A 144,179-nucleotide genomic window follows, 5' to 3' on the forward strand; every position below is an offset into this window, starting at 1 on the left:
ACTGATAAAGAACCATGTTCTGGAAGAAATAGAACTTTTATTTACAGCATGAATTGACAATAAACTGGACTGGTCCAAGAACACTGAGGCCGTCTACAAGAAGGGTCAGAGCCGTCTCCATTTCCTGAGAAGACTGAGGTCCTTTAACATCTGCCGGACGATGCTGAAGATGTTCTACGAGTCTGTGGTGGCCAGTGCTATCATGTTTGCTGTTGTGTGTTGGGACAGCAGGCTGAGGGTAGCAGACACCAACAGAATCAACAAACTCATTTGTAAGGCCACTGATGTTGTGGGGATGGAACTGGACTCTCTGACGGTGGTGTCTGAAAAGAGGATGCTGTCTAAGTTGCATGCCATCTTGGTCAATGTCTCCCATCCACTACATAATGTACTGGGTGGGCACAGGAGTACATTCAGCCAGAGACTCATTCCTCCGAGATGCAGCACAGAGCGTCATAGAAAGTCATTCCTGCCTGTGGCCATCAAACTTTACAACTCCTCCCTTGGAGGGTCAGACACCCTGAGCCGATAGGCTGGTCCTGGACTTATTTCATAATTTACTGGCATAATTTACATATTACTACTTAACTATTTATTACTATTTCCCTATTACTATTCTATTACTATTTATTATTTCCATGACTATTAATATTTTCTAATAGTAGTATTACTATTTATTATTTATGGTGCAACTGTAACAAAAAACAATTTTCCCCGGGATCAATAAAGTATGACTATAACTAACAACCAAACCATGTTTTTACAATACCATGTTCTCGATCATCCTATCATTTCTGCGCATGCTCAGAACTCTCTCCAATCACGTTCTTACACGTCATATCACCACATCTTCCCTTCCTTAAAAAGAAAAACAATTAGCAACATTGACCAAAGCAAATGCATAATTTAACATGTCTCTATCAGTCTCTCTGGGGGTTTACGAACACGAGGAGACCTTCTAAGTGGTTCACACAGTTCTTGTGTTTCATTGTTATTTCCTTGTTTCATCTGGTCTGCATTGGTTAACTGAAACTCTGAAGTTGGCTCTTTCTTAAGGTCTTTGCGATTTCTTCTTAACACTGCTCCTTCTTCTGTTTGGACCATGTATGATCTGGGTTCTACTTCTTCAAGTATTTTAGCTTTCTGTGTCCATGTGTTCATTTTATCTTGATTCCTTATTTTGTCTCCTTGCTGCAGTTCAAGTAATGGACGAGAACATCTGTCAAAGTATGTTTTCTGCTTTGCTTTGTGTTCATCTTTCCATCTTTTCACTTGTTCACCTTCCTCTTTTCTCAGAAGGCTCTAATCTATTGGCAGATTGGATCTCAAACGGCGTCCCATCAAGAGCTGAGCAGGTGAAAACCACATTCAAGTGGAGTACTGCGATAGGCTAACAAAGCTTTATAAAAATCACTTCCACTATCTTTTGCTTTGTGCATCAGTTTCTTGATAATTCCTACTGACTTCTCAACTAATCCATTGGACTGAGGGAAAAATGAACTAGATGTTGTATGAACAAAGCCCCATTCATGAGCAAAATGTCTCATACATTCACTATTGAATTGTGGACCATTGTCTGTGAAAACTTCATCAGGTACACCATGTCTTGAAAAAAACTGATTTCATGCATGTAATTACATTCTGTGCAGTTGTTCTACTCAGACCACACACTTCAGGATACAATGAATAGTAATCTGTTACTAATACACAATCTTCGTTGTCAGTTACAAAAAAGATCAATGCCTACCTTCTGATAAGGTCTCTGAGGACTAGGATGTGGATGCAGTGGCTCCTTAGGGTTGCTAGGTTGATACTTAAGGCATATTTGACAAGAAGACACCAATTCTGCAGTTTCTTGATTCATCCTGGGCCAAAACATCGCTTCTCACACCGTTCTCTTACATTTTTCAATACCTAGGTGGCCTTCATGAATTTTCCCAAACATTTCTTTTCGGAGACTTTTAGGAATCACAATTCTGCTACCTTTGTACAATATCCCATCCACAACAGAAAGTTCTGATCTGTGGTTCCAATATCTTGTACTTCTGAGGTACAGTCATGCTGATTATCTGGCCATCCATCCATCACCAATTGTATTACCTGAGAATTTTGTCCTTCTCTGTCTCAAGATGCAGCAGTTTCAACTTTTCAGCAGCAACAGGTACGGTCTCTATGATCACATCAACAAATGCCTGAACATCAACAGCATCCCTGTGACTGTCTTTTGTTGTTGGATCCACAACTCTGGAAAGTGTGTCAGCTGCGTACATGAATTTTCCAGGTGTGTATGACACATTCAATGCATATCTGCAATTTGATCATCATTCGCTGAATTCTCAAAGGACAGTTGCTTAAACGTTTTTTGAAACAATGCAATCAGAGGCTTATGATCAGTTTCAACATCAATAGATTGCCCTGACACAAAGTGATGAAATCTCCTGCAAGCAAACATAATGCTGAGCAATTCTTTTTCAATTTGGGCATACCCTGTTTCTGGATCGGACAATGAACAAGGTGCATGTGCCACTGGTAGCCATTTCTGATCATGTTTCTGGAGTAATACTGCCCCTAAGTCTGCTTGAGATGCATCACATGAGATTTTGATGGGTCTCTCAGCATCATAGAATTTCAACACAGGTTCTTTAGTGAGCACTTTCTTGAGATTTTGCCATGCCTTCTACTGTTCATGATTCCAGCTCCATTCGTTTTTATTTTCTGCCTCAATGGAGCAAGTTGTTCTGAAAGATTGGGTATGGATTTTCCCATGTAGCTGATCATTCCCATAAACCTTTGAACATCCTTTTTACATTGCGGTCTCGATAGCAGAAACCTTCAATGGAGCAGGACGTACACCCTCATTGCTGGTGATATCACCCACAAAGCTAAGTTCAGTCACTTCTAGCTGACATTTGTCTTTATCAAACTTCAGGTTTGCCTTGCGTGTTGCCTTAATGACTTGTCTGAGTCTGGTGTGATGCTCTTGTTTAGATGATCCCCAAACAATAATATCATCCATGAATGTATCCACGCCCTCAATGTGCTCATATAGCATGTGAGTGATTTTATGGTACACTTCAGGAGCTGATGCAATTCCAAACGGAAGCCGAGGAAAACAGTATCTGGCAAAAAAGAGTGTTAAAGTTACACAACTTTGAACTCGGTTCATCTACTTTAAGTTGCCAGAATCCAGAGGATGGATCTAATTTACTAAAATACTTTGCATTAGCAAACTGTGACATAATTTCTTCACGAGTAGGCAATTTGAAATGCTCTCTTTTAATGGCTCGATTCAAGTCTCTTGGATCTAAGCAAATCCTTAGTTTTCCATTTTTCTTATCAACAATGACAAGCGAATTGACCCATTCAGTCGGTTCATCAATTTTTTTTAGGACTCCTAGCTGTTCCATTCTGTCAAGCTCTGTTTTCAGTTGATGACGTAATGCAAAAGGCACTTTTCTATATGGATGTACTACGGGTTGCACTGTGTTGTCAATTTTAACCGTGTGCTCTCCTGGAAGACAACCAAGCCCTTTGAACAAGTCCTTATACTCTTTTATCAAGTCACTGTATTCTGACTCTGTGTCACTGTCCAGGCCTAATACTCTTTTCACCAAATTCAGTCTCTCACAGGCAGATAAACCCAGTACTGACTGTACGTTCTTTGGCACCACCACAAATGAAAGTGTGTGCACAATATTTTTGTGTGATACTTTTGCCACACGTGTTCCTTTAACTGGAATGTCTGCACCTGAATACCCAGTCACTCTTATATTTGTCTTAGGTAACTTTGGTCTTGGCTTTAATGCATTAAACTCAGATTCTGCAAGAACATTTACTTGTGCTCCAGTATCAAGTTTAAACAGAATATTGTTTTGGTTCACTTGCAATGGAATAGTCCAGTCATTCTTACTTTGTTTTCACAAAGCACATCTATATAAAACTCTTCAAGTTCATTTTCAAGCACTGCATTCACTTGTTTCATTTTCTTCCTACTTCTGCAACAGCGTGAAAAATGATTACTCTTACTGCAATCGTTGCACATTTTCCCATACGCTGGAACTGTTTTGGCCGATGCTGCTGCCCACAGTGATCACATAGCTTTTTACTCTCAGATGATGTCTTGCTCTGTCAGCTTTGATGTCATTTTATTATTCTAATATGTTCGTGCACAGCGTTTACGTTGTAGCTTTCAATGAAAAGGTCTTTAGCCTGTGACGTCACAGTTTCCGAAGCTTTGCAGAGCATCAAAGCTTTTTCCAAGTTTGTCTTATTCTCTTAAACAGTTATCTCAGACCATTACCCTGAATGCCACAAACAATTCTGTCTTTAATGAGAGAGTCTGTCAGTTCTCCAAACTCGCATGTTTTACTCCAGTGTCTCAACTCAGTAACATATTGATCAATTGTTTCAGTAGAGCTCTGCGTACATGTAAAAAATTTGTGCCTTTCATACGTCACATTATGCTTCGATATAGAAAATGCTTCAAATTTGTCCATTATCGATTCCAACTTTAAATTATCTCCATTTTCAAAAATAAAATGATTATATACCTCAATTGCGTCGTCACCTATACATGGAGTAGAAGCGCAGCTTTTGTTTTTTCCAGTTTTCTATCCACTTCGATCGCCGATAAATTCAAAACGCTGCTTAAATCTTCTCCAGTTCTCAGCTACGTTCCCTTACGATTGAAGTGTCGGTGGAGGCTGCAAACCTTCCATTTGTAAAACTGTTGGCGAACACCAAAACAGTTTGAACTCCTCTTTATCTTCGATTCTCCTGTGTTAGGAAACATATTATTCTTCCAGACCGCCTTCTGCCACCATGTTGTGTTCTTCATATTTATATGTACCGTGGCTTACTAATAAAGAACCATGTTCTGGAAGAAATAGAACTTTAATTACAGCAACAGCCAAACCACGTTTTTACAGTACCATGTTAGCGATCATTCTATCATTTCTGGGCATGCTCAGAACTCTCTCCAATCACGTTCTTACACGTCATATCACCACATCCACCAGTTTAAAAAACCTACCTCTGCCATCCCCACCTCCAAACTTGCCTCTACTTAAATAAATGGACATCTTCTGGTATTGGCCGGAGCTGCCCACTCTATTGATGTCTCTCATAATGTCCAAGTTGCCTGTTACCCTCTATTGCTCCAACTAGAAAAGCCCTGGCATGCTCAATCTTTCCTCCTTAGTACAAGAACAGGCTCTTCTGCTGCCCAAAGCACGCCCCCTACTTTGATCCCATTTCTTTGCATCAGGTCCCCAACTTCCAAAATCTTTAGTTCTGTCAGAACATTATACCTCAGGACTGTATGGAAGAAACAGGCTAATATCAACATGGAAAATGAAAATCTTCTGATCATGTTTGATGAGAATTTGAGTCATATAGTCACAGGTGTAGAGTACAGAAACACGTTCAGTCTCCATAGTTCGAAGCAATTGGTTTAGACATGATTCCTTGGTAATGGTAGTTCTTGGTAATGGAGGATAAATGCGTGGCGGAGGGATTGGAGCAGGGGGCAGGGATTCAAGTTTTTGGATCATTGGGACCTCTTTTGGCGCAGGCGTGACCTGTACAAAAAGGACGGGTTACACTTGAATCCTAGGGGGACCAATATCCTGGCAGGGAGATTAGCGGGGGCTACTGAGGTGACTTTAAACTAGAATGGTTGGGGGGTGGGAATCAAATTAAAGAGGCTAGGCGTGAGGAGGTTAGTTCACAACAGAGGGATGGGAACCAGTGCAGAGAGACAGAGGGGTGTAAAGTGAGCGTAGAAGCAAAAAGTACAAAGGAGAAAAGTAAAAGTGGCAGGCCGACAAATCCAGGGCAAGCATTAAAAAGGGCCACTTTTCAACATAATTGTACAAGGGCTAAGAGAGTTGTAAAAGAGCGCCTGAAGGCTTTATGTGTCAATGCAAGGAGCATTCGTAATAAGGTGGATGAATTGAAAGTGCAGATTGTTATTAATGATTATGATATAGTTGGGATCACAGAGACATGGCTCCAGGGTGACCAGGGATGGGAGCTCAACATTCAGGGATATTCAATATTCAGGAGGGATAGACATGAAGGAAGGGGAGGTGGTGTGGCGTTGCTGGTTAGAGAAGAGATTAACGCAATAGAAAGGAAGGACATAAGCCGGGAAGATGTGGAATCGATATGGGTAGAGCTGCGTAACACTAAGGGGCAGAAGACGCTGGTGGGAGTTGTGTACAGGCCACCTAACAGTAGTAGCGAGGTCGGAGATGGTATTAAAGAGGAAATTAGAAATGTGTGCAATAAAGGAACAGCAGTTATAATGGGTGACTTCAATCTACATGTAGACTGGGTGAACCAAATTGGTAAAGGTGCTGAGGAAGAGGATTTCTTGGAATGTATGCGGGATGGTTTTTTGAACCAACATGTCGAGGAACCAACTAGAGAGCATGCTATTCTGGACTGGGTTTTGAGCAATGAGGAAGGGTTAATTAGCGATCTTGTCGTGAGAGGCCCCTTGGGTAAGAGTGACCATAATATGGTGGAATTCTTCATTAATATGGAGAGTGACATAGTTAATTCAGAAACAAAGGTTCTGAACTTAAAGAGGGGTAACTTTGAAGGTATGAGACGTGAATTAGCTAAGAAAGACTGGCAAATGACACTTAAAGGATTGACGGTGGATATGCAATGGCAAACATTTAAAGGTTGCATGGATGAGCTACAACAATTGTTCATCCCAGTTTGGCAAAAGAATAAATCAAGGAAGGTAGTGCACCCGTGGCTGACAAGAGAAATTAGGGATAGTATCAATTCCAAAGAAGTAGCATACAAATTAGCCAGAGAAAGTGGCTCACCTGAGGACTGGGAAAAATTCAGAGTTCAGCAGAGGAGGACAAAGGGCTTAATTAGGAAGGGGAAAAAAGATTATGAGAGAAAACTGGCAGAGAACATAAAGACGGACTGTAAAAGCTTTTATAGATATGTAAAAAGGAAAAGACTGGTAAAGACAAATGTAGGTCCCCTGCAGACAGAAACAGGTGAATTGATTATGGGGAGCAAGGACATGGCAGACCAATTGAATAATTACTTTGGTTCTGTCTTCACTAAGGAGGACATAAATAATCTTCCAGAAATAGTAAGGGACAGAGGGTCCAGTGAGATGGAGGAACTGAGTGAAATACATGTTAGTAGGGAAGTGGTGTTGGGTAAATTGAAGGGATTGAAGGCAGATAAATCCCCAGGGCCAGATGGTCTGCATCCCAGAGTGCTTAAGGAAGTAGCCCAAGAAATAGTGGATGCATTAGTGATAATTTTTCAAAACTCGTTAGATTCTGGACTAGTTCCTGAGGATTGGAGGGTGGCTAATGTAACCCCACTTTTTAAAAAAGGAGGGAGAGAGAAACCGGGGAATTATAGACCGGTTAGCCTAACGTCGGTGGTGGGGAAACTGCTGGAGTCAATTATCAAGGATGTGATAACAGCACATTTGGAAATCGGTGAAATGATCGGACAAAGTCAGCATGGATTTGTGAAAGGAAAATCATGTCTGACGAATCTCATAGAATTTTTTGAGGATGTAACTAGTAGAGTGGATAGGGGAGAACCAGTGGATGTGGTATATTTGGATTTTCAAAAGGCTTTTGACAAGGTCCCACACAGGAGATTAGTGTGCAAACTTAAAGCACACGGTATTGGGGGTAAGGTATTGGTGTGGGTGGAGAATTGGTGAGCAGACAGGAAGCAAAGAGTGGGAATAAACGGGACCTTTTCAGAATGGCAGGCGGTGACTAGTGGGGTACCGCAAGGCTCAGTGCTGGGACCCCAGTTGTTTACAATATATATTAATGACTTGGATGAGGGAATTAAATGCAGCATCTCCAAGTTTGTGGATGACACGAAGCTGGGTGGCAGTGTTAGCAGTGAGGAGGATGCTAAGAGGATGCAGGGTGACTTGGATAGGTTGGGTGAGTGGGCAAACTCATGGCAGATGCAATTTAATGTGGATAAATGTGAAGTTATCCACTTTGGTGGCAAAAATAGGAAAACAGATTATTATCTGAATGGTGGCCGATTAGGAAAAGGGGAGGTGCAACGAGACCTGGGTGTCATTATACACCAGTCATTGAAAGTGGGCATGCAGGTACAGCAGGCCGTGAAAAAGGCGAATGGTATGCTGGCATTTATAGTGAGAGGATTCGAGTACAGGAGCAGGGAGGTACTACTGCAGTTATACAGGGCCTTGGTGAGACCACACCTGGAGTATTGTGTGCAGTTTTGGTCCCCTAATCTGAGGAAAGACATCTTTGCCATAGAGGGAGTACAAAGAAGGTTCACCAGATTGATTCCTGGGATGGCAGGACTTTCATATGAAGAAAGACTGGATGAACTGGGCTTGTACTCGTTGGAATTTAGAAGATTGAGGGGGGATCTGATTGAAACGTATAAGATCCTAAAGGGATTGGACAGGCTAGATGCAGGAAGATTGTTCCCGATGTTGGGGAAGTCCAGAACGAGGGGTCACAGTTTGAGGATAGAGGGGAAGCCTTTTAGGATTGAGATTAGGAAAAACTTCTTCACAGAGAGAGTGGTGAATCTGTGGAATTCTCTGCCACAGCAAACTGTTGAGGCCAGTTCATTGGTTATGTTTAAGAGGGAGTTAGATATGGCCCTTGTGGCTACGGGGGTCAGGGGGTATGGAGGGAAGGCTGGGGCGGGGTTCTGAGTTGGATGATCAGCCATGACCATAATAAATGGCGGTGCAGGCTCGAAGGGCCGAATGGCCTACTCCTGCACCTATTTTCTATGTTTCTATGTTTCTGTGGCCAAGATTATACCCAATTTATCTGTTTTCCCCAGAAATGTGTATGATCCTTGTAGTATTACCTATAGCTGTGTAGAATGACACAACTAGCTTAAAATTAGATCTCTGAAATGGACTTCTGGAGCACTTCTACGTTCAAATGGGAGCTCTAGGTGGTTGGGTCTTGTCCTGATATCTGTTGATGCAAAGACACAGTAAAATGCCAAAATTCTGGAGTCATTTCTCAACTGACACCAAGGACTCTGTACTCCCCTCTGCAACTGGATCTCAAATTCCAGACCAACAGACTGCAATTAATAAAGATGGACAACTGTACCTCAAGTAAGATTATCGTCCATTGCCATCAAAAGACCAACATCACCAAAATGAAGGCGCTGCTCATTGCCGGCAGGAATCAGGGTGGAAGTCACACACCTGTCTGCAGCAATGGAGCTGAGGTGGAGGTGGCTGAAGGCCTCAAGTTCCTCAGCAACAATTTGTCCTGCTCCAGCCACGTGGATGTAATGGCAAAAACCACACCAATGCCTCCACTTACCCAGAAGCCGAAGGAAATTCAACATGTTCACAATAACTATCAGTTTTGACAGATGCATCATGGAAAGCAGGTAAAACTGAGCAGCACAGTAGTGCTACAGCTAGCACGATACTATTACAGCTCAGGACATTAGAGTTTGGTGTCCTCCGTATGAAGTCTCTGTATATCTGCCCCATGAAATGCATAGACTTTCTCTGCATCCACTGGTTTCCTCCCACAGTCCAAAGATGTACTGGGAAGGTTAATAGGTCACTGTAAATTGTCCAATATTAGGTTGTGGCTAAATCTGGATTGTCAGGGTTGCTGGGCAGTGCAGCCCGAAGGGCCTATTGCATGCTGTATCTCTAAATAAACAAAATCATATGCCAAAGGATGAATTCTGGATTTTCCAATCTGCCTCATTGTGGCCTTTGCACTTTGTCTGTAACAGTGGAATTCTTCTTTTTACAACCACAATGTACTTGTGTATGGAGTGATGTGTCTGGATGGCACACAAACAAAAGCTTTTCCCTGTATCTCACTACATGGCACAGTAATAAACCAACACTAATACCAATCTGTTGACTGTGTGTTCCATGTCCTGGTCATCCCTAATCCAGTGAACAAATCTATGAGCAAGTCACTTCATATGAGTAACGATGAATGGGATATTTCCAAAGTTTAATTTTAATTTTATTTTATTTAGAGATACAGCATGGTTGCTCCAGCCCAATGAGTCCATGCTGTCCAATTACACCTACTGACCTGTACATCTTTGGAATGTGGGAAGAAACTTTAGCAACTGGAAGAAACCCATGAGGTCATGGGTGGAAAGTACAATGGCAGCAGTAGAATTAAGCATAAATTGCCAGTGCTGTATTATTGTTATATTACCATGCTACCCCATGCATTGGGAGATGTTCTGGGAATCATCAGCTAGTGACAATACTTAACACAACCCCAGTGACTCAATAAGTCAACACACCTTTGCAGTCCTGAGATGTCCAACTCTGGCTCAAAAATGGCCAAAGTGGGTTTGTGGTCGGATGCAATTGTAAATGCACCCCAAGATGAATTTGTGAAAATAATACCAGAAGTAACGTCTAATGCCTCCTGCTAGCTTAGGCACAATTTACCTCACCATGTCAGTACACAAAAGCAACATGTAGTATTGATTTTCTTTAACCTGCATTCACCATGTGTGATGACTGCTCCAATATCATGCTTGGTATTACAGAAGAGCCTCAGCTTCTTTGTCTTCAGAGGACCAAAGAGGATGGCACTGCATTTGAAATATGTTCTCTGTTGATCCTCACCCCAGTAGCAGGACACATGCTTTTGAGTAACTGGTGGAAAGTCATTGACACAGAACAAGAGATGATTAAAAACCTGTCACAGTACTTAAACATGACCAGGAAAGAGGCAAACTCTTTTGTTCAGTCTTTCTGGGAATGTGTATTGCCACTACTTTGTACAGTCCGTCCATAGCAACCTCCTAGCATAAATATGCAAACGTACACTATATATGCTATCGTCAGGCAAGAGGTACAGGAACCTTGGGTCCCACACCACCAGGTTTAGGAAGAGTAATTACTCTTCATCCAATAAGACTCCTGAACTGGCATGGGTAACTTCTCTCATCTCAACTCTGAACCGATTCCACAACCTTCAAACTCACTTTCAAGGACTCAACAACTCATGTTCTCAGTGCTAGATATTTAATTTGCACAAGTTATCAACTTTTGCACTTTGGTTGTTTGTTAGTCTTTATTAGTTTTCATAAATTCTATTGTATTTATTTGTCTTTTAAATGCCTGCAGGAAATTGAATATCAAAGTATATATAACTAGGTGCCTAAGGCTTTTGCATAGTACTGTAGTGATTTTATGTATTGCACTGTACTACTGATGTAAAACAACTTCTCATGATATATGTGAGTGATGATAAACCTGATTCTGATATGGGTGTCAAATGTGGACTGAGTGTGGGAAGGGGCAGGGAGAGGGCAATCATGTTTGGGAAAAGGGGAAGGGAGAGGGGAGGGAGTGGGAAGTACCAAACAGACATTCTGTAATGATCAATAAACCAATTGTTTGGAATCAAATTACCTTGCCTGGTGTCTCAGGGCTGGGTATGTATTGATTTTTCATTGACTTCTTTAGCGCTAACGGATGTGCAGCACTAGTTAAAAAAAAACTATTGATGGGCTGACTCAGGCTGCACTGCACTCAAAGCAAAAAGAGTGCACAAGGATCACTTTCTAGTCTGATATTGGGTGGCCATCTTGGTATGGTTTGGGTACTGAAGCTCCCAGCTATCTGTGCCTGCCATGCGCAACCCATATTTTAAGTGGTAATCTGGGATGAAACCAACACAATGTCAATCTGGAACTTTATTCCTTTTAAAATGCTGTACAATATACATCATTAAATAAATTCTGCTGTCATCAAGAGCAAAAAGGCAGTTAATCTGAGGCAGATAAGAATGACGTAAATCATTGAACAGGGTAACATACACACTTTCAGATGTAATTTGGCAGGTAACTGATTATTAAAATAAGTTCAAAACTTACTGGAGGTAGGACAATTGTTTGCAAAGTATGGACATTAATATGGGCAAAGACACGCTAGTTAAGCGACATAACCACAGTCTGAGCACACAAGTTGGCACCTGAAATGAATCACTTGGTTGGAATTTAAGATCAACTGAAAATATTTTAAATCATCCATGTAAACGCGCCCCTTTTTTTTTGGTCATCACCAATTCTGGTGTTTTCAAGGATGTCCATCAGTAGTTTGGTATCATTGGCCACAATTCAGTCTTTTGTTCTTCCTCCCCTCGAATTACTATAAATAGGGGAGCTCAGTTGCTTGGTGTTCACCGGTCCCAGTAATGAAACACGTCTTTGATTTTCCCCAATTTTAGCCATGCAAAGTGGCTTTTGCATCACAGCTTCATGATTTAACCTGAAATACCTTTGAAAGTAGGGTTGGCTCAGCCGGTAGGACTCTCTGCCGACTCAAACATACATTCTCGTACGTTATTTTAGTGCAGTTCTGAGGGTGGATTGGACGAGTATATTTGAGTAAGTGGATAGGAGTGCACAAAAATAAACAATATTTTCCAAATTGTGGTTTGTCACTGACTCATCACATATTGGACGACAATGCAGAAGGGGCACAATTGTGATCAATTAATCCGTACAAGACATCAGAAGACAGATAAAATAGTTTAGCACCTCAGTTGAATGTAGTTCACAAAATTAAACGTGCAGATTGCATCAACTATTGGTTCCGAATTCATAGAGAAGTTAAGAATAGGTCTCAGAACCAGGCAGTCATCTAAAAGGAGTTGCACATATCAGAATGAACACGTAGCTGATATCCCAAAGGTTTGTGTATCTATCCCATTCATACAAACCATGGTCTACTTGTAATTCGACCCGGCTGATATTGGAATATTTCAAGCTACAGCCCAACCTTTGGTTCCGCCGCATCCATTCTCTACCTTCGAAAGGTTTGTGCTGATCATGCTTCCTCAGTCAATGATTCTCCCTCTTCCAGCCACTGCAGCTCCTGCTGCGTCCTCCTGTGAATCCGCCGGAGCCTCAGCACATACAGGATGATGGCCAGCAGTACCACGAAGAAACAGGCAAAGAACAAGTAGTGGTTATAGACAAACGAGACCCGCAGCCAGCTGGAATGATTTGTTCTGATGGCATCCTGCCGGAGATCTCTGTTATTGTTGGTGGAATAAAGGTTATGGAGAATAAGGAGAGTGAAGAGAAAAACATAAATGTATGACTTACAGTATACCCTTGCACTCAGTGCAGAATTCTGCAGATTTCTTGCCTTTAGTCAGAAGTTGCACAACACAGGAAATAACCCTTCATGCATGCTGACCGCTGCACCCATCTACACTGATCACATTTACCTGCATTAGGGCTGTATTGTTCTGTGCATTGCCTACATAAAGTGCCTGGTTAAATATTACTTCCACATCATGATCAATTCCCCTCCCACCTTCTTCTGCAGCATATTTCAGATAGCAACTACCGTGTAAAAAAGAACTTTTGCTTGCTATCCCCTTCAAGACTCCTTGCTCTCACCTCAACCCCCTGATCTATTGTTTTTGGTAGCTTCCATCATTGGGGAAAAGATTTACCCTACCCATGTCTCTCATAATTTGGTATCATCAGGTCATCTCTTAGCCTCCTTCACTCCAGCAAATAAAGCTGAGGTTATCAAGTCTCTCCTCCTAACTAAAACTTTCCAGCCAATTCCTGGCGATTCTCCATTGCAACCAGATCCTTCATATAGAGAGGTGACCAGAACTACACACAGTACTCCAAGTTGTCTAACCAATATTTTGTAAAGTTGAAAAATAACGTCTCAGCTCTGATATTCTATGCCCTAACCTATCACCCCTACCATCGAGAACATCTTCAAGAGGCGGAGCTTCAAGGTAGCAATATCCATCACTAAAGACTGTTACAATCTGGAACATGCCCTCTTCTTGATATTATCATCATAGAGTAGACACGGCAGCCTTAAGACCTACTTTCAATGATTTAGGACAGCTTCTTACCCTCCACAATCAGGGTGGTCCATGAACACTACTTCAATATTCCTTCTTTGGTGGAATATTTTGTAATTTATAGCAATTTTTATGTATTGTGCTGTAATGCTGCTGCAAGCAACTAATTTTACTTCATACTAGTCAGTGATCATACATAATCCTGATTCTGATTAAGGTAAACATGCCGTCTTAACCTTCTCTGCATAGCCACGCTCCTGTACATGGACAGAAGGAGCACAGAAGGATGCCAAGAGATCCCATCAGCTAACTATCCAAAAAATGATTAGCATAACAATGTTATTTGGCTGGTTTTACTGATGATCAGTGACTTGAGATCATCACAACTAGAGCATTCAGAATCAGTTAAATAAGTTTAGAATGGAAGTTATATTATCTGGGAAACTACTAAAAAGCAACAGGGTCACTGATACTTTGAAATAGAAATCTGCCCTCCTTTTATCTGAGACTGGCCCAGGTCCTCTCTGAACTGCTCTCTGAAACAGCTACTTTAAGGTATACAACTTCAACTTCAAATCTCAGTTTTTTTAGATTTTGTTGATAATTTTTACTAAAATTCATTACACAGTATTCATTAAATATATTTCATTATATTCTTTGAAAAGGTAAAGTCTGGAGCCCAATTCCTTCATTTTTATTTCAGGGACACTACAACTTATGTTCTCAGTACTATCTATATTTATTTTGTATTTGCAGTTTGTCTTCTTCTGCGCATTGGCTGTTTGTCAATCTTTGTGTGTAGTTTTTCCACTGATTATTATATTTCTTTATTGTACTGTGAGTGCCTGCAGGAAAATGAATCTCTGGGTAACAAATGGAGAACAGTAAATTTACTTAAAACTTTATTTCAAAGGACATAATGGAATGTAACAAATTTTAGTAACAAAAATCAACAAAGTCTGCATTTTCAGTGCCAGAGAGGTTGGAAGAATATTTATATCATGGAAAACAAGCCCTTACTATTTTCAGCATACTTTGAGCCTCATGGCATACAGCTTCATGGCCCCTATGAAATTCATGTGCAGATCCCTTGGTGAGATACCTTATTTACTGTAATAGATTATGCTGAAGAACCTGAACAACAACTTCATGAATTCTGTGACAAACTGCACCTATGCCGTCACTGTTGCCATAGTAACAATCTGGAATAAAATCTGTTCTACTGTGGAATACACAGTGTCCCAATTTAGCATCCTGACTGTCAATTACATTCCCTATTCTGGCTCTCCTCTTACTCCTCTTCTCCTCAACCGCCAATAATCTCCTCCTTCACTTTCTACCATGGTCCACTCTTCTCTCCTATCAGATTCCTCCTTCTCCAGCACTTTGCCTCTTCCACCTATTACTTTCCAGCTTCTTACTCATCTCCCTCCCCCCTACAACCCACCTTCCCCCTCACCTGGTTTCACCTATCACTTGTCAGCTTGTACCTCTTCCCTCCCTCAACCTTCTTATTCTGGCTTCTTTCCCCTTCCTTTCCAGTACTGATGTAGGGTTTTGGCCCAAAGCATCTACTATTCATCCTCGCCATAGATGCTGCCCGAGCTGCTGAGCTCCAGCATTTTGTGCTTGTACCTGTCAATTGCATATTTCTCAAAGTCCCGCTCAGTTTCACCAAATATTATTTTGTTCATGCAATGAGGATACATACCGAAGAGGTAGGAAACGGGTTTTGTAAAGAATTGCTCCCAGTGTCCACTGTATTTCCTTGTCATAGATCAACTGGGCAGTTTTCAAGTTGGAATAGTCCGTTGGGAAGTTAAAACCACTGTGCAATACCTCGTGCATCCATGCAGACTTAAAACACTGATATCTGCAAGATCAGAAGAGAATTATCATAATCCAATCTCTAACTTGCACCCAATGTCAGGAAAATCTCTCATTGCTCTTCATAGCAGCAACTTAAAAAAGATTGAGATGCTAGGACAATTTTTAATAAGAGGCAGATTTTAAGAAGCATCTCAAAATAAAGATATAATAAACAAGTAACAATTCACAGAGAGCATTTCACAAACTGCTTGGGAATCTTATGATTAAAATGAAATTTGCTGGGAACATTCAGCTAGTCAGGCAGGATCTGTGGAAGGAGAATTACAGTTGACTTTCACGCTGAAGTTCCTTTCAACAGGGCTTCAGACATGAAGCTTGCCTCCCTCTTCACAGATAAAGGCTAACCTGGTGAGTGCTTTCAGTATTTTCTAATTTTTTTCCCCCAAATTTCTAGCAACTTAGTGATTTTTGTTTTGGAAAAGAACTTGCAGATGCTGGAAATCTGAAACAAAATCAGACACTCAGCAGTGATATTAATTAGTTCCAAAGAAAGTTTGGTGGAGCTTAACAGGCTTTTAGGTAGAGACATGAACATGAAGGGATTGGAGGGTTATGGATGATATGCAGGGGAACATTTTGTATAAATTGGCATCAAGATCAGTATAACATTGTGGGCTGAATGCCCTGTTCAGTGCTGAACTGCCCTGTATACTTGAGGGTCTATTGAAATATGAGTTCTCTCCACAGATGCTGCCTGATACTGTTGATTACCTCCACCATTTTCTGCTGTTCCTGTGTTTTTTGGTGTTCCTACATCTCCATTCACTCTCCTGTACTACGAAACAGAACATTTTACATGAAACAAAGGATCTATACTTTAAACATACGAGGGGTGATTGATAAGTTTGTGGCCTAAGGTAGAAGGAGTCAATTTTAGAAAACCTAGCATATCTATTTTTCAACCTAGTCTCGGTCTACCTTAGGCCATAAACTTATCAATCACCCCGATGAGTTATTAACTTCAAACTTTCTGCATAATCACTCAGAGATGACCTGCGTGTGCACGTAACGAGAGCTGTATAACTCATCTCCTTCTACCTTAGGCCACGAACTTATCAATCACCCCTGCTGTGGACACTTTCTGGAGGTCCAAGATCCGTATGCTCCACGACCGCTGGTCTAAGTGTGTAAATGTAGGAGGAGACTATGTTGAAAAATAAATGTGCTAGGTTTTCTAAAATTGACTCCTTCTACCTTAGGCCACGAACTTATCAATCACCCCTCATATTTCCTTGCTGAGAACTCCTCTAGAACAGCCCAAGGTTATAGAATTTTCACAATGAATGTAAGATTGTTTTTTTAAAACTTATGATCAGAAACCGATTACAGTTTTTAATAATAATAAAAATAATACCCAATGATCATGTTACCCACCATACACTACCTGATCAAGGCAAGTGCTTCAAAACACTCCAGTTCCATGCTCTACCTCCTAACAATGAGCCAATTTTGTATCTGTTTGCTAGCCCACTGTAGATCCCATAACGTTATAACCTTCTAGACCGGTCTTCTTTGTGGGACCTCATTAAAGACTTTGCTAAAGCAGTTGTAGCCAACATCTACTGCTCCTCCCTTGTCAATCCTCTTGGTCACCTCTGGACAAACTTTATTGGAAGGATTTAGTGAGAACATAGAGTAATAAACATTTGCTGAAAGTACTCAGTGGGTTGAACATCATCTGTTGGGGAAGGGACTGTCAATGTTTCATTAGGACAGACAGTGGAGAGGGAAGAGAGCTGGAATAAAGAGGGGGCACTGCAAGACAGAGAACTGTAGGCGATTGGTGGACTGAGGAGGAATGATGGATGATGGGCTGATTGAATCAGGGAGGGGAGGGGGAAACAGACTGTTCCTCCAGATTCCAGCATCTGCAGTATGTCTTTATGAATCATGATCTTGATGAAAACCAGGGCAGGTTGGAAGTGCCAGATGCTCTAATTTTGTTTACATTTCTTATGTTCTTAACCCAATTCTTGAAAATGATCCATAAAAACTATGTTAGTAAAGCTACATCACATAGAGTCATAGAGCAATGCAGCATGGATACAGGCACTTCAGCCCAATGACTCCATGCCAACTATAATGGCAACAAAGCTAATGTTGGATTTTCTGCTATGCCCAAATCTCTCAAAAATCCTCCCCTCCTCCCCACCAACCTCCGTGAACCCACTTGAGTTTTTTCCTCTGAGTTTTTTACTCACCAAGCTCAAGATGGATGTGTTGCTCCTTGGGTTATTCTTAAATCTTACCCTCCCCCTCCATAATGAACCAGTGGACCCTTACCATTAACCAATGGGTCTGTGGAGCGGACACCAAGTTGGAAACACTTGCCTTAGAATACAGAACATAGAAAAGTACAGCAAAGGAACAGGCCATTCAGCCCATAATGTTGTGCCGAGGCAGCTAAGCAAATCAAAAACACCCAAACACTAATTCCTCTGACGTACACCATGTCCCTATCCTCTCCACCTTCCTTACATCCGTGTACTTATCCAAATGTCACTTAAAAGCCTCCAATGTATTTACTTCTACCACCATACCAGGCATCCACTACTTTCTAAGTAAAAAAAACTTACCCCTTACATCCCCCTTGAACCTACTGCCTCTCATCTTCAATGCATGCCTTCTGGTATTAGACATTTCAATCCTGGGAAACAGATACTCTCTATCCACCCTATCTATGCTCTCATAATCTTATAAACCTTGATTAGATCTCCGCTCAGCCTCCGACACTCCAAAGAAAATAACCCAAGTTTATCCAGTCTCTCATGATAGCACAACCACTCTAAACTAAGCAGCATCCTGGTAAGCTTCTTCTGCACCCTCTCCAAAGCTTCAACATCGTCCCTATAGTGCAGTAACCAAAACTGTATGCAATACTCCAGCTGTGGCCTCACCAGAGTTTTATAAAGTTGCAACACAACATCTTGACTTTTGAACTCAATGCCTCAACTAATAAGAGCAAGCATTCCATAAGCTTTCTTTACCACTTTATCAACCTGTGGAGTCACTTACAAGGAGCTATGAATTTGGATCGCAAGCTCTCTCTGCTCAGCAACTTTGCCCTTAACAGTGTAGTGTCTCCTTGCATTTGCCCTACCGAGGTGCAATACGTCATATTTATCTGAGTTAAACTCCATCTGCCAATTCTCTGCCATCTGCAACTGATCTATAACATGCAGTATTCTTTGTCAGTCTTCTACACTATCCACAACTCCACCAACATTGGCATCATCTGCAAATGTATTAACCAACCCATCTACAGTTTCATCCAGGTCATTTATACACATCACAAACAGCAGAGGTCCTATCACAGATCCCCGCAAAACTCCACTAATTACAGACCTCCAACTCAAATAAGTCCCTTCAACCACTAACCTCTGTCTTTTATGCACAAGCCAGCTCTGAATCCAAACAGCCAATTCCTGCGGATCCCATGCATCTTAATCTTCTGGATTAGCCTCCCATGACAGACTTTGTCAAACGCCTTACTAAAATCCATATATACAACATCCACTGTTCTAGTTGGATCTAGTCAACATCCACTCATCAGTTTCTCTCGTGACTTTGTCAAAAACTTTGGCACTCTGCCTAATTAGGCCATGGGTTTCCAAATGCTCATATATCCTATACCTAAGCCTATGCTTCCTTGTTTTGGACTCCCCTAACCTGGGGAAAAGTGTCATCATTGACCTTATCTATGCCCGCATTAATTTTAAATACTTCTATATTATCGCTCTCCTCATTCTCCATTATTCCAAGGAATAAAGACCAGCCTGGCTATCTAATTGTTGTAACTCATGCTTTCTAGTTCTGGCAACATACTTGGAAATCTTCACTGCACTCTTTCAGCTATATACCTTTTCTATAACAGGCAGATCCTCTATCCAAGTGACTATTCATGGATTTTTCATGTGAAGATCACTGTGGTGTGGGTTGAAATACTGCATTAATTTTGTGCACATATGAGATTTATGCATCTTACATGTACAAACTTTAAATTACTTAATGAACCATTTCAATGAATACCACACTGGTCAGTTAATGAAGAATCTTTGAAAGTTTACTTGTATTAAGTTCAAAGATTTTAAGATTGGCTTTATTTGCTACATGTACAGTGAAACATATAGTGAAATGTGCCTTTGCAGCAAATCAAATCCGTGAGGATTGTGCTGGGGAGACCGCAAGTATCACCATGCTTCAGGCTCCAACATAGATTGCCTATGACTCACTAACCCTAACCCGTACACCTTTAGAATGTGGGAGGAAACTGGAGTTCAGAGTTTAAAGGAGAATGTACAAACTCCTTACAGACAGCAGCAGGAATTGAATCCCAATCTTACAGCTGACACTGTAAAGCATTGCGATAACCACTCCACCACTGTGCCCTTCAGAACTCTTGTTTTCATGGTTCTGTTTATTAAGGTTAATTCTTGGGAAACTTACTTCAATCTGTAAAGGTCAGCATGAGATGAAAACAGGTTGCGATCAAAACGTTCTTTTAATGTTGCCCATTTGGTAGCACAATAATCCTGAAAAAGAAAGTTGGAGTGGAAAGTAATCAGCTTGAAAGGACTGCCAATACTTCAAGTTTTCACTTATTATGCCTTATATTTCTCTAAGATAAAGAAGGAAATGACTTAGTTCATCAAGTCTATGCTGGCTCTCAGGGCCCAATTTGTTCTCACTCAGCTGCTCATCAGTCCACTCTGATACCCACCTACAATAGAGGAAATTTATAACTGGTTATTTAACCTAATGATCAGCACATCTTTGGGATGTCAGAGCAGCTGGAGAAAACCCACATAGCTGGAAAGAGAATGCGCAAAGTCCACACAAAGCAGAGGTTGAGATGAAACCTCTACTTGCTGGGTCACTTGGCGGACTTGCACCAGTGACACGTCAGCCAACGGTAGTCAAGGAAGGTGGCTGGAGCATAGAATTTGCTGCCACAAGGAGTGATTGAGATAAAGTGTATGGATGCTCTGTTGGGGAATATTGAAAGGGAGCAAGAAAAGAATAAAATTATGCTGACGGAGAAGTGGGAGGAGAATAGAATGGGGAATAAATACCTTCAAGGATCTGTTGAGCTAACAGCCAGCTTGTGTTACAGAGGGATCCGGGAAACAGATCCATAATTTCTTGAAGGAGGCATCACAGGAAGATAGGATCATAAAGAGAGTTTTTGGCACATTAGCCATCATAAATGAGAGTACTGAGTACAATAATAGGGATGTTATGTTCAAGTTGCAGAAGACGTTGATGAAGCTTAACTTGGATTACTGTTTGCAATTCCGACTGCATACCTCAGGAAAGATATCAATAAGATTGAAAGAGTGCACAGAAAATTTACAAGAATGTTGCTGGGTCTTATGGATCTGAGTTATAGGGAAAGGTTGAATAGTTAGGACTTGATTCCCTTTATTAAGGGTAACAGAGGGTAGCAAGAGTGGAAAAAGAGCTGCCAGCTTAAGTGCTGGATGCAGGTTCAATTTCAACATTTAGGAGAAGTTTGGATAAGTATACAGATGGCAGATGTATGGAAGGCTACGGTCCAAATGCAAGTCAATGGGACGAGGTAATAGCTTGGCACAGATTAAATGGGCTGAAGGGCCTACTTCCATGCTGTAGTTCTCTATGCAGTGCGATGTGGTGTATCCTAGTACTGGGCTTCCATACCTTGGCTGCTTTTTTGTACACAATACCATCATATTGACCTCCCATGCGCAAGACGTCTTCAGTACAGTAATAGAACTCAGAGAATCCATAGAATTCACTGTTATAGAAATCAATTGGTGGCTGATAAACCCCATTGAAGGACATGCTGGTCTCATTCCCTTTGTTCAGGAATGGTCTGATTTGCTTGCAACACTCGTCAAAATTCCCAACTCCTTTCAAGTGCAATGTCTGTTCATCCTTCTGAATGGTGTCAGTTGTTTCAAGGGACAAGCAGGGATCGAGGTAGGGTTTCTCCTCACTGACACCCATGTGCTGCCCAGGTAATCTGTTAAAAAAGACAACAGTTTTATAATCCTGAATGCTCTTCACTTTCCTTCCTTCTCCTTTCAATGTGTTACAGTCTATGCTCAAAAGTACTGCCTAAATTACAATTAGGTATTTAAAACCCAACTATTGGGATAAATTTTATTTGAATGCAACTAGTCCTGATCGCATACAGATAACTAACCATTAATAAAACCAAGCCTCCTGACCTTTAACTACAGTGTGACTTTGATATTATTTGTAAGCATCCATTCTAAAAAGCTTGAATTCCTTGCATAGACACCAGCCAGTAACTTGTTGCTGTTTTTCTATGCATCATTTACTACAGGTGCTAGTATGCCTTTACTTGGCACATGTTGTTCGAGAAGGACATGCTTGTACTGCTGCTACATGCAGATCATGTGGGTCTGAAGTCAATGACTCCAGTTAGGACCACAGTTGGCATGGCTGGCACGGCAGCACAGTGGCCTAACAGTTAGCACAAACGCTTTACAGGCAGTGATTCCTGCCTGTCTGTCAGGAGCTTGTATGTTCTCCCTGTGAATGCGTGGGTTTCCTCCCACATTCCCAAGGATGTACGAGTTAGGGTTTTAGTGAGCAGGCACCGGAAGTACGGCGTCACTTGCAAGCCGCCCCCAGGGCATTGCAAAAACAAATTTCACTCTATCTTTCAATATACATGTGACAAATAAAGCTAATCTTATAAAGGCAAAACAGGATTGTTCACATTAAATATGCAGACATTTCTGTGACATCAGAGACAAGGATCACATGCAGCAGAGAGTCAGACCACAACAGAGTACGTCCACTCTGCACATCAACGACAGTGATGCTTTTCTTCCAGGTAGCTGAATGTCTTTTATGCTCAGTTTGACACGTGGAAGGCTCCTTCACTCTCAAGGGGCAGGCACTCTGTCTGGCAGCACCTTATGTGAGGAAGACATTAGCTAGGGACAAGACACGTAAAGCTGCGGGGCCTAATAATCTAGCTGGTCGGGTGCTGAGGGTCTGTGCAGCCCAGTTACCTGAGGCCCAATCATACACCTTCAACATCTCTCTGGTACAATATACTGTCCTGCCAGGTTTCAAGATGGCCACCATCATCCCAGTGCCCAAGAGGGCGACAATAACTTGCTTAAATGACTATCGTCCAACGGCAGTGACTTCATCTATACAAATTGCTTTGAGCAGCTGTTTACGGATCACATTAAATCCCATCTTCCTACTACATTGGACCTTTTCCAGTTCACTTAGCAGTCTAACTGGTCCATTGATAATGCCATAGCCCCTGCACTCCAGTTCGTCTTGTCTCACCTGGAAAATGATGACTTCAGCCCGGCTTTCAATACAATCATACTCTGGAAGCTGGTGGGTAATCTGTCCTCTTCGGTCTTAATGCCTCTCTCTATAACTGGATCCTTGACAGAAAGGCCACAGCCAGTCCCCGTTGGCAGAAACATCTTTGGTTCCGGAGCTCAACCAGAGCTGCGCATTCAGACCGCTGCTGACGCATGGCTGCGTTGCTAGATCCAGCTCAAACCGAATCAAGTTCACTGATGACATAACAGGGGCTGGCCTCGTCAACAATGAAGACAAAACAACGTACAGGGAGGAGGAAGAACAGTTGCTAGAATAGCGTGAACATCTTGAGTCTCAAAGTAGACAGCAGCAAAGAGATGATTGTGGACTTTAAGATGCAGGTTGACCACTCATCACTCACATACATGGCTCCTCCATGGAGAGAGTCAGGAGTACCAAGTGTCTGGGAATGCACATAACAGATGATCTCATCTCATCCTTCAACACCATCTCTTTGGTCAAAAAAGCACAGTAGTGTCTCCAGTTCCTGAGGAGATTGAGGTGAGCGTGGCTCTCTCCCTGCTCCCCCTATTTTAAACAACTGTTACAGGAGCACCATCAAGCCTGTCTTGACTAGGAATTGCATGGCAATTGAATGCAAGTCCCTACAAAGGATTTTTTATCAGGAGCACTGTGTACACAAGGCCCTTAGCATTGTCAATGATCCCTCCCATTCATCCAACAATCTCCTTGATCATAAACAAGAGAAAGACTGCAGATGCTGAAAATCCAAAGCAACTTACACAAAATGTTGGAGGAGCTCAGCAGGTCAGGAAGCATCTATGGAAATGAATAAACAGTCGATGTTTTGAGCTGAGACTCTTTGTCAGGACTGGAATCTCTTTGATCCCCTACCATCAAGCAGGAGGGACTGTAGCATTAGGATAATAACTGCTCGGATGGGAAACAGGCTGTAAGAGTTGTAAAATTATTCAGTTCCATCATGGGCACTAGCCTCTATAGCATCCAGGACATCTTCAAGGAGTGGTGCCTCAAAAAGTTTGTGCCCATTGTTAAGGACCCCCACCCCCAACACATGCCCTCTATTATGTGTCCATTATTAAGGACCTTCAGCGTCCAAGGCATGCACTTTTCTCATTGTTACCATCAGGAAGGAGGTACAGAAGCCTGAAGGCACACACCCAGTGATTCAGGAAGAGCTTCTTTCCCCCTGCCATCCAATTTCTGAATGGACATTGACACCATGAACATTACCTCACTACCATTTTATTTCTGATTTGCAGTACTTATTTAACTATTTGATATACATATACATACTTACTGTAATTCAGTTTTTTCCTATATTATCATGTATTACATGTACTGCTGCTGCAAAGATAACAAATTTCACGACATATGCTGGTGATATTAAACCCGATTCTGAACTCCCTGTCACCATCCAGGTTTCATCACATATGAAGTGCCTTATTACTGTTTACTTTTTAAACCTGTATTTATATACATCCTATTATTTTTGTTATACCATACTGCCTACTAAGCAAACAAATCTCAAGGTTGTTTAATTGATACATTTTCTTTGTAATTCAAATTTTTATTTATTCTTATTTAACAACGCAGCACAGCATATCGTAGAGCAGATACTGGATAAGCGAGTGTATACCTCACGCTGACTTTTTTGCAGAATTTTCCGAGCTGTAGTAAATGCTCTCCATTTCTCAGCCAATTCTCTGGACGTATCTGGAAAGAAGAAAACTTTGCATCCCAACCACTCAACTCCTCTCTTTGCTTTGGCTGCTTGCAGCAGTTTCTCTCTGGCCGAAGAGTGCAAGAATCATATTAGGACCTGCCTTGCCGGGGGGGGGGTAACGCTCGCCCGGCCTAAGAGCCGGGGCCCGATGTGCCCTCTCAATCTCAAACTCTGCCTTCAGTTCGATGCCAAATCCTTCGGACATGATTCCTTGCACACACTTAAATTAGACCGCCCGTTTCCGCACCCTCCTTTAGACTGATCAGCTTGACGTTGTTGCATCTGCTCCTGTTCTCAAGCTCCTCGACACGGTTCCACAGCAGGTCCAAGCGTTTATTATTCTGCTCGCTGGCACCCACCAGTTGCACAGTGGTGTCTTCCACACTACAGAGACGGCCCTCGGCTTCCGTCAGCCTCTCTTGAATGGCATCGACTCCGTTGTCGTTTCCTTAATCATAGATACATCAGCAGCCATCAGCCATCACGAGTAGACTGGAACTCATATGACTAACCTCAGCCAATGAATTCTCCATGTTGGAGCCTTGGTCCGTCTGTGTCGTTAGTGTGGCTTGAACTTCGGATTGTAGCTCTGTCTTGTAGCCACGCAGCCCGTTGTAGTGCTCTTAGAAGGTCTTAACATCGTAGAGTTATCTCACAAAGCTGGTATTAGCACTTTTAGTGAAGAAAACAAACGGTTTCTAACTGCAGGACAGCTGTATCCAGACAAGGTGGGATAAATATGCTCTAATTATTAGAATTTCATGGCAGGTTGTCGGAGCTTCGCTAACGTGCGGCCATCTTGCCTGGCGCCCACGTGACTCTCAATTGATATATTCTTTGAAAATAAATGCATTTTCAATCTTTGAAATTACAAACAGTAAATTGAAATTAAACTGGCACACAGACCAAGAAACATGACATGAAAAATGGTGACCATGAGATGTTTGCATACTCATTAGACAATGCTATTCTGTTAATTGCACTGCAGCAATGTAGGCAACAACGGGTTTAAGTAATTTGCATCATTGTAAATGAATTCAGGGAAATTTGCTATTAGCAAAGGTAGCTGAATATTCAGAGATGTCCCCCACTGTAGATATGAAATTCAAAGGAAGCATTGTCAGCCCAAAATATTAAAGTAAACAACGTCCCTGTAACTAATGAAATTGTATTGAATCACCTTTAATCTTAAAAGGTATAAAAATGTGATGTATTTTCTGGTTTGTGAGCTTCTGTCGGGAGTGTTTCCAGAATGATGCCTGGAATAACGACGTTTTTCACCAGCTTCAGTGACTCTCAGTTAACTTTGATCACAATCACAACTACCATCAGAAAGGTGGCACAGGAGTCTGAAGACACACACTTAATGTTTCAGAACAGCTTCTTCCCTCCGCCATCACATTTCTGAATGGATAATGAACCCATGAACACTACTCACTATTTTTCTCTATTTTTGAATTACTTGTTTTAATATTTATTTCTTATTGTAATTTATAGTATATTTTATGTAATGCACTGTTGCTACAAAACAACAAATTTCACAATGTTAGTGATGATAATAAACCTGATTCTGATTTTTCTTGTATGTCAACCAAACAGTACTGTGCAGATGATGCCTGGTTGGTTGCAGAGGGGACTAAACCTGTTTTCAACTAAGGGTGGCTCATGCCAATGATTCCTAGATAAGGATCAAGAACAAAACAGGCCCCATGTAATTCTGTTTCCTTCCATTGAGTACAGACGACATCCAGTCATCCCAAAACCCGAGTTCAACCATTGCAATGTTTGCTGTACATTACAGAGTAATATTGCCCTGTGTCAATATACCTGTTGGCAGCTGTGGCATTGTTAAAGATTAGATCCTCATACCGCTGGCGAGCGTAATTTCCTCCAAATCCTAGGAAGGTAGTTACGTAAACCCTGTACACATGCTCGGTATGAAGAACATCACAACCAAGGTTGAATTCAGCCAGTAAACTCTTAACAGCTTCTTCCTGTAACGACAAATCTGAAACTTAGAATGAAAAATGAGAAGGTATGCAAGTGCATTGCAGTGGAAGCCACACAGAAACTGAACACCACTTCTTTCCTATTAAATGAAACTGAAAACAATATTTTCTCTTTTATATTTCAGATGAACTTGGTTTTCAGAGGAGTCTATTAAGAGTTTAGGTCAGGATGACTTTCCAGCCTTAGCAACCAGCATCACAAACATTTATTGGCCAGCTAAAAATATCACGACATTATGATTTAAGAGCTACTCTTTTAGAAATGGGGGATGTTTACAGGCCTTTTCTGCCTAATGAGCCCGTGTTGTCCAATTACACCTATGTGATCAATTAACCAACTGACCTCGTACGTCTTTGGAATGTGGGAGGAAATTGAGGGACCCGTACGAAACCCATGCAGTCACAGGGAGAACATACAAACTCCTCGTAGGCAGGAATACCATGCAGTCACAGGGAGAATTTACAAACTCCTGACAGACAGGAAACCCATGCAGTCATGGGGAGAAATTACAAACTCCTCGTAGACAGGAATATCATGCAGTCACAGGGAGAATTTACAAACTCCTGACAGACAGGAAACCCATGCAGTCATGGGGAGAACGTCCTGAGAGACAGTGGGAGGAAATGAACAATCAAGGTCACAGTAATTACAGTCAACCCTCCTTATCCGCGAGTTCCGCATGCACAAACTCAACCAACCGCGAATCGAGAAAACCCGGAAGTGCTCTTTCAGCACTTGTTGTTCGAACATGTACATACTTTTTTTCCTTGTCATTATTCCCTAAACAATGCAGTATTACAACTATTTTACATAGCATTTACATTGTATTAGGTATTATAAGTAATCTAGAGATGATTTAATGTATACGGGAGGATGTGTGTAGGTTATCGTGGATTGGGATGGAAAAAAACCATTACTTCTCTTACTAAGCAAGTCAGAACAGGTACATCTGGTATTATTTACCGTCAGTTGGTCAGACATTTGTCTTAGTACATAGTATATATTTCACCTTTTTATGCATATAAAACACTTAAGAAATGTATGTTTCAGCGCCAGGCTCGGGAACAGAAATTCCCGAGTTCGATCCGGTGACAGACCGCTCCTGAGCACGCTCTCCATCCGTGCGGGTTGATGTGGAGGATCAAAAACCCAAAACCCAATAATTAAACCACTGCGTTGCTTAATAATAATTGTAGCTTTCATTGGGGCAGGGCCTTTCTCACTTTATCCTTTAAAATTGTTCCAATCGTTGACAGACTGTTGCCTAATGCTTTTCCAATGACCGATGGCGTTTCACCTCTTTCCGATCGCTTTATTATTTCCACTTTATTTTAAATCGTGATCGCGATTATTTTCGTGAACAGAAACACTGTGGATTCGGAGGTCCGCCGCCGGGTCCTAATATCCAACGCACTGAGATGGGTTAAATAAAGTCTGGGGTTCGCTGGGTCCTAAGGTCCACCGCATTTAGACAGGTTGAATAAGGGATTTGAGCATCTGCGTTTTTTGGTATCCGCGAGGGGTCCCGGAACCAATCCTTCGCGGATAAGGAGGGCCGACTGTAGCACATTTCTATCATAAATTCCTGAGTCTATATTTATGCTGAAATTGTCTGGAGAAAATTGTTTCATAAAATCCTCCTGGCTTAGGATGCTCAGATCGTAATTATAGGCAAATTGTATGGGCGCTCTATTCCTAGGAAATGGGTTGCATTATAATTTCAGTAACATGAAGCTGAAACAAAATCTAAACTTTAAAAAAAGTGAGATTTATTTACTTATTTTCCCATACACAAATTCTATGAGAGGAAGTTTTATTCTACATCTTAAGTTTTTGGGTTACAGGTGTCCCCTGTTTTTCGAATGTTCACTTTACGAAACCTCACTGTTACGAAAGACCTACGTTAGATACCTGTTTATGCTAACAGGTGTTCTCACTGCTACGAAAAAAAGCAACATGCGAAAAAAGCAGCGCGCGAAAAAAGGCAGCGTGCGCCCCGAGCAGCCGCTCCCCCCCCCCCGGATTCGGAACGGCATTCTAGCTGGCATTGCTTAAACACGTGCCTGTGAGCATCCATTTGCAAGATGAGTTCTAAGGCATCGGAAAAGCCTAAAAGAGCTCGTAAGGGTGTTACACTTAGTGTAAAACTAGACATAATTAAGCATTTCGATTGTGGTGAACGAAGCAAGGACAAAGTAAGTTTGGCTTGTGGAAGCTGACGAAGATGATGTTGAAGAAGTTTTGGCATCCCATGAGCAAGAACTGATAGAAGAGCTGATGCAACTGAAAGAGGAAAGGATAATAATCGAAACCGAATGCAGTAGCAAACGGACCGAAAGTGAAGTCGTCCAGGAACTGAACGTGAAGCAACTGCCTGAGATTTTCACTGCAGTGATAAAGTAAGACTTTAATTTTGAAAGGGTATGTAGGTTTAGGGCATATTTGCAAGATGGTTTGAGTGCTTACAAAGAACTGTATGATAGAAAAATGCACGAGGCTAGCAGTCAAGCATACTGTCGTTTTTCAAGCCTTCCACATCAGCCACAGCAGACGACGAACCTCGACCTTCAATATCGAGGCAGGCAGACATAGAAGAAGATGATCTGCCTGCCCTGATGGAAACAGACGACACCCCAGTGTCCCACCACCCCAGCCCCCGAGCCGCGGACAGATACATTGCCAGCCGGCACCTAATTAATTAGCTTGTTTATTTTGGCTTTTTTCTTAAAGGTGTGTTGGATGCCTCCCGGCCACCGCTGCATTCTCCGTGGATCGGTATCGGTCGGCGGCCCGGAGGGTGGGGACTACTGCACCACCCCAATCTCCAATGACTCAGCCTAACACACCATCATCAGTGTGCTCTGTGCTGTCTTCCCAATTCCGGTAAGTGATACTACACTGTACATACATTATTTCTACTTTATATAGACTGTGTATTTTTATGCATTATTTGGTATGATTTGGCAGCTTCATAGCTTAAAGGTTACTGGAGAGAGTGTTTTTGCCGAGGACGCTTGCGTGAGATTTTCGCTATGGAGAACAGTGCAGGCAATGATTCTTTTCTTTTCAAATCTTTTTATTGTATATATAGGAAAAATAACATGAGTACATCAAAGTGATAACACTTAAAATGCCTCAAAAAAAAATTATCTTCAAGATTGAAAACAAAATTTTGTGATAACAAAAAAAACCTACTGAGCAGAGAAGTGAGAAAAAAAAAAAGAACCCATTAGGTGTACAACCCCAGAGCCATGCGTCATACAAAAAGCTTCTAAAAATAAACATCAGACCGCCAGCAAGAAAAGAAAATATACTAAAAAAATTTACAATTAGATCGTGGAAAAATTATATCAATTAACTCAAATGATAATAACGAGCAAATGAGCCCCATCTTTTCTCAAAATCAAATAAAGGTTCAAAGGTTCGACTTTTAATTTTCTCCAAACTAAGACGTAGCATCACTTGAGAGAACCATTGTGACAAAGTGGGAGCTGATGTATCCTTCCACTTCAACAAAATGGCCCTCCTAGCTATCAATGTAACAAATGCAATAACATGTTGGTCAGACACAGAAATACCATGAATGTTTTGAGGAACTATTCCAAAAAGCACAGTTAATTTATTAGGTTGTAAATTAATTTTAAGTGCTTTAGAAATTGTTGAGAAAACCGACTTCCAGAACTGTTCCAATATAGAACGAGACCAAAACATATGTGTCAGTGTAGCTATCTCAGTTTTACATCTATCATAATGACTATCAACATTAGGAAAGATTTTAGAAAGTCTCTCCTTTGTCAAATGATAATGATGTACAATTTTAAACTGAATCAATGAATGGCTAGCACAAATTGAAGAAGGGTTAACCAACTTCAATATCTGCATCCAATCCTCCGTCATAAAAGTCAAATTAAGTTCCTTTTCCCAATCCTGTTTAATCTTAGATAAAGGACGCTTATCCCATTGTAATAATAAATTATAAATTCTTCCAATAGAACCCTTAATCAAAGGATTCATACTCATAATAGTATCTAACAGGTCAGCCTCCAATATGTAAGGGAAATTACTTAAATATTTTTGTAAAAAATATCTAACTTGAAGGTATTGCAGAAAGTGTGAGTATGAAAGAGAATATTTATCAATTACTCAAAGGACATTAATCTATCTTCTTTAAATAAATCCAAAAAAGAATTAATACCTTTATTTTTCCAAAGTAAAAAAATTGGATCACTTAAAGAAGGCTTAAAAAAGTAATTTCGGTAAATTAAACTACAAAGATTAAATTTTTTAAGATTAAAAAAATTGCGGAAATGGAGCCAAATTTGTAAAGAATACTTAATCACAGGATATAGGTTTAAATTAACAACTTTACCTAATTGCATAGGTAAAGGGGCTCCCAATAACAAGGTTAAATAAAACTGTTTTACAACTTTCAGTTCCAGGTCTACCCAAATTGGCCGATCATTCTTATCAACCCAGTATAACCAAAAAGACATGTATCACAGATTAACAGCCCAATAATACATTCTAAAATTAGGCAAAGCAAGACCTCCATCCTTTTTCAATTTTTGTAAATGACATTTACTAATTCTTGGTCTTTTATTATTCCAAATAAAAGATAAAATAATAGAATCAATGCGATCAAAAAACTTCCTAGTCAAAAAAACAGGAATACTGTATTCTGAAATAAATATAAAAATTTTGATAAAAACCATCATTTTAACTATATGACTATGACCAACAAGTGAAAACGTAAGTGGACTCCATCTACTAAATAAATAATTCTGTCTCTATATACGATAATACTTCTTTTAAAGTTACGGATACTTTTAGATATTTAGGTATTATAATTATTAAAAAATATAAGGATCTTTATAAAGCCAATTTTGTTCCTTTAGTAAACTTTCACCCCCATTCTCAATCATATTTGTCATTTTCTGAATTACTCACATTCTGTTATTTATTCCAATTTGGCCACACACTGGGGCAATATAAAAAGATTACAATATATTCATGATTGGTATAACTCCTACCGAAATCCTTTTATGCCATTTAAAATGTATTTTTTTTCTTACGCACGGTACAAATTAAAAATAAATTCTGCTGGGCCACTCAAATGCGAGAAACTGAGCTTCAGTGCGGTTTCAGACTGAACACAGAGACAGAAAATGCTATTAACAGTAGAAGTGCTGGCTAAAGTCTGGGGTCGACTACTTCAGTGAGCCTGGAGATTGAGAGAAAAGTACTCACTGGCAAACACCAACAGCAGACCACACTAGAGGCAGATCTGGCTGAGCCATTCCACACAGAAGGACGGCAGTCTCCGAACTGAGCTGTTTCAAAGGGCACACTTTTGCTCGAGTCGATTAACTCACTTTTCCTGGTTGACATTTCTCATTTTTCTCAGAAATGAGGAAGCTGTGGGAGTGCAGACTTGCCCTGATGGAATGTAACAGCACTGCCCGATGATTCAATTCCACAGAAAGGTTGTGACTCTCATTTCTCCTAAACGTGAATTCCAAGGAAAATGCAATGTTTATAACTGCAAATGTACCTTTAAGAGATGAGTAATAGAAATAGGATTTTGGTACAATATTCAGAGAGAGAGAGATTCAGACTAAAAGGAACGTCGACTCAGACCATGAGAGGCCTGTGTCGGGCATTTTCATGCCTTACAAGGTGCAGATTGGAAGTCTGTGTGGGGCGCCACTCCTCACACAGACACTAGAGCAATGTGTGATTAAGTGCCTTGCTCAAGGACACAAACACGCTGCCACAGCTGATGCTCGAACTAGCGACCTTGAGATAACTAGACGAACACCTTAACCATTTGGCCACATGCCCAACACATTCAGATTAAAACAACATGGAAACAGGCCTATTGTCACAGTCTGCCCTATTGACACCAACCACACACCAGCCTCCATGCATCCAGCACATAATTCTCCGCAACTTTCGCCATCTCCAATGGAATCTCATCACCAAACACATCTTTCCCTCCCCCCACTTTCTCCCTTCCGCAGGGATCACTCCCTAGTGACTCCCTTGTCCATTCGTCCTTCCTCACTGATATCCCTCCTGGCACTTATCCTTGCAAGCTGAACAAGTGCTTTACCTGCCCCTACACCTCCTCCCTCACTATCATTCAGGGCCCCAAATAGTCCTTCCGGGTAAGGTGACACTTCACCTGTGAGTCCTTTGGGGTTATATATTGTGACCAGTGCTCCTGGTGTAGCCTCCTGTATGTCAGTGAAACCCAATGTAGATTGGGAGACCGCTTCTCCGAGCACCCACACTCAGTCCACCAGAACAAGTGGGACCTCCCAATGGCCACCCATTTTAATTCCACTTCCCATTCCCATTCCGACTTGTCCATCCATGGCCACCTCTTCTGTCGTAATAAGGCCACACTCAGACTGGAGGAACAACACTTTATATTCCATCTGGGTCGCCTCCAACCTGATGGCATGAACATCGATTTCTTGAACTTCTGGAAATTACCTCCACCCTCTTCTCCATTCCCATTTCCCTCTCTCAGCTTATCTCCTTACCTGCCCATCACCTCCCTCTGGTGCTCTTACCCCTTCCCTTTCTTCCATGGTCTTCTGCCCTCTCCTATCAGACTTCCCCTTCTCCAGCCCAGTATCTCTTTCAGCAATCAACTTCCCAACTATTTACTTCATCCCTCCCCCTCCTGGTTTCACCCATCACCTTGTGTTTCTCTCTCCCTTCCCCCGCCTTTCAAATCTACTCATCCAGTCCTGAAGAAGGATCTCGGCCCGAAATGTTGACTGTTTATCCATTTCCATGGATGCTGCCTGACCTACTGAGTTCCTCCAGCATTTTGTGTCGTGATATCTATTCATTTGTTTCTTTCTTTGCTTTTATATTTCTTATTGTTACTTTTAATATTATGAATACCTACTTTAAAAACCATCCAAGATGCTTGAGGACCTGGAAAAGTCCAGGTGATAACACTAGAAATCAAATTGACTTTATTACTATAAACCAAAGATTTAGAAACTCAGTGACACAATGCAAAACATATCCAGGTGCAGACTGTAATAGTGACCATAACCCAGTAGTACATCATGTAAAAGTAAAACTTAAAAAACTAAAGAAATAAATACCTGAACAATCCCTTGACTACTCGCAATTAATTAAAGAAGAAAACTTAAGACAAAAATTTACAATGAAGTAAGGAATAGATTTCAAAGTTTAGAAATAGAATCTGTTGAAGATGATAGCAATCATGTAGAAATGAAATGTAACTCTCTAAAGGATGCCTTGGTAGAATCAGCAAAGTCAGTGATTCCTAAAAAAGAAAAAAGCACAAAGAATAAATGGATGACAGATGAAATCAAAAATCTAATGGAAGAAAGGAGACGGAAGAAAGGAAGTCCTATAGAATATAAGTCCTCAGATAAAAAAGTTAAAAGCTTATGTCAAAAAGCCAAAGAAGAATGGTTAAACCAGGAATGTGAGCAACTGGAAAGAATCCCTATTACTGATCCAAAAAGGCTACATCAACAAATCAAGAATATCACTGGTAAAAAGCTCCTCTGTTCTTCAGGTGGATGTTTGAAAGCAAAGGACGGTACCATTATCATGAAAAAAGATGAGATTATGAACAGATGGACTGAGTATGTTCAGGAATTGTTTGAAGACGATCGAGGCGAAAAACCAGAAATTAAGAAAAACATTGAAGGTCCAAGTATTTTAAAATCTGAAGTTCGTAATGCAATAAATAAGATGAAGAAAGGAAAGGCAGCAGGTCCTGATGAATTAGTAATAGAACAAATTATTGCCCTTGAAGATTATGGAATTGAAAAACTTACTGATTTAATCAATGACACTTATGAGACTGGAATAATACCAAAAGGGATGAAAAGATCAGTATTTATCACTCTTCCTAAGAAAGCTGGAACAATATAATGTGAATTACATAGGACCATAAGTTTAATGAGTCATATCACCAAGATACTTCTAAGAATTTTGATGACAAGAGCTAGAAGTAAGATACAAGCTGAAACAGGCAAATAACAATGTGATTTTGTGAAAGACAAAGGTACAAGAAACGCAATATTGATGTTAAGGATACTATCAGAACGAGCTATTCAAATGCAAAAAAGATTCGTTTGTTTGTTTTATTGACTACACAAAAGCATTTGATAAAGTGAAGCACAATAAGTTATTTGAAATATTACAGGAAACTCTAGATCTAGATTCGAAAGACCTCCACTTAATCAGAAATCTGTACTGGGAACAAACTGCCGCTGTAAGAATAGATGGAGAAGTGAGTCAGTTTACGAAAATCAAGAGAGGCATTAGACAAGGGTGTGTTTTCTCCCCTGATTTATTTAATGTGTACAGTGAAACAATATTACAAAAAATAAGCAACATCTTGGTAATCAAAGTTGAGAAACCTCCAAATTCATTAAATAATTTTAGCAAGGCAGGAATGGATTCGTCAGGGTTAGATATATAAACCAATAAATCAGCATAAAGAGAGACCTTATGCATGGTCTCATTCACAAATATCCCATGGATATTTTTAGCCTCACGAAGAGCAATAGCAAGGGGTTCTAATATTAAATTAAACAACAAAGGACTTAATGGACAGCCATGCCTTGTCCCCCGTGAAAGCTGAAAAAAAGGACACCTACAATTGTTAGTAACAACAGTAGCAATAGGGGCTTTATATATCATTTTAATCCAATTATTAAAATTAACACCAAAGCCAAATTTCTCTAAAACATTGATTAAATATTTCCTTTCGACTCCGTGGAACGCTTTTTCCGCATCCAAAGATACAACACATTGTGAAATTTTAGAAGAGGATGAATATATAATATTAAGTAGTCTCTGAACATTTGAAAAGGAATAACGACCTTTTATAAAGCCTGTTTGATCTTTACAAATAATTTTACCCAAAATATTCTCCAACCGATTGGCCATTATCTTTGACAAAATCTTCACGTCAACATTCAGTAATGAAATAGGTCTATATGAAGCACAGTCAGCAGGATCTTTATCTTTTTTAACAATTAAAGAAATAGAGGCCTCATAAAAAGTAGAGGGTAAGTCACCTTTCACAAAAGAATCCTTAAACATTTCCAACATATACGGAGAGAGCAACTTTCCAAATTTTTTATAAAATTCTACAGGATAGCCATCAAGTCCTGGGGACTTACCAGATTGCATTGAAAAAATAGCTTTATGAATTTCGGCTTCAGTAATTTGAGCATCGAGAGTCTTTTGATTCTCAGCCGAGATTTTAGGGAAAACAATCTTTCGTAAAAAAGCATTCGTTTTAGAGGAATCTAATGGACATTGAGATTTATACAGCTCAGCATAAAAATCTTGAAAAATCTTATTAATTTCTTCATATTTCTGAGCTAAGGTACCATCTTTCCTACGAATTTTCATGATTTGCCTTTTGGCTGCAGCCATTTTTAGTTGAGAAGTAAGCAGTTTATTATTTTTATCTCCAGACATATAAAATTGGCTCTTTAACTTAAGCAAATAACCTTCAATGGGATGAGTTAATAACAGGTTATATTGTGATTGAAGTTCCACCCTTTGTTTAAATAAATCAGTATTGGGGGAAATTGCATAAATATTATTTAAATCTTTAATTTGTTTTGAAATTCTATCTAATTCTGCTTTAGTTAGTTTTTTTGAGTTTAACTGAATAAGAAATAATCTGACCACGTAAAAATGCTTTAAATGTATCCCATATAACTAATTTAGACATACCCCCCATATCATTAAAAAGAAAAAATTATTTTATCTGGGTTTCAATGAAACTGACAAAGTCGGAGTTTTGCAATAATGTCTGAGACATGCGCCAAGGCGGGCGGGCAAGAATGACATCATCAAATTCAAAAGACAAACTCAGAGGCACAAGATCAGATATAGCAATAGCGTCATATTCACAAGTTTTAACACTAGGCAAGAAGTGGGGATCGATTATAATATAAACGAATCCTCGAATATTTTTTATAAACATATGAGAAGAAAGAATATTCTCTATTATCGGGATGAAGATACCTTCACAAATCAATCAAAAAGGAATTATATGACGCGGATCGATTTGGAAGTCGCTGATTGGTTGAGCTCTTATCAATCATAGGATTTAAACAGCAATTAAACTTCCCACCCATTATGAGCATATATTCATTTAAGTCAGGCAGTAAAGCAAATACCTTTTTAAAAGAAGGATCATCTAAGTTAGGGCCAGACAAATTAACCAAAACAACTTTTCTGTTACAGATTGTTCCTTTAACAATTAAAAATCCACCATTAGAATCTGATTCAATATCCTCTTGCATAAATATATTAGGTTTAATGAAAATAGACACGCCTTTTGTTTTACTCTGAGAAGTAGAGTGGAAGTGCAAACCATTCCACCATCTAAAAAATCTATTTTGATCTCCCGCCCTGATAGGTGTCTCTTGAGCAAAAATTACATCAGGATGGAATCGGTTAATAATTATAAAAGTCTTCTTTCGTTTAATAGGATGATTCCAACCACGTACATTCCAACTTATTATATTAATCCATTTGAACAGCATACTATAATTTCATTCTACTTTATACATGCACAGAGCACATACCAATACAGGATGATCAAAGATGGCGGTGATGAAGAATACAAACAAATAAAAAACACGCATGCTCCAGAACTACCCAATGGGAAAAAAACCACCCACCCACACCCAGAAACCCAAAACAGGCAAACGATCTACGATAGAATTCAAAGCTGCTGACTGCTCTGTGTTTTCTTTCCCTCCCCCCAGTTAGTAAAAAAAGTAGAGTGACCTTGTGAAAGACAATAAAGTCTCAGCAAAGTATTTACATTCCATCGACTAATAAACAAGAAAGAACCAAAATAATGTTATCTCTTAGAGAGAAAAACCAGCGCCATCTTTAAGTTTAATATTAATTCCCTAAAAAAAGCTTTAAATTCAATTATAAAATGTTATAATAGAACAGAAAAAAATATATAAAAAGCCCTATTAGTAGGAAAAAACTACCAATTAGCTACCAAGTATTAAATTAAAGGAACAAATTGCCTTATCTTCTTCCCTCAGTCATAGAATGTCCAAAGATCATTTGAACAGAGATACTTAAACCATAAATCTTTCCAAAGGAAAACCAATAATATGCAATAAAGAACAACACTCCAGCTTGTTTAATTAGTCTCTCGACGAAATATACAAGTGACCTTCATAAATCTTCTTTCCAAAATGCGAATAATATACAAATAGCCAAACAGCCTTTCAGATGGATAATTCAACAGCGGCGTCGGTGACAGCGGCAGGTAAAGCCTGAACAAAATCCAAAGCAGCTTTTGGATCAAAAAAAGTACGAGGAGGAGAATTAGCATGGAAAATTTTAATTCTTGTCGGATACCTCAAAGACGGTGTGACAAGAATACACATAAAATTAAGATGTTTGCTGGCCTGGGTTAGCATCAGTGGCATCAGCAGTTGGTCTGCCACCTGTCCTCAGGGGAAGGAGAGATAAGGAACAAGGAAGCAGCATCTGGAGATGTGTAATGAAGGGACGGGAGAGAGAGCTGTCTGGAGCAGCTCCCCCTTTGAACCCTGAACCGTTTGAAGTGATGGACAGGCGATACCCCAGCAGGGGGATAAAAAGTGACAGGTTCGCTAAGGCAGGACACACACGACACCCGAGGTAACGAGACCCTGGAAGCGGTGCGCCTCTCACGAGTCGGTGGGAAGTACCGGACCTTAAACGCACAGGGTGGAAAGGTACGATCAGCGGGAACCCGGTGTGTGTCCACCCTCGCTTGGGTGCCGGGTTCACTGCAGAGGATCGACCTCAGGTGACATCACAAAGGACCCGCCCAACAGCTGCTTGTGAGCAATATCGCCGGTCTGTGAGTGGAAGCCATTCTGAATGATCAGTCGTTCTCGTTCTCTCTCTCTCCCTCTCTCCCCCCCCCCCCATGTTGTCCATCGCCATGGCAACGATTACTGCGAACTGAACTAAATCGAACTGGACTTTTGTGTCACTTTGAAATTAGTCATTTACCCCTAGACAACGATAGAGCTTGATTGATCCTGTTATCTTAATTCTGTGCACACGTGTGTTTATCATTGCTGAACTGTTGCATTTATTATCCTTTTGATTACTGTGTTGCTTGTTTCTTTAATAAAACTTTCTTAGTTCTAGTAATCCAGACTCCAACTGAGTGATCCATTTCTGCTGGTTTGGCAACCCAGTTACGGGGTACGTAACAACGGGAAAAGATTTTTATCATATGCTTGTTTCATTATCAGGGCAAATTTTGATCTTTGTTCCATTATCTCTCTTGGATAATCTTCGTAGAAGCAGAGCTCGGATTCCATAAATCTAAAAACTCTGTTTTCTTGCCTGTCGCATTATTTGATCTTTAATTTTAAAGTGATGAAAGCAAACCAGAACAGATCTTGGTTTATTAGAATCCTTCGATTTGGAGATAAACGCCCTGTGTGCCCTTTCTATAGCAGGCGGCTTTGATAGAATGGTAGGAAATAAAGTGTGGAAAAGCTTACCAAAGTAAGCTGTTAGATCTCCATCTTCAGCTCCTTCCTGCAGCCCAACAATTCTTATATTCCTTCGTCGAGACCTAGTTTCCAGGTCTATAATCTTATTTTGATATCTTTCCAAACGAGTTGTAGCTTCAGACAACTTTTGCTTAGGTATCTTCAATTCCTCTTTGTGTGAAATAACTTGAGTTTCCAGGTCTTTATGTTTTCCCAGAAATGACTTCATTTCATTACTATTCTTTTCTAGTTGGTCTTTAATTGATCCATTCTGATCCTTAATTGAATTCAGTGTCCCAACGATATCTTCAGCCCACGATGGCATTTCATCAGATCTTTCCTTTTGCACCTTTCCTTTCCCATTACCTTTATCACTCGGTTCAGGTAAATTCTTCCCACTTCTTGTAAACATAGACATATTGATCCCCCTCAAGAATCAACAAGTAAAAAGTTTAAATTCAAAGTTTACACTAGGGGGAAAGAAAGAAAACTAAGAGCAGCAGAAAAATACTGCCACTCCATTGGCAGACAGGGGCGGTCCCGCAGGCAATGGTTGTAGAGAAGTATTTCTACTTTATATAGGCTGTGCATTTATCATACCATTCCTGCTTTTACTATATGTTACTGTTATTTTAGGTTTTATGTGTTATTTGGCATGATTTGGTAGGTTATTTTTGGGTCTGCAAACGCTCACAAATTTTTCCCATATAAATAAATGGTAATTGCTTCTTCGCTTTACGACATTCCGGCTTACAAACCATTTCATAGGAACGCTTTACCTTTGGATGGAGGGGGAAACCTGTATTCTATAAGGACAAATTCTGTGAATTTGTGATTTCCACAAGGACAAAGGCATGTAGGCGGCCTTTGGGCAAGTGATCATTCTTCCCTATACCCAGGGCAGCAGCGGAGTCCGGCAGCAGCAATAACAACTGAGCAGCCCTTATCAGGACAGCACTGCTCATCCTTTGACAGGGAGGGGCCGAGAAAAGTTGGCCTAAACATTGCCTGCAGACAGATAACTGGTCAGCTTGCTGCAGCTGGCAGTTCATCCGCCAACATGGTTACACTCAAAGGAGAAGAAAGAAACTTCTGTTAGGATCATGGAATGTCCACACACTCGTGGACAGAGAGAACTCAGCAAGACCCCAAAGAAGAACAGCCCTTGTTGCCGAGGAACTTTCACGATACAACATTGACATCGCAGCCCTAATTGAAACCAGGCTGCAGAGGAAGGATCCCTGACTGAAACCACCAGTGGCTACACTTTCTTTTGGAAAGGAAAAGTGCAAGATGAAGAGAGGATTCATGGAGTTGGATTTGCAGTCAAATCCAGCTTCCTGAAATAACTCTCCGACCTGCCTGTGGGAATCAACAAAAGGCTTATGTGGCTACTTCTGCCCCTCAGCCACAAACGTCACTCAACAGTCATCAGCGCTTATGCCCCCACCATGACCAGCAAATACAAGACCATTGAACAGTTCTATGCTGACCTTAGCTCTGTTCTGTGCTCAGTCCCTGCCAACGACAAACTAATCCTGCACAGTGACTTCAATAGGCTGCGATCACAGTCGCTGGGAAGGGGTTCTAGGCAAATATAGTATTGGCAATATGAACAGCAATGGCCTCTTGCTCCTGAGCAAATGTGCAGAATATGACCTCCTCATCACAAACACAGTGCTCAGGCTGGCGAACAAGTACAAGACAACATGGATGCACCCAAGATCCAAACATTGGCACATGTTCAACTACGTTATAGTACGTCGCCAAGACATCCGGGATGTCCTCATCACCAGAGCCATGCAAGGAGCGGAGTGCTGGACTGACCACAGGCTTGTCCGCACCACACTGAAGCTATGTATTGCTCCCCACCATCCCAAGCGCCCTAAGTTCATCAGAACAGCTTTTAACACCGCCAGACTCCAACAGCCGCTGTATCTTCGCCAGCTCCAGACCACCCTTGATGTGAAGCTGTCTGCCAGTGGACCAAGCCAGAAATGGAATCAGTTTAGAGAGACAGTGATGGAGACAGCAAAATCAGTCCTCGGCCCCAAGGACCGGAACCACCAAGATTGGTTTGACAAAAATGACAGTGCCATCAAAGATCTCCTAGCCAGGAAGAACAAAGCATTCATGGATGGCAAAACGGCCCAGGCTCCATTCCCAAAAAAGAGTGGTTCAAGTCCCTTCAGGCCCATGCCCAATGGGAAATTCACAAGATGCACGACCTGTGGTGGGATAGGGAAGCTGAACATACATAGAATAGTGCAGCACAGTACAGGCCCTTCGGCCCACAATGTTGTGCTGACCCTCAAACCCTGCCTCCCATATAAGCCCCCTACCTTAGATTCCTCCATATACCTGTCTAGTAGTCTCTTAAACTTCACTAGTGTATCTGCCTCCACCACTGACTCAGGCAGTGCATTCCACGCACTCTCTGAGTAAAAAACCTTCCCCTAATATCCCCCTTGAACTTCCCACCCCGTACCTTAAAGCCATGTCCTCTTGTATTGAGCAGTGGTGCCCTAGGGAAGAGGCGCCGGCTATGCACTCTATCTATTCCTCTTATTATCTTGTACACCTCTATCATGTCTCCTCTCATCCTCCTTCTCTCCAAAGAGTAAAGCCCTAGCTCCCTTAAACTCTGATCATAATGCATACTTTCTAAACCAGGCAGCATCCTGGTAAATTTCCTCTGTACCCTTTCCAATGCTTCCACATCCTTCCTATAGTGAGGTGACCAGAACTGGACTGAAGAGGTGCAACACTTTGCCAACATCAACAACTTGAAGCTGCTCTTCAACTCCATCAAGATGATCTTCGGCCCCTCAAGATCTGGCTCATCTCCACTGTTGTCCGCTGATGGAACCACACTGCTAAAGGACAAAGAGAGCATCCAACACAGATGGAAAGAGCATTTCAGCCAGCTCCTGAACCGCACTTCATCGGTCAACCAGTCTGCTCTGGACCAAATCCCCCAACAGCCTATTCACGAGGAACTAGATGATCCTCCCTCGATAGATGAAGTCAAGAAGGCTATCACGCAGCTGAGCAGTGGCAAGACGCCCGGCAAGGACGGAATACTTGCTGAACTGTGCAAGACACTCAGCAAGGAATCACTTGAGGCTTTCCACAGCACCCTGACTAGCATTTGGGAAGAAGAAGAAGACATGCCCCCTGACCTCAGAGACACGACGATAATTGCCCTCTACAAAAATAAAGGTTCAAGGACCGACTGCGGGAGCTACACAGGCATCTCACTACTTTCCATTGCCGGAACAATCCTCGCCCGCATCATCCTCAACAGACTGATTGCAACAGTGTCAGAAGAGAACCTTCGAGTCGCAATGCGGCTTTCGTCCTGAATGCAGCACTGTCGACATGATCTTCGTAGTGAGACAGATACAGGAGAAGTGCCTGGAACAGAACATGACATTATACTCTGTCTTCATTGATCTGACGAAGGCGTTTGACACGGTCAACAGAAACTCGCTGTGGATCATCCTGAGAAAGCTTGGCTGCCCACAGAAATTCACTACACTCATCCCCCTGCTCCACGATGGCATGACAGGCGACGTGTTCTCAGATGGTTCCCCATCTGAGACTTCCAACATCTCAAATGGTGTGAAGCAAGGGTGCATTCTAACACCAGTGCTCTTCAATTTCTTCTTCACCCAAATGCTGAAGAATGCTGTTAAGGACTTAGACCTGGGTACTTACATAAGAAATCGCCTAGACGGATCGATGTTTGACTGAGACGCCTTGCTGCAAAGGCCAAAATGTTGAGGAGGCTCATCACTGAAGCCCTGTTTGCTGATGACTGTGCCCTCATGGCCCACCAGGAGAACCACCTGCAGATGATTGTCGACAAGTTCTCCACAGCCTCAAAGCTGTTTAGCCTGACAATCAGCCTCGGTAAGACAGAAGTTCTCCTACAACCTGCTCCAAACAGTTACCCTCCTCAGCCATGCATCACCATCGACCGCACTGTCCTGAAGAATGCGGAAAGCTTCAAGTATCTAGGAAGTACCACCTCCAGTGACAGATCCCTTGACAAAGAGATCATAGCAAGGATTGAGAAAGCCAGCTAGGCACTCGGGAAACTCCTTGTCAAAGTTCTGGAGCAGAAGGACATTCAGCTTTCAACCAAGCTCAAGGTGTACAAGGCTGTGGTCCTCACCTCTCTCTTGTACGTCTGCGAAACCTGGACCCTATACCGCAGGCACATCAAACAGCTGGAGCAGTTTCACATGCGCTCTCTGTGGTCGATCATGAGGATTCGATGGCAGGACCAAATCATCAACCAGGAAGTCCTTGACAGAGCCAACAGCACAAGCATGAGGGCAAGGTTCCTCCAGGCCCAACTACGCTGGGCTGGCCATGGGTGAAACAAGAATCCCCAGGCAGCTGCTCTACGGTGTGCTTGAGCATGGCAGTTGCAATCAGGGCCGCCCCAAAAAAAGATTCAAAGACAATCTGAAATCGTACATCAAATGGGCAGACCTCCAGCCTCGACAACTTGAGGAGTCTGCAGCCAACAGGGCTACGTGGTGCGCCCTGACCAGAAAACCTGCATCTGAGTGAGGATGACCGAAATCAGCGCCTTGCAGCAGCACAAGACCGACGCCACAAAGCTGTGTATGCACCTGTTCTAACAATCGCCATTCCATGTCCAACCTGCAACCGCATGTGTGCTTCGGCCTTCGGCCTCCAAAGCCACATGCATATCCACAGATGACTGCACAATATTTAGTCTTCCTCGGACCCCGAGAGACAACCACCATAAGGACAAATTTTCATAAACCGAACAGAGGTAAAACAGGGGTTGCTTGTAGTATAGATTGTACCCTGAATAAATAATGTTAAAAACAATTAAATTTTGATGCTGACCTGCTTCAGTGAGTCAAAGACTACAGGATTTGTCACCTCATAAGCAATTTGAAGAGAAGCACCGCCCATGTCCAATATGCCAACAGTACGTTTGCGGATCACAGCACCTTGATTGGGATTGCTGGACACGGTCACAGCAACCAATGCATCATCACCTGAAACCAATCAGAGAGAACCGTTAAAGGAAACAGTTGAAATTAGATCGGTAGCCGAATTGGAATTGGTTTATTATTGTCTCGTATACCGTGATACAGTGAAAAGCTTGTCTTCCATTCTGTGGCATACAGCCTGCCCTGGGGTTGGAGGACATTGTGTGCATGAGTGGATAGTTGGGAGGGATGAAAGGGGCTTGCTTTGCTGTTCTGTTGTTGTTGCTTATGTTGTTCTGTTGAACATCGTAGGCATGCTGTGCTGGTGTCAGAATGTGTGACAACACTTGCAGGCTACCCCCAGCAGATCCTTAGGTTGTGTTGGTTGTTATCGTGAACAATGTATTTCACTGTATGCTTTGATGTACATGTGATAAATAAATGAACCTGAATCTGTTCATACAGATCAGATCATTACACAATGTATTGAGGTAGAACAAGGTTACACAAGACAGTAATACATACACAAAAAAGTACAGTGCAGGTAGACAATCAGATACAAAATCATAACGTCATAGATTGCAAGGTCAGGAGTCCAAATGATCATGCCAGTGAACTATTTAATAGTCTTATAACGGTGGGGTAGAAGCTGTCCTTGAGGTTCAGGCTTTTGCATCTTCTCCCCAATGGGACAGGAGATAGAGAGTGGGGTCTTTGATTATGCTGGCTGCTTTATTGAGGCACTGAGAAGCACAGACAAAGTCCATGGAGAGGATGCTGGCTGAATTAAACCCAACAGATAGATGAAATAAGAGAAAGATTACATTTCTGTACTGGCTATCACAAGCCCTGGAAGACCTAAAGCACTTTACAGTTAATGAAGTAATTTCTGAAGAGCATTTATTCTCACAAGTATTTTAAAAAGAGCTAGTAAATACACAGTAATCTCCTATGAACAGCACTGTGATGATGAATAGATCATCTATTTTAGTGAGTATTGTCCAGGGCAATGGATAAGGAAGATGACATCCTTCACAAAACAGAGGTGCACTAGTCTACTGACAGTGGGAAAATCGCCAGAGAAAGATGCAAGGGTGTCACCAACAGCATAGTCCATGAATGCAGAGCCTTTAACTATCAACGTTAACTGTTTTCATCTGAATATCTCTAGTAATTTCTGTTTTAGTTTTATGTATTAAGGCAGGCCATTTTCTTTCTCTCCATATTCATTTTGGGAATATGGGGAATGCTGGCAAAGTCAACAGCTAAGACAGAAATTGTGAAACCTTTCTTCTCATAAGGGGCGCTGGAAACTTAGAACTCTCTCAAACAAAATAGTGGAAGCAATTAATTTCAAATCTAAGCTCCACCAATTTTGACAGCTAAGAACATTGATAGATATGGCAGGGGAGAGAAAGAGAATTAAGATGAAGATTTACCATTATCTCAATGATAATGAATTTTGTTTGCCAGTCATGATGAAGGGTCTCAGCTCAAAACATTGACTGCTCATTTCCCTGCCTGACCTGCTGAGTTCTGTGTGTGTGCATGTGCATGCATGTTACTTTTGTTTGCTTCTGTTTGACTTATTTCCTGAAGAAACTGTTGAGTTTAAAGCCACAGGTCATGCTAATGCTGCTACGGAAAGCTTTCTGGTACTTAAATGAAGTAAGCATCAAACAGAAAGTGTCTAAATCCAAGGGAGGAAGCAAAATTTACGTTTACTTGAAAGATATGCTGATAAGAATAAAACAAAGAAAGGTTGAGAGAAGAACCATACATACTGCAGATTCCATTTAAAAGGCAGCAACTCTGGCAGTGTTGGACTCATTCAGCACAGCATCAGTAGATAGAACTGGATTTGGTTTATTATTGTTATATGTACAGAGAAAGAATGAAAACCACCCAGGCAGATCATTCTATACAGAGGTAAATCGATGTAACACAGAAAGAAGACAGTAAGAATGCAGAATAGTGTTACAGTTACAGAGGAAATGCAGTCAGACAAATAAAATGCAAGAGCCACGGAAGGGTACAATGAGAAATCGAGAGTCTTATAACAGCTGTTCTTGTGCATCAAGGGATGTGTTCTCAAGCTGTTGCATCTTCCTGATGGAAAAGTGGGGGTGAAGACAGAGTATATGAGGTAAGAGGGGTTATGTTGGCTTTTTTCCTGAGACAGTACGAAGTGTAGACAGAGTCTATGGAGGGGAAGCAATGGAAAAGTGAATGACTTAAAAGCTATTTCTTCTTTCCTCTTCAAAGATGCTGCCTGATCAAGTTTTTGTTCTTTTTTCAGATTTAAAATATCTGGAATATTTGCTTTTAATTATTCTAAAGACATGTATTATTGTGCTTAGGGCGTGAGGTAAAGAGGTGGAGGTCAATGATAATGAAAATTATTACTCATGGTGAGTAAAATAGGGCAGGCTGTGAACACCTCAGTGGACAGAGAAATAAAGATTGCACACAATATCAGAGTGATTGAGTGGAATTGTAAACACAGCAGTATGAACAGGCAGACTTACTATCTTCAATATGGTCAAACCGTCCAAGAACAAAGTTGATTCCAATCCAGGCATAGACCCCTGTCAAAATATTTCTACATTACAAGCTTGAAACATGGTACAAAAATAGCAGCATTTCAGAATATAAACATCAGGTTTAGACAAGCAGATGAAATTTCAAGGGGAGAATCCGAATCAGGTTTATTATCACTGACGTGTCGTCAAAATTGTTGTTTTGCTGCAGTAGTACAGTGCAATACATTAAAAAATATTCCGTTACAAAAAAGATCATAAAGAATGGAGCAGAATTAGGCCATTCAGCCTATTGAATCTGCTGCATTTACTACAAGAAATAATAAAAACAAATATACAGTGCAATAAGAGAGCAAAATACTGAGGTAGTGTTCATTGACCATTCAGAAATCTGATGACAGAGGGGAAGAAGCTGTTCTTAAAATATTGAGTGTGGGTCTTCAGGCTCCTGTCCCTCTTTTCTGATGGCAGCAATGAAAGAGGGCAGATCATGGATGCCACTTCCTTCAGGCACTGTCTTTTGAAGAATAATTTATAGCTGGATATCAAAAAGATATCATTAACTGAATTTTGAAGAGTTAGAAACACAAGGAAGTCTGAAGATGCTGGAAATCAGCAAGACAGGCAGCATCTATGGAAATGAATAGATAGTCGATGTTTTGGGCTCAGACCATTCTTCAGTCCTGATGAAGGGTCTCGGCCCGAAACACCGACTATACATCCATTCTGATTGATGCTGCCTAGACCTGCTGAGGTCTTCCAGCATTTTGAAGACACAGACGTTTCTAAACATTCACATGTATTTTAAGACTGAACTAAATGGTAAAGTAAGGATTTGATGCACTGACAAAAATCGTTTGAACAACATGCTGACTCTAGTTGTAGAATTCCCATATATGAGCAAGCTAGATAGTCAAGGGCTTATTGATCAAATAACATTGAGTCATCATCTTGGTACAAAGATACCGAGAGAGATTAAACTGAAATAAAATGTGAGTGAAATTGCTGCTGTTTTATTAAGTTCCACATGAGTTAATTATTAACCTCCATCATCCACAAACAATTTGATAAGCTGATTAGTTCAGGAATATTCCGAATTGGAAGCACGTGAACCCTGAGTGACAATAGCAGGGTATCCTGGCATTGTCTCCTTCCCTCTCTACCTGTACGCAGCTAAAATCATGCAGTGAATTAAGTAAAACAGAACTGGAGATGAAACTCCAGCAAAAGTGACCATAAACTACCAAGCTGTCACAGAAGCTGAACTCCAGAGGCGAGGTGAACGTGACTGCCCCTTACATCACGGCAACATGTGATGGAGTGCAGCATCAAGAAACACGAGTACAACTCAAGTTAACAGGTATGAAGGGGAGACACTCTGATAGAGCCACATCTTGCGTTGCTCCCCTCCAAACCACACCTCACCCTGTTAATGGGGATACACCACCAGCTCTCTTGGGGCAATGCAGAAATTAGTCATGTTCAGGTTTAATTGTCATTCAACCATACGCATATATACAGTAAACGAAACAATGTTCCTCTGGAGCTGAAGTGTATAACACAGTACATACCGTCACACACAGTAACGATGGCACGTACAGTTACAAAAGTATTAGCACAAGTTCCTGAGTGGCATGGCCTGAAGATTAGTGGTGCATGGGATGTCCCAATGGTGGGAATGCTTCACAAGAGGGCAAGAGCAGACTAAGGAGTAGGTCATCAATATCTAATTTATTAATCTGATTATATTTAATTAAGTTTCTTAATATGGTCTGCCTAGCATATCAGTGGAAGAGAGATGATACTTGGCTACCCTCTGAATTGGCCAAGAAAGCCATTAGTTATAGTTTGCCAAATTATTCAACCGAGGCAGAAAAGGGATAAAACAGTAGACAACTTGACAGCAACATACAAACTGATTGAGGAACTCAGCATGTCAGGCAACATCTATGGAAATGAATAATTAGGTGACATTTTGGGCCAATCTACTTTTTCAGGAGTGGAAAGTTGGGGGGGGCGGGGGGGAGGAAAGAAGCAATACACACAAGAAGGTGATAGATAAAGCCAGCTGAGGGGAAAGGTAGGTGGGTGAAGGTGGAGCAATGAAGTGAGAATCTAGGAGGTGACAGGCTGAAGGTGGAGGAATCTGATAAGCGAGCAGAGTGGACTTGTTATCATCGTAGGAATAACATTGGATGAGATAAAATCTCTTATGTCTGGCGAACCTTATAGTTACAAATATCTGGGAACTAGTGTCCCTCACTGTGGAAGCATAACTCACAGACAAACACTATGCCAGATTCCTGCATCATAATCCCTGAGAACATCCTGTCCCATTAGCGTGATCACCAGAGTGAAACACTAGTGGACTGGAGTAGTTCTGTACATCCTCAGCACTGACTCTACATCCCATGAACTCTCACGGGCAAGGAATCATCCTCCACATTACCACCTAATGTACAACCTTAGCTGATCAATGCTGAATAACAAGTGGATGCAGTTCTGTCAGCCCATCACCCCCACTAACTTTGGGGCACCATCAATCTGACTCTGCTGTCTAAGCAATGAAGAATAAAACTGGGATTCCAGTAGGTAGGGGAGGAGGCAACATGGGAGGTAAACCAACCTGATTTCATCCTCCACAATCTGCTTGTGATTGATGCAATTGACCAAGCCAACAACGATAAAATACTGTGACTTCATCATTGGCCAATGAAATAGACACAGGAAAACATCAGCAGTTGCGTAACAGGTGTACGTGTCATTTACAGTGATGGTTTCATTGGCAACTATTTTGTGCAACACCTCTGTTCAATTGGTATCGGTAACCCCTCAACGTCACTTTATTTCTCCTTTCTGCATGAACTAGTCCAAAAAGGCTCAATATAAGCTCGAGAACGAGCTCCACGCCTTCCATCTCAACATTATACATCTCAAGATCTTTTCGATAAGTGAGCTAATCTAGCCTTGTAACTCAGATTTACCCATTTAATCACATGCACATCAAAACATACAGTGAACCAACATAACCTAAGGATGGGTTGGGGGCAGTCCGCAAGTGTTGCCACACATTCTGGCGCCAACATAGCATGCCCACAATGTTCAGCAGAACAGCAACAAAGCAACAACAGGAAAACAAGTCCCTTTACTCCCTCCCAAGTACAGGTGTCACCCGCTTTTCGAACATTCACTTTACGAAACCTCACTGTTACGAAAGACCTACATTAGTTCCCTGTTTTCGCTAACAGAAGGTGTTTTTACTGTTACGAAAAAAGGCAGCGCGTGAAAAAAGCAGCGCGCGCCCCGAGCAGCCACTCCTCCCCGGGATTCGGAATGGCATTCTCACCAGCATTGCTTAAACACGTGCCTGTGAGCATCTGTTAGCAAGATGAGTTCTGAGGTATCGGAAAAGCCTAAAAGAGCTCGTAAGGGTGTAACACTTAGCGTAAAACTAGACATAATTAAGCGTTTCGATCATGGTGAACGAAGTAAGGACAAAGTGAGTTTGGCTTGTGGAAGTTGACGAAGATGATGTTGAAGAGGCTTTGGGATCCCATGACCAAGAACTAATAGATGAAGAGCTGATGCAACTGGAAGAGGAAAGGATAACAATCGAAACCGAATGTAGCAGCGAACAGACCGAAAGTGAAGTCGTCCAGGAACTGAACGTGATGCAACTGCTTGAGATTTTCGCTGCAATGATAAAGTACGACTTTAATTTTGAATGTGTACGTCGGTTTAGGGCATATTTGCAAGATGATTTGAGTGTTTACAAAGAACTATATGATAGAAAAATGCGCGAGGCTAGCAGTCAAGCAAGCCTTCAGCAGACGATGAACCTCGAACTTCGACATCGAGGCAGGCAGACATAGAAGAAAATGACCTGCCTGCCCTGATCGATGATGAGATGACACCCCAGTGTCCCACCACCCCAATCCCCGGGCTGCGGAGAATGCAGCGGTAGCCGGGACATATCCAGTACATCTTTAAGAAAAAAGCCGAAATAAACAAGCTAATTAATTAGGTGCCGCCTGGCATGTAAATGTCGGCCCAGATCAGAGGCTTTTGCCGACTGTGTCGCCTCTGATCTGGGCCGACATTTACGTGCCGGGCTGCACCTAATTAATTAGCTTATTTATTTTTGCTTTTTTCTTTAAGATGTGCTGGGTGCATCCCGGCTACCACTGGACCGCTGCATGCTTCGCAGATCGGTGTCGGTCGGTGGCCCAGAGGGTGGGGGCAACTGCACCACCCCAACCTACGACGACTCAGCCTAACACATCATCATCAGTGTGCTCGATGTCTTCCCGATTCCCGTAAGTGATACTACACTGTACACACATTATTTCTACTTTATATAGGTTGTGTATTTTTAGGTGTTATTTAGTATGATTTGGCAGCTTCATAGCTTAAAGGTTACTGCAGAGAGTGTTTCTGCCGAGAGCGCTTGCGTGAGATTTTCGCTACCGAGAACAGTGTGGAAATGATTGTAGAGAAGTATTTCTATTTTATATAGGTTGTGTATTTATCATATCATTCCTGCTTTTACTATATGTTACTGTTATTTTAGGTTTTATGTGTTATTTGGCATGATTTGGTAGGTTATTTTTGGGTCTGCGAACGCTCACAAATTTTTCCCATATAAATAAATGGTAATTGCTTCTTCGCTTTACAACCTTCTGGCTTACGAACTGTTTCATAGGAATGCTCTACCTTCGGATGGCGGGGGAAACCTGTACTCACCCATCCATTCACACATACAGACAGTTCCCTCAACCCAGGACTGGCTACTTCTGGGCCTCCAGCCTCTATTTCCAGTATTCACATTATTTCCCTCTCTCTTCACATAGCTGTTCCAGTGCACAACTCCCTCACACACATCTTTTGCTATTTACCAGCCTTTATTGTTGTTGTTCAGCTGACTCATTTTGATTGATTCTACTCTTTCCCACATTACCGACCTCTCCTTGTATTTATTTAGATAGATACATACATACTTTATTGATCCCAAAGGAAATTACAGTGACACAGTAGCATTACAAATATAAATATATATATATCTGAAAAAAAAATAAAAAGTTACCCTAAAAATATGATGTACAAGATTAGTCAAAGATGTACAAGATTTCTAAGTTCATTCATATATACATATATACACTTTTCATATTTCTTATTGTAAATTATAGTATATTTTACATATTGCACTGTACCACTGCTGCAAAACAACAAATTCCATGACATGTCAGTGATAGTAAACTGATTCTGATTCTAATTCTGAAGTAGTCAATTGCTCTTTTGGGTTATTCTGATGAGAAACTTGGATATAGAATGCACGATACTGCGGACAGACAGAAACTGCTAAGATAGGGAGCAGAAACTGTGTTGTTAGTGCTCTGTTACACATACCTGTTCCGAAGGGTCTTCGACCAGAAATATCAACTATTTTCCCTTCTAGAGATTATGCTCAATCTACTGAGGGCTACAAGCATTGTCTATTTTTTATTTCAGATTTCTAACATCTGCACTCCTTTGTTTAGCACGAATTGGTGCCGATAAGGTGGATAGCCACAGGGTCGAGAAGTATAAAACTACAGGGCATGGATTTAAGAGGAGAGGGGAAAGATTTAAAGGGGACATGAGAGGCAAACCTTCCCACACAGAGGGTGGTGGGCAAAAGGAACTAGCTGCTGGTGAAAGTGGCACAGGGTAGCACAGTGTTTATGGTTAATGGTTGGCAAAGTTTTGAGGGATATGGGCCAAATGCAAACGGGATTAACTCAAGCAAGGCACCTTAGTGGGTATGGGTGAACTGGGGCAAAAAAACTGTTTCTGTGCTCTATAGATATGAATGTATGATACACACCTTCTTGTTTACCAGATATCACTTCTGCATGCGACTCTGAGAACAGGAAGTCAAATTCCACTGGCACATTAACATAAAGGTTCTGGAGAATGGCGCCCTGTTGGCTGAAGAGATGCAAGATATTTGAATTCCAATATGATTTCCCTTCAACAGCAACCATGAAAACCAATGAGCCCTCTTGGCAAATTCTCCCTTTATAACTTAGGACCAAATCTCCTGCAGCTGACACTGGGATAAGTCTGGGATCTTACACTCTCAAAGAGATTTTACAGGTAAATGTTTTAACACTGGATGAAGGCTATGGGTGGCTTTGACTGCTGCAGAAGACAACACTCACTCTTGAGCAGGATTTGTACTCTGGACTTTACCGTTGTCTCAGTTTGATTGCTCTCCGAATTCCCTGCTGGTGTACACACCCACCCACACTGCACTTGGAATTGCCTGGTGGTGTGCAAACCCACAGCTGCCTTGAGTGCAGAATGTCCTGGGGAGGGTATCCGTGATCACAGCTTGACATGTGCATTGAAATCTGTCCCACTATAGATTTTCAGACCATTCAAATTTGATAGGTTTCAATAAGGTCACCCCCTCATTCTTCTGAATTCCAGCGAGTACTGCCCCAGAGTTATCAAGCGCTCCTCATTCAATACATCTTTCATTCCCTGAATCATTTTTGTGAATCTCCTTTGAACCCTCTCCAGTGTCAGCACATTCTTTCTCAGATCGGGGCCCAAACTGCTCACAATACTACAAGTGAGGCCTCAGCAGTGCTTTGTAAAGCCTCAACATTACATCTTTGCTCTTATATTCTAGTCCTCTCGAAATGAATGCAAATGTTGCATTTGCCTTCCTCATCACCAACTCAACCTTTTAGGGAATCCTGCAGGTGGGCTCCCAAGACACTTTGCACCTCCGATATTTGAATTTTCTCCCTCTTTAGAAAATAGACTATGCTTTTATTCCTTCTACCAAAGTGCATGACAATACACTTCCTGACACAGTACCCCATCTCATACGTCTTTGCCCATTCTTCTAATCCAGCCAAATCCTTCTGCAGCCTCCCTGCTTCTTCAACACTACCTCCTCCTCCACCCATCGTCTGCAAACCTGGCCACAAAGCCATCAATTCCTTCATCCAAGTCATTGACATACAATGTAAAAAAAAGTCAGTCCCAACACCGACCCCTGTGGAACACCACCAGTCACCAGCAGCAAATCAGAAAAGGGCTCCCTTTATACCCTCTCCGCCTCCTGCCGATAAGCCAATGCTCCAACCACGCTGGTATCTTCCCTGTAATACTATGGGCTCTTATTTGTTAAGCAGCCTCATGCGCATCATGTTTTCAAAGGCCTTCTGAAAATCCAAGTACATAACTTCCACCAGTCTCCATTGTCTATCTTGCTTGTTATTTCCTCAAGGAATTCCAACAGATTTGTTAGGCAAGATTTTCCTTTACATAGAAACATAGAAAACAGGTGTAGGAGTAGGCCATTTGGCCCTTTGAGCCTGCACCGCCATTCAGTATGATCATGCCTGATCATCCAACTCAGAACCCTGTACCAGACTTCCCTCCATACCCCCTGATCCCTTTAGCCACAAGGGCCATATCTAACTCCCTCTCAAATATAGCCAATTAACTGGCCTCAACTGTTTCGTGGCAGAGAATTCCACAGATTCACCACTCTCTGTGTGAAGAAGTTTTTCCTAATCTCAGTCCTAAAAGGCTTCCCCTTTATCCTCAAACTGTGACCCCTCGTTCTGGACTTCCCCGACATCGGGAACAATCTTCCTGCATCTAGCCTGTCCAATCCCTTTAGGATTTTATACGTTTCAATAAGATCCCCCCTCAATCTTCTAAATTCCAATGAGTATAAGCCTAGTTGATCCAGTCTTTCATCATATGAAAGTCCTGCCATCCCAGGAATCAATCTGGTGAACCTCCTTTGTACTCCCTCTATGGCAAGGATGCCTTTCCTCAGTTTAGGGGACCAAAACTGCACACAATACTCCAGGTGTGGTCTCACCAAGGCCTTGTCCAACTGCAGTAGTACCTCCCTGCTCCTTAACTCGAATCCTCTTGCTATGAATGCCAGCATACCATTTGTCTTTTTCACGGCCTGCTGTACCTGCATGCCCACTTTCAATGACTGGTGTATAATGACACCCAGGTCTCATTGCACCTCCCCTTTTCCTAATCGGCCACCATTCAGATAATAATCTGTTTTCCTATTTTTGCCACCAAAGTGGATAACCTCACATTTATCCACATTAAATTGCATCTGCCATGAATTTGCCCACTCACCTTTTAATTCCTCTATCTAAGTCATTAATATATATTGTAAACTACTGGGGTCCCAGCACTGAGCCTTGCGATACCCCACTTGTCACTGCCTGCCATTCTGAAAAGGTCCCGTTTATTCCCACTCTTTGCTTCCTGTCTGCTAACCAATTCTCTACCCACATCAATACCTTACCTCCAATACCGTGTGCTTTAAGTTTGCACACTAATCTCCTATGTGGGACCTTGTCAAAAGCCTTTTGAAAATCCAAATATACCACATCCACTGGTTCTCCCCTATCCACTCTACTAGTTACATCCTCAAAAAATTCTATGAGATTCGTCAGACATGATTTTCCTTTCACAAATCCATGCTGACTTTGTCCGATGATTTCACCACTTTCCAAATGTGCTGTTATCACATCTTTGATAACTGACTCTAGAAATTTCCCCACCACCGATATTAGGCTAACCGGTCTATAATTCCCCGGTTTCTCTCTCCCTCCTTTTTTAAAAAGTGGGGTTACATTAGCCACCCTCCAATCCTCAGGAACTAGTCCAGAATCTAACGAGTTTTGAAAAATTATCACTAATGCATCCACTATTTCTTGGGCTACTTCCTTAAGCACTCTGGGATGCAGACCATCTGGCCCTGGGAATTTACCTGCCTTTAATCCCTTCAATTTACCTAACACCACTTCCCTACTAACATGTATTTCCCTCAGTTCCTCCATCTCACTAGACCCTCTGTCCTCTACTATTTCCGGAAGATTATTTATGTCCTCCTTAGTGAAGATAGAACCAAAGTAGTTATTCAATTGGTCTGCCATGTCCTTGCTCCCCATAATCAATTCACCTGTTTCTGTCTGTAGGGGACCTACATTTGTCTTAACCAATCTTTTTCTTTTCACATATCTATAAAAGCTTTTACAGTCAGTTTTTATGTTCCCTGCCAGTTTTCTCTCATAATCTTCTTTCCCTTTCCTAATTAAGCCCTTTGTCCTCCTCTGCTGGACTCTGAATTTGTCCCAGTCCTCAGGTGAGCCACTTTTTCTGGCTAATTTGTATGCTTCTTCTTTGGAATTGATACTGTCCCTAATTTCCCTTGTCAGCCACGGGTGCACTACCTTCCATGATTTATTCTTTTGCCAAACTGGGATGAACAATTGTTGTAGCTCATCCATGCCATTGCATATCCACCGTCAACCCTTTAAGTGTCATTTGCCAGACTATCTTAGCTAATTCATGTCTCATACCTTCAAAGTTACCCCTCTTTAAGTTCAGAACCTTTGTTTCTGAATTAACTGAGTCACTCTCCATCTTAATGAAGAATTCCACCATATTATGGTCACTCTTACCCAAGGGGTCTCTCACGACAAGATTGCTAATTAACCCTTCCTCACTGCTCAATACCCAGTCTAGAATAGCCTGCTCTCTAGTTGGTTCCTCGACATGTTGGTTCAAAAAACCATCCCGCATACATTCTAAGAAATCCTCTTCCTCAGCACCCTTACCAATTTGATTCACCCAATCTATATGTAGGTTGAAGTCACCCATTATAACTGCTGTTCCTTTATTGCACACATTTCTAATTTCCTGTTTAATACCATCCCCAACCTCACTACTACTGTTAGGTGGCCTGTACACAACTCCCACCAGTGTTTTCTGCCCCTTAGTGTTATGCAGCTCTACCCACATCGATTCCACATCCTCCTGGCTAATGTCCTTCCTTTCTATTGTGTTAATCTCCTCTGTAACCAGCAATGCTACCCCACCTCCTTTTCGTTCATGTCTATCCCTCCTGAATATTGAATATCCCTGAATGTTGAGCTCCCATCCCTGGTCACCCTGGAGCCATGTCTCTGTGATCCCAACTATATCATATTCATTAATAACAATCTGCACTTTTAATTCATCCACCTTGTTATGAATGCTCCTTGCAATGACACACAAGGCCTTCAGGCTCACTTTTACAACATTCTTTAGCCCTTATACAATTATGTTGAAAAGTGGCCCTTTTTGATTTTTGCCATGGATTTGCCGGCCTGCCACTTTTACCTTTCACCTTACTACTTTTTGCTTCTATCCTCATTTTACACTCCTCTGTCTCTCTGCACTGGTTCCCATCCCCCTGTTGTGAAGTAACCTCCTCTCTCCTAGTCTCTTTAATTTGATTCCACCCCCCAACCATTCTAGTTTAAAGTCACCTCAGTAGCCCTCGCAAATCTCCCCGCCAGGATATTGGTCCCCCTAGGATTCAAGTGTAACCCATCCTTTTTGTACAGGTCACACCTGTGCCAAAAGAGGTCCCAATGATCCAAAAACTTGAATCCCTGCCCCCTGCTCCAATCCCTCAGCCACACATTTATCCTCCACCTCATTGCATTCTTACTCTCACTGTCGCGTGGCACAGGCAATAATCCCGAGGTTATTACCTTTGCGGTCCTTTTTCTCAACTCCCTTCCTAACTCCCTATATTCTCTTTTCAGGACCTCTTCCCTTGTTCTACCTATGTCATTGGTACCTATATGTACCACGACCTCTGGCTCCTCACCCTCCCACTTCAGGATATCTTGGACACGATCAGAAATATCCCGGACCCTGGCACCAGGGAGGCAAACTACCATCCAGGTCTCTGGACTGCATCCACAGAATCGCCTATCTGACCCCCTTACTATCGAGTCCCCTATTACAACTGCCCTCCTCTTCCTTTCCCTACCTTTCTGAGCTACAGGGCCAGACTCTGTGCCAGAGGCACGGCCACTGTCGCTTCCCCCAGGTAAGCTGTCCCCCCCAACAGTACTCAAACAGGTGTACCTATTGTCAAGGGGCACAGCCACCGGGGTACTCTCTATTACCTGACTCTTCCCCTTCCCCCTCCTAACCGTGACCTACTTGTCTGCCTCCCGTGGCCCCGGTGTGACCACCTGCCTGTAACTCCTCTCTATCAACTCCTCACTCTCCCCGACCAGACGAAGGTCATCAAGCTGCAGCTCCAGTTCCCTAACGCGGTCCCTTAGGAGCTGCACCTCGGCGCACCTGGCGCAGATGTGGACGTCTGGGAGGCTCGGAGACTCCAGGGCCTCCCACATCCAGCACAGAGAACAACAAACTGCCCTCACACTCATACTGCCCCTCGCCTCAAATAACAACAAAAAATGAATACCAAACCTTCCTCGCCTCACCCGTCTCCGCCTAAGCCTGGTGAGCCAAAGCCCTTAAGGCTTCACTCTGCTCCCGGCTCACTCCGCCGCCCGCAAACTATGCTACCCGCTGTATAAGGCTCTGTTCCTTTTAAATCTTCCGCGCTTCACTGCCCGACGTCACACGCCTGCGCAGTCCCGCCTCTCTGAACGCCGATGGCAAAAAAACCGAAAAATTCAAAAATGGCTTCCTCCGCACTCCCGCTCCGATTCTCAGACTTCCTTCTTCGAATTAGGAAACCATGCTGACTTAGGCCTATTTTACCATGTGCTTCCAAGTACCCCGAAACCTCATCCTTAACAATCCACTCCAATATCTTCTCAACTACTGAGTTAACTGGTCTATAATTTCCTTTATTCTGCCTTCCTTCATTCTTGAAGAGTAGAAGGACATTTTCAGTTCTCTCGTCCTCAGGAACCATTCCAGAATCTATTGATTCTTAAAAGATCATTACTAAGGCCTCCACCATCTCCAGTTACCTCTTTCAGAATGCTGGAGTCTCAACTGCCTTGTCCAGATGAGTTATCTATCTTCAGACTTATTGCCTTCCTCCAAGCATCTTCTCGCTTGTAATAGCAACAACACTCATTCTGCTTCCTGACACACTCAAACTTCTGGCATACTGTTAGTGTCTTCCACAGTTAAGACTGATGCAAAATTCATATTCAGTTCGTCCGCCATTTCCTTGTCCCCCAGTACAACTTCCCCGGTGCCAGCGGTTCAATATTTACTCTCGCCTCTCTTTTACTCTTTATATATCTGAAGAAACTTTTGCTATCATTTTTAATATTATTGGCTAGTTTACCTTCATATTTCATCTTTTTCCTCTTTATGGCTTTTCTTTGTTCACTGTTGTGGTTTTTAAAATCTTCCCAATTCTCTAACTTCTCACTAATTTTTGCTCTATTATAAGTCCTTTTACTTTTATGTTGGCTTTGACTTCCCTTGTCAGCCATGGTTCTGTCATTTTGACTTTACAATACTCCTCCTTTGGGACGTATCTATCCTATGCCTTACAAATTGATCCCAGATATGCCAGCCATTGCTGCTCTGCTGTCATTCCTGCTAGAACCCCCTGCCAATCAACTTTGGCCAGCTCCTCTCCATGCCTCTGTAATTCCCTTTACTCCACTGTAATACTAATACATTTGACTTTAGCTTCTCCCTCTCAAATTACAGGGTGAATTCTATCATATTATGATCACTGCCTCCAAAGGGTTCCTTTACCTTAAGCTCCTTCATCAAACCTGGCTCATTATGCAACACTCAACCCACCATAGCTGATCCCATAGTGGGCTCAACCACAGGCTGCTCGAAAAAGTCATCTCAAATGTATTCAATAAATTCTTTCTTGGGATGAAAATCAGCACCAACCTGATTTTCTCAATCTATCTGCATATTGAAACTCCCCATAACTATCTTAACATTTTGCTTTTTCACATGCATTTTCTATATCCTGCTGTAATTTGTAGCCCACATCTTGGTTACAGTTCAGATGCCTATATATCATTCCTATCACGGTCTTTTTACCCTTGCAGCTTCTTAACTTTACCTACAAGGATTCTACATCTTCCAATCCTGTGTCACCTCTAAGGATTTGATTTATTTTTTTTTTAAACCAATAGAGCCACACCACCCCCTCTGCCTGCCCTTTCAACACAATGGGTACCCTTGGATATTAAGCTCCCATCTATAATCTTCTTTCAGCCATGACTCAGTGATGCCCACAATGTCATACATATCAATATCTAACTGCACAAGATTACCTACCTTATTGCATATAATGCATGCATTCAAATACAATAACCTCAGTCCTGTATTTATCACCCTTTTCAATTTTGTCCCCTTGTTACACTGCAACTCATCCCATTGACTAAAATTTTGCCCTATTTGCCTGTCCTTCCTGACAGCCTCACTGCACACCGCCTCTGCTTGCATACCAACTGCCCTATTGTCAGCCCTATCACTCAGTTTCACATTCCCTTGACAAAAATGAATTTAAACCCTCCCCTACAGTTCTAGCAAGCATGTCCACATATATCTCATTGCTGGGTCACAATATCATCACTCTAATGTGCCTTTCCACTTATTTTTGTGTCATTGGAAGGGAAATGAGAGCACAAAAACAAACAAAACACTGGAAGCACAGGAAAGGCGAGGAGTAGAATATTTCATCTTGTGCCTCCTCTCCAGCATCAGAATCAGGTTTATTATCAGCGACATGCACTCAGTGGCCACTTTATTAGGTACATCTCTCCGTTTGCTTGGTAATGCAAATATCTAATCTGCCACTCACGTGGCAACAACTCAATGCATAAAAGCACGCAGGTATGGTCAAGAGGTTTAGTTGTTGCTGAAACCAAGCATCAGAATGTGAAAGATATGTGATCCAAGTAACTTTGACTGTGGAATGATTGTTGGTGCCAGACAGGGTGGTTTGAGTATCTCAGAAACTGCTGATCTCCTGCAGTTTTCACACACAACAGTTTCTAGAATTTATGGAGAATGGTGCGGGAAACAAATGAAATCCAGTGAGCGGCAGTTCTTTGGGCAAAAACGCCCTGTTAATGAAAGAGGTCAGAGGAGAATGTCCAGGCTGGTTCAAGCTGGCATTAACTCAAATAATCTCCTGTTACAGTGCTGTGCAGAAGAGCATCTCTGAATGCACAATATGTCGAACCTTGAAGTAGATGGGCTACAATAGGAGAAGACCACACCAGGCATCACTCCTGTACCTGATAAACTGGCCATTGAGTGTATGTTGTGAAATTTCTTGTTTCTCTAACAAGAAATTTTGCTTTCCAACAAGATTCTGGCAGACCTTTTACCTTAGCTCCACTCTCCTGCACTAAATTTCCCTCAGTTCCCTAAGTAACACAAACAATTCAATTGATCCACCTGAATGTACTCAGCTGGTGAGCTTCCACGGTTAACACACAAAATGCTGGAGGAACACAGCAGTATCTATGGAAAGGAATAAACAGTTGATGTTTCAGGCTGAGACCCTTCATTAGGTCAGGAAAAGAAGGGGGCAGATGACAGAATGAGATGGTGGGGATGGGGACGGAGGGTGAGGAGTACAAGTTGGCAGGTGATAAGAAAGACCAGGTGAATAGGGAAGGTGGGTGGGCAAGGGAGGGGGGATGAATTGAGAAGCTGGGATGTGATAAATGAAAAAGATTAAAGGCTGAAGGAGGAATCTAATAGAGGACAGAGGACCATGGAAGTAAGGGAAGTGGAGGGGACCAGAGGGAGGTGATGGGTAGGTCATGAGGGTGGGGGAGAATAGAAGGGGTGGGTTCCATGGTTTCCTGGGTAGATGAATTTAAACTGTCATGAGTGGCTAACCTTTTGAGTCTGTGACACATGGTTTTTGACAAGATAGGATAAATGTTAACTCTATATTTACCCTAGAAAGCCCTGCAAGAGTTTTGTGTCCGAAAAAAAATCCTAAATCCAGCGCCAAGCATTTTGGATAAGGGGTGCTCAACCTGTACTGCATTTCCCTTGTACTACTTCAATACTGATATGATTAAATGATCTGTATGGGTGACATGCAAAATTTTTCACTGTACTTTAGTTCGTGATAATAGGCCAATTTATCTCTGATGCAGTCTCAAACACTAAGTGAGGCAGGACTCTCCTGTACTAAAACTGTATTGCAAAAGCAGCCAACGAACCACTTTCCTTCCTAACCGATTTCTGATACTACATGTTAACTTTCTGAAATCTTGCACAAGAACTAGATTCCTCTGACCACCAGAACCATCTATTCTTTCACCAATAAAAAACACTCCTCTTCTATGTGTTTTAAACTCCAAGGTGGATAGTATTCCATCTGCCCCGTCCAATCACTCAATCTTCCTATATCCCCCCAAACCTCCTGGCAGCCCCCTCATCGTGCAGTACAGCGAAATCCTGCCAAATTCAATCCCTGTACCTTTCTGGTAGAAGCCTCATGCCTGCTGTGCAAAGAATGTACAATGGTGTTTCTTTGTGCTTCGTGACAGGGATGTAGTCGGCTGCGTAGCGCAGAAGAGGACGGAGATAATCTATAGCCTTATCAGGGGAGGAGGCCAGCGTCGAGATACCTGGAAAGCAATTAGATAGATAGCAATCAAATATTTTCAGATGACAACACATAATTACTTCTAAGTATTAGGTTTATTGTCACTGATACAAGTCATGAAATTTCTATTGTGGCAGTACAGTGTAATACATTAAAAAATTCTGTTATAATAAATATTAAAAGATAAATAATGCAAAATTAGAGCAGAATAGTGAGGTAGAGTTCACAGGCTCATAAGCATTCAGAAATCTGATGGTGCAGGGGAAGAAGCTGCACCGAAAACATTTAAGTGTGGGTCTTTAGGCTCCTGTTCCTCCTTCCTGATGGTAGTAACGAGAAGGGGGCACGTCCTAGATAGTGGAGGTTCTTAGTGATGGATGCGCCTTCTTGAGGCATTGCCTTTTGAAGATGTCCATGGTGGTGGGGAGGTTAGAATCCAATGATGGAGCTGGATGAGTTTAAAATCCTCTGCAGTTTTAGCTGATCTTGTGCATTGGCATCTCCATACAAGACAGTAATGCAACCAGTCAGAACGCTCTCCACGGTATATCCGTAGAAATTTGCCAGTGTATTTGGTGATGTATCAAGTCTCCTCAAACTCCTAATGAAATAGAGTCACTGGCGTGCCTTCTTCATAACTTCATCAATACAACAGGCCCAGGGTAGATCTTCAGAGATGTTTAATACTGCTTCATGTTCATTAGGCTTAACATGCGTCTGGCTGTTGGTATCCCTCTACAGATGGTGTCATACCTGCTGAGGTTGTTCAGCAGTTTGTTTTATGACTGCATTAAAACTGTATGAATGTTAAAGTGCAATACAGATTCAAAACCAGAGGGTGGCAGCAGAGTTCTACAAAAAGGTTATTAATTACAAGTTAAACAGGATTCAACATTTTCTAATTTCCTGCACACAAGTGTAAAGAATAAAATAATTGTTACAGCACAAAAAAGCACAGGAGAAAGAACACAATAATAATGATAAAAAACACAATAAAATGTATGTCCATAAAGTAGTGTTGACAGGAAATAACAAAGTAGTGGTGGTTACGGGTGCGGAGGGATGGGTTAGTGGGTGGAAGTGCTGACCAGCCTCAATGCTTGGGGAAAGTAGCTGTTTTCAAGTCTGGTGATCCTGTCGTAGATGCTATGTCACCTCCTCCCTGATGGGAATGGGTCAAACAGTCCATGAGCAAGGTGTTGGGATCCTCCATGATGTTACTGGCCTTTTCTGGCACCTTTCTGTATATATGTCCTTACTGGTGGATAGGCTGGTGCTGGCGACGTGTTGGGTAGTTTTTGGCTAGCCTTCCTGTCCGCCGCAGTGCAGTTTCCATAACGTACAGCGATGCAGCTTGTTAGGATGCCCTCTACTGCACATCTGTAGAATGATGTGAGTAAGGATGTGCATAGTCCAGCTTTCTTCAGCTCCCTAACAAAGTAAAGGCATTTACTGGAAGAGAATGCAGTTGAATTCAACTTGCTGTAACTGATCTGTTTCTTTGTAGAGTCTTGGAGTTGCTTTGATGATTTGATGTACGTGTGAGAAATAAAGCTGATGTTTTTCTTTGTATTCTATATTCAGAATCAGGTTTATTATCACTGGTGTGTGTCGTGAAATTAGCACAGCAGTACAATACTATACAATATGATAATATAGAAAAATAAGTAAATAAGTATATCAATTACATTAAGTATTGGCTAAATAAGTATATGTATATTAAATGGTTAGATCAAAAATAGTGCAAAACATAAATAATAGAAAATATAAAAAAGTAGGGTAGCGTCCAAGGGTTCAATGTCCATTTAGGGATCACATGGCAGAGGGGAAGAAGCTGTTCCTGAATCGCTAAGTATGTGCCTTGAGGCTTCTGTACTTCCTTCCTGATAGTTGCAATGATAAGAGGGCATGTCCTGGGTGATGGTCGTTAATAATGGATACCACCTTTCTGAGGCACCACTCCTTTAAGATGTCCTGGATACTACGGAGGCTAGTACCCATGATGGAGCTGACTAATTTGACAACTTTCTGTAGCTTCTTTTGGTCCTGTGCAGTAGCACCCCCCTCCATACCAGAGAGTTCAAGTTTATCATTCAACCGTACACATGTATACAGCATTCCCCACATAGTTTATCACCAAAAGATTGCAATTTAACAAAACATTCCTAAACATTTAATTGAAGTTTACAATCTTAGACTTAGTGGCACAGTTGATACCTTTTCTCAGGACTACCAATAATAACAATCCATTTGCAATCTCTCTATTGCTTGAGGTGATGACCAGAACTACATTCGAGGTGTGGTCTAGGCACAGAGTGTACAATTTGGTTATGATCTGGAGGTATTCCACAGCACTGGTTGTGTAGTTTAATGCTAGGTATGTAGAGCTCTGATGTGCTATGGGTGGACACTATGAGTGGAGCTCCTAAGGCAGTTGGATAACGTGTCACGTCACCTCCCGGCAGCTCCTGCAGCCAAGCTGATGCCAAATGTACTGCTTCGCATTCCTTCGGACCACATCCACGAGGCCAAGAGGGGGATCTTGATGTCTGGGCAGCCCAGGATCTCCATATTCATCGCCCAGGTCTGTGCCCCGGAAAACCGGGCGCATCCATTGTCTACTTAGGTTAGGTCATTGTTAGGTCATTAGGACACTATGACATAAACCTACTACTAAACACTAGTCTCAGTTTCCAAGCGCAGCAGCTTACACTTGTGAATATGCATCTGTAATTTTTTAGTATATTTTAACATTTGCCCAGCTCATTCTGTGGGTTAAGTCTCCTGATACTCAGTGAGGGAAGATTGTTGCTTGAGACACCAGTAAGTATGTCCTGGTAATTTTCAATTAGTACTATAGGGCTTTTAACATTCATCTGAATAACCAAAATTAACAGCTGAGTACTTCTGCTTAACATAGCAACAATCCTGCTACTGCACCCTCAATATTGGAGCTCTCATTCATTGCTGTACTCGACTGTCAGCAGTGATCTTGCGCTCAAGTCTTTGGAGTGGGATTTGAACACACAACCCTTTGACTCAGAAGCTACATGGACTGTACCTGACCAGCACATGGAATGTAAAAAAAGATTAGCTTTATTTGACACAAGCATTGCCATGCTTCCGATGCCAATGTAGCATGCCCACAATTTACTAACCCATTCACCTATCACCTTCTAGCTAGTCCTCCTTCCCCTCCCCCACCTTTTTATTCTGGCAACTTCCCCCTTCCTTTCCAGTCACGAAGGAGGATCTTGGTCTGAAGTGTCGACTGCTTATTCATTTCCATAGATGTTGCCTGATCTGTTGAGTTTTTGTGTGTATAGCTCTGGATTTCCAGCACATGCAGAATCATTTCTGTTTATAACTTACTAATTTGTACATCATTGGAATGTGGGAAGAAACGGGAGAGGACAGGAGATTGAGGTTGATAGGGAAATAAATCAGCCATGATGAAATGGCAGAGCAGACTTGATAGATGAATGTCTAAATTCTGCTCCCATGTCTTACGGTTTTCGGACTCTCGAAGGAAACCCATGTGGTCATGGGAAGAATGTACAAACTCATTACAAACAACTGTGGAGATTGAAATCCAATGGATGATCGCTGGCACTGTAATCGCATTATGATCGTCGCTATGCCACCATGTCAGCCCTCTGTACAAGCTTTACCGAAAAGAGGGGAACACTTCACCATGCTGAATAACAATGCGACATACATACTACGCTCACAAACCAGGAACTCTGCAGATCTTTCTAGCCCAGCAATTACCTGGTTTGATTTTCTTAACCACCGGCTTCCTGTTCTTGTCTTTCATCTGCCTGATATTGAGGAGATCGTGAGGGTTCCCATTGTGCCGTGGCCAAAAGTATACAAACACTCTGGACCCACTACTTCCACAGTCTATCACCACACCGTAGTTTAGTTCAGCATCATTGATATCAGTGGGTTCCATGTCTTCAATTCTGGCCATGAACCTGTGTGAGGGATTCAATGGAAGGATATTAATTAGCCCAAATACAATGGAGTCCAGTTAATTGAGACACATCAGGACCAGTACTTTTTAGCTCAATTAAGTGGCTGCCCAAATTAGCTGGCTTCATGGAAATAATTGAAAGGTATAGAAAAGACAAACTACTGTTAAACTGAGTAACAAATTATGTAATTAAGTGAAATACACAAACTAGAACACTACTAATACTATTACAGTACTGTAAAACTGTATTAGTTCCTAATAATTATCAACGGAGAAATTCATCTGGAGTACGCTGCTGTGTTCTTCTGATTGACTGTAAATGAACAAAATCAACACAGACATCTAGTACAGATAATGGACTGCCTTCGTAAAATGCTTTTAAGATGAATTCACCCTTCAACTCATCATTTTCACTGTAACATTCACAATGATGATCAATACATTCAAATTCTCCATAGTTCCTAACTTGAAGCAATGAAATTGTTTCATTTTCACTCCCAGCCATTTTTGGCATCTCTAAGCCTGAATGCTTGAAACTGCAGTGAGCAAAACAGTTCTAAGTTGTCTTACCGCTTATTTCTCGCCAACTATCAGTGACTAAAATCACTGCTTTTTGAACACAAACAGACACAACTAATGCAAGTTGAAAACTTTTCACTCTAAGCACGGTGTTGTGTCTAACGACCACATGTGTGCACACTATTCAGCAAGAGTCTCTTGTCCCAATTAAGCAGCATAGTCTCCCAAATAAACGAAGGAAATTCTTACCTATTTTCTTGATTAGTTTTTGTTATTTAAGAATTGTCCCAAATAAATAGCTGTCCCAATTAACCGATGGCCCAGTTAACTGGAATCTACTGTAATTCCATAAAAAGCAGAACACTGTCTGTACACACTCATATGATGCTGATTGCCATTTAAATTAACAGATAAACAATTGGTACAAACTCTCCAATGAAATAATCAGAATAACAAAGTTAATAGTATCAGTCTTAGCAAGAATACAATTCCTACATAAAAAAATTATTTTTATTCTCTGATTCTTGGGAAGGCTGTCCAAAGGAGGCATTGGATTGGAATTTGCTTGAAATATGAGCAATTAGACCATATAGCTATAAGACAAGAGCAGAACTAGGACATTCTTACACACGAGGAATTCTGCAGATGCTGAAATTTCAAGCAACACACATCAAAGTTGCTGGTGAACGCAGCAGGCCAGGCAGCATCTCCAGGAAGAGGTACAGTCGACATTTCAGGTTTCAGTCCTGACGAAGGGTCTCGGCCCAAAACGTCGACTGTACCTCTTTCTAGGGATGCTGCCTGGCCTGCTGTGTTCACCAGCGACTTTGATGTGTTACTAGGGCATTCTATCAAGTTTGTTCTGTCATTCAATCCTGGTTGATATTCTTTCCCCCCATTCTCCCACCTTCTCCCTTTAACCTTTGACACCCTTAATAATCAAGAACTTATCACTGCCTGCTTCATATATACCCAATGCTTTGGCCTCCACAGCAGTCTGTGGCAATGAATTCCAGATTCACCACCCTCAGCTGGTCAGGCAGCATCTACGAAGAGGAAGAAGCAGTCGATATTTCAGACCAAAACCCTTCATCAAAAGTAGAGAGGAAGGGGGTAAGAAGCCAGAATGTGAAGGTGGGAGGAGGGGCAGGAGTACAAGGTGGCAAATGATAGGTGAGACCAGGTGAGGGAGAAGTTAAAGTTGAGTGAAGCAATTGTCACCCAGGGCAGGCAGTTATTTGACACAGAAGATTAACTGTTTCTCCTTCAAAAGATGCTGATTGACTGGCTGAGTTTTCCCCTCAAGTTTTGTGTTTTTATTATAGATTTCCAGCATCTAAAGTTGTTTTCTTTGAATTTCAGATATTTTTATGATTTCTGGTGTGGCTAAGTGGGGAGCAGTCCCTAGTCTGTGAGAAGGGGACAAGCACAATGGGGTCTTTCAGCAGGGCAGGGAGGTGTTGTACTCTACGAGCAAGCTAATGGACAAGGCATTAAACTGGGTTTGGTCTCATTAATTTGGGCAGGTTATTACCAGCATCCAAGCCATTAACTATCCTTCAGTCAACAAGGGAACTGTCAAGAAGATTGCCAGTGTCTCCCTCCTCCACCGAGTTGTGACATTTACCAGGAGCACTACAAATGAAGGGCCCAAAACATTGCTGAGGATGCTTACCACCCATTCCACAATCTCTTTGACCCACTACTGTCAGGAAGGAGATATAGGAGCATCAAGACTAGGAGTGCCAGATTAGGTAACAGCTTCTTCCCTCAGGTTGTGAGACTAATGAGTACCCTGCCAACACTGAGCTCTCACATCTGTCAGGGTGCAGGAGTGAGTGCAGTTGCTGTTACAAGAGAGAAGGTGCTTGGGACGATGAAAAGGTCTGAAGGTAGATAAGGTACCTTGACCAGATGGACTACACAGTAGTCATGTAGTCCATCTCGTACTCTCAGTCGCTTCACACCACGGAAACCGGCATAAGCACTGGCCTGATGAGCCTATACGGCTCGGGACAGACTTTAACTTTAACTAGCCTAACCTCAGTGGTTGGAAAGATTTTAGAAGTCAATTGTTAAGCGTGTGGTTTCAGGGTACTTCGAGGCACATGACAAAATAGGCCAAAGTCAACAAGGACTTCCGTAGGGGAAATCCTTGCCTGACAAAACTGTTGGAATTCTTTGAGAAAATAACATGCAGGAGAAAAAGGAGAATCAGTGGATATTGTGTACTTGGATTTTCAGAAGGCCTTTAACAAGGTGCCACAGAAGAGGCTGCTAAACAAAATAAGAGCCCAGGGTATTACAGGAATTAAACTAGCATGGATAGAGCATTGGCTAATTGGCAGAAGGAAAAGAGTGGGAATAAAAGGAGCCTTTCTAAATGGCTGTAGGTGACTACTGGTGTTCGACAGGAGTTGGTGTTAGGACTGCTTCTTTTCGCATTGATTTGGATGCCGGAATTGATGGATTTGTGGCCAAATTTGTGGACGATACAAAGATAGCCGGAGGAGCAGGTAGTGTTGAGGAAGCAGAAAGGCTACAGAAGGACTTGGATTAAGAGAATAAGTGGCAAATAGCATACAGAGTCTGGAAGTGTATGATCATGCACTTTGGTAGAAGGAATAAAAGTGTAGACTATTTTCTAAATAGGGAGAAAATTTTAAATCTGAGGTGCAAAGAGTCTTGGGAGTCCTCATGCAAGATTCCCTAAAGGTTAACTTACAGTTTAAGTCAGTGGCGAGGAAGGTAAATGTAATGTTAGTATTTATTTCGAGAGAACTAGAATATAAAGACAAGGATGTAATGTGGAGGCTTTATAAGGCATTAGCGAGGCTTCACTTGGCATATTGAGAGTAGTTTTGGGCCCCTTATCTAAGAAAGGATGACCTGACATTGAAGAGGGTGCAAAGGAGGTTCACAAGAAGGAATTTGGGATTGAAAGGCTTATCACATGAGGTGCATTTGACTGGTATGAACCTGTACTTGCTGAAATTTGGAAGAATGAAGTGTGTGTGTGTGTGTGTGTGTGTGTGTGTGTGTGTGTGTGTGTGTGTGTGTGTGTTGGTATCTCATTGACACCTATCAAATGTTGAAAGACCTACAGAGAGTAGCTGTGGGAAAGATGTGTCCTATAGTGAGGGAATTTAGGACCAAACAGGACCTCAGAATAGAGGGACATCCATTTAGAACAGAGATGAGGAGGTACTTCTACAGATGAGGGTGATGAATCTGTGTAATTCATTGCCACAGGTGGCTGCAGATGCCTGGTCACTGAATGTACTTAAGGTTGAGGTTGAGAGCTTCTTGATTAGTCAGTGTGTGAAAGGTTACGGGGAGAAGATAGGAGAATGGGGTTGAGAGGGAAATGGATCAGTCATGATGAAATAGCAGAGCAGACTTGATGGGCCAAATGGCCTAATTCTGTTCCAATGTATTATGGTCTTGTCACTAGGACAATGAGCTGTTTACCATTTACCTGTGCAATGTACTACATGCTTTCTTGAATTCTATTTTTTTTTTACTTATTTATGGTAATACTTTGTTTTATTCACTGTGATATAGGTTTTGTGGGTGCACCGTGGTCCAGAGGAATGTTGTTTCATTTGGTTGCACTGTAAGTACAGTCAGAAGGCAATAAACTTGAACTTGACAAGTGTGCTTTAAATTTCTGTGATTCAGTGATCACTAACATTGATCACCAGGCCACTAACACACTGCTGGCTGTGGGAGCACTCTGTGTGCATTGGCTCCTGTCATCCTTGCATTACAATAATGAATAGAGGGACATTCTTCCTTGACTAGAGTACATTTTGGCGTATCCTGAAAAGATGTGCAAGGCACTGAGTCTTTCTTTTTCATCCTTGATAGAGCAAGCATAAAATTTAAGACCAAGCAGCAGGCTTTTTTTTCCCCTCAGCTGTGCCCAAGGGAACTAGTACATAACAAGGATTATATCTTTGCCTCTGACAATGGAAACAGAGTTAAACATTTTTGATTGTTGTAACTTACTTTTGTCTAAGTGGTTCTAAACTCTCATGATGACAACAGACTTTCTTTCTTGCATTATTTCCTCATAGATAAAACACACTGCATATTCTTGAACAAAATTATCAGTAGGTTTATTGACAACATCAAAGCATCAGAAATCAGGGAGTGAGGGAAGAGAGGACTCGCACAGGTTGGCAAGTGTGTATTAAAAAGCAGACCTTCACAGGAGTTTCAGCGTTTGAACAGCGGCCAATCCGAAATGTGGATTCATTAACAAGGGTAAATAAAAACAAGGCAGGGGAAAGGAGAGTGGCAATTGTTGGAGTGAACAGTTTGAGAAGGATTTGAGCCCTTAGCTCTTTGAGGCTTCAATGAGAAGCTTGAGTGAGAGAAGGCAAAAAGTTGTAGGTAGATCTGTTTTAGTTTATTGTTTCCTCCTTTATAATTGCTCCACTAAAACAGTTGGGATGCCAGCCAGAATAGTGGGATGCTCCTCGTGTGGGGTGTGGGAAGGCAGGGAGACCTCTAGTGCCCCTGATGACTTCACCTGCAAGAGCATACAGCTGCCACTTCTAAAACTCCATGTTAAGGAGTTGGAGTTGGAACTGGATGAATTCTGGATCATTCAGGAGGCTGAGCAGGGTGACAGACAGGACATATAGAGAGGTAGTTACAGGACAAAAAATAAACGGGGTGTCAGGAGAGTGAAAGGGGTTAAAAGCCAGTACAGGGTACCCTTGCATTCATCCCCCTTAATAACGGTATACCATTTTGGATACTATTGTTGGGGTGTGTGGGGAATGATGTAGCAAAGGAAAGCCACAGTGGTCAGTTCTCTGGCTCCGAGTCCAGCTATGTGGCTCAGAAAAGAAGGGGGAAAAAGAGGTGATAGGGATTCATTAGTTAGGGGGACAAAAAGGAGGTTCTGTGGAGAAGAATGAGATTCCACGATGGGAGTGTTGGCTCTTGGATGCCAGGGTCCAGGACATCTTAGATCTAATCCTCAGCATTCTTAAGTTGGAAGGTGAGCAGTCAGAGGTCATGGTGCATACAGTACCAATGGTATAGGTAGGAAGAGAAACGAGGTTCTGCAAAATGAGTTCAGGGAGTTAGCTGCTAAGTTAAAGAATAGGACCTCCAGGACTGTGATGTCAGGATTGCAACCTGTGCCACGTGCTGGCGAGGAAAGAAGTAGGAAGATCATCCAGTTTAATGTGGCTAAGGAGTGGTGTAGGAGTGGGGGCTTCAGATGTTTGGATCACTGGGCTCTCTTTCAGGGAAGGTGAGACCTGTATAGAAGAGACAGATTGCACCCAAACTGGAGGGGGGGGGGGTCAGCAAATATCCTAGAGGGAAGGTTTACTGGTACTGCATAGTGGGGGGGTTAAACTAGAGTTGCAAGTGCATGGGAACCCAAGTGCCAGAACAGACTGATAGTGAATGGTTGTGGAGACATGTTAAGACCTCAGACAAATTCAGGAATCAAAAGATTGAGCATGAAACATAGAAAACCTACAGCACACTACAGGCCCTTCAGCCCACAAAGCTGTGTCGAGCATGTACTGACTTTAGAAATTACCTAGGGTTACCCATAACCCTCTATTTTTCTAAGCTCCGTGTACCTATCCAGGAGTCTCTGAAAAGACCCTCTCCATATCCGCCTCCACCACTGTCACCGGCAGCCTATTCCACGCACTCACCACTCTCTGCATAAAAAACTTACCCCTGACATCTCCTCTGTACCTACTTCCAAGCACCTTAAAACTGGGCCCCCTTGTGCTAGCCATTTCAGCCCTGGGAAAAAGCCTCTGACTATCCACACGATCAATGCCTCTCATTATCTTGTACACTTCAATCAGGTCACCTCTCATCTTCCGCCGCTCCAAGGAGAAAAGGCCAAGTTCATTCAACCTATTCTCATAAGGCATACTCCCCAATCCAGGCAACATTCTTGTAAATCTCCTCTACACCCTTTCTATAGTTTCACATCCTTCCTGTAGTGAGGTGACCAGAACTGAGCACAGTACTCCAAGTGGGGTCTGACCAGGGTCCTATATAGCTGTAACATTACTTCTCAGCTCTTGAACTTAATCCCATGGTTAATGAAGCCCAATGCACCGTATGCCTTCTTAACCACACAGACAACCTGTGCAGCAGCTTTAAGTGTCCTATGGACTCGGACCCGAAGATCCCTCTGATCCTCCACACTGCCAAGAGTCTTACCATTAATACTATATTCTGCCATCATATTTGACCTACTGAAATGAACCACCTCACACTTAGCTGGGTTGAACTCCATCTGCCACTTCTCAGCCCAGTTTTTCATCCTATCAATGTCCCACTGTAACCTCTGACAGCCCTCCACAATATCCACAACACCTCCAACCATTGTGTCATCAGCAAATTTACTAACCCATTCCTCCACTTCTGCATGCAGGTCATTTATAAAAATCATGAAGAGAAGGGGTCCCAGAACAGATCCCTGAGGCACACCACTGGTCACCGACCTCTATGCAGATATGACCCATCTACAACCACTCTTTGCCTTCTGTGGGCAAGCCAATTCCTGATCCACAAAGCAAGGTCCCCATGCATCCCATGCCTCCTTACTTTCTCAATAAGCCTTGCATAGGGTACCTTGTCAAATGCGTGGCTGAGATCCATATACATTACATCTACTGCTCTACCTTCATTAACGTGTTTAGTCACATCCTCAAAACATTCAATCAGGCTCATAAGGCACGACCTGCCTTTGACAAAGCCATGCTGACTATTCATAATCATATTATACCTCTCCAAATGCTCATAAATCCTGCCTCTCAAGATCTTTTCCATCAACTTACCAACCACAGAAGTAAGACTCACTGGTCTATAATTTCCTGGACTATCTCTACTCCCTTTCTTGAATAAGGGAACAACATCTGCAATCCTCCAAATCCTCCGGAACCTCTCCCGTCCCCATTGATGATGCAAAGATCATTGCCAGAGGCTCAGCAATCTCCTCCCTCGCCTCCCATAGTAGCCTGGGGTACATCTCGTCTGGTCCCAGAGACTTATCCAACTTGATGCTTTCCAAAAGCTCCAGCACATCCTCTTTCTTAATGTCTATATGCTCAAGCTTTTCAGTCCACTGTAAGTCATCCCTACAATCACCAAGATCCTTTTCTGTACTGAATTTTCATTAAGTACCTCTGCTATCTCCTCCAGTTTCAGACACACTCTTCGAATTGATTGATCCTATTCTCTCACATCTTACCTTCTTGCTCTTCACATATTTGTAGAATGCCTTGGGGTTTTCTTTAATCCTGCTTGCCAAGGCCCTCTCATGGCCCCTTCTGGCTCTCCTAACTTCATTCCTGAGCTCCTTCCTGCTAGCCTTATAATCTTCTAGATCTATATCATTACCTTGTTTTTTTTTAACCTTTTGTAAGCTTTTCTTCTTGACTAGATTTTCAACAACCTTTGTACACCATGGTTCCTGTACCCTACCATCCTTTCCCTATCTCATTGGAATGTAACATTTGCCACATTTCTGCCATACATTTCCCTGAGCACATCTGTTCCCAATTTATGCTTCCAAGTTCCTGCTTGATAGCTTCATATTTCCCCTCACTCCAATTAAACGCTTTCCTAACTTGTCTGTTCCTATCCTTCTCCAGTGCTATGGTAAAGGAGATAGAATTGTGATCACTATCCAAAATGCTCTCCTACTGAGAGACCTGACACCTGACCAGGTTCATTTCCCAATACCAGATCAAGTACAGCCTCTCCTCTTGTAGGCTTATCTACATATTGTGTCAGGAAACCGTCCTGAACACACCTAACAAACTCCACCCAATCTACACCCCTTAATCTAGGGAGATGCCCATCAATATTTGGGAAAGTTTCTCACCACGACAACCCTGCTATTATTACACCTTTCCAGACATCTGTATCCCTATCTGCTCCCTGATGTCCCTGTTACTATTGGGTGGTCTATAAAAAAACACCCAGTAGAGTTATTGACCCCTTCCTGTTTTTAACTTCCACCCACAGAGACTCAGTAGACAATCCCTCCATGACTTCCTCCTTTTCTGCAGCCATGACACTATCTCTGATCAGCAGTGCCACACCCCCACCTCTTTTGCCTCCCTCCCTGTCCTTTCTGAAACATCTAAAGCCTGGCCCTCTAAGCAACCATTCCTGCCCCCAAGCTATCCAAGTCTCTGTAATGGCCACAACATCATAGCTCCAAGTATCGATCCACACTCTAATCTCATCTGCTTTGTTCATGATGCTTCCTGTATTAAAATAGACACATCTCAAACCATCGGTCTGAGCGTATCCCTTCTCTATCACCTGCCTATCCTCCCTCTCGCACTGTCCCCAAGCTTTCGCTATTTGTGAGCCAACTGCCCGTTCCTGTCTCTTCAGTTCAGTTCCCACCCCCCAGCAATTCTAGCTTAAACCCACCCCAATAGCCTTAGCAAACCTACCTGCCAGGATATTAGTTCCCCTCAGATTCAAGTGCAACCCGTCCTTTTTGTACAGGTCACGCCTGCCCCAAAAGAGGTCCCAATGATCAGAAATCTGAATCCCTGCCCCCTGCTCCAATCCCTCAGCCACACATTCATCCTCCACCTCACTCTATTCCTAAACTCATTGTCCCGAAATTACTACCTTTGAGGTCCTGCTTCTCAACTTCCTTCCTAACTCCTTGTAGTCTGTTTTCAGGACCTCCTCCCTTTTCTTACCTATGTCGTTGGTACCAATATGTACCACGTGGACGTGAATAGAAACATCCCGGATCCCGGACCCCGGCACCTGGGAGGCAAACTACCATTCGTGTTTCTTTCCTACGTCCACAGAATCGCCTGTCTGACCCCCTAACTATAGTCCCTATTAATGCTGCCTTCTTCCATTCCCTACCCTTCTGAGCCACAGGGCCAGACTCTGTGCCAGAGGTGCGACCACTGTTGCTTCCCCGCACCCCCCCCCAACCCGGAAGGCCGCCCCTCCAACGGTACTCAAACAGGTGAGTATTAAATTGCGGGACTAATCTTCTTTGATGCATATATTTCAATCCAAATAGTACTGAGAAAGTCAGATGAGCTCAGCATATGGAATTATGATATTGTAGCCATTAGTGAGACTTGGTTGCAGGAGGGGCAGGACTAGCAGCTCACTATTCCAGGGTTCCACTATTTTAGGCATGATAGAGTGGGAGAGGTGGCATCACTAGCCAGGGGAAATGTCACAGCAGTGCTCAGTGACAACACAGAGGAGAATTCATCTAATGGGACCTTATAGGTGGAACTGAGGAATAAGGTAGGACCACATTAACAAGGCTAAATTATAGACCAGCCAACAGTCCATAGAATTTACAGGAACAAATTTGTAGAGAGATTGCAGGCTGCTGCAAGAAACACAAGGTTAAAATAGAAGGCAATTTTAACTTTCCACATACTGACTGGGACTCCCGTACTATAAATGGACGAGATGGGGTAGTCTTTTGTCAAATGTGTTCAGGAAAGTTTCTTTAATCAGTACATGGAAGTCTCAATGAAAGTGTGTGGGAAAAACTTGATCTCCTATTAGGGAATGAGACACAGCAGATGGCAGAAGTTAGTGCAGGGGAACATTTAGCAACTAGTGATCATAATGTCACTTTGTTTCAAGGTAATTAAGGAAAAAGATAGGTCTGGTCCTTGGGTTGAGATTCTAAATTAGGGAAAAGCCTATTTTGATGGTATCAGAAAGGATCTGATAAGTGTGGGTTGGGACAGGCTGTTTATGGCAAAGGTGGACTTAGTAAGTGAGAGGGCTCCAAAAGAGAAATTTTGAGACTACAAAGCTTACATGTGTCTGTCAGAATAAAAGGCAAGGATAACAAGTTTATGGAACCTTGGTGTGAGAGATATTGCTGCCCTGCTTAAAAAGTGGTGCATAGCAGGTATAGGCAAATAGGAACAAATGAGGTACTTGAGGAATATAAGAAATGCAAGAGAATACTGAAGAAAGAAATCAGGAGGGCTAAAAGGCAGCATGAAGTTGCTGTAGCAGATAAGGTGAAGGAGAATCCTAGGGGTTCTACAGATACGTCCAGAGCAAAATGATCTTCCTCTGGAAGATCAGAATAGTAATCTATGCATGTAGCCAAGAGATGTGGGAGATCCTAAAGGGATCTTTTACATCTATATTTACTTGGAAGACAGATAAGTGAAGCAAAGCAGCATCAACGTCATGGACCCTATACAGATTACAGAAGAGGAGCCATTTGTTGTCTTGAGGCAAATCAGGGTGGATAAATCCTCAAGCCTGACAAGGTGTTCCCTTGGATATGAATATTTGGATAGACTGGGACTCATAAAGGATAGTCAGCATGGCTTCGTGGGTGCCTAACCAATCTTATATAGAGTTTTTTGAGAAAGTTATCAGGAAAGTTGATGAAGGCAAGGCAGTGAACATTGTTTGCATGGACTTCAAGATATTTGACAAGGTCCCACATGGGAGGTTGGTCAAGAAGGTTCATCACTTGACATTCAAGATGAGGTAGTAAATTAGATTAGACATTACCTTTGCAGGAGAAGCCATAAGAGTGGTAGCAGATGAATGCCTCTCTGTTTGGAAGCCTGGGACTAGTGCAGTGCCACAGGGATTGGTGCTGGTTCCATTGTTTGTCATCCATATCGACGATCTGGATCAGCAAATTTGTGGATGACACCAAGATTTGGGGTGTAGTGGACAGTGAGGAAGACTATCAAATCTTGCAGTGGGATTTGGACCAGGTGGAAAAATGGGGTGAAAAACAGCAGATGGATTCTAATGCAGACAATTGTGAGGTGTTATTCTTTGAGAGGACCAACCAGGCTCGGTCTTACACATAAGAGTGGTAGGACACTGAGAACTGCAGTAGAACGAAGGGATCTGGAATTACAGATCTATAATTCTCTGCAAGTGGCAGCACATTGTAAAGGAAGCTTTTGGCACAGTGACCTCCATCCTTCAAAGGATTTAGTACAGGTGTTGGAATGTTATGTTGAAGTTGTATAAAATGTTGGTGAGGCCTAATTTGGAATATTGTACGCAGTTTTGGTCACCTACCTACAGGAAAGATGTAAATAAGTTTGAAAGAGTACAGAGAAAATTTACCAGGGTGGTGTTGGGACAGGAGGTGGATACAATTTCAATGTCAATGTTTAAGTATGGATAGGTACATGGATGTGAGGGGTACAGACAGCTATGGTCCAGGTGCAGCTCAATGGGACTGGGCAGCTTAAATATTTTGGCATGGACTAGATGGGCTGAAGGACCTGTTTTTGTGCTGTCGTCTTCTATGTCTCTATCAACAAAACTTCTTCATCCTGCTTGACTCACTGATATCATCCACCAGTTTGTTGCTCCAGATTCCAGTAGATTGATTGTTGTGTGAGATTCCAGCATCTGTAATCTCTTATGTCTCCATCAATTAATGCTGTTGGTAGCAGTTCTAATAGTTAACATAGAGGCAATGTAGGCTTCTGAAAATCACTCTCCTGTCAGCATTGCCCTAAAGGAAGTCTTATCGAAAACGTTTATGGTGTACCCCTTAAGGTGGCAAAATCATTCCATAGCCTGAAGTATTTTGGAATAAAGTCTAGTAATTAGTGCAATCACTTTACAGTGCCAGTAGTCACCAATTGGGGTTCCACTTTTGTTGCTGTCTGCAAGGAGTTTGTAAATTATCCGTGACCATCCTGATTCCTCTGGGTGTTCCAGTGTCCTCCACATTCCAAAGACTTCAGAACAGGATTAGGGTCAGTAAATTGTGGACATGCTATGTTGGTGCGGGCTGCTCCCAGCACATCCTCACTGTTTTGATTTGATGCAAACGACGGTACACATGATAAGTAAAACTAATCTTTAATCGAGGGGGGAAGGATGGGGGGTGGGAAGAGAAGAGGGCTCTGATCAGACGGGCACAAGCACAAAAGACATTTTCAGGGTTTGGAGGAAAATTCTGCAAGTTATTGGAACACAAAGACAAAGTCTGAGATAAAGTGGAACTCAAAACTCAAACAACTTCATCCTACCCTCACCAGCTATTTCTTATCTAAAGTTTAAAAATGGAGAAGCAACAAATTTAATCTATACATACTAGCAATTTGAGTTAAGCAATATAAATAGAATAATCAGGAATTCAAACACTCACTGTCAGGCTAAATATGAAAAGAGCCCTTGATCAGCTGCCAGTTTCCAGGAGCCTTGAAAAGGAGGGTTGACAGTTCATGGGAACGATCTAGTTAACAGACTTCAAAATTAACAATTAAAAATAATGCAGATGCTGACGGCCATCATAAGATCAAGGGCAACACTGGGAAACACTGCCAATATTATCAGCACTAGAAGCATTTCAACTGATGGTGAAATGCACTTTCAAAAGGGAAAACTTGACAAAGGAAATTTGTAGGTCAGTGGAAGAGAGTGCTCTTTCAAAACCAGTTAAGTCACCCCCCCCCCATTGTATGACTCTCTAGCCAACCAAGAAACAAAAACTTTCGTTAACGCTTGACATCAATGTCGCCAGGACAAATAACTGAGAAACACAGATTAGGAGCAGTAAAAGGCCATTTGACCATTCGAGGCTGCTATGCTGTTGAAAGCTATCATGGCTAATGTGCTTGTAACCTCAAATCCACATTCCTGTTTACTCTCAGCAACCTTTTACCCCTTTGCTTATCAAGGATCTATCCAACTGTACCTTAAAAACATTCAAGGACTCTGCTTTTGACTTTTGAGCAAGTATACATACAAATCACAAATATTAAAATGAAACTGTCGCTATATCTGTCTTAAATAGACAGGTAACCCCTTGTTTCCAAACAGTTCTCAACACTCTTTCAAGTGGAAACATCCTCGGAACTTCTACCCTGTCAAGACCTTTCAAGATCCTACATTGCAATGGAGTACTCTCCCACTCTTCTCATCTTCAGCAAATGGACCTAGGCAGCCTGGCCTACCATGAGAGCTAGAGCCAGTATAAAGCAGGACATCCTTTACCACAAGTGAAGGTGACCAAATCAGAACCCAGAGTTACTTATACACCAGGTGACTGGATTCAAAGTCAAATAAACAAAGTATAATGTGTTACCATACACTACCTTGAGATTCATTTTCTTGCAGGCATTTACAGGAAAATAAAGAAATACAATAGAATACATGATAAACTACACCTAAACCTCACATAGCGCTGATTTGTTACATGGTTATTCAATTCTCTATTGAAATTTTTTTAAATGACAAAAATTAAATCTAAAGAACACATAAAACTTCTCAAGAATGGCCATTACAATAAACATTCAATCAACCAATGAAAGTGCTTTGCATACACTTTGAGCCACTCACAGCCAATCATGCTCTGCCTTCCCCGCATGTGTAAATGTTCTTCCTTCCTTGCCAACTTATTCCATTTTTTTCACCCCATAATGTCTGGAAAACAGCCTGCAACTTCCAGTAAGGATAGTACATCCACAATGTCTTGGAAAAGCATCAGCATGGATGTGATACAGTGTTTGGAAACTAGTGAGTGTCAGGTTGATACTGGCACCTCTTTGAAATTGGCTACATCAGAGATCAGAACAATTATAAAAAAATGCAGACAAGATAAAAGCTTCTGCCATGATGACCTCAGTTATCAATGAAGGTGACCTGTTCAATGAGCTATTTGCTTGAAAAAAATGGAAAATAGACTAAGTAACACACATAAAAGTTGCTGGTGAACGCAGCAGGCCAGGCAGCATCTCTAGGAAGAGGTGCTGCCTGGCCTTCTGCGTTCACCAGCAACTTTTATGTGTGTTGCTTGAATTTCCAGCATCTGCAGAATTCCTGTTGTTTGCGTTTTTAAATAGACTAAGTATATGGGTGGATGACCAAATGCAATGAAACAGGTCCTTAAGCCAGCTGATAATAATGGAAAAGACAAGAAGCATCTTCAATCATATTCAAGAAGATACATTGATTACATTCACAGCCAGAGGTTGGTGTGATAGATTTAAATAGCGCAGTAATCTCCATAGCATATGCATCTCCAGTGAAGCAGCTAGTGTAGGCAGCAAGAGCCTTAATAACGAAGAGCTTCGAGAATTGGCACAGCAACGCATCCCAGGTGAATATGAGGACACGGATAGGGAAGAAAAAACACCAGCAAGAAACCTCATCGTAAAATTCCTCAGCACTAGCATCACCATGATCACACAAGTCATGGACCAGTTCATCGATAATGACCCTGACTGGGAGCGAAGCAAAAAGCAAAGAGGGGTGTTCTCAACATGACTTCCTGCTACTAAGAACTGCTTCATGAGAGGAAATTCAAGAAAAGGCAGTCGAATCTCGATGTGAAGAAGACGACAAATTTAGAGGACCCACAGCCTGGTGCCTCCTCTAAGATGCAACCACCACTCGTTTCCTTCCGTTGCTGCTGCTTCGCTGATGTACTGTTAGGCCTATTTGTGTGTTTGTTACTCCACAAGTTACTGTGTATACACAAAATAATACATCCTACAACTCGTTTGATTTTTTTAAAAATCAGGCACACATGTTCATTTACGTAATGTTATAATGACCCCACATAGCACTTATTTACACAGCGCTCTGCCTCTGAGTTACGCGTCCTCAATGTTAAGCGGGGTCTGACTGTACACAGAAATAAAGACTGACAAACGTTCAATGTGCAAAAAACAAACTCTGCAATAAAAAAAACTGAGAACACGAGTTACAAAGAGTCCTTGAGAATCAGCCTGTAGGGTGAGCTACGTCCAGTTGTGGTGGTGATTCAGAGTCCAGGATTACTCTCTCTCACGTTTTGCCCACTTGGTTTGAACCCTTTTTTGGCCACATTGAAAGCTGAAAATTTGGGTCTCTTAACATGTGATTAATAATCAGAACAGCACACATTAGTGCCTTGTATAAAATTCATTCCGTTACCTCTCTCCTTGCTGCAGGTAGAAGTAATGTGCTGAGCACTGATAGTGCTGAGGCTTATGTTCAAAAACAATGATGTACACATTAATATTAATACTAGATGAATTTGGAAGAAAAACTCTGATTCGCCTACGCTCTGCTATTTGGACACAAGAGGAAGCCTAGTCTGAATTCCTGTTCTAGTTTGTTCCTTATGCCACTCTTGATAAATCCTTATCAGGAGATATTAAGGTCAGAGCATGCAGAAATATTTCCCACCGACACATTCTGCCCCAGTACAGAAGAATGAGCACTGCAGAAGATGAACTATTTGCCACTTAAGCTGCTCTTTAGAAGGAACAGAAGGAAGAAAATATATGAAAGAACACCAAAACAGTCCCTAAGCAGAACTACAAGACATAATTTAACAACAAAGCAGTAAAACAGTTCGAAAACATCAGTATCATTTTGGCCGATTTTCTTTGGGTTTATTAGGAAAAACTAATATTTCACTGTAACACACACAAAATAGTGGAGGAGCTCAGCAGGTCAGCAGCATCTGCGAAGAAGAATAAATATTTCGGGCCAATCTTCAGTGAGGAAGGATAAAGAAATCAGAATAAGATGGGAGGGAAGGGAAGGGAAGGAGTACAAGCTGGCAGATGAAAGATGAGACCAGGTGATGGGAAGGTAGGTGGGTGGGATGAATTGAGAAGCAGGGAAGTGATAGGTGGGAAAGGTAAAAGATTCCATTTACAGACTATATATCATCTATAGATGGAGGCTGAGAGTTAATGGTAGGAATAGAAAGTGAAAGAAAGCCTTACTGTGACAGACAGGAGGACTTTACAATGGATAGTCAAAACTGCCCAGTGCATCACAGGCACCAATCTACCCGTCATCAAGAGCTTAAGGTATATACGTAAAGGTGTCAGAAAAGGGCGAGTAACATCATGAAGGATCCCACACATCCTGCTTATGGACTGTTTGTCCCACAACCATCGAGGAGAAGGCTGCATAGCACCCATGGCAGAATCACTAGATTCAAAAACAGCTGCTTTCTCCAAGTAGTAAAGCTGATCAACATCTCTACCCACTAACCCATCCCTCCATAAGCCCCACCACCACTACTTTATCGTTTCTTGTCAATCACCTTATGTACAGGCCCTCCTGTGTCTAGAGTCACTTTATGGACATATAATTAATGTATACAAGTTATCTTATCTATTTATATTTATTCTGTCTTCTTTAATTGTTTCCTTCATCTTATTGTGTATTCTTTTGTGCTTTATCGGATCCAGAGTAACAATTATTTTGCTCTGCTTTACACTTGTGTACTGGAAATGACATTAAGTGTGGTCCTGCTTTGGTCGAGGTCGATCATGGATGTTGCGTCCTAGCTATCTACGTTGTTGGAGCAGTGGCGTTGGTGGCTGACAAGACCAATGCGAGACCTCCTGTTATAAAGGTCACATCCATACGTGGTCTCATCTCTGCTGGAACTGCAGAGTTGCTTTCTATGGGCCCGTTTGTCTTCTGCCATTTTCAGGAATACTTCCTCGCCTGACTTAAGGTGTTATTTGTGCTTCCCCACCTGGTGCAGTTGACTGCAAGTTCCTCCCAGGACTTTCAGGTCCCTCTTCAGGCATCCTTGTAGCACAATTATGGGTGGCCAGCGGCTCTCTCCAGCTCACCATAGAGGATGTCTTTTCAGATGTGGCCACTCTGTACATGGCAGACATGGCCCAGCTAGTGCTGGCACGGCTGCCTGAGCAGGGTGTACACACTAGGGAGGCTGGCATGAGAGAGAACCTTAGCATGGGTATTCTGTCTCTCCAGGAGATACTCGAGATACAACAAGGGCAACTTAAATGGAAGGTGCTGAGCCTTCTCTCGTGTTTAGCATATGTTGTCCAGGTCTTGCTGAAGAACAACAATGTGCTGGTGACACTAGTGTTGTACACTGCCATCTTTGTTTTGACTGACAGTTTTGAGTTCTCCCAGACTCGTGTGGTGAGGCAGGCAAGAGTTGTTGCAGCCTTCCTGATATGCGTGCCGATTTCTGCATCCAAGGAGAGGTTCTCACTGACGATGGACCCAAATACATGAAATAATGAATGACGTCCACTTTGTAGTTATCAATGGAAATGACAGGTGGTACTTCACATCTTGTCCCAAGACGTTTGTATTTTTCAGGCTGATTGACCTAATTCCTTGCAGGCCTGGGAGAAGTGATCCGTTAAGCTCTGGAGTGTGGGTTGCGACTGCTGCATCATCGGCAATCAATAGGTCTCTGTTCATAGCCTTGCGCACTTTGGTTTTGGCTCTATGGCAGGTGAGGTTAAAAAGCCTAGTATCTATTCTAGTGTGGAGGTAGATCCACACCAGAACATACTGTTGCTGTGCCAAATGCGTGCTTCCAGAGAAGGGAAAAGAAGATCCCAAAGAGTGCTGGTCCAAGAATACATCCTCTCTTAATGCCACTGCTCATGTCAAAGAGCTCCGAAGAGCTGTGTTGCATTGCATAATCCCCTTCATGCTGTTGTGGATTTGACCATGCTCTGTAGACTTGGTGGGCAGCCTATCTTAGAAAGGATCTGAAAGTTTCCATCTGTGATGACCAAGTCAAATGCCTTGGTGAGGTCAATATATACAATGTAGAAGGGCTTCTTCCGTTGTCTGCACTTCTCCTGGAGTTAGCAGAGAGGGGAAATCATGTCCGCAGTTGATCTTTCAGCACAGAAGCCACTCTGACTCCTGCTAGACACATTCAACCAACTTCTGAAGGTAGACCAAGATGACTTGGACAAAGACTTTGCCAGCAACATTCAAGAGGAAGGTCTCCCTTCCTCTTTGTTTGTTACAGTCACTTCTCTCACCTTGGTTTTTGTAGAGGGTAATGATCTTGGCCCCTGATCTTGCAGGTGCCAAAGGCTAATAATTCAGTGCTTGATCAAGTCTGGGGGATTCCCATCATTGCCTGGTACCTTCCCTGAGGCCAAGCTACTGATGGCCTTGTTGAACTCCTCTAGGCTCGGCTCTGTATCCCGTTCTTCCATTGTCGGTAGGCACTCAGTTGTGTCCAGGGTTGAGGTGGTAACAGTATTCACTCTGGAATAGAGATCAGAGTAATGTTCTATCCACGTCTCCATCTATTTGTTCCTGTCTGTGATTACTTTCCCCAATGATGGATTTGAGGAGAGCCATCTTGCTCTGAGGGGCCAAGAGCTTTCTTGATGCCATTACACATACCCCTGACATTGTCTGTTAGAGCATGCCCTCACTGACCTGCATCCAGTTGTTGGTGCAGCGCTGGCAGTCTGCTGAACTTTACTTCCAGCAGCCCTGAGGATCTATAGGATCCTCTGAGTTGGTAAGTGCGTATTCTTGGCTAGGGGAACCCCATTCAAAAGTCAAAGTAAAATTTTTATACATCATATACAACCCTGAGATTCTGTTTCCTTCTGGCATACTTAGTAAATCTATAGAACAGTAACTGTAAATGGGATCAATGAACAACAAACTGTGCAAATACAAATATGGGTAAATAGCAATAAGTAACAAGAATCTTAAAGTGAGGCCATCAGTTGTTGGAACACCAGAAAGAGAATGTGTAGTTAACCCCTGTTGCTCAAGAGCCAATGGTTGAGGGGTAGTCACTGTTCCTAAACCTGGTGATGCGAGTCCAGAGGCTCTTGTACCTTCTACCTGATGGAAGCAGTGAGAAAAGTGTGTGTCTTGGGTGGTGAGGATGGATCTTTGATGATGGATGCTACTTTTCTACAGCAATGTTTCATATTAATGTGTTCAATGAGTTGGGAGGGCATTACCTGTGATTTACTGGGCCAAATCCACTACTTCTCTAGGATTTTCTGCTCAAAAGACATTGGTGTTTCCATACCAGGCCATAACGCAGCCAGTCAGTACACTTTCTACCATACATCTATAGAAGTTTGCCACGATTTTTGATGTCATGCCAAATCTCCACAGGCTCCTGAGGAAGTAGAGGCACTGTTGTGTTTTCTTTGCAATCATATTTATATGATGGGTCCAGAACAGGTCCGCTGAGATAGTGCCACCTAGGAATTTAAAGTTATTGACCCTTTCCCCCAATCCTCCAATGATCACTGGCTCATGGACCTCTGGTTTCCCTCTTCTGAAGTCTACAATTGGTCCTTTGGTCTTACTGACATTGAGTGACGGCTTCAGTAATGGGCATCATCACGATGAATTCTGTTTTCGAAGTTATCTTCCCAAAGGTGGCCAAGGCTGAACTGTAGACAGTTTCCAGGGAGCTGGGCGCTCAGTTCTTTATCAAAGGACCTAGCAAACTGCTCCAGCAGGTCTGATGTCATGTTTAATGACATTAAACAATCTTGCAAACATCAGTACTGTTGTTAATCTCTACTTTGCACAAGCCACCTGCACAATCCTTGAACCTAGTCAGTATCAGGTTTGCTTCAATATTTCCAGTGGTCAAATGACAGCTATGCAGGGTGCCCAATGAAGTGAAGTGCTGGAGAACTGTATAGGTGGCACCGTTAGTTGCAATATGTATACGTTCATTCATTCAGGTGTCTTGCCGTTCGGCGTGGGCGATCATGTCTCTCCATCCACCACGGTCCCTGACCCTCCGAACTGTAGTTGTTGTCTCCCCTGTTTCTAACTATGATGTTATTCCATCTATTATTTTCATTCTCTGTCTGCCTCTGCTTCTTTTTCCTTCCAGCTTTCCAGCTGTAACTAAATGTTCTAATGTCTCTCTTCGCATGATGTGTCCAAAGAATTTTGATTGCTTTTTTCTTATTTTAAGTAATGAACGTTTTGTTTTACATCATAAGAACCATACAAGACCTACCTGGAATAAGTATAGGATGATACAATATCAACAACCTCCACTATGTGGATGACACAGTACTGACAGCAAACAGTGAAGTAAATTTACAGAAACTAGTATCTACCATCAACACAAGAAAGCGAAAGACTTGGCCGAACCTTAAACAAAAAGAAAGCTTAAGTAATGGTAATATCAAAGAAACCTGATATCCCAAGCTGTAGGATCATATTGGGAAATGAAATCCTGAAACAAGTTCACAACTTCAAGTACCTTAGACCATGGGTAACATCTGATGGCAAATGCGAAACAGACATAAAAAGCAAGAATAGCAATGGCAAGAACAGCATTTACAGAAATGAGAAACATCCTAATGAACAAGAAAATAGCAATTGACATCCCTCTTAGAACTCTCAGCTGCTACATTCTTCCTATATTGATGTATGGCTGAGAGTCATGGACCATCACAAATGCAATGGGAAAAAGAATCAATGCAGCAGAGATGTGGTTCCTCAGAAGAATGCCATGTATATGCAGAAGAGTTACAAAACTCAAAGTCAATTTATTATTGAAGTGTCTGTATATATACACAGGGATAGGATATACAAGTATCTGGAAACCCATGGCTTAATTAGGACGAACAAGCATGGTTTTGTGAAGGGCAGGTCATGTCTTACCAACTTGATTGAGTTTTTTGACAGGATGATGAGAGAGAATGATGGAGGTAGGGCAGTGAATGGTGTATACATGTTTTGATAAGGTATTTGACAAAGTCCCTCATAGAAGGCTAATCCAAAAGATTAAGATGCATGGGATCTACGGTGAATTGGCTATTTGGATCCAGAACTGACTTGCGTATAGAAGGCAGAAGGTAATGATTAAAGGGATTTATTTTAGCTGGAGGTCTGTAATTGGTGGTGTTCCACAGGGATCAGTGCTGGGACCTCTGCTGTTTGTGATGTATATAAATGACCTAGATGAAAATGTCGATGGTTGGGTTAGTAAGTTTACAGATGATAACAAGATTGGTGGAGTTGTGTATAGGATAGAAGACTAGCAAAGAATCCAGTGCAATAATGATCAGTTGCAGACATGGGCATTGAAATGGCAGATAGAGTTTAATCCAGATGAATGTGAGGTGTTGCACCTTGGTAGGGCAAGAAGATAGTATCCTTTATGGGCAAGATCCTTAACAGTGTTGCTGAGCACAGAGATTTTGGGATCCAAGTTCATAGCTCCTTGAAAGTAGCTACACAGGTTAATAAGGTGGTTAAGACAGCTTATGAATGCTTGCTTTTATTAGTTGAGTTCAAAAGTCACGAGATTGTATTGCAATTTTATAAAATTCTGGTTAGGCCACGTCTGGATTATTGCAATACAGTTCCGGCTACCCCACTATAGGAAGGATGTTGAGGCTTTGGAGAGGGAGTAGAAGAGGTTTACTAGGATGCTGCCTGGTTTACAGGGCATGTGCTATCATGAGAGGCAGGATAAACTTGGGTTGTTTTCTCTGGAGAGGCAGAGGCTGAGGGGAGATGGGAGATCTGATAGAGGCTTATAAGATTATGAGAAGCACAGCTAGAGTAGACAGAGTGCATCCTTTTCCCATGTCTAATACCAGAGAGCATGCATTAAAGGGGGAGGGGTAGGTTCAAGGGGGATGAGAGGGGTAAGTTTTTTTTACCCAGAGAGAATGCGCCACCTGGTATATTAGAGGCATTTATGAAACACGCGGATGTATGGGAGATGGATGGATATGGACATTGTATTGGCAGGATTAGTGTTTAGGTGTTTTTGATTTGCTTTTTAGCTGGTTTATCACAACGTTGTGGGCTGAATGGCCTGTTCATTTGCTGTACTGTTCTATGACTGTGGAAACATTGCTCTCGAGGTACTTGGAAAATGGTGGCTGCAAGTACATCTTAAACACAAGAGGTTCTGCAGATGTTGAAAATCCAAAGCAACACACAAAATGCTGGAGGAACTCGGGTCAGACAGCATCTATGAAAATGAATAAATATTGACCTACTGAGTTCTTCCAGCATTTTGTGTGTGTTGCAAATACATCTCCCCTGAGGAACACTTAGGCACAGAAATTGAGAAAGCAGTAAGTAATGAGTCCCCACTGAAGAACTCATCAAGATAACAGCTTCTGAAGGGTTTGTATTAACTAGAAGAAAATTGATATTGAATATTGCTTATGGGGATAATAAGTTTAAATCTCCAAAGATGTACTGTGCTTGCATTAGAAAGTGGTGTCAAAAGGTGACTAGCAGTCGAGAGCTCTTTCCCAACCACTAAATTGCTGCGTTACTTGTATTAAATTTCAACCAAAGTCTATCTTGCCTTTCTAAGTTGTTAGTTCAACGTCACCTTAATTAGTATCTGTTGCCAACAGACTGCAAAATGAGAAGGAATTGCTTCCGATTGTTCTCATTAGATCATTAGAAATTGAGTGTGTATTCACTGGTAACAGTGTTTATCCTCAACATAATTTGTTTCTGTAAGCAAAAATTTCACTTTCCTGTTGTTGCATGGGAAATTCTATACTCTCTGGTTATAAGATGGTGTGCAGAATTCAAGCAAATCACATTAAGTGCATGGAGATTGACCTTATCTGCACATTTTCCTTCAATTTGGCCAAATTATTGCACATGAGAACTGAAGGACAGCTTCACTACAAAGTGCTTAGCCCATCAGAGAACACTTAAAGAGCAAAGTAGTGTTAAGTGTGGCCTGCATTAGCAAACAACCAAAAATAATCAATTCAATTGGTCATTTGGCTTCTGGGTTCAGATTTTGAATGAGTAAACAAAAGCACAACAAAAGAAAAATCTTTCAAATAGTACAGAGACTGACTTTCCATGTAAGGGACATTTTTCTGATTTCAATTCTTTCAAAATGTTGGATTGTAAATAAAGGTTTTTCTCTGCCCTGACCTCCTAGCCTCTAATTAACCTTTCCGTAATCATGTTTTAAATACAACTCCCTGAACTCCTGGATATTTAGTTACCTCTTCAAAAGTCAAAGCTTCCTGAAACTTTTAAATTTGATTCAGTCTTCACGTGCTGCTAAAATCTGTCACTGACTTTCTGAATCCACACTGGCAACATCTTAACATGTTTTTACCTTCACTACTTTCAATCTTGGTAGCTGACATCCACTGCAGGACTTAAATCAATGCTTCTCAATTTAAAATAATAACTGAATGACAATCCTGTGATATTAATGCAGAATTCAACCCTTAGTTCACACAATGTAATCTGAATATATTCCTTGGTCAGAATCCATACCTAATGAGAGCACAACCAGTAAAACCCCTGAGGCTTCACAGTGAATAATGGGGAGTAAAAGTCACAAGCCTGGACCACTGTGATCATTTTGCATTAAAAGACATTTTTGTTCTAATTGTGCTTCTTCTTGTAAAAAAAATTGTGAATAATTTACATAAAAGTTGCTGGTGAACGCAGCAGGCCAGGCAGCATCTCTAGGAAGAGGTGCAGTCGACGTTTCAGGCCGAGACCCTTCGTCAGGACTCTAACACACATGAAAGTTGCTGGTGAACGCAGCAGACCAGGCTGAGACCCTTCGTCAGGACCTGAAACGTCGACTGCACCTCTTCCTAGAGATGCTGCCTGGCCTGCTGCGTTCACCAGCAACTTTTATGTGTGTTGCTTGAATTTCCAGCATCTGCAGAATTCCTGTTGTTTGTGAATAGCTTATGTCTTTTTGGTGAATCAGGGACATATATTGCTATGGGTCTGTGATGTTGTTGCAAGCAAGTTTTTGTATTGTACATGTACTTGTGCAAAGAAAATACGCTCCACTTTGGCTTTGATAGGGCACGCAACATCCACAAAGTGTTTACGAAGCACTGACTGCTCAATATAAAAAATAATGATTTAGTATTTAATCAACATGCTAGTATTTAATGGCTCCATAATGACAATACCTCATCCCTACATTGACATATAATAAATAGCCAAAGATCCAGTAAAAGTCCATTTTAAAATTATTGTTCTACCACAGGACTGAATGCCAACAATGTAGTCATCCTTAATGTAGTCAGTGCTTAAAAACAGATGAGGCACCTTCTTAGCTGGAAGTCCCTAGATAAGAGATGACTTCCCAAACTTTGTTTTCATACACTTCTGTCTCAAAACTTGAAGGGTAAGAAGAATCAACTGTGCATACAAAGACTGCATCTACACAAATATTCCTCTTAACAGCTCATGGCCCATTCTATAAGCATGAAAAATAAATTACTAGAAAGCAATATTTTCAGCTGGTGGTATGTTTTTGTAATGCAGTTTATTACAGCATTCAATAACTTTGAACCACAGCCAGTCTAAATTAGAGCAGTTTCACACCCAGAAATGCCAAGAAAATGGTCCATCTTGGCCATTTACCGGAGTCACCAACTTCATAGAAGATGATATTCAGGAAATTGCATTTATTCTACATTATAAAGAAATGGATGAGCACTGAATACAGCACGGTCCAAGAAGTGCTACACTGCCCATTCACCTCCTCCCTCATCTCCATTCAGGGCCCCAAACAGTCCTTCGAGGTGAGGCAACGCTTCACCTATGAAGCTGTTGGGGTCATCTACTGTATCTGGTGCTCCAGATGCCACCTTCTTTATATTGGTGAGACCTGATGTAAATTGGCTGAAGGTCCTGTATCTGTGCTGTAGTGCTGTGTGATTCTATGACCATAATGTGAATTGTGAATGGATTGGTGCGCCAATTATTGGAGTTGATTTTGTTCTGATTTTTCTTGGGAATGTAGCATGCCTAGGCAATTTCCAGAAGCCAGTGTTATGACTGTACTGGAATGGATTTACTAACTCTCGAGTATATGTCAGAATCAGATTTATTATCACCAGTATGTGATGTGAAATTTGTTAACTTAGCAGCAGCAGTTAAATGCAATACATAATCTGGAAGAGAGAAAAAAATATAACAAATAAAATAAAACATAATAACAAGTAAATCAATTACATATATTGAATAGATTTTTTAAAATGTGCAAAAACAGAAATGCTGTATATTAAAAAAAAAGTGAGGTAGTGTCCAAAACTTCAATGTCCATTTAAGAATTGGATGGCAGAGGGGAAGAAGCTGTTCCTAAATCACTGAGTGTGTGCCTTCAGGCTTCTGTACCTCCTACCTGATGGTAACAGTGAGAAAAGGACATGGCCTGGGTGCTGGGGGTCCTTAATATGGACGCTGCCTTTCTGAGACACTGCTCCCTAAAGATGTCCTGGGTACTTTGTAGGCTAGTGCCCAAGATAGAGCTGACTAGATTTACCACCCTCTGCAGCTTCTTTCGGTCCTGTGCAGTAGCCCCCCCATACCAGACAGTGATGCAGCCTGTCAGAATGCTCTCCATGGTACAACTATAGAAGTTTTTGAGTGTATTGGTTGACATGCCAAATCTCTTCAAACTCCTAATAAAGTATAGTCGCTGTCTTGCCTGCTTTATAACTACATCGATATATTGGGACTAGGTTGTTGCATGAACATTATTGATATTTTGTTGAGCAACACACATAAAATGCTGGAGGAACTCAACAGGTCAGGCAACAGTTACAGAAATGAATTAACAGTTGACGTTTCGAACTGAGAGCCTTCATCAGGACTAGAAAAGAAGGAGCAATGATGGAATGAAAGATTTAAGGAAGGTTGGATGTCAAGCGTTTTCAACTATCTTCCCTCCACAAAGTCAAAACTAAGGACCATTTCTGATTAATGCACAAGAACCTGCTTCATTCCAAACTCTCAGAAACTAAATCAATCCAATGTCACATACAGTGCCTGTAAAAAGTATTCACCCCCCCCCCCGGGAAGTTTTCATGTTTTATTGTTTTACAACAATGAATCACAGTGAATTTAATTTGGCTTTTTTGACACTGATCAACATATAAATACTAGTGATCTAAATTAATTACAAATATAAAACAAAATAATTGATTGCCTAAATATTCACTCCCTTTAATATGAGACATCAAATATCACTGGTGCAGCCAATTAGTTTTGGAAGTCACATAATTAGTTAAATGGAGATCACCTGTGTGCAGTCAAGGTGTTTCAATTGATTGTAGTAAAAATACGCCTGGATCTGGAAGATCCAACTTCTGGTGAGTCAGTATCTTGGTAAAATTTCCACCAGAAAGACAAAAGAACATTCCAAGCAACTCCACGAAAAGGTTACTGAAAAGCACAAGTCAGGAGATGGATACAAGAAAATTTCCAAGTCACTGAATATCCCTTGCATTACAGTTAAGTCAATCAGCAAGAAATGGCACAGCTGTAAATCTGCTTAGTGCAGGCTGTCCTCATAAACTGAGTGACGTGACCATGCAAGAAGGGGACCAGTGAAGGAGGTCACCAAGAGACCTACGACAACTCCTCTGGAGGAGTTTCAAGCTTCAGTGACTGAGATGGGAGGGCCTGTGCATACAACTGTTACCCAGCTGCTTCACCAGTCACAGCTTTATGGGAAACTGGCAAAAAGAAAGCCGCTGTTGGAAAAAAACACATGAAATCTCACCTAGAGTTTGTCAGATCGCATGTGGGAGACTCTGAAGCCAGCTGGAAGAAGGTTCTATGGTCTGATGAAATCAAAATTGCACTTTTTGGCTATCAGAATAAACACTATGTTTGGCATAAGCTGAACACTCCACATCAAAAACATACCATCCCTACCATGAAGTGTGGTGGTGGCTATATCATGCTATCGGAATGCTTCACTACAGCAGGCGCTGGAAGGCTTGTGAAGGTACAGGGCAAAATGAATGCAGCAAAACACAGGGAAATCCTGGCGGAAAACCTGATGCAGTTTGTAAGAGAACTGCAACTTGGGAGATTTGTTTTCTAGCAAGACAATGACCCTAAGCATAAAGCCAAATCTACTTAGGAATGGCTTAAAAACAATAAAGTTAATGTCCTGGAGTGGCCAAGTCGGAGTCCAGACCTCAATGCTATTGAGAACTTGTGGCTGGACTTGAAGAGGGCTGTTCACTCATGATCCCCCTGCAATCTGACAGAGCTTGAGCAGTTTTGTGAAGAAGAATGGGGAAAAATTGCAGTGTCCAGATGTGCAAAGCTGATAGAGACCTATCCACACAGACTCAAGGCTGTAATTCTGCCAAAGGTGTATCTACTAAATACTGACTTGAAGGGGTGAATACTTATGCAAGCAATTATTTTTAATGTTTTATATAAGTAATTAGATCACTTTGTTGAGATCTGTTTTCACTTTGACATGAAAAAGCCTTTTTCTGTTGATCAATATAAAAGTCAAATTAAATCCATTGTGATTCAATGTTGTAAGACAATAAAATATGAAAACTTCCGGGGGGGGGCATACTTTTTATAGGCACGGTAGAAACTCAGCCCACTGTGTCCACACTGACCGTCAAACACCCTTTACACTAATTCAACATTTAACCCCATTTTTAATCTCCACAGTCTCATCATCTCTACCCGCCCCCAAGTTTCCATCAGCTACCTACCTGCTATTGTGTTTGATTAAGCTGCCAACCCACACACCTTAGGGATGTTGGAGGAAACTGGAATACCCGGAGGAAACCCACATGCGGTCACAGGGACACACAAACAGTAACCTAGTGTTTAATTATTTTGTGCTTAATAATTCTAATAAATTTAGACCACTTTGTAGAAATTTGTTTTCACTTTGACACGAGTCTTTTCTGTCGATCAGTGTCAAAGAAACCAAATTAAATCCACTGTGATTCAATGTTGTAAAACAATAAAACATGAAGACTTCCAAGGTGGGGGTGAGTACTTTTTGTAGACACTGTATACCATAAACAAAAACCTGGTCTCACACATGGGATGATTAACTGGCCATGAAAGTAATTGCCACACAAGTGGATGAGCAATAGCAATCTCCAATGAGAGGGTCCAAAAGCCTGTACTTAATATTCAACACAACTGGGATTACAGAGGCTCTTGTTAACAGCATCAGTAGGTCACAAATAACGTGATTGCAATTGTACCACTCACGATAGTACTTTGGGTTTTAGACAGAGTCAGGGGCTGGGTATTGTGCAACATCTACACTAGGTGGCCTCTTTACTAGGTACCACGCACAAAATACTGGAGGAACTTTGCAGGTCAGGCAGCATCTATGGAACAGAATAAACAGTCGACGTTTCGGACTGAGACCCTCCATGGTCTTCAAATTCCTCCAGCATTTTGTGTGTGTGCGTTGCCTCAGATTTCCAGCATCTGCCGATTTTCTCGATTTATTAGGTACACCTGCTTGTTAACACAAATATCTAATCAGCCAATCCTGTGGCAGCAACTCAATACATAAAAGCATGCAGACATGGTCAAGAGGTTCAGTTGTTGTTCAAACCAAACATTAGAATGGGGAAAAAATGTGATTTAAGTGGCTTTGACCATGGAATAATTGTTGGTGCCAAAACAGAGGGGCTTGAATATTTCAGAAACTGCTGATCTCCTGGGATTTTCACACAGAACAGTTTCTAGAGTTTAGAATGGTGTGAAAAACAAAACAAAAATCCAGTGAACGGCAGTTCTGTGGGAGAAAAGGTGGAGAAAACTTCAGAGGAGAATGGCCAGACTGCTTCAAGCTGACAGGAAGGCGATAGCAACCCAAATATCCACATGTTACAACAGTGGTGTGCAGAACAGCATCTCCTAATGCACAAGTTGAATCTTGAAGTGGACAGGCTACAGCAGAAGGTTCCAATCCTGTACCTAAAAAGTGTCCATGGAGTGTAATTTCATTCCTGACTTCACTGTGCTTTCTTCACCTTCTACCAACACACAAGAGGAGGGTGATGAAATACTTGCCATGTCTCAAAATGCAAAGTCCACTTGTTTGGTACCCAATCTATCACCCCAAATATTGACTCCCTTCACCACTGGCACACTGTGGATAGAGTCAAAGTAAAATTTATCAAAAGTACATATACTGTATTGTATATTACCTTGAGATTCATTCTCTTGCAAGCATTTATAGAAAAATACAGACAATAAAATTTATGAAAAACCATACATAAATAACCAAAGGAAAAACAACCAATGCGCAAAAGACAAGTTGTGCAAATAAAAAAAAGTGCATAATTTTAAAAAGCAATATAGTTACTTGCCAAAGTTTCTTTGAGGGCACTTTCCAAATGAAACCTTTCTGACAGCAACAAAAAGGTGGATCACAACATCATATTCACTAAGTCGCAAGCCATTCAGATTTGGAAATTAGCTGATGGGTTTAATTTCTGAAACTTATCTAACAACTCTAATTAATTTCCACAAAAGGCTTGCAGTGAATCAAGGACGCCCCACTATATGTCATTTCTCAAAGCAATAGATTCCACCCTCACCAACACTAGCCACAGCCCATCAAAATCTTTCCTTAAAGAACTGTGAAGATAGAGAAGCTTTTGTTGATTAATTAGATGAGTAACCCAGTCCATCACAGAAGAAGCCTCTCCACCACTGAGCACATCTACAAGTAGTACTCCCATAAGAAAGCAGCACCCACCATCAAGGACACCCCTCCCCACCCCACCCCATTACCCAGGCTATGCTCTCCTCTCACTGCTGTCATTGGGAGGGAAGTACACTAGCCACCAGGTTCAGGAACAAGTTATTACCCTGCAACCATCAGGCTCCTGAACCCGAGTGGATAACTTCACTCACTTCACCACAATCTATGGACAATCAAGCTTTCAACAATCAATTCATGCTTTCAACATTTACTATTTGTTCTTATTTTTGTAATTACAGTTTTTCTTCTTATGAACATTGGTTGTTTCTCTGTCTTTGTAACTTTCATTGATTCTATCGTGTTTCTTTGTATTGTGAAAGCTGCAAGAAAATGAATCTTAGGGCAGTATATAGTGACATATATGTTCTTAGATAAATATAGTTTCAAATTTTTTGAAATAGTGTGGCATGACTGTAGGTATGCTGGCAATTAGTTGTTCCCAGTCCATTCTTGAGTAAGTTGACTTCAATCATGATCTAGTTAGAAAAGTGCCATTTTTTTTTCTTTAGCGGGGTAGTATCAAACATGAAAATTTGTCTTCCGTGAGAAAATAGTAATTCAGAATGAGCATCATCACAGCCCAGTGAACGGTTTTGAAGTCGAGCGATACCCACTGCACTAAATAGTGTGTATTGTTTGGGGCACAGGGTAGGAATGAGAGGGTAAAGAACCTAAAATAGAACAAAAAAAATGAAGGTTAATAGATAGGAAGGAGATTGTTATCAAAACAGTTGGATATCAGTCATTGCTGAGAATATGAAGTGCAGCATGTCCTGTACTTAAGACTGAAATGGTACTTTCTTACAGTGTTACGCAGGGCATGGAGCTGCCTTCAATAGGAGGAAACCATTCCCATCATGGCAATGCAAGAAGGTCACTGTCAGATGGAGCTATAAATTGAGATTTTACATAAACTGTCAAGAGTTGCAAAGAAAATGAGTGGCAGAACACAATGTGTGCAGATGTTCTAGATTGTACGAGGAAATGTTTTCTGAGACACAAATTTAACAGACCCAAAAATAGGCCATCCCTTTTGCAAGAGCAGAAGGACTAATAATAGTTAATATTTAATCTTGTACAGCCTCTTGGTGCTTACATCTCTTCCACCAGGAAAACCTATAAGCCCAGTGTATGCAATTCTCTGAAGAGGTCAGAGATGACTTCCTTCTATACACTCTTTTTTAAATTTAGGGTAGCAATGGGGACAAATGTTCTTAAGACCAAGTTATATTTCCAACTTTTCACAATTCTACAAGTTAGTATGTCTAATGAATTTGCAGATGGCAGTTGCTGGAAACAAAATATTGATTCAATGGATTAATGAAAAACAGAATTGAGCATATTTAAATATTTCACATAATTTGTTTTAATCGCTTGTGGAATCAAGTCAAAATGTTTAAATAGTAGAGGGATGCAGCCAAGGCAAGAATTCCCAACCTTTTTTTATGCCATGGACCCCTACCATTAACCGAGGAGTCCGTGAGCCCGAGGTTGGGAACCCATGATCTAAGTTGAGAAGGAGCAAGTTCAAAGGATATGTGTGGGACAAGATTTTTTTTTACACCGAGTGGCAGGTGCTTGGAATGTGCAGCCAGGAGTGGTTGTGGCAAATACAGTAAAGGCAGTTAAGGAGCTCTTAGATGGGCACACGAGTGTGAAGCAATTGGAGTGATATAAACATTATGTGGGCCAAAAAAAAACTTAATTAGGAATTTAATTACTTGCTTAATTAGTATTAGGAACTAAGGGTATCAGTACAAAACACCTCCTAATGCAGGAGAGAAATGTTCAAGTTAGCTGACAATGAAGACGCTTGTCCCAGCTATAGTAGTGAGCTACATCTTTAAACAAGGCTAACCTTCAGGGAGGATTTATTTGCATTTACTCTCACACTGAGTATGCTTTCCCAGTAAAGGCAAATCTCACCTATTAATTTCAGAAGTACTTATGGTCCCACCTCAACACCTTGTTTCTCCAATATCCTCAACATCAATTCTGCTAGGATAATATAAAATGCTCTTGTACTGTCAGTAACTATTTCAAAATATACCATACTCCGTGTTCTGGCCAATAATCACTACAAAACAACACCAAATTATGATCGTTGTTCTATTACTGTGTATGGTTTTGCCATTTGGAAATTGGTGGCTTTAATCATCTAGGACATGCCTACTTCTCGTTTCTACCAACAGGGAGGTGGTACAGGAGCCTAAAAAGAGACACCCAACATTTTAGGAATTGATCCTACCCCTCCACCATCAGATTTCTAAATGGTCCATCAATCCATGAATACTACCTTGCTATTTTGCTAACTTTTTGCCTACTTATTTTCTTATCACAACTTAGTCTTTTAAAACTCTTGCACAGTATTGGTGCTGCAAAACAATGATTTTCATGACATGTCAGTGATAACATACACAGTTCCTGTGCATACACAGTGATAATACACTAAGGACATCTTGATGTCAGGAAGACTGCAGTACAGATGTAAGGATTTCTTTTTGAAGCTGAGATGTACAGATTAAGATTGTCATAGTTCAAATCCCATTGACTGATTACAACTGAGACAGAAGCAAAAGACAGCGACCTTCTGGACCTGGGAGGAGTAACTTATAGTACTCGTTTTAAAATCTCCATCCAGCAACCCATATGGAGATGCTTGAGATCTATTCCTACAGATGTGTGTGCAAACTCCGACAGCACAGGACCAGGATTGGCCATGATGCAACCTCCAATGGAAGGGTCATTGAATTCACTGGCAAACTTCATTCACTGCTGATGGCTCCTTGAGGCGAGTGACTGGAAAGTCAACTAGTGTCCTGAGAACTGTGCTAAAGGGGGAAAAAAAGTCTGGGAAGAAAATGGGAGGTAATCCAGTGTCAGAAAGAACAAAAATATTCCTTAAGACAAGGATTTATAAAACAATGGTAATCACACTCAACATCAATGAGGGACAGCACAGTAGCGTACAGGCTAGCTTAATGCTGTTACAGCATCAGCAATGTGGGTTTAACTTAACTGCTGTCTGCAAGGAATATATATGTCCTCATGACTGTGTGGGTTCCCTCCTGATGCTATGGTTTCCTCCCACATTCCAAAGAGGTACATGTTAGCAGCATCTATGGAAAGGAGTAAGCACACCCAGAAAATGTGGGAGGAGCTCAGCAGCACACACACAAAATCCGGAGGGACTCTCCATAGATGCTGCTTAACCTCCAGTATTGTGTGTGTGTTACTCAGGATTTCCAGCATCTGCAGAAGGTCTCACGTTTATGCTAAAATTAATTGTGTTATTACATTAAAATTAATAATTAAATTATTGTGCAGGTTAATTTGTCACATGCGTAATTGGGCAGCATAAACTCATCGGGCTAGAAGTTGATGTTACCGTGCTGTATCTCTAAATAAAATAAAATCAGCAAACCAAGGAAATGATTGTGGACTTCCAGAAGGGGAAAGGTTGGGAGAATGCACACCAGTCCTCTTTGAGGGGTGAGCAGCAGAAAGGGTGAGCTGCTTCTAGTTCCTGTGCATAAACATCTCAGAGGATCTATTCTGGGCCCAACATATTGATGCAACCACAAAGAAGGAACGCCAGTGGATCTACTTCTTTAAGAGTTTGAGAGACTACATGTCACAAAGAATCTTACAAATTTATATAGATGTACACTGGAGAGCATCACAGCCTCCATTGGAGAGGCTCCAATGCACAGGATCTTAACAGACTGCAAATGTTGTAAACTCAGCCAGCTCCATCACTGGCACAACTCTTATCAGAATGGAAGACATCCTTCAAGAAGTTAGCATCTATCACTAAGGACCCTCACCATCGAGGACACATACAATTCTCATTACTATCATTGAGGTGGTGGTACAGGATCCTGAACAGCCACGTTCAGTGATTCAGAAACAGCTTCTTCTCCTTCATCATCAGATTTATGAACAGACAATGAACATTACTTTATTATTCCTTCATTTTGCACTCTTTTGTAATTTATGGTAATTTAACGGCTTTGAACTGTACTGCTACCGCAAAACAAATTCCACTTCATTTTAGGCCAGTGATAGTAAACCTAATTCAAGTTATCAACGGAACTGGAGAGTTGTAGATAAAGCAGGACCGTTGGTACATCAGTGGCATCGTACCTATTCTTGTTTCACAAACTAAACAGTAACACATTCTGGTTATCAAGCCTCAAGAAAAGCAAGTTTGAAAGAGATTTTAAGAAATCTTGACAGAGTTAAAATGTTGCTTCTGGCTCAGCAGTTTGAGGAAGACCTTACAGGAAAAAGGAATAATAACAGCAAGTTTAGATAGCGATCACTGACTGAAACTTTCATCGGATGGCTGTGCCTTGCCACAAGTGATAAAAAGCCTGATTGAGTTCCTGCAAAGTGGAAGATTTTCATGGGAATAAAATAACTTACAATGACTGAACAACTTGGCAGGAGGCTGCATCTGGGCTGTAGATAGAGCAAGATTGCAATAAATCTTCTAATGACAATTTATGGGCAGCAATCCTGAATTTTAGCCAGGATTTTAACTCTTATTATACCAGACAAGTTAAAATTATTCTCATGTACTCGACTGCAATACTTAAATTTGAGTCCAATCAAACTCTTGCTGATAGAATTTTGTTACATTTTGTGTTTTAACCTTTTTTGCTAAAATACATTCTAAATCCATACTCATGATGACAATTTTTACATTACTGGGTTCTTACAATTATCAAATACTTTTTGAAATTAAGTCAGTTATAACTTTATTCCTCTCAAAGCTTCTAAGGTCAAAGTAAGGGTTCAACCAAAGCAAATACAGTCAATTCCAGTTAATTGGGACACATCAGACCTGTACATTTTTGCCCAATTAAGCAACTGCCCCAATTAGCCAAAGTTTCATGGAAATCGTTAAAAAGGTATTAAAAAAAAGACAAACTACCATTTAACTGAATAACGAATTATGTATTTAAATGAAATACGGATCAAATTAGAACACTACCAATACTATAAAACTGTGCATTCGTTCATACTTATCGATGGAGGAACTCATCCCGTGTATGCTGCCATGTTCTTTGGATGGACTGTAAATGAACAAAATCAGTACAGACACCTAGTGCAGACAATGGACTGCCTTCATGCAAGAGTTACTCTGCTTTCAGTGGCAACACAGTATGTCCACAACCGACTAGCCCTAATCCATATGTTTTTAGAATGAGGGAGGAAGCAGAGCACCCACAGGAAACCCATGGGATCATGGGAAGAACACACAAATTCCTTATAGATAGTGGTGAGAATTGAACCCCGTATGCTGGCGTGACAATAGCTTTACACAAACTGCTAAGCTGCTGTATCACCCATTCAGAACAGTCCAAAGATTTTGTAACACCAAAGGTATGCTTGTTATATAAATGTTTAGCACACCTACATCACATTTTGCCATTCAATATTTTATGAGTACAATTTGTCAAGGGGCTATCAGCCCCATACAAACATTTCTTTGGTATTCAGGCATGGCCTGCTCACCTTTAGATGGTGCCTTCTCGAAAGTGTTCTTGTTTATGTATTTCAATTGAAAGGCTGCACCCTTAACAATTTACACGGTGTTAAAGTGCTCATAATCATTTCTAGTTACTTAATCAGCATGGGGATCTCATTGAAACCTACTGAATGCTGAAGGGACTAGATAGAGTGGATATGGAGAGGATGTTTCCTATGGCACAGCCTCAAAATTGACGAGCGACCCTTTAGAACTGAGGTAATGAGGACATTTTTTAGCCAGACAGTAGCAAATCTGTGAAATGTTCTTCCACAGACTACGATGGAGGCCAAGACCATGTGCACATTTAAGGTGGAAATTGATGGTTTCCTGATCGGTTAGGACATCAAAGGATATGGCAAGAAGGCAAGGGTATGGGGTTGAATGGGATCTGGGATAAGCCATGATGGAATGGCAGAGCAGTCTCAATGGGCTGAATGGCCTAATTCTGCTCCTATATCTTATGGTCTTATGGTGATGATGTTGATGAAGTTCTTTTGTTCGACTTACTTTTCCATCTCTTTGTCCTTGAGTTGTGGCTTCCAATGCTGATATTCCATGAAAATAAGAAGGAACACCAGACAAAATATGAAGAGGACACCAGCAAATGTCACTTTCTGCCTGGTTGTAGTGTTTTTCGGAGACACGCTGAAGTGCCACGATGCTGGAAGCAAACAGGAGACACAAACTCTGAAGGAAAATTAAAAAGCAATGTTTGAATTATTTTTAATCCTCGCCACATTACAATGTCAAATAAAGATGTATATATTGTCTTTCACATTCATATATTATTGTTATATAGGAAACTCAGAACATTATTTTTGAGCAACAGACTCCCAACTTGCACTATTGAAATTAACAACTTGATCAGGACTTTTAACTGTTGTTGAGAAATAAATGATCAGAAGACAGAAAACTTCCCATTTTTCATTAGATGCTAATTCACTTCTACTAATTTTTATTTCTCACCAAAGACTGGCACAGTAGGTAGCATTTAGTGCAATGGGTCCAATTCCTGCCAGTGCCTGTAAGGAATATGCATACTTTCTCTGTAACCACATGGGTTTCCTCTGGGTGCTCTAGTTTCCTCCCACATTCCAAAGACATACAGTTTAGTGGGCTAATTGATCACATCGGAGTAATTGGGCGGCACGGGCCCATTGGGCCGGAAAGGTCTTTTACCGCTGTAGCTGCAAATTAAAAAAAAATTAAAATATGCAAACATACAACAGTAAAGCATCCATGATGTTGTGCTGAACTAATTAAACAAGTAATTAATGCCTAAACTAGACCCTTCTACCTGTTTAAGTCCATTACCCTCTATTCTTTTCATATTTAGTGCCTAAGAGCCTCTTAAATGTCTCTATTGTCTTTAACTCCAATACCATCCCTGACAACACAGTCCGGACACCCATCATTCTGTGTAAAATAAAAACTTGCCCCACTTATCTCCTTTGAATTTACCCCATCTCAGAAACACAAGAGATCCTGCAGATACCGGAAATCCAGAGCAACACACACACAAAATGCCGGAGGAACTCAGCAATGAGGCAACATCTATGAAAATGAATACATTGCCAGTGAGAATCCAAAACTTCAACTGTTCATTCATTTTCATAGATGCTGGCTGATCTGCTGAGTTCCTCCAGCATTTTCTGTGTTAACCCCTCGCAATTTAAATGTTTTCCTTTTAGTATTAGACAATTCAATCCTGGGAAAATATACCACCTAAAACACTTCACTGCAAGCTGTGCACCATTTCTGAAGGACTGCAGGCAAGTGCTTGCTAACTGATCAGGGTTGAATCCATCCCCAAAACACCCAAATTCCCTTTATTATTAAGGAATGTGGGAATAAGAACATTCCAGAGTTACACAGAGTTTATGTTAATTGTATGCATCAAATTATCTTGCAAAAAAAGGATTTAGGAAAATATTTGTCACATGTAATTGAACCTGACAGTGAAATATGTTGACTGTATTAGATAAATCAGTGAGGATTGTGCTGAGCAGCCTACAAGTGTTGCCAACATCTCATGCCCACAACTCACTAACTCTAGACACGTCTTTGGAATGTGGGAGGAAGCTGGAGCACCTGGAGGAAACCCACACAGCTACAGACAGAATATTTATTCAGCGACAGGAATTGAACCCTGATCTTGCAGTTGGTGTTGTAAACCATTGCGCTAACTGCTACACTATCAAAGACAGCAACAAAGTCTCATTCAAACATATTTCTACACTCTACAGTGAGATCTGTTAACTTATAATCTCATCAGGACATTATTGCATAATTAATCCCATGAGGAGGAACTGCTGCGTGTTTGTTTTTGCAGAATCATGGCTCCAGGACAACAATCGTGCACCACCAATTTACATTACTCAGGGACTTGTGCTAATATTATTTTGTGACTATATATGCTGGATTGTATCTATATGTGTTGTGTGCGACTATATGCATTGTGTTTTGCACCTTGGCTCCAGAGATTTGGGCTCCATGTTTTGCTTAGCTGTATTCATGTGTGGTTGAATGACAATAAACTTGAAATAAAACCAATCCCATCTCATTGGTCCCACCATCCCCGTCATGCTCTCTTCTTACTGCTGCCATCAGGAAGATCAAGAGCCTCAGAACTCACACTACCAGGCCCAGGCACAATTATTAACTCCTCAAACATAGGCTCTTGAACCAGTGGGGATAATTTCATCCAACATCACTTGCCCCATCACTGAACTGTTCCCATAACCTCTGGATTCACATTCAAGGATTCTTCACCCTATGTTCCCAATATTTATTGTTTATTTGCTTTTTATTTTTCTTTTATATTTGCTGTTTGTTTTCTTCTGCACATTGTTTGTTTGTCTGATGGGTGAGGTCTTTCATTGATTCTATTATGGTTCTTGGAATTAGCGAGTATGCCCACAAGGAAATGAATCTCACGGTTGAATATGATGACATTATGCAGCACATACTTAGATAATAAATTTACTTTCAACTTTGATGCTTGGAAGAGAGTATACACGTATTGGTATAAAGTGCCAGAGTGAACTTCCACCCCCTCCCCCCACCCACCGTCTTCTGCAAGAGAAGAATGTTGCTGAGGAGAAATGAGGATTAATTACCTCTGTACTGTCATTTAATATTTTAGGCCTGTGAGCTGATGGAAGATCACAAACTTGAAATAACTGATTTGCTCTTTCATCAGATACCACCTGAACTGACAACAATTATAAATGCTTTCTGATCTACTTTATAAAATACTGTCCAGTCTTCTGTGAATTAGACACATGAAAGAGCAAAGCTGCAAAGCTCTCAGCACTTGTACAACTACACGGGGAGGTTCTAATGCCCAAAGCTGACCAAATGCAGACACCTGAATAAACAGTAGCTCCTAGTGAGAAACTTCCGGCTGCTAACAGTTCATTAGAAGGGGAAAAGTGATACAAAATGTTGCACTTCCAGAAAGACAACAGGTTTCTGAGGAAAAATGCCACAGCACGCCAGCACAGCCAATAGATCTACTGCTTCACAATTCCAGTGGCACACATTTAATCCTGACCTCTGTGTGGAGTTCGCATGTTGATGATATGGCTTTCTACCAGATGACTTGCTACCAAGTCATACAGCTTGGTGAGTTAATTGGCCATAATCAATTATTACTAATGTGTAGAGTAGTGGTTGATGTAGAACCTCAGGATGGGGGGGGGGGGTTGATGATAATGTAGGAAGAATTCAAATACGATTAATGTAATTAGGCGCCAGGTCCCAAAGGCATGTTTCTTTAATCAATGCCTATGATTTGCTTCTCATTTAGTCTTACAAAAAAAACTTGATGCTAAAGATTAACTGTATTTGGCACACACGTGGGCATACATCAAAACACACAGTAAACTGTGTCACTTCTGTCAAATCAAATCAGTGAGGATTGTTCTGTGATCAGCCGACAAGTGTTGCCGGGCTTCCTGCACCAACAGATCATGCTCATGACTTACTACCGTAATGTACATCATTGGAATGTGTGAGGAAATTGGAGCGTCCAGGGGAAACCCATGTGCTCACGAAGAAAAGGTACAAAGCTACGGAAATTGAACCCCAGTCAGTAATTACTGGCACTGTAAAGCAATCGTGCTAACTGCTACACTACCATACAAGCAATGGAATTGTATTAGTTTGATTTTTTTTCATTTTCATTAGTACTATCAATTAGCATCTTGATGTAGAATTACAAGAGACTGATCTCGGTTATCTGTGCCTCTGATGACCACAAAGCAGGCGTTAGAGCAGTGCTAAACTTTGCTCAAAATGCTGCTTAGGTGTGCTGTGACACATATCACAGAAATACAATCCAAAGGTTATCAATGCCAAAAAGTTAATTTTAATCCTTCTTGGAATCTTGCCACTGAATGGGAATGCCACCGTCATATAGGTGGCCAAATCAAAATTACCCTTTGAAGAGGTTTAGAAAGAAAGGAGGGGAGAGAAATTACCAGAATTTAGAAGTACTAGCACACAGAAAAGTTTCGAGCCGTTTCTGAGTAACATTTTGTAAATTTAACTCTCTATATTACTTCACGGCATACAATTTTTGTTAGTGTGATTGCGTCTGCCAGAAACATGCAAGGAGAGCCCACGTTGTAGAGCAAGTTCTCAATGGTAGCAGAACAAGCAGATACGTCCAAATTCCTACCCTAATAGGATGCAGGGCTGTAAGCCCCAAAAGCATGTGAAACTCAGATCACTTTCAAAACCTTGGACATTTTGAAAGTTATAAAACGATGTAATAAGTAGTTTAATGACATTGATAAAATTTACTGGATGCATTAGGATCCTGCAGAGGAATACAAGCTATTTAAAGCAGTCAGCAAGCTAGACCAATAGGTGACTGAAACTGGCATGTTACACCGTTGTACACTGCAGTAGCTAGTTGTTCTGCTGCTTTGTCACTACATTCGTGAAAACGTAAAACCAACGATTCATTTCTAAAACACAAGATATCTTTTTTGTGTAAGTGCCCACAAGAAAATGAATTTCAAAGTAGTACATGGTAATATTTGTACTTTGATAACAAATTTACTTTGACTTTTCAACTTTACTAATTTCTGTTCAAGACATTTCATCACACCTGTACATTCCCTCTTCTCCACAAGACATAATTGGCATGCAACTAGATCACTGAAAACTTGTGATCAAGTGAGGCCCTGATTATTTACAGGCACTGAAAATTAAAGAACTTTGTTCTTTCAAGTTGTGAGAGTTCCAATTCCAGAACAGCCAAAGTTCAAGTGATGTCACGTTAAGTGAAAATATCAAATGATACATCGATCTTCAGTCGTCAAACTTAGTTTGTCTCACAATCAATAAAAACTACAGCTCAGAAAGATTTACTGGGCTACTGAAGAGCTACATTACTTACCTAGCCATATGGTAAAGGCACAGCTGGTAGAGAGGAAAGACCCTGACCACGTGGCTTCTGTACTAGGCTCCTGGTGAGTGAACGTCACATCTTGAGTTGGCAGGTACACATTGCTGATAGCACAAATCAGACCTGCCTCTTTTTTTATATCCGCAGCCCATAGGTTAACTGATTAGAGGAAAACACATTGAGAGAGAAAAGGTTGAAGTAAAGCAAAAAATTAACCACAGAACACACTGAATCTACAGCAACTCATACTGATCCGATTGAAGTGGTGCATGATTTTTCCATATTTTTTCCTTCCCTCCCAATACCTTTCGCAGGCTAGTGATGTGCTGCTAAATTACTGACAAAAACAAATCACCATTTCCCATTACCTTATTCAGAATGCTTCATTCCCTGTAGGAATACCTCACATTTTACAACCTATACAGCCTTTGGCATGGAAGTTTATTAATACCCTTTTCCTCTTTTTATGGCCTTTAAGTGTTTGCGTGTGCATTTTATGACCGATGTGGAAATTTATGAATGAAATCCTTTCATTTTAGAGCACCCAGCATAAGTCATAAATGCTGGTCATGACACGCATTAACTCCAGCCTCCCAAACAACCTCAGCCCACTGCAATTCACCTACTACTTAAAAATAGGTCAATGGCAGACACAATCTCCCTGGCCCTATACTCATCTCCGGACCATGTGAATAGTAAAAACTTCCATGTCAGACTTTTGTTTGACTGTTCAACTATAATTCCAAGTAAACTTATCACCAAACTCTGAGAACTGGGAGTCCCCACCTCCCTCTGGATCTTCAACTTCCTAACCGACAAACTGCAGTCTGTAAGGATAGGTAGCAACACTTCCACAACAATCGCTTTAAACACTGGTGCTCCACAAAGTTACGTTCTGTGCCCTCTACACTCATGACCATAGGTCCGTATATACAGTGGCATGCAAAAGCTTGGGCGCCCCGGTCAAAATTTCTGTTACTGTGAATAGCTAAGCGAGTAAGAGATGAACTGATTTCCAAAAGGCATAAAGTTAAAGATGACACATTTCTTTAATATTTTAAGCAAGAAAACTTTTTTATTTCTATCTTTTACAGTTTCAAAATAACAAAAAAAGGAAAAGGGCCCGAAGCAAAAGTTTGGGCACCCTGCATGGCAGTACTTAGTAACACCCCCTTTGGCAAGTATCACAGCCTGTAAACACTTAGCTATTCACAGTAACAGAAATTTTGACCAGGAGCGTCCAAACTTTTGCATGGCACTGTACCACCACAGTGGGCCAAATCTCACACAAGTCAGGAGTACAGGAAAGAGAGAGAGCACTTAGTAACATGGCATCATGACAACATAAAAGTCATTGACTTCAGAAAGTGGGGCAGTGCACAGGTTGCTGTCCTCATCAACAGTGCTGAGGCTGAGAGGGTGGAGAGCCTTAAGTTTGCATATGTGAACATCACAAAACAGCTTGTGCTAGTCCAACCACATAGATGCCACGGGCAAGAAAGCGCAGTAACTATTTCCAGGAGGGTAAAGACATTTGGCATGTCCCTGTCAGCCCTTGCCATTTTTTAAAATCGATGGGCCATAGAAAGCACCCAACCTAGATGCATAATGGATTGGTATGGCAACTGCTCAGTCTGCGGTCACAAGAAACTGCAGAGGGTTGTGAACACAGCTCGCGACATTGTGGAATCTAGCCGCTTTCTTCACTTTATCAATAGAAATACAAGGGATCACCTTGCCACCAACCCCTACTCAACAGACTAGATTGAAACCTGCTTTCCTTGAGATGAGTTAAGACATTCAAGCTAAGTCTGTTTCTTTAACCAGGTTGCAAAAACAATGGCAGGGCTCAGAAAATCATCCTAAGCCTTTGGAATTGATGTTCAGTGTATCATACTATCATCACCACAGGCTTACAGACTCTAAACATAAAAGAAAGGCCAGTATACACACACTGCATAATCAATACACTATACTACACAAGCAGGTTTTGAGCCACAGTTTGACAACACTATCACATCAGTCTTTGAACACTACAACAGTGCTCTCTCAAATGGGAGAATGGGTTAGGTACCATGGAGGTTGCACACAAGCAGGAATAAACCTGTAAAAAGTCTGGCAAGTTTACGAAATAAGGCTGATAGCATTCAAAATTATTTCCACATGACTGTATCAGGAGCAGTTTTTGGATGAGGTGAAGATCGTAAAACAGAGGCTATTAGGGATTAGGCCATTCAGCCCACTGAGTCTGCTCCGCCATTCCATCATGGCCGATTTGTTATCTCTCTGAACGCCATTCTCCTGCCTTCTTCCCGTAACCTTTGACATTACTAACTGGGAATCTATCAACAACCGCTTTAAGTATACCCAATGACCTGGCCTCACCACTAACTGGCAATAATTCCACAGATTCATCACGTTCTGGCTAAAAAAAAAATCCTCATCTCTGTTCTTAAAGGGCTGTGCCCTCCAATCCTGGACTCTCCCATGATTGGAAACATCCTCTCCACATCCACTCTACCTAGGCCTCTGACAGGTTCAGTAGGTTTCAATGAGATTCCAGCAACCACCACCACCACCCTCCCGCCCATTCTCCTAAACTTCAGTGATTACAGGGCCAGAGCCATGAAATGCCCACCAAACCCATCCTGACCCTTCTCCTGAATTTCTTCCTGATCACCAACCATGCCCCTAACCCCTCTCCCCAACTGTCTACTTTCTCCTAGGCTAACCTCTTCATTACTCCAACCCTGCCCCTGATCCTTTACCTAAACCTGACCCCCAAACTCATGCTGTCCAACTTAACCTCTTCAAGACTCCCCTTCTTACCTAACGCTCTCATCCAATCTCTGTCTCCCCCCTCCCCTTCTTGACCTCCCAAAACTGGCCCTAGCCTTCCATAACCCCGTTGCCAGCACCCTGAACCCTATCCTATCTCCACATCCTTAACCTCCTCCTGACTTCAAACCCTGCCCCTTTACCCTGTATCTCTCCCCCTCCTTAACCTCTTCCTGACCTCCCAAACCTGTCCTTGATCCTCAAACTTCAGCCTGACTTCACCCTCTCTCTCATTCCCAAAACCCAAACCCTGACTTCACCCTCTCTCATTCCAAACCCTAACCCCTTCCTGACTTCACCCTCTCATTCCCCCAAACCCTAATTCCCGACTTTACCTTCTCTCTCTCACATTCCAAGCCTTAACCTCTCCGAATTCTCCCTCTCCCCGACCCTGAATTCTCCCTCTCTCCTGTTCCCCCCAATCCTGACTTCAACCTCTCTCCCGTTCCACCAGACCCTGAATTCTCCCTCTCTCCCATTGCCCCAGACCCTGACTTCACCTTCTCCCGTTCCCCCAGATCCTGCCCACCCTCTCTCCCGTTCCCCCAGACCCTGCCCACCCTCTCTCCCGTTCCCCCAGACCCTGCCCACCCTCTCTCCCGTTCCCCCAGACCCTGCCCACCCTCTCTCCCGTTCCCCCAGACCCTGCCCACCCTCTCTCCCGTTCCCCCAGACCCTGTCCACCCTCTCTCTCGTTCCCCCAAAGCCTATCCACCCTCTCTCTCGTTCCCCCAAAGCCTATCCACCCTCTCTCTCATTCCCCTAAAGCCTGACCCCACTCAGGCTCCGCTTCCGTCCCGGCCTCTCCCCTCCCTACCTCGGGCCCGACCCCTGACAGGTAACAGCGCTGCACTTGAACTTCCCCGTCCCACGCCGCCAGAACCACATCCACCCTACGGCAGCCACGTAACCAGGGTGACAGCTCAATCTGTTGCCATAAAATGTCGCAAACTCCCTAGCTGATCTTTCCGGCAGCGGTTGCTCTGGGCAACAGCTGAGGAAAACCCCATGAGCAGAGTGGCGGTGACAGGCTCCAATCAAACACTTTATCTTTAGTTTAACTGCATCATTTCACGTACTCGGGCTTGGAATTGTTTATTTCTGATAGATTTGCATGCGCGGCGGGGAAACTGCGCACTTCATAAAATTGGAACAATTGACTTAATCTTTTTTTTGAATAATAACTCCTGCAGTTATCAAACAAAATCTGAAGTCAAACTACATCAGGTGAAAAATGTTTCCTTAAAGAGATTGTTAACCAGTTGCTTGACGGACCTCAATCCGCTGTCAAATTGACAGACGTGAAAAGGAAAACATTGACAGAGATCGCTCAAAACCTTTGGACTTCAAATGAGTAACGTTGAAGAAACTTAGATGACAAATTGACTAACTTTGTCATGGTCAACAGCAATGTCATTGGGAAATAAATATTATCAGATGGGAGTCATACAGAAAGGTCGATAAAAAATTAGCAAAATCGTTATGAGGAACATCTGCACATCAAATGGGAATGAAGACATAACCAAAGACCTTAAGCAGCAACGTCTTAAATGTGTTGCAGAGCTGAGTGGGTGGAAGGTCACAGCAAGAACTTTATGTATCTTGGATGACAGACCTTACAAACTAATTTTCTGGTCAAAAAGTACAGCAAAAGTCTTAGGCTTAGGCACATGTTTTTAAAAAACCTGCTAAGTGAAGATGTTTTTAAAAATAATGAAATGAAAGGTTTCTAAATATCAAAAAAGTACTTCAAAGAGCAGTAAACAATAAAAATAACTAAATCATCTTTGGCATGACCACCTTTAAAACTGCATCAATTCTTTTAGGTACACTGCTGTGCAGTTTATTAGAACATTGGCCAGTCAGTTGTTCCAAGCATCTTGGAGAACTTGCCACAGTTCTTTTGCAGACTTTGCTGTGTCGCTTGCTTCTTTTTCTCCAAGTAATCCCAGAGAGCCTGGATGTTGGTGAGATCAGGGCTCTGTGGAGGCCATATCATCTGGAACCATATTAAAAAAATCTTGGGTACCTAAGACCTTTTGCACAATACTGTATCTTCAATGTTGCATTGAAGGACAAAACTGACTGCTTTACCAAAAGGAAAAGGTAAGATGGTGTGAACATCTGCTTCAAATGCCAGCATATACATTGTCCAAAATAGTGTAATGCTGAACACCAGATAGGAAGCATGAGAAAGGTTTATCAAGGACATGTATTGTCTAGCGGTGATCTGTGACCTTGGATAGGATTTCATCACCAAATAGACCATAGATTGATGGCATTGTTTCTCTTGCTGAAGCTACATGTTCTATACGAGTCTCGTGGAGAAATGGTAGGTTAATGAGTTAAAGGGAGGTGGAGTGTTGGAGAGATTTAGGAAGGGTAGTTTAGATCTCGAGGCCTCATCATCAAATACGCCAGTCATTGAAAGTGGGCATGCAGGTACAGCAGGCGGTGAAAAAGGCGAATGGTATGCTGGCATTCATAGCAAGAGGATTCGAGTACAGTAGCAGGGAGGTACTACTGCAGTTGTACAAGGCCTTGGTGAGACCACACCTGGAGTATTGTGCCTCTAGGAAGAGGTGCAGTCGACGTTTCAGGCCAAGACCCTTCGTCCTGACGAAGGGTCTCGGCCTGAAACGTCGACTGCACCTCTTCCTAGAGATGCTGCCTGGCCTGCTGCATTCACCAGCAACTTTTATGTGTGTTGCTTGAATTTCCAGCATCTGCAGAATTCCTGTTGTTTGGAGTATTGTGTGCAGTTTTGGTCCCCTAATCTGAGGAAAGACATCCTTGCCATAGAGGGAGTACAAAGAAGGTTCACCAGATTGATTCCTGGGATGTCAGGACTTTCATATGATGAAAGATTGGATCGACTAGGCTTATACTCGTTGGAATTTAGAAGATTGAGGGGGGATCTTATTGAAACGTATAAAATCCTAAAGGGATTGGACAGGCTAGATGCAGGAAGATTGTTCCCGATGTTAGGGAAGTCCAGAACGAGGGGTCACAGTTTGAGGATAAAGGGGAAGCCTTTTAAGACCGAGATTAGGAAAAACTTCTTCACACAGAGAGTGGTGAATCTGTGGAATTCTCTGCCACAGGAAACAGTTGAGGCCAGTTCATTGGCTATATTTAAGAGGGAGTTAGATATGGCCCTTGTGGCTAAAGGGATCAGGGGGTATGGAGGGAAGGCTGGTACAGGGTTCTGAGTTGGATGATCAGCCATGATCATACTGAATGGCGGTGCAGGCTCGAAGGGCCGAATGGCCTACTCCTGCACCTATTTTCTATGTTTCTAAATAGCATGGCTGCTGATGGTGAATCCAGTGATGAGTGTTCAGGGACTCAGATATGGAGGAACCTCTGAGCATTGTAAAGCTGGAGGAAATTGCGGCGATGGAGAAGAGGGATGAACCCATGGAGACAAGCACAGAAACCAAAAATGTACAAGTGGAGACATTGGTAACTGAGAATGAAGCGGGTAATTGGGATTTGTGTTGGAATACATAGAAGTGTTTTATCTAAATTTGTTTGCAGGAGATAATATTTGAAACGTAGTGCAAGGGAGTATCAGAGCAAATAAGACTTGACTGGAACAATCACCTACTTGGATTTTCAAAAAGTTATATTTGATAATGTTGCTGTAAACCACTTTTTAAACCATTTTTGTAATGCAGATAAAGTGCTACTGTACCAACCAGAGTGTAGATGTAGAGAGAACATTTCCTCAATACTGTTACTCAGAAGATGTATGTAAGAAATTGTGGGAATGGTTTTAGATAATGACACAAAACTAGTACCTCAGGGATGTGTGCTTAGTCCACGCTCTACTCTCTCTACACCCATAACTATACAGCCAGGCAGAAGCTCAACTGCCATATATAAATTTGCTGATGACATTTGATAACTACGGTTGGCAGAATTTCAGGTGGTGACAAGAGGGTGTACAGGGGCAAGATATATCAACCAATTGAGTAGTTTCAGAGCAGTAAAACCAAAGAATTGATTGTGAACTTCAGAAAGACTAAGACAAGGGACGACACACTAGTCCTCAAAGAGGGATCAGAAGTGGAAAGGGTGAGCAATTTCAAGTTTCTGGGTGTCAACATCTCCTCGGATCTATCCTGGGCCCAATATATCAATGCAGTTATAAGGAAGGCACAGCAGTGGCTATGTTTCATTTGGAGTGTGAGAAGAATTGGTTTGTCACCAAAGACACTCACACATTTCTACAGATGTACTGTGAAGAGCATTCTAACTGGCTGTATTGCCATCTGGTACGGAGTAGGGAGGCACTACACAGGATCGAAATAAGCTGCAGAAAGTTGTAAACTCAGTCAGCTCCATCATGGGCACTAGCCTCCTCGTCATCCAGGACATCTTCAGAACGTGATGCCTCAGTGAGTATTTGGAAGCCTATCGCCTCATTGGGAAGAGCCAGCATGGCTTTGTGTGCGGTAGGTCGTGCCTTATCAATTTTTTGACATGACGAGGGAGATTGATGAGGGTAGGGCAATGGATGTTGTCTACATGGATTTTAGTAAGGCATTTGACAAAGTCCTTTGTGGGAGGATAATGTAGAAGATTAAGATACATGCGATCCACAGGAATTCGTTGCTTTGCTTTGATTCATTACTGGCTTGTGCATAGAAGACAGAGGGTAGTGGCTGAAGGGACTTATTCGAGCTGGAGGTCTGTAATTAGTGGTGTTCCACAGGAATCTGTGCTGGGACCTCTGCTGTTTGTAATGTATATAAATGTCCTGGATGAAAATGTAGATGGGTGAGTTGTGAATTTGTGGATGATACCAAGATTAGTGGAGTTGTGGATAGAGTAGTAGACTGGCAAAGAATACAGTGTGATATAGATCATTTGCAGATATGGGCAGAGAAATGACAGATGGAGTTTAACCCAAATAAATATGAGGTGTTGCACCTTGGTAGGGCAAATGCAAGGAGACAGTACACTGTTAGGGTCAAGATCTTTAACAGTGTTATTGAGCAGAGAGATCCAAGTTCATAGCTCCTTGAAAGTGGCTACATGGGTCGATAAGTTTGTTAAGAAGGCTTAATGGAATCCTTACCTTTATTAGTCAAGGCATTGAGTTCAAAAGTCAGAAGGTAATGTTGCAACTTTATAAGAGTCTGGTTAAGCCACACCTGGAGTACTGCATGCAGTTCTGGATGCCGTACTATAGGAAGGATGTTGAGGCTTTGGAGAGGGAGCAGAAGAGGTTTACCATAATGCGGCCTGGTGTAGAGGGCATGTGCTATCATGAGAGGTTAGATAAACTTGGGTTGTTTTCTTTGGAGTGTTGGAGGCTGAGGGAAGATCTGATAGAGGTTTACAAGGTTACAGATAAAGGTTACAGAGAGTTTCTTTTTCCAAGAGTTGAAATGTCTAATACCAGAGGGCATGCATTGAAGGTGAGAGGAGGTAGGTTCAAGGGTAATGGAAGGGGTAAGTTTTTTACTCAGAGAGCAGTGGATGTTTGGAATGTGCTGGTATTGGTATTGTGGTAGAGGCAAATACATTAGAGTTTTGGATAGGCACATGAATATGAGGAAGATGGAGGGATATGTACATGGACATGGTGTAGGCAGGAGGGATTTGCTTTTTAGTTGATTCGGCCCAACATTATAAATGGAATGGCCTTGTTCCTGTGCTGTACTTTTCTATGTTCAAAAAGGTAGCATCCATCATTAAGGACCCCCATCACCCAGGACATGCTCATTGCTACCATCAGGGATGAGATACAGGAGCCTGAAGGCACATACTCAATCATTCAGAAACAGCTTCTTTCCCATCTCTGCCATCGGATTTCTGAATGGACATTGAACCCATGTACTCTACCTCGCTACTTTTTTGAACTATTTATTTAACATATAACTATATATATATGCCAATGTGTGTGTGTTTTCAGGAAAAAAAAAGTCTAGGACAGGGGTTCATTGTAAGGGTCCATGGCATAAAAAAGGTTGGGAATCGCTAGTCTAGGACAGCACAGTATATGCTCTTTGGCCCAGGATGTTGTGCCAACCCTCTAACCTACACTAAGATCAATCTATCCCTTCCGTCCCACATAGCCCTCCATTTTTCTTTCATCCATGTGACTATCTAAGAGTCTCTTAGATATCCCTAATGAATCTGCCTAAAGATTTATGCAAAAAAAGGTTAATAGAAGATCTTGTTAGAGGTGTTTAAATTATGAAAGAGATGGTGGCCCTCATAGTAGGAGGCTTGGTAAATTATTATCACTAATTTATATGGCATAAAATTTGTTGCTTTTGGCAACACTGCAAAGACATAAATTGCTATAAATCACAAAAGTAAATATATTGGGCAAAAATGGACCATGGAATAGTGTTTTTTGGTTCATGGACTATTCAGAAAACTAATGGTGGGGCGGAAAGGAGAAGGAAGAAGCTTTTCTGGAATCGTTAATTGTGTGCCTTCACTGTACTGTACCTCCTTTCTAATGGTAGTAACAAGAGGAAAGCATGTCCCAGATGGTGAGGGTCTTCAGTGAGGATTCTTGCATCCTCTTGAAGATGTCCTTGATGTTTGGGAGGGTTGAGCCCATGAATGAGCTGGATGAATCTCCAGCCTTCTGCATATACTAATGCTTTCTTCTATTATGAAGAGTAGCGCCACAATGTGGAAGTTGGATGGAATAACAACACCCATAATCAGCAAACATAAACGATATGTGGCAGAAGAAACAGCCCATATTTATACTACAGTTCTAAGCAAACTGATACACAATAATAGTGAACTATGGCACCATATGTAGAAATACATAAAAAATGCTGTTTGACTCATTCATTCTGGTGCCATTTTTTTCAGCATCTTGTCTTCAAAGGACTTTACAACTCATGTTCTCAGTAGTATTCACTTATTTATAATAATAATTATTATTATTTATATTTCCATAGATTGTTTTCTTTTGCACATTGGTTGTTTGTCAATGTATAATTTTTCATTGTTTCTATGTTCTACTGTTCTACTGTTAATGCCTGCAAGAAAATAAATCTCTGGGTAGTATATGATGACATATATGTACTTAGATAATAAATTTACTTTGATCTTTGAGATTTCCCACTTGATCTAACCTGTGCTCCAATGCACAATTGTTTTAATTGCTACTTCATGTTTTCAAAGTCTGATGCTAAAAATGATATTAAAAGTTTAAGACATGTGTTATGTATTCTATTCACCCTCAATGTGGGGATATTTTCCAAACTATCCTTAAATTTTTATGGAAATGTGTGCTTTTAGTTTCAATAAAGTGCAGTGCAGGCCCTTCAGTCCATGAACTTGTACCAACTTTTAAACCTACTCCAACATCAATCTATTCCTTCTCTCCTACATAGCCCTCCAGCTTTCTATCATTCATGTGCCTATCTGCGAGTTTCATAAGTGTCCCTAATGTAGCTGCCATATCTCATCCACCAACCACCATAAGGAGTCTTTCTCAATTTTTGCTATACCCCTTTATAGTCTTAAAGCTGTAAGTTCTTAAGTTGTCCTGTGTAACCTCATTCCTGGTGATACCTGAATGATTCCACACTGCACATTGCTAATGCCCCTTGGAGAAAAGAATCCTCCATTCTTGCATCAATGTAACTTCAGCTCCACAAATGTGACTGCCCCCCACCCCAGTCAAAATGGGAATAGACAATAAATGCTGCCCTTGCTGTTGATATCCAATATTCAAGATTCAATTTTCCCATATTTCTATTTTCCCAAGTACTGTAAATCAGCCTACAAAGTTTTTGCTACAGCCTGTGGTCTAGAATATGATCTAATTTGGGTTTACTGTACATTCAGATTCAGATTCATTTATTTATCACTTGTGCATTGAAACATACAGTGAAATGTGTTGTTTGTGTTAACAACCAACACTACCTAAGGATGAATTGGGGAAAGTTCACAAGTTTTGCCACACATTCGGGTGCCAACATAGCATGCCCACCAGGTCTGCAGAGCACACAACAACCCACAGTTACTGAACTACTTGGATAAAATTGAATATCAAATGTCAAGGAATAAAATTATGAAGGGAGACCATGAAAAGAGAGCTAGTCATCTGGCAGAGAGCAGACAGACTCCAAGGACCTTGTATATTACAGGCGGGCAGATCATAATATGAGAAATTATCGAATAAGAATCAGGTTTAATATCACTGACATATGTTGTGAAATATTGTTGCTTTGCACCAGCACTACAGTGCAATACATTAAAAAACTGTAGAATGAGAAATGTACGTAAATACATTACTGTGCTAAAGTCTTTGGCATATATATAGCTAGGGTGCCTAAGGCTTTTGCATAACACTGTAGCAGTTTTTCTACTTCTGGCGGCTCATTCCACACCCTCAGTATCCTCTGGGTGAAGAAATTCACCCTCAGGTTCCCCTTATATATATTACCTTTTGCCCTTAACCTACTGTATAACATCTAGTTCTAATCTCACCCAAACTCAGTGCTTGAATTTACACTCGCTATACAATACTCTATCTACGCTTCTCATAATTTTCTATACCTATTAAATCTCCCCTCGTTCTCCTGCATTCTAGAGAAAAAAAGTCTGAGCCCATTCAATTTGATGTTGCGTAATGTGAAGAGGATCTGATTCCTCATCTTCATAGGTGGTAGAGGCTGTGGGTTTGTGACGAGCTGTTAAAAGGATCTTTGATCATCTGCTACAGTGCATTTTGTAAATGGTACATACTGCAGCATTGATGTGCTGGTGACTAAATGTTGAGGGTGTGGAATAGGCATCAGTCAAGTGAGCTGCTTTGTATTAGGATGGTGCCAATCTTCTCAGTGACAGACCTATAGTCTCAAATGTTGGATTGACATTGTGTTTTCCAAATGGCTTGATCTGGTCATGTCTGTGTTGAAGCTGATAGAAGATTATGAATTCCCATTGGCTGAATTCCAGTGATATATAAACAACATCAGACACTGATGACAGGGAGAGCGACTGCAGGATTTAACCCATCTCCTTTGTTATTTTCTGACTCCTCCTATGACCGCCAATGGAAGTGACCTATATGCCTTCTTGGGCATTTTCTGTCTGCTCCATGTCAGTCTCTTCCTCTTTAAGATTCCTGAATAATGGCATGCCTGGCCTTTTGTAATGAGAAGCATTGCCAAACAGTTCATCTGCTGGTCTGTTTCTTTTCCCCTCTAAAAGGATACAGAAATAGTTACCAATAAAATTAAAACTGCAATGTCTTTCAGTGGTGAGATTCTACCACACTTCCCTAGTAGGTTCTACCACAGTGACGACAAGTTTTTTTGCAGGAAAAGTGGATTGACACTTGATAGATTGCCATTTGCTTTTGCAGAACACACAGATTTCCTGAAACTTCATCATTGCTATAATTCTGATCGTATTCCAGAGTTAGACTCCTCATGAAGTCTGATAGCTTTCTACAATTGGATTCCAGCTCTATCTTTGAGGAGCTTACATGCTTGCCCTTTGACTCCGTGGATTTGCCCCGGGTACTGCAGTTTCCTTTCACTTTGCAAAATGTTCTGTTGGTAGTATTCTGGCTTCTGTCCCCTTCTGTTCCAGTCCTTTAGAAGGGGCTCGGCCCGAAACATCGACTGCTTATTCCTTTCCATAGATGTTGCTTAACCTACTGAGTCCCTCCAGCATTTTGTGTGTTGGTTGGGAGCCCAATTAGCTGCTAAAAATTACTCCTTGTGTAAGTTACTGCTGGGGAAATCGTGTGGGGGCTAATGAGAATGTGTAGAAGATAGATAATGAGGAACTGAGTGTGGAAATAAATTTCCTCAGGGAGTCAGTATGGAGCTAATGGCCTGCTTCAATGTTGTAAGGAAAAAAGGAAAGGTACGTCGCATCCGGAGTTTCTCCAGTTAGCAGATGGTTTCCCTCCATGCCGCTCTGACGTAGTGGGGAATTGTGTACGAGGCAAGTTACAGCAGTGGTTTGCCATTGCCTTCTGCTGGGTGAGCTTCCAAAGAGATCACCAGCTCACAACCCAGCATGGATGGAAAGCGTGCAGGGGAGCCGGCTGGCTGGATTCGAACCCGGGACCTTCCGTCCCCAAGTCCGACGTTGATGCCACTATGCCACCAGTCAGGTCAAATATGCAAAAATTAAGGAGATCTCAGCACTAAACTGCACCATTATCAATTCTTTGTCAGCCACTTTCCCTCTTAGTTCTAACTTATCACAGTACAGAAATGTTAACTCTTGTGTACAAGATAATAAGAGGAATAGATAGAGTGGATAGCCGGCGCCTCTTCCCCAGGCACCACTGCTCAATACAGGAGGACACGGCTTTAAGGTAAGGGGTGGGAAGTTCAAGGGGGATATTAGAGGAAGGTTTTTTACTCAGAGTGGTTGGTGCGTGGAATGCACTGCCTGAGTCAGTGGTGGAAGCAGATACACTAGTGAAGTTTAAAAGACTACTAGACAGGTATATGGAGGAATCTAAGGTGGGGGCTTATATGGGAGGCAGGGTTTGAGGGTCGGCACAACATTGTGGGCCGAAGGGCCTGTACTGTGCTGTACTATTCTATGTTCTATGTTTCTCCACAGATGCTGCCTGATCTAAGCATTTCCACCATTCTCTATTATTGCATCCACTGACTCCATTTATTCAACCAAGAGAAACAACTCCAAAGGAAGTTGGTAGTTTCAAGGAATTTACCTGTTTTGAAGTGAACTATGTTGTTGGTTATTTTAACTACGATTAAACATCTTTTGACAGTATTGACAGCCAGTAAATCAGGGCGTGGCTTAACTCACTGTCAAACAATTTCTGAGTTGGTTTTTATGACAGGAGGACCGTGTGCTCCCCAGGAATAACCCAGCCAGGGTCTGGTTTCAGGAAATGAGATGGCTATGCAGAGTGTAGCTTGCTACATTCTGCACAGCTATCTCAGTGGTAGCTTACTACTGTAACAGTCTGAACCAACCATCCTGCGGGCCAGCTGTTGCATACTGCTGCTTCAGGAATAAAAACTGACATCTGCATAATTAGGACAGCATGGTAGTGTAGTGGTTAGCACAACACTTTACAGCACAGGAGACCCGAGTTCAATTCCTGCTGCCGTCTGTAAGGAGTTTGTACATTCTTCCTGTGAGTTTCCTTCGGGTATGCTGGTTTCCTCCCACAGTCCAAAGACGTACCGGTTGGCAGGTTAATTGGTCACTGTAAATTGTCCTGTGATTAGGCTCAGATTAAATCGGGAGACTGCCGGATGGCATGGCTCAATGGACTGCAAGGGCCCATTCCGAGCTGTATCTATATTTAAGCAAATAGGTAAAATAAAAATATGGAAAATTGTCGGGCTGTGTCCTGTTCTCAAATAGCAGGAGAAATTCAAACCAGCTTCCACTGCTCATTCAGTCTATTTCCAATTATTAGTGAAGTAAATGGGTAAATTAGTTTATTATTAGCATTGTGGTAGGTGCATTGCTTCACAGTGCCGACAATTACCAATCAGGGTTCAATTCCCACTGCTGTCTGTAAGGAGTTTCTATGTTGTCGCTGTGATCATGTGGGTTTCCTACAGGTGCCCCTGTTTCATCCCACATTCCAAACACATATGGCTAGGGTCAGTGAGTTGTGGGCAGGCTACGTTAATGAAGGAAGTGTGGCAACTTCCTTCAGGCTGTCCCTAGCACAACACTCGGGCTGTGTTGGTTATTGACATAATATGACACAGATGATCTATCTCATGGTTAGAGCTTTCTGTGCATAACTTGGCTGCTTTACGTCATATATTCCAACGGTGAATGGACTTCAAACGTACACATTTGTCTGGAGACATCCTGAGAATGTGAAAGGTGGGCTAAAAATGCATTTCACTGGAGATACTGAAACTGAGAGAATGCTTCAGGCTCCTGGGTGGATTACTCAGTGTCAGCTGAGTAGTGAAAACCAACAGACAATTTAACTGCCCTAAAAAGAAGAAAGTCCTCATCCTGTTCCTGTTCTTTTTGTTTGAGACTAAATTGTGAAAATATCTTCAGCCTTACGCCTTTGAACAGGAATTATCCTTTCAGATTCTCCATTTATCAGGAAAAGTATGAATTCTATTGCTTCCACAGTGCTGCGGTTATGTGACCAGATGGCATGTTTTCCGACCTTACCTAATCCCAAAGGTAAAAATAAATTTAAAGAAGGTTAATGCTGAATGTTTTAGCTAGCTGTTACTTGACACGTATTTCCCCGACAAGTGAGCCTGGTATCTGCATTTCTCAAAGTATGTAAGAAATATCTCATTTTACACTTCAGATGCACAGCCAGATAGCAGTAAAAGACAACTCAGCTTAGTTCAAACAGACACAGCCCAACAGCGGTCTGGGAAATCTCAAGCTTCACTGAAGTCCGAAGTGTTTCTGCTTCCAGTCTCCCGATTGTTTGAGAGAAACGTGGGAAGGTCAAATACCCTTATCTGTCAGTACATCCATTCTCTCAGTTGTAACGGATGATGAAATCTGACCTCTGCTGGAACACAGGACATGCTCAATGTCTGAGTCTCCTCCAAGGAAGGTGACCTGAGCTGAAGAGAGTTGTGTGGAGTCTTGAGATTTCACACTTTAGGGAAGGGTATGAACACAAATCTGGATCCTACACTTCCTGCTGCCTCAGGAAAACAGGCTACAGCATCAAGGACCCCTCACACCATGGTCTAACCCCCCTCAATTTGGGAAAAGATAAAAAAGCTTGAGAACATATACCACCAGATCCTATCCCACTGTTACCAAACACTTGAATGGACCTCTCAAATACTAAAGGTGAATTGTTGATCTCTTAGTCTACCTCATTATGACCTTTGAACTTTATTTGTCTATCCGCAATGCACTTTTTTGCAACTTATACATCATACGCTGCATCCTATTTCTCCTTTTTATATGTACTTATGTACGGAATGAACTGTCTAGATGATATGCAAACAAAGGCTTCTCACTCCATCTTGCTACATGTGACAATAACAAGCCAATTAACAATTATTAAAGGGAGGGAACTTCATCCATAGCACCAAATTTAAGAAGAGAATCTTGCATCAGAACTCCATTTAGAGTGCAGTCTGCAGTGGTGTCAGAGAGGCCTTATTTTGGATGATATGCTAAAACCAATACCTATCTGGCTCGTTAGGTGGCGAAGCGGTTAGAAGTTCAATTCCCACCACTGTCTGTATGTAGTTTGTACTTTCCCCCAGTAGCCGCATGGGTTTCCTCTGGGTACTCCAGTTTCCTCCCACATTTGAAGGACGGACAGGTTAGGGTTAATAAGTTGTGAGCTGCTATGTTGCCACTGGAAGCATGGCGACACTCGCGGGCTGCCCCCAGCACATCCTCTGACTGTGTTGCTCATTGACAGAACTGATGTGTTCCACTGTATGTTTTGATTCTTCTATGTTTCAATGGCAAATAAAGCTAATCTTCTTCTATTAGTGATTCTGTGCCTGCTGCTTCATTGGGTGGGATAACAGCCAAAAATTTATGTAAAACAAAAGATATTGGAAATACATTATCATAAACTGGGGCAGGAACTTAAGCTACTTTTTAACACCAAGATCAGCTTCCACAACACTTCTGACATTGAAAAGCACATCAGAGTTTCTTCACCAAGAAGACAACCTAAAGTCACTGAAATAGGGTAAATACAAGAGATTCTGTAGATGCTGGAAATCCAGAGCAACACACACAATATGCTGGAGAAACTCAGCAGGTCATGCAGAATCTATGGAAATGAATGAGTGCTTAAGTATCTAAATATCCTAATAATTAAATGTCTGGATGAAGGGTCTTAACCTGAAACAGCGACTGTTTGTATCTCTCCATAAATGTTGTCCAACCTGCTGAGTTCCTCCAGCATTTTGTGTTGCTTTGAAATAGGAGGAATGTTCTTCAACTTGAAAAGTTTTGCATGTTTTTCATTCCGCAGATGCTGCCTGACCTGCTGAGTGATTCCATTATTGCCTGTTTTTGTTACTCTGACATGAGTAAGGTTTTAAGGAGCTTGTTATAAGAGAAGAACTGAAGAGACCTAGGGAGGGAATTGTAGAGCTTTGACCTTGGCAGCTGAAGGCACAGCTGCCAGTGTTAGAGTGATGGAAATCACAGATGTGCGTGAAGTCAGAAGCGTAGGAACCTTGGGCTGTTGAAGTGTTATGGGGTGCGAGGGTGTAGCAAATGAAGCATTGTTGAGGTCATAAAGTACAGATTAAGTGCAGGTGTCACTGACTTCAGTCACAAATAATAACTTTAATAGCCTGTAAAATAGTTTTTTTTTAATGTATATTCTTAGAAAGGTACAGCAGGGAATCAAGCCCATTCCATGCTGGTCATCAGCTACCTATTTATGCTCACCCTTCATTCACTGATTTTATTCTTTGCACATTAACATAAACTTCCCCTGCCCCCAGATTCCACAACTCACCTACACACACTAAAGGCGGTTTACAGTGGATCACTTAACCTACTAATCTGGTGGATTAAAAAATTGGAAGAAAATGGATTATGAGAAGAAAATCCATGCAGTCACCGGGAGAGCATGCAAAATTCCACACAGACAACTCTGGAAGTCAGGATTTAATCAGAATCAGGTTTAGTATAGCCGACATATGTTGTGAAATTTGTTAACTTTGCAGCAGCAGTACAATGCAACACATGATAAATAAGAAAAATGTAAGTAAATCAATTACAGTAAATATGTATGTGTATTAAATAGTTAAATTAAAAATAGTGCAAAAACAGAAATAATAATGGGTTCAATGCCCATTTAGGAATCGGATGGCAGAGGGAAAGAAGCTGTTCATGAATTACTGAGTGTGTGGCTTCAGGTTTCTGTACCTCCCTCCTTACAGTAACAATGAGAAGAGGGCGTATCCTGGGATCACTGGATCTATGAGGTGATGAGATAAAAATTGCTTGGTGAAATGAAAACCTAGAAAGTGACAAATAATCTATATTTGCAATAAGTCTCTGTATAAAGAACAGACTGGCTAATTTGTTTCTGATAGTTTGAATTGGCTGAAAGCAGTCCTTAGTTTTCACACTAGTGAGGCTTTGAATGCAAAGGCCTAATGACATAATTGTGCTAACAAGAAGAGATCTTTGTCAAGCCTCAACTACCAAACGGCTGAAAAAAATATAACAGCTGGCTAAGTCACATCCCTTGGTGTAGCCGGCTTTCAAATCTGTCAAAAGCTTTGAATACCTAAGAATGTTTTGTGATTGTGATTTTCACAGCCATTCAAAATCTGTTGAAAATTAGTCAAGCAATTTTAAACTTTAAAACATTAATGAAAGCCAAGTAACTGAATAATTTAAGTACACTTAAAGCAATTGAAGATATTTAAGCGGACCTGCTACTGTCTGTAAGGAGTTTCTGCGTTCTCCCCATGACCATATGGAGATCTGGTTTCTTCCCACATTCCAAAGATGTACTGGTTAGTAAGGGTTAGTGAGTTTGGGGCATGCTGTCTTTGTGACACTTCTGTGCTGCCTCAAGAACATCGGCAGACTGTGTTCGATGTTGACGCAAATGGTGCAATTCACTGTATGTTTTGATATACTGTACATGTGAAAAATAAAGCTAATCTATCTATCAATTGTCACAAATAAATGTATTTTCCTAAAGCTTGTCTTTTCCAAGCAGTGATTCCTTTCCAGTCAAACTAATGCAGGTTAAATTCAGATCAAATGCAGCTCAGAATGTTAAGACCTCACCTTCACCAGTCTATGTGGGGATTTACATCTATCAATGACAACATTGGTAGAAGTGACCACTGCACTTATTGTAATGGAGCAAAAGTTCTGTTTCACACCAGAGGACACACTCCAGCATGTCATGTGACAATATAAATGTCTCGGCCCGAAAAGTCAACTGTACTTTTTTCCATAGATGCTACCTGGCCTGCTGAGTTCCTCCAGCATTTTATGTGTGTTGCTTGGATTTCCAGCATATGCAGATTTTCTCTTGTATATACAAACGTTTGTAAATGTGCTAAATGGGATCACTCAGAACAGCTTTGGTAGTTTAAAACCAGGATCTATGGAACAGTATGGGTCATCATAAGCACCACAAATGTACACTTCCACAATCAGCAAACTCATAATTTGGCATGTTCCTCATTTCACTGTTGTAATCAAACCAGGGGAGCAGACCTGGTTCAATGTAGAGGGAGAAAGGACATGCTAGGAGCAATACCAGGAATACCTCTAAATGATAAACATTAGCTCTATTTGTCGCACCATATAAAAACATAGAATCATACCGTGAAATGCGTCATTTGTATTAATGACCAATAAGAAGCACCAGGTGATGCCATGCTTCCACGCTAACAGAACATGCCCACAACGGACTAACGCGAACTGCTATGTCTTTAGACTGTGAGAGGAAACCCATGCGGTCATGGGGAGAATGTACAAACTCCTCACAAAGAGTGGCGGGAATTGAGCACGGGTTGCTGGCACTATAATCTCGTTACGCTAACTGCTACACTATCGTGCTGCCTCTCATTGTACAACATGGATGTATGGCTTGGCTACTGATGCTACAGTATGAGACAACAAAACAACAGAAACAGTATCCATAAATCTCACAACCAGTGGATCAGATCAAAGATCTGCAGTCCTACCACATCCATATGAGAGCAGTGGAGAGCTAGGGAAAAGAACAAGTTCCAGTAATATGCCCATCTACAATGATGGCAAGGCTCATCATGTGAGATACTCACTCAGGCTGTTCCAACTGCTCCATTGCAATTCCTTGTAAACCCGTGACCTCTGTCCATACGGAGCACTTCTATCTGCCGGCTCCCCTCCAAATCCCATTCTAATCTGGCTTAGAAAAAAAAACGTTTATTGCCAGTTGCTCAGATTAATTTATTTGTCACATGTACTTTGAAATATACAGTGAAATGTATAATTCGTATTAACAACCAAGGATGTGTTGGGGCTGACCACAAACGTCAGCGCACATTCTGGCACCAACATAGCATGCTCACCATGTTCAGCAGAACAACGCAAGCAAGAACAACAACAGAATGACAGCAACATAGTAACAGCAGTGAAGTATTCCACTTTCCTACACACACACACACACACACACACACACACACACACACACTCACTCACACACTCCTCCATCCCCAGGGCTAGCTGCTCCAGGACCTCCAGTGGACTTGCAGATATTGGATGCCTCTGACTTTCTCAGTGGCTTTGCAGACTCGCAGACCCAAGGTTTCAGCCATTGGGGTTCTGCCTTTTGGACTTCCGATCGACCTTCAATCTTCAATTTTTCAACCTTAGGACTTGCTGATGACAGAATTCCAAACTCCAGACCTCGAAATCCAGATTCACTGGCTTGCATACCCAGTGGAACCTGCCGACCTGGGGAGTTTCACTCACCTTTGCATCATCATCACTTGAAATTACCTGCCCAACAGCACTGCCAAAATAACTTCACCTGAAGGACTGCAACAATTTAACAAGGCAGTTTATCACCACCTTCTCCAGGGCACTTAAGAAAGAGGAATTAACGTCCACCATGTGGTGGGAGAGCATGGACAAGGCTGGATCCTGAATGTTAAAAAAAAGCAGATTCCCCAGTGTAAGCGATGAGGAATTGTTGCAGCTATGCAATCCACCAAGGGACTCCATGAGGAAGCTAACTTCAGATTGCATTTGAGATACGAGCTGCAAGCAAGTTTGAGACCTTGCATTTCTGTGTGCATTAACAGAAACCATAGACATAGTGTCATTGATGCAGAGAAATGCCAGTTCAGTGTTACGTTACCGGTATTTTCGTTCAGAATTCAAGCCAATATCTTCTCGAATAGGAGACTAATTTTAACTTAGCGTGCTCAGCAGGAAACTAACTGTCCAGTTACTAAAATAAAGCAAGAATGGAAAACGTGGAACGAGTCTTTCAGTTTCTTCTTGGATGGCTTGGGTTAAAATTTCTCCTGTGTCACGTGTATGTGGAGCGCATACCATTCATACTAGAGTTGGCCTCCAGAGAGTAGCATTGTGCTGTTCATCAGTTATATTATTTGACCCTCTAATTGCACATAAATACTTGCCCAGCAGAGGGCAGATGGTTGTACACACTGCCTGTTGTATACGCAGCTTATCTCCTATGAAAATCTGATGTCTTCAAATCCAGCAATTCTCGCACCACTTTCTGGAGCTTTATGCTTGCTATGGTGGTGAAGAGTTCAAAAGTTGAAACTGTGAGGCAAAATTGACATGGAATTGAAATGCTTTTTTACAGATCACCTTCATTATATCAACACACACAAAATGCTGGAGGAACTCAACAGGCCAGGCAGCATCTATGGAAATGAGTAAACAGTCGGGTTGTAGTCTGCCTTATGAACTTTCCTCTACCCAGTTGTTTCAGGACTTCATTATACTGTATCAGTAATTTCCCTGTATAAACAACTGGGTAGAGGGAAGTTTGTAAGGCAGACTACAACCCAAACAACTTTTCAATACTGCAGAAGGTGGCCAATTAGTTTGGAGCTAAAAATCTACAAAAAAGCTATACTACATCATTACATACTGTACATAATTAGTTTTAAAGTCACAGAGAAGGACAGCACAGAAGCAGGCCCTTCAGCCCATCTAGGCCACGCCAACTTGATCTTCGACAACACAAGAGATTCTACAGATGGTGGAAATCTTGATCAAAACACACATGACGTTGGAGGAACTCTTCTCAACCCGAAACGTTGGCTTTTTATTTCCTTCCATTGAAACTGTCTGAATGACTATATTCTGTATTACATAGAACAGTACCGCACAGGAACAGGCCATTCGGCCCACAATGTTGTGCCAAACCAGCTAAAAGCAAATCAAAAGCACCCAAACACTAATCCCTCCTACCTACACCATGTCCATACCTTCACAAGATAATCAGGCAGTTGACATGGGCTGAACCCTTGAAGGCCGTATGCCTGGATCTGTGAATAGCCACCTTGGCCAGTGCCAAGAGCAAATTGACAAGAAGGTCCCCTAACCGACTTGGTCCTCCTCACACTCCTATTGCAAATGCCCAAAATTCAGCAGGGTGTAGCAGAGGTGTGATGACGTTTGCAGACTGCTCCCAGCACATCCTTAATTTGTATTGGTTGGTTGAAATGCGTGCAAATGACACATTTCGCAGTGTGTTTTGATCAATATGTGATAACTAAATGTACCTGTTGAAATCTGAAACCAGAACTTAAGGAGCAGCCACTTCAAATGATCAAGGAAGCAGTTGCAGCCTCTCACACTTTATATATACATAGGAGACGGACTTCTCCATGCCTCAGAAATAACCTGGAAATTGTGAGCCTCCTTTGCACGTCACTGCTCTGAGGAATATTCACTACCCATGGTCCCCGATATAAAAGGGAAAGACTCCACTGGGACCCCACTGCTGCCTGATGTCAGAATGGATCACCATGGCATGTTTGGTTGATAGAGGGCGAGGAAGTGGAGAATGTATAAGAGAAGCCATGCAGGAGAATTCCCATGCTGTCCCCGCCTAAAGGGTGTGTTTGATAAAACATTATATAGAGGAAGTTTTCTTCTATATCTCAGTACATAAAACAGTGACAGAGCTCAGCTCAGCTTCTGTTCATTGTCTGTGAGTAATAATTAACTGCTGCCCAAAGCATAATCCCTTACTCAGTGCAAACTATCACTTACCGCATATGAAGAATAGGGTAATTTTTTTCTTTCTTTCACTGTGGTTGTTTGGCATAGTCTAGCTGTTCTTTCTCTGGATCAGTGCAACAAAGCAACCACTGATCCCCCAATGCCTATAAATCTTTCCTTCAGTCCCACTCGAATCAGCATCAGGATATCTCTGCCTATCAGCATCATCTCCCCTCTAACAACCCACAGGCCTCCATTCTACTTGAATTGTGTATTACGAGCTCAAGAGTTTCTGCACACGGAAAATAAAATCTGTGGCTATAACAGGGTAGATTGTGAGGTCAAGAGGCCATCTTATCTTACCCAGGGACCTATAAGGTGCAATGCTATGATGAGGTAGACTGTGAGGTGAGGTCCATTCAGTATAACTGTGAGATAAAAGCTGTCCTTGAGCCTGGTGGTACATGCTTTCAGGCATTTGTATCTTCTATCTGATGGGATGGGGAGAAGAGAGAATCTCTGGAGTAGGTGATGTTCTTGATTATGTTAACTGTTTTCCTGAGGCAGTGTGATGTCTCATTTGGAATACAATGTCCAATTTGATCTCCTCACATTGGAAGGGATAGGGAGCACTTGGAAAAGATTCAGAGGAAGACAGGATGACTTATTCCAAATTTGAAGCATCATACTCACCCTGAGTAAGGTACCTGGGCCTATAGTCAGAATATAGTATACTAGGTTGTGAGGACCGAGAGGTTGTGTAAAGGGGAGACATAGATAGGTAGGGTGTTAAAATGACCTTTTTTTGCTGGCTTCTGCTGGGATGGCTACTGGTATACTCTGAAGTGATGTGCCAGCTGAAGGAGGCGATTATTGCAAGTTCTCTGGTACTAACACTGGTAATCCTCTGACAAGCACCTGGAGGGATCAGAGGCAGAATCCTCAGATTTCAAATATTGATCTGCCTCTTTTTGTTATGCAAAAAACTACAAGGTAAAATGGAAACTCTTCTTTTTCACATCACCAGCTCCATCTCCAAGATATCAAATCAAAAACCTAGTGGTGTCACAATGGGGGCGTTGGGAACGGACCCAAATGCAAGACACAGACACTGAAGTACAAGGAACAGGACTTGACTAGAGTAGGGATGTGACAGGATACAGACAACGAGCAGGGACAAGAACGCAGGACATGGACTAGACAGGGAAACTGGACAAGGAACTATGAACTAGGAGCCCAGGCTTGAACCCCGAGCCAGAGACTGGACAAAGACCCAGAACCCGGGTCTTGCCTCGGGCTTGGGCCCCAGAACCAGGCAAGGACATGACATGACTGCAGGACTGGAGGCTGGGGTCTTGAGGCTAGAGGCTAGGAGACAGGCTTGGGGTCTGGGTCTTGAGGCTAGAGGCTAGGAGACAGGCTGGGGTCTTGAAGGCCAGACGAGGACATGACGGGGCAAGGGTACTTTGAGGTGACTCCTGGGCAGGACGCAGGACTCCTGGGCGACGGAGGCAAGGGACAGGAAGGGACAGAACCCACCACAGGGTAATGGCAAATGGCCTGGCTTACCCGACAGAGGCAAGGGACAGGAAAGGACAGAACCAACCACAGGATAACAGCAAGCGGCCTGGCTTACCCGACAGAGGCAATGGACAGGAAAGGACAGAACGAACCGCAGGGTAACGGCAAATGGCCTGGCTTACCCGACAGAGGCAAGGGACAGGAAAGGACAGAACCAACTGCAGGGTAACAGCAAACGGCCTGGCTTACCCGACAGAGGCAATGGACAGGGAGGGGCAGAGCCAACTGCAGGGTAACGGTAAACAACCTGCTTACCCGACAGAGGCAGGGGACAGGAAAGGAGCTGGGTCCTGGGTGGCTATAGGACTCAAGGCGGCCGGTAACCTCAGCAGGCTACAGAACAGCCAAATCCATATCTCGAAGGCTGCACTAGCCTTCCACTGGTGGGTTGCTCCAAGGCGAGACTGACAAGGTGCAAGCAAGGGTCACAGGCGAGGCGAGGCAAGGCGAGAGAAGGAAGGGAAGGGAAGGAATTCAGACAGGAACAATCCAGCAACCAAGCCCTGGTCTCTGGAGGTATTTATGAATCTGCCCAAACTAGAATCATGTGGTTCAATTAGAGTGCTCAACAGAAACGAGATAAACAGGAAAACCTGGAACAAGGGTCAATGAACCAGATCGTGAACCGGAATGTGGACTTCATGGACCGGACCATGACAAGTGATATATATTGGTTATGGTACTATAATGATTAAATTACTGGTTAACATGGAAATATGTTCAAATTCTAACATACAGCCAAGGAACTTGAATTTAATTAAACAAAGCTGGAATTTTAATAAGAAAGCATGTTTAAGGATTGCTGTCATGGAACTACTTACATACCTACTGTCCATTACACCACTGGTGTTTAGGGCAGCAGTGAAGGTCCTCCATTTCTGGCAGTGTTCAGGGCTTCCTTCATCATGTCAGTAGCTTCCTCTCGGTTTTCACTATCATCAGTCATGCAAGTCCCGGGTGGAGACTCAGGAATAACGTCACACTCAGATGTAGAAGGGTTCTTCTTTGCTGTTTCCATAACAATTTTGTTTACCGGTCAGAGTTGTTAGGCCGCATCTCGGGTAATGATGAGTTTGAGTACAGAGAGGAAATTAAGAACCTGGTGGCATGGTGCGAAGACAATAACCTATCCCTCAACGTCAGCAAGATGAAGGAATTGGTTGTTGACTTCAGAAGGAGTAGTGGACCGCACGACCCAATTAACATCGGTGGTGCGCAAGTGGAACAGGTCAAAAGCTTTAAGTTCCTCAGGGTAAATATCACAAATGACCTGACTTGGTCCAACCAAGCAGAGTTCGCTGCCAAGAAGGCCCACCAGCGCCTTTACTTCCTGAGAAAACTAAAGACATTTGGCCTGTCCCCTAAAACCCTCACTAATTTTTATAGATGCACCGTAGAAAGCATTCTTCTAGGGTGCATCACAACCTGGTATGGAAGTTGTCCTGTCCAAGACCGAAAGAAGCTGCAGAAGATCGTGAACATGGCACAGCACATCACACAAACCAATCTTCCGTCCTTGGACTCACTTTACGCTGCACGCTGTTGGAGCAATGCTGCCAGGATAATCAAGGACACGACCCAGCCAGCCAACGCACTTTTCATCCCTCTTCCCTCCGGGAGAAGGCTCAGGAGCTTGAAGACTCATACAGCCAGATTTGGGAACAGCTTCTTTCCAACTGTGATAAGACTGCTGAATGGATCCTGACCCGGATCTGGGCCGTACCCTCCAAATATCCAGACCTGCCTCTCGGATTTTTTTGCACTACCTTACTTCCCATTTTTCTATTTTCTATTTATGATTTATAATTTAATTTTTTAATATTTACTAATTTTTACTATTTTTATTATTTTTAATATTTAATATTTGTAATCCAGGAAGTGGGAAGCGCAGAAACAAATATCGCTGTGATGATTGTACGTTCTAGTATCAATTGTTCGGCGACAGTACAGTATAAAGTAAAATAAAGTTAGTAATGAGCTGAACCTCTGAATCTGGAGGATCAGTGGACCACTCTTGTTCCGTCCTCTACTCTTTGATCTGTTTGGTATGGGTGATCCTACCAAGAGCAAAAGCATAAAGCCCTGACTCCAGCCAACATTGCTCTCTGGGTCACTGAGGCACGCAAGCCTCCAAACCACAGCAAGGTTGTGATCCTCTTGGAGGACAGAACTAATGGATGAATGTTAAAACCTCATCTTGTTGAACATAGAACACAGATATAGAACATAGAACTATACAGCACAGAGACAGACCTTTAGGTGGTTAAGAAGGCATATGGTGTGTTGGCCTTCACCCATCAGATGATTGAATTCAAGATCCGCAAAATCTATAAAACTCTGGTTAGACTAAATTTGGAGTATTGTGTTCAATTTAGGAAAATATGGAAACTTCAGAGAAGGTGCAGAAGAGTTTTACCAGGAGTCTGCCTGGATTAGAGAATGTGTTTTATGAGGATAGGCTGAGTGAGCTAGGGCTTTTCTCTTTGGTCGTTGTTGGTATGTCGCACCTGGAATTTCCAGTTGGCGGACGATTTCCTTCCACACCGCTCTGACATATTGGGAAATCGTGTACGTGGCAAGTTACAGCAGCGGTTTGCCATTGCCTTCTGCCGGGTGAGTTTTCTTTAAAGAGATCACCAGCTCTTAACCCAGCACGAATGGAAAGCGTACAAGGGAACTGGCCGGATTCGAACTTGGGACCTCTCGCCCCAGAGTCCAGCACTGATGCCACTACGCCAATGAGAGGCAGCTTGATGGAGGTGTATGAGATTATTAAAGGCATCGATAGAGTTAACAGCCAGTGCCCTTTTCCCCAGGGTGGCAATGGCTAATACCAGAGGACATCCTTATAAGGTGAGTGGAGGAAAGTTCAGGGGAGATATCAGAGATAGTCAGAGAGCAGTAAACCTGGCACACACTTCTAAGAGTAGTGATAGAGGCAGATACATCAGGAAAATTTAAAGACTCTTAGATAGGCACAAACATGAAGTAGGTTAAAAAGTTAGCACAACATCATCGGCCCATGCTATATTGTATGTTCAGAGTCAGGTTTAGTATCACTGACATATGTCATAAAATATGTTGTTTTGCAGCAGTGGTACATTGCAATACATAATAATAAAAACTATAAATTACAAACAGAAATATATATGTAAAAAAGAAAATTGAATTAAATAAGTCATGCAAAAGGAGAGGACAAAAATACTGAGGTAATATTTATGGGTTCGTTTCCCATTCAGAAATCTGATGGTGGAGGAGAAGAAGTTGTTCCTGAAACGTTAAGCGCGTGTCTTGAGGCTCCTGTATCTCCTCTTAATGACAGCAATGAGAAGAGGGCATGTCCTGGGTGATGGGGGTCCTTAATGATCGATGCCGCCTTTTTGAGACATGGCCTTTTGAAGATATCCTCAGTGCTGGAGAGGCTGGTGTCCACGATGCAGCTGGCTGAGTTCACATCCTTCTGCAGCTTTTTCTGATCCTGTGCAGTGGCCCTTCCATACCAGACGCTGATGCAACCAGTCCGAATGCTCTTCATGGTACATCTGTAGAAATTCGTGAGTGCCTTTGGTGACATACCAATTCTCTTCAAACTCATCATGAAATATAAGGTGTGGTGCCTTCTTTGTAATTGCGTCAATACGTTGGGACCAGGATAAATCCTCAGAGATGTTGACACCCAGGTACTTGAAACTGCTCACCCTTTCCACTTCTGATCCCTCAATGAGGACTAGTGTTTGTTCCCTCGATTTCCCCTTCCCGGTCCACAATCAAATTTTTGGTCTTACTGACATTGAGTGCAAGGTTGGTGCTGTAACACCACTCAACCAGCAGATCCATTTCCTTCCCATACATTTCGGCATCATCAACTGAAATTCTGCCAACAATATTTGAGATGTCTGCAAATATATAGATGGAGTTTGGGGTGTGCCTAGCCACACACTGGTGGGTGTAGAGAGAGTAGAGCAGTGGGCTAAGCACACAATCTTGAGGTGTACCAGTGTTGATTGTCAGTGATTTCCAATCTGCATGGTCTGTGATCTCCCAATGAGGAAGTCAAGAATCCATTTGCAGAGGGCGATACAGAGCCCCAGGTTTTGGAGCTTGTTGATTAGAACTGAGGATATGATTGTGTTGAACGCTGAGTTGTCCTCAATAAATGGCAGCCTGATTCAGGTATTACTATTGTCCAGGTGATCCATGCCAAGTGGAGAGCTAATGAGATTGTATCCACTGTAGATTTATTGTGGTGATAGACAAATTGCAATGGGTCCAGGTCCTTACTTGGGCAGGAGTTGATTCTGGCCATGACCAACCTCTCAAAACAATTCATCGCAGGAGATGTGAGTGCCACTGGGTGATCGTCATTGTGGCAGCTCGGCCTGTTCTTCATAGGCACTGGTATGATTTTGAAGCAGGTGAGAACCTCTGACTGCAGCAGTGAGAGACTGAAGAAGATGTCCTTGGACACCCCTGCCAGTTGATTGGCACAGGTTTTCAGAGCCCTACCTGGTACACCATCAGTGCCTGATGACTTGCTAGGGTACACCATCTTGAAAGATGTTTTTGATGTTGGTCTCCAAGACAGAGAGCACAGGGTCACCAGATGCTGCAGGAATTTGCACAGGTGTAGTTTTATTCTCTCTTTCAAAGAACGTGTAAAAGGCATTGAGTTCATCTGGGAATGAAGCATCACAGCCATTCATAAAATCAGGTTTTGCTTCGCAGCTAGTAATGGCTTGCAAGAATCTTGCCAGAGCTGACATGCATCCAATTCTGTCTCTAACCTCAAATAGAATTGATCTTTCACCTTTAAAACAGCCTTACATAGGTCGTATCTGGACTTCTGGTACAGTTATAGATCAACGGTCTTGAATGCCACAGACATAGCTCCCAGCAGACTACGAATCTCCTGGTTCATCCACAGCTTTCGGTTTGGGTATGACTGGTATGATATCAAAGGCGCACACACATCCACACATCCACACAGGTCTTGATGAAGTCGCTGACAACTGTAGCATATTTATTCATACTTGAAGATGTGAATCCCTGAATATTGTCCAGAATATGGACTCAAATCAGTCCTGTAAGTGCTCCTCTGCCTCCCTTGACCATATCTTCTTGGTGCTCACCATGGTGCTGCGGTCTTTAGTCTCTGCCTATGTGCTAGGAGTAGAGGTATAGTCTGGTAATTCGGTTTTCCAAAGCATTCTTGATGGTGGTGTACTAGTGGTCAAGTGTGTTGGCTCCTTTGGTTCCACAGGTATGTTGGCGGTAATTGTTCAATGATTTCTTCAAGTTGGCCTGGTTGAAATCTCCCACAATGATAGGGAAGGCATTAGCTGTTCTGTCTTTGCAGAGAATGGTGAAGTCATCAGGCTGCAGTTCTTTGTCCAAAATAGCTGAGGGTGGGGTAGCCACATTTCTGTGAAGCAAAATACACAGCAGACCCTGATGTCCCTCTGGTAGAGCAATTTTGCTCTAAGGCCTTCAGTTTTATTTTCCAGCAGGATGGTCAGCAGTGAGCATCTGAAGCTTCAACCAGCACTGCATCCCTGCATTTGTTTTCATAAAAGGGAATTGCACTTGTGACCCGAGTCTGCGATCTGAGTTTGTAGATTTTCAATATAAATAGATTTTATAAATGTCTTAAAATGATGTATTTTACTGAAGTACCCATAGCTGTGTCTGCAGTACATAATCCATATTCCTCCATTCCCTACATATTCATGTGCCTATCTAACAGCCTCTTAAACAGAACTGTTATACAGTATCTGTTTTTCATCACTAACCCTGGCAGCCCATTCCATGCACCTACCATTCCCTGTGTAAAGAACTTGTCCTCTCTCACCCTAAAAGAATGTCCTCTAGTATTCTAGAGAAGGAAATCTGTGATTACCCTGGATAGCCTGTATGTGACTTCCAGTTCCAGACCCAAAGAAATTATTGTTAATTGCCCTGCTAAGTGGGTCGGCAAGCCATTCCCTTATATAAAGCACCACACTTTGCTTGAGTATGTTGACCACACTGACCACAGTGGTTTAAGATGGTGTCTCACCACCATATTGAGGACAATGGAGTCGGACCTGTCCTCAAATACCAACTTCACCAATGACGCCCACACCCTGGGCATGAATAACATTAACAGAGTGGTCTTTTAACAAGATGCTTTCAACAAAACAGTCCCTTAGAGGGAAGTATCAATGTGGGAAAAATTAACCAGGCAAGGCAAGTGGTGAGTCTGCGTGGGATTAGACAAGGGGTTGACAGTATTCTTTCAGTGTACATGGGAACGTAAATAATTGGGAGAACTTATTTCAACACTTGGACGGAGATGACACAACACATTTGTTATGTTTGGATAAAGGATCTATCCGGGGTGAATAGAAAATGAATTAATCAATGTAATAATATACTGAAATCAGAACTGTAAAGTGCGGAGTCTAAAGTCAACATCTGGTCAAATCTCTGATATTTTTCTGTCTCCTTCTGAGGTGTTTCTTCCAACCAAGGCAACATTTAGATCTTTGTTCCAAGTAAGTTTGCTCTTTATTTTCCTCTCTCTGCGTCTCAGATCACTGGTTCCAATACTGTACTGGGAAATCTGGCTGCTTGTTAGGATGAGGCTCACACCCGAGTGCAACTATAGAACTGTAAGCCTTTCTAATTGCAACCCGACTCCTGATCAACACGACCATCAGTAACCGGGTCTTTAGCATCACATTCAGTGAGCTGTTTCCTGTAATGTCAGGCAGCCGAGTGGCTCTCAAAAAGAATCTGAGTAGAGAGTTTCCGACAAATGGGGTTTTCACTCCCTTTGTTTCATTCATTGAAAAACACAGGAGGAGAACTAACTGCAAATCTCTGCTGCCCTCCCCTCCTATGGACAAATTCATTGCCTATTTTGTGGAGAGGCCAATGAATATTAGTGAGACAAGCCAATCCCTACCATAGTATTCTCCTCAGCCCCACTATTTAAAGAAAGAGGGAAGCTAGCCCTTTGTCAGTGAAAAGCTTTGGACAAGGGCCGACGTCACTTGTCACTTTAAATGCTCACACCAGCACTTCCATCCCTGCCATAATTGGCAGAGGCAGGACTGTGAAAGTTCCCATTTTAACACTGCTGTGTCTCTATAGTGATCTGGATAAATCTGGAAAGTTGGAATATGAAAATATTTGTTTAATATGAATTTATTATGACAGGAAACATTGTATATTTGACCTATTATAGATCTTCGCCTACACATGATATTCCTGGAACAGCCTATATTCACAAACTGCCATTGACTCTTAATTTATGTCTTTTTTATGATGTACAATAGACTTATAAAAGTTCTGTATTTTAACTTTAAATTGACAGGCAGACTCCTTTGCTCAGAGGGGTAATGGAAAATGATTATGAAAGGATCTCTCTCCTTTTAATTCCTAATCATAGCGAGAGCAGTTTAATAAAATCCTGAGTGAAAGGGGTAGATAAAGGTGGCGAGATGCTCTTTCTGATAGTTCAGTTGCCAAGTGTCTAGTTGGCTAAACTGAGCAGTGATCCTGGCATTGCAATAGTTGGATTCTTGAATCCTTATGATGCTAGACTAAACTCAGTGGCCACTTTATTAGGTACCTCCTGTACTTAATAAAGTGGCCATTGAGTGTGTGTTCGTGGTCTTCTGCTCCTGTAGCCCATCCACTTCAAGGGTCAACATGGTGTGCAATCAGAGCTGTTCTCCTGCACACCGCTATTGTAACACATGGTTACTTGAGTTGCTATTGCCGCCCTCTCAGCTTAACCAGTCTGGCCACACTCCTCTGACCTAATTCACTAATAAGGTATTTCTGTTACTGGATGTTTCTGTTCTCACAACATTCGCTGTTATCTCTAGAGACTGTTGTGTGTGAAAATCCCAGGGGATCGGCAGTTCCTGAGATACTCAAAGCACCCTATCTGACACCAACAATTATTGCACAGTCAAAGTCACTTAGATCACATTTCTTCTCCATTCTGATGTCTGATCTGAACAAACAACTGAACCTCTTGACCATGTCTGCATGCTTTTACGCATTGAGTTGCTGCCACATGATTGGCTGATTAGATATTTGCATTAATGAACGGGCGTATGCAATGAAGTGGCCGCTGAGTGTACAAACTGAGGAATAAGTTCAGAAAGCAGCAGGCTCCGTAAATCTATAAGGATACAACTCATGTTTTCAGTATTATTTATTTACTTATTTATTATGTTTTGTTTTGCATTTGCATAGTTTGTCTTCTTTTGCAGATTGGTTGTTCAGTTTTTGTGTGGAACTTATCACTGACTCTGTAGTATTTCTTTGTTCTACTGTGAATGCCTGCAAGAAAATGAATCTCAGGGTCGTATATGGTGACATATATGTGCTTTGATAATAAATTTACTTTGAACTTTGAACTTTCAGACCAGCTAAGACAAAACCGCCCATCCGTGTCAATGTATTTAGGACCTTACACAAAAAGCTGAGTTTGAAACACCTGGGACAACAAAAATAGAAATCAAAACACTTGGGACAACATTTATGTGCACTAAGAAACTAATTTTTATGGAAAGATGCTTGGTAAGGAAAATTGAGGACTTAGCACAGTAACTCAGGCAACCACCGGAATAAGTGTAGTGCTGTCCATTGACAAGCCACTCATGTGGGCAAAGACGTGCTGCACCTGAAAATTGCTCCTCCAAAATTTATCAAAGGTTTACATGAGCAGATCCTAAGTTCTGGTATATGTTGCTGAACCACCCAAATGCCATCTTTCTCCTCACCCAGTTTTACCTGTCACCTGCCAGTATGTACTCCCTCCCCTTCCACCAACGCTTTTTGGCTTCTTCCCCCTTCCAGTCCTGATGAAGGGTCTCGGCCCGAAACATCGACTGTGTATTCATTATCATAGATGCTGTCTGACCTGCTGAGTTCCTCCAGCATTTTCAGCTCTTACATCAGTTCTTTCAGCATCTCCATTTTTTTGATGACTGAAACACTGCCCTAATAATAATCATGCTGCCCTATTATAGAAGCTCGCTGGACCTACTGTAAGCTTGCTGTACTATTTTCTCCATCACAACTGTGACTATATTTTTAAAAAATGCTTTGTTGGTGTAAAGCATATTGAGACATCCTGATTCATGTGAGACAGTATATAAGTGGAAGTTTTATTTTCTAAGTCAACACTTCAAAAAGAGAAAGAAAGAAGCTGGAAGGAACCCTTCGATCAGGCTGGTTAAAATATGACCAACATGACTCAATAAAGCAATGATTTGTTAAACGTCTTGCTGAATGTAGGAACTAACTCCTGAGTCTCAGAAAGGAAGAATCCAGTCAACTGATTGGAAAATAGTCAGAGACCCTTCACAATAGTCTGAAACATATATTTGTTTGTGTAGTTGGGTCAACAAGTGAACCATCTTGTGTATCTTTTGACGGATTCTCTGTGAGTCTAAGATAGCCCTGTGCGATGAATAAAAGCCATATTCTTCAGCCCACCATGAAATTTACTGCATGTAGTAAATTTCAAATACTTTTACTTTCTTCCTTTGGACTGTATGTGTTAAAATCCAATATTTATTTTCTCAATTTCTGGGCCAAACCGCTCAAAGTTTATGTTTCTTTTCTAATTGACACTATGTAATCAATTTTCTGGTTTCATTAAAAAGGTTAGGAACTGAATATTTTCTTTACAGCATTGGTTTTGACAGTGTGATAAGTGTACACACTGTAGGTAGGGAGCACTATATACACTCACGCTGAGCGGACCTCAAACCAATGCTAACCCTCCATTTCTCCAGCTCAAGGCTCTTGTGCCTCCTCCTTTACCCAACAGAGACAGCAGGGTCTTCATCTGTACCCACTGCCCTCATCACTTCTTTGTACAGTAAGCCTTTCTTAGAAATCCTTTCGGGCCGGTAATGGCACACTCTCATTCCCATGTCAATGTTAAAATTAAAGTTGAGTTTATTGCCAAATGCACAAGCACATTAAAGAACTGGTGCAATGAAAAACCTGATTACAGCAGCATCACAGGAACACAGCATCAGAGGCAAGAAAAAAAATTAAACATAAAGTATACACTTTTCAAACACAAGACACCCTTCAGATGCTGGAGATCGTGAGGGATATTTTTACAATTAGAACAAAATACAACAAAGTCCATTGTTGTACAAAGTAGTCAACTTGATCATAGTGTTGCTATACTGAGATAGTGATTAGGGTTGTGAAGATTAATTGAAGAACAGAATGGTTGAAGGGATGTAGCTGATGGTGTGGGACTTCAGGCTTCTGTACTTCCTGTTCAATGGTAGCTGCCAGAAGATGGCATGGCCCGGATGGCGGGATCTTTGATAATGGAAGTTGCCTTCTTGAGGCAGTCTCATGTTGATACTTCTAATGGTCACATTTGAATTGCCGTACTAGACCTTGATGAAGCCAGTTAGAATACTTCCAACAGAACATCTGTAGAAGTTTGTTAGGATGTTTGGTGACATGCGGTACTGTGGATTGTGAAGTGACCAATGATTTTGACATGGGACCGACTGTTACACTGTTATTTGTACCACAGGACGTATTAGAAGGGGTGGGTGAATGACCAGTTTGGGAGGTGGTGTCATCCCACTGCCATTTACACTGAGTTTCTGTGTGCTCCTAATGAGTTCATTCACTACCAGTTACAGAGAGCCCAAAAGGCAATTCAGAATGCACTTGATAATGTCACAGATGCTGGTTAGCTGTACTGAGACGCACAGCATTGCAGATACAAGACTCTGAAACAGCACACAAGATACTAGAGTAAATCAGCCATCCAGCTGAAGGGTTTCGACCTGAAATGTTTACCATTCAGTTTCCTCGATAGATGCTGCCTGATCCCCTGGGTTCCAGCATCTTGTGTGTTGTAGCAATACTGAGATCTTGGGGATTTAAAAAATCACAGCAGCGTGAAGAGGAAATTGACTTAAAAAGCGGAAAGCAAAGAGCAACAAAGGATGGGAACTTTTAGAGCGGCAGATACGAGGCGGCAGTATTCTCCTGGGGTCAGAGTTGGGTCCACTGTTTTTATTACGTTTATTACAGACTTGAGTCTGCTTTGGGATAATATTTCCACGCTTGTGGTTGACACAGATCTTTGAAGTCTGGCAAATAGAGGGGTGACACACGTAGCTGATCAGAAGACATAAATAGGCTTGCAGAATGGGGAGACAAAATTGTTTTTATTTGTCACACATACATTGAGACATCAAAACATACAGTGAAATGTGTCGTGTTGCATTAATGACCAACGTAGTCCAAAGATGCGCCGGAGGCAGATTGCAAGTGTCACCATGCTTCTGGCGCCAACATAGCATGCCACAACTTACTAACTCTAACCCTCACCATGCATCTTTAGGAATGTTGAAGGAAGCCAAAGCACCTGGAGGAGACCCACATGGTCACAAGGAGAACATACAAACTTTTTACGGACTGCAGCAGGAATTGAACCCTGGCCAATGATCGCTAGCACTGTAAAGCGATTGCGCTAATCCCTACACAACTGTCCTGCCTGTGGCAGATGAAATTTAATACAATGAATGATACACTATGGTCTAACTGATACCATTGTGAAGGGTGTGCAAGAACAGACGGTCCTTATTAGAGTCATAGTGTAATGCAGAACAGAAACCGGCCTTATAGCCCATAATATTTATGATGCCTGTTCTACATATCTCCACCAATCCCATTTGCCCACATTATGCCAGTAGACTTCCATGCCTTGGCATAATTTAAATATTTATATTGATGTTTTTGTCTCCACTATCTCATCAGTCAGGGCCCAGAGGTCAAAACTATGATTGACAGGTCCTGAGGTCGATACCCAGAGGTCAGCAGAGTCCAGAGGGTAAAGCCAATGGCTGAAATTCAGAGCTCGGCAAATCCAGAGGTAGAAAACCCAAAGGTCAAAGACTGAAGTTACTGAGTCCTGAGGTAGAGGCCCAAAGGTCGAGTCTGAGAGTTCAATGTCAAGGTCCTGAGGCCCAGAAGCAGCCTGCCCTGCGGCTGGAGAATTATCTGTCTTGGTGAGAGGGTGAAGGAGTTTGTTTTGCTGTTGTCATCTTGTTTAGTTCTGTTATTGTTTTTGTTGCTTGTGTTGTTCTGAATAAAGTGGGTATGCTATGTTGCCTGGAATGTGTGACGACATTTGCAGGCTGCCCCCAGTACATCCTTGGGTGTGTTGGTTGTTAATACAAACAGTGCATTTCACTGTATGTTTTGATGTACATGTGATAAATAAATCTGAACTCCGAATCAAGCCAACCACCCAGAGGAAACCCAGACAATCACAGGGCAAACTCCTTAAAACAACAGTGGGAATTGAACCCCGAATGCTCCCATGCCACTACTTGGACCCCTGGTTTAATAGCTACGCCCAAGATCATGAAGGGCTGAGATAGGACGGATGGAAAAAAAGGCACTCCTCTGAACAAATACTTCAAGGACAAAACGGTGAAGATATAAATTATTAGCCAAATGACACAGGAGAATGCAAAGAAAATCTTTTTGATACAGGGAGCACTTACTTAACAATCTGGAACTTACTGCACGTATGGAAAGGAAAACAGGGTCAGTCAGGGGTCTGGGTCTCGGCACAAAATGTCAACTGTACTTTTTTCCATAGATCACAAACACGAGGAAATCTGCGGATGCTGGAATTTCAAGCAACACACATAAAAGTTGCTGGTGAACGCAACAGGCCAGGCAGCATCTATAGGAAGAGGTACAGTCAACGTTTTGGGCCGAGACCCTTCGTCAGGACTAACTGAAGGAAGAGCTAGTAAGAGATTTAAAAGTGGGAGGGGGAGGGGGAGGGGGAGATCCAAAATGATAGGAGAAGACAGGAGGGGGAGGGATGGAGCCAAGAGCTGGACAGGTGATTGACAAAGGGGATATGAGAGAATCATGGGACAGGAGGCCTAGGGAGAAAGAAAAGGGAGAGGGGGGAAAAAACCCAGAGGATGGGCAAGGGGTATAGTGAGAGGGACAGAGGGAGAAAAAGGAGAAAGAGAGAGAGAAAGA

The 144,179-nt window shown here is 41.9% G+C and overlaps 1 protein-coding gene across 6 annotated transcripts; it reads right to left on the reverse strand.

Annotated features, from left to right (window-relative positions):
- Window positions 1-11,678: 11,678 nt before the first annotated feature.
- LOC134358801 (ectonucleoside triphosphate diphosphohydrolase 4-like) lies at window positions 11,679-110,797 on the reverse strand. 6 transcript variants are annotated; one of them, XM_063071303.1, is made up of 14 exons: window positions 110,713-110,797; window positions 107,049-107,216; window positions 102,146-102,299; window positions 101,130-101,180; window positions 66,089-66,294; window positions 62,189-62,339; window positions 52,766-52,869; window positions 46,891-46,950; window positions 44,274-44,428; window positions 26,647-26,813; window positions 21,429-21,753; window positions 20,196-20,281; window positions 15,571-15,732; window positions 11,679-13,058 (listed from the first exon to the last, which is right to left on the reverse strand). In XM_063071303.1, exons 3-14 carry the CDS (start codon window positions 102,193-102,195, stop codon window positions 12,851-12,853), a joined length of 1,725 nt encoding a protein of 574 aa, XP_062927373.1. In that variant the 5' UTR covers window positions 102,196-102,299; window positions 107,049-107,216; window positions 110,713-110,797; the 3' UTR covers window positions 11,679-12,850. The 6 variants fall into 6 exon arrangements, with proteins under 6 accessions (XP_062927373.1, XP_062927371.1, XP_062927370.1 ...); XM_063071301.1 differs by having other exon boundaries at window positions 44,310-44,428; window positions 102,146-102,325; XM_063071300.1 differs by having other exon boundaries at window positions 102,146-102,325.
- Between the last annotated feature and the right edge of the window lie 33,382 nt (window positions 110,798-144,179).

The sequence above is a fragment of the Mobula hypostoma genome, chromosome 19 (genome assembly GCF_963921235.1).
Source record: "Mobula hypostoma chromosome 19, sMobHyp1.1, whole genome shotgun sequence".
Taxonomy (NCBI): domain Eukaryota; kingdom Metazoa; phylum Chordata; class Chondrichthyes; order Myliobatiformes; family Myliobatidae; genus Mobula; species Mobula hypostoma.

Excerpts from the sequence above, each read along its gene's own strand:
- LOC134358801 (XM_063071300.1), bottom strand. Across the intron at positions 66,295-101,129 it reads ATGAGTTCCTCCATCGATAA|GTTCATGGCCAGAATTGAAG; the intron begins GTATGAACGAAT and ends TCCCTCACACAG. Across the intron at positions 13,059-15,570 it reads ACCCGTTTCCTACCTCTTCG|AGATCTCCGGCAGGATGCCA; the intron begins GTATGTATCCTC and ends CAACAATAACAG.